This window comes from Rhinolophus hipposideros (assembly GCF_964194185.1).
Source record: "Rhinolophus hipposideros genome assembly, chromosome: 2".
NCBI lineage: Eukaryota > Metazoa > Chordata > Mammalia > Chiroptera > Rhinolophidae > Rhinolophus > Rhinolophus hipposideros.
This window is the reverse complement of record NC_138048.1, coordinates 12,347,784-12,491,962: the sequence shown is the minus strand read 5'-3', so window position 1 is coordinate 12,491,962 and position 144,179 is coordinate 12,347,784. Positions and strand designations below refer to the sequence as shown.

The 144,179-nt window shown below is 37.3% G+C and overlaps 1 protein-coding gene and 3 pseudogenes across 4 annotated transcripts; 2 read left to right on the top strand and 2 right to left on the bottom strand.

Annotated features, from left to right (window-relative positions):
* Nucleotides 1-3,583: 3,583 nt before the first annotated feature.
* LOC308504876 (putative monooxygenase p33MONOX) lies at nt 3,584-4,437 on the bottom strand (annotated as a pseudogene). Its single transcript has one exon. The product of its transcript is annotated as a putative monooxygenase p33MONOX (transcript).
* A 46,900-nt stretch (nt 4,438-51,337) lies between these two features.
* Nucleotides 51,338-90,352, top strand: LOC308506457 (multidrug resistance-associated protein 1-like; annotated as a pseudogene). Its single transcript has 7 exons — nt 51,338-51,593; nt 70,704-70,873; nt 73,980-74,149; nt 75,338-75,499; nt 82,481-82,557; nt 89,611-89,671; nt 90,127-90,352. The product of its transcript is annotated as a multidrug resistance-associated protein 1-like (transcript).
* A 320-nt stretch (nt 90,353-90,672) lies between these two features.
* On the top strand, nt 90,673-118,405 carry LOC308506452 (ATP-binding cassette sub-family C member 2-like; annotated as a pseudogene). Its single transcript has 5 exons — nt 90,673-90,721; nt 109,189-109,312; nt 111,693-111,794; nt 115,419-115,562; nt 118,247-118,405. The product of its transcript is annotated as an ATP-binding cassette sub-family C member 2-like (transcript).
* Nucleotides 118,406-122,624: 4,219 nt separating this feature from the next.
* On the bottom strand, nt 122,625-134,282 carry HSPA13 (heat shock protein family A (Hsp70) member 13). Its single transcript, XM_081065154.1, has 5 exons — nt 134,044-134,282; nt 132,189-132,529; nt 128,586-128,799; nt 126,695-126,862; nt 122,625-125,681 (listed from the first exon to the last, which is right to left on the bottom strand). Exons 1-5 carry the CDS (start codon nt 134,066-134,068, stop codon nt 125,014-125,016), a joined length of 1,416 nt encoding a protein of 471 aa, XP_080921280.1. The 5' UTR covers nt 134,069-134,282; the 3' UTR covers nt 122,625-125,013.
* Nucleotides 134,283-144,179: the final 9,897 nt, after the last annotated feature.

Genomic DNA, 144,179 nt, shown 5'->3' with positions numbered 1-144,179 from the left:
TCAGGCCTGCTATCTATTTTTTAAATAAATTTATATTGTAATACTACAGCCACACCCTTGTTGTCTACGGCTAAGTCACACTACAATGGCAGAGTTGAGTAGTTCTCAGAGAATTTGGGGACCTCAGGATTTGTGGTTCTGCTAGTTTAGTGACCTTGGTTCTCAAGCCAGGAATTCTTCCACCAGGAGACCCAGTAATATGTCTCCATTCAACTGGAAGTTGAACCTACCACATGGCCTTTGAGCGCCTCATACCAGTAAAACAATAGGCACAAAGTGGGTAAACGTCCTCAATGGGCAATTAATTCTGAATAGCTAGAGGAAATGAATTTCTGCACAAGGGGCATAAGTAGAAGTATATCTGGAATTCAGGAATTCTCCCTGTATCTCGTAGAAGTTCCAAATCCACAGCAAATGGGTTGTTATTTAAAGTATCCAGCAGATGGTGCCCAAGTAACATGTATATTTGACTTGCCAGTTCGTACCGGCTGGCCCAAGACTTGATTTTCTCCCATTGCCAGCCATCCTTCACCTTAGAAAGGTAAAGGCTGTGTTTGCAATTGTTAATGTTAGCTGGACAGCCCCTTTCCCATATAGAAGCTGAATGTAATTGCTTATTTTACTTTTGGTGTAAAAGAATAAAGGTCAAACCAATATTTTATGATCTTTTATAGACCTTTACTAAGACAGTTTTTATAGAATCATAAAATAGTCTTGAAATTAAATCAGATGTGCTGTGGGCAGAAGGGCAATATTTTTAAGTCATGTCACATTTTTAATTGAAAAGCCACATTCAAAAGGTGTGCTCTATTTTTAATCCGTACCGTGAACACTATTCTGTTCTAGGGTTAGCCTTTAATCAAGAACAAGAACTCTTGTTTGTTCTTTTGTCGGAATCTCCAGTCAGCTGAAATGAATAGTCAAGATACTGTAAAGGGTTTCAATTTAAATGTACAAAGCTGTAGATAGCCAAAAGCACTTGCTAAGCAAAGTGGAAGAAAGTTATAATATACAGTTTAAGGATTTAACTCTTTGGAACAAAATGTTTGAAAGTACAGACTCTGGAGACAACCTGGGTTCAACACTTGTTCTGCACAATTGTAAACAAGGTTTTTATGTATGGGTGACAAAATACTTTTAAAAATCTGGCTTGGCTTAAGAGAATTATAGTTTGATTTACTTTATTTTGTAGGTTTTTTCCCTCTTTGTTTCTCTCCATCACAGACAGACTCAATTGTTCTGCTTTCCCAAGGCTATATGCATACCTCATTAATCTAGTTAATCAGCACAACATTAACTTGCAAGAAACTTAGTCAGCCCTCAGCCATCCAGAAACTAGCAACCAGATTGCAATTCTGGACTGTGATTTTTGGTCAGATGACATACAAATCACGCATAATACAAGGATTTGTGATACCCATCGCAGAACAAACCGAACCCGAGGAGATGTTCTCCCAGACAAGTTGTATGACTAACTCCCCCTTTCTTTTGTTCTGCTTCTTGTGTACCTATAAAACCTGGCCATTCTAGGAAGCAGGAGATGGCCTTTGGATAGGAGTCTGCCATCCCCCTAGAATGCCAGCATTCTAAATAAACCCGCTTTTCTTTCCACCAACCTTGGCTCTCCAATATTGGTTAACAAGCAGCGGGCAGCCAGCCAGACCTTAACCCCGTAACACTTAGACTTTCTCTCTGTGCCTCAGTTTCCTCACCTATAAAATGTGGACTATAATTGTCCTCATAATTGTTTCTTCCTCATAGTTTTACTCTGAGATAATGTGAGTACAAGAAATGTGCTTGAGTACAAAAGAATGCCTGGCATATAGGATGTGTTAAATAACTGCTACTAATATTAATTATCATCATTATTATTCAACAAATTTAAATTTTGTGAACACATGTCTAAAATATTAAAATTTTACTGTATAATTTGGACCATCTAATAGAAGCAAATTTGTCCTTTTTTATTTAAATATTTTAGCAAATCAATTTGCTTTATAGAATGCATTATCTTCCGTTTAAATAGCATGACACTGGGGCACATGTAATTAAATTTAAATGGATTTCAATTAAATTAGGATTTAATTCATCAGTCAGAATTAATCTTCTTATTTTTTTCATGAAAGAAACTCTGGTTTTATATATAAAAAGACATATGTATATTTCTTTTTTATTTTTTGCAAAAGTGGTAAATTTTTATTGTCAAAAGAAGAGATACCAGCATAACAGAAGACAAATAAATTAATTGTCTGATCATTTGAGGCTCCAGGGCTTCTGTATGGAAAGGCCAGCTCAGCTCCTTATGTAGACACGATCCTGTCCAAAGCGAAAACAGTGGGGACTTGAGACTGTTCAGGACAATGACCGAACGTGTCCACAGTGAGCAGATGAACAGGTCTGTTCCCTGGCTCCTGTCCTCAGGAAGCTCTGTGTTTATACAGGAACCATGTTTCCCTGAAAATAAGACCTAGCTGGATAATCATCTCTAATATGTCTTTTGGAGCGAAAATTAATATAAAACCCGGTCTTATTTTACTATAAGGCCTGGTATAATATAATATCAGGTCTTATATTAATTTTTGCTCCGAAAGATGCATTAGAGCTGATTGTCCGACTAGGTCTTATTTTCAGCGAAACAGGGTATGAGGCTCATTTAGGGGGAAATGATTTGCATATAGGAAGTTTCCTCCTTCTCCCACCTCTCAGGCCCTGGCTTGAGCAAGGAAATCAGTGACACAAGTTTCACATGAACCTCAAGGCTATAATCTACATATCATTCCCCCCTTCTTTACTTTAAAAGAGCTTAACATCCGTTTATCTTGACCAAACCAGTAGGTTGAATTTTCTCCCTTAGAAAGTTTTAAGCAGATTGGAGTTAAATGAATCTCACTTTAAAGTGCAACAGAGGGTATGCAGGACTTGGGTTTGTTCTGACCTGTGAAAGAGTCCTGTTCCTGCATCCCCACCATCCCCACCTCCCCCACCCCCGTCCACACATGCACACACCACAGAAGCACTGGCTCTGCCAGACGGGGGGCGCAAGTCTAGGCATAGGGAGAGGGTCCCTGCGAAGTCTGGCCTTGCACTGTTCCCAGATGTCAAATAGATCGCAGGTCCCCCTAACTGACAAGGTTGAGGCACACAGCGCCAGCACATGGAGAGGGCCAAGGGCCGTCAGGAAGCACCTCTGCGCCGTGACCTGTCGTTGCCGACGCTGATCGTGGTACAGGAATCAAGGGGTCTCAGCTTGGGAACAACATAAACATTATGTACCTAGTAAACAATGATCAAAGTTCTCGTCTAGGCTAAATGATCCCAAAATGGTAATGAGGGCCCCATCAATCACTGCTGAGATTTCGTCTAACTTTAAAGTAAGGCAACACATAATGGAGTTTCCACAGGGACAAGTTTTGCATTGTTTCTTAAAAGCCAGTTATGTCTCCAGTTTAAGAGGTTTAAGAAAAGTTTAAGAGGTTTTGAAAAAATAAAAATAAAACCAAAACCTTTTCCTACCTCAGAGCCATGGTAAAAGAGAAGCGGGTGCAAGACACCCTCTTATACAGAGACCCTGGAAGAGAAAGCTCTAGAAGCTGGTGGGTATGAACACATTCAACTCACTGGGTTTGAAATTATGGGTCCGTGGCAGTTGTTTCTTTCCTTCAGTCACTGGGAGGTCGGCCTTGGGCGGCTGGAAGTTTGCTGGACCTCCAGCCATCGGGGGCCTGCACGCGGGTCAGTTCCACTGGAGGAGGTTTCCAGGCTCCTCTGCAGGCCTGTGGGGCAAAACCTCCCGAATGAGACTTCTGGAGGGATGTCGGTCTAAAGAGGCTGCATCTATGTGCTGATTTTCTCTGTTTATCCCCATTTCCAGAATGCATGGTGCTAAGATTTGGGCCTGGTAAGGCTGTGGAAGAGCCAGAAGGGAACCAGCCTCTGGACTTGTGCGCAGGGGAAGAGTGGGGGGCCATGCTGGGAGGCGGCTGGGCTGAGGCCGGTGGCTTCTCTCGTTCTCTCTCCACTCTGTCATTTTAGTGTGTAGAGTGCTTCTGCCACTCGAAGGTACTTGGTCTCCTGGGTGGTGAGGCCCTTGAGGAGTGTGTGGCCAGCACCTCTCAGCCCTGCCTGCTGCTCAACGCACTGAATGCTCTCCTGGGTGTGTTTTGTGATCAGAGAATTCATGATGCCAAGAGTAGCTTTAGTCTTCACCACAGGGACCTTGTCCATGTTGTCAATGGCCGATGACAGCGTCATGGCAGGGGAGGAGACACTGGCCTCTTCTTCCTTCACGTTGGCGAGGTGCTGATATTGCCATCTGGCATTACTGGCCTCCAAGGAAATGCTTCCCCTGTTGGACGGAGGAGGGGTCATGGGCATAGGGTCCCCCAGGGCATCACCATAGCTGAATGCCAGGCGGTAAGTCCCGATGGGCAGAGACATGGTGCCTAGAAGCCCACTAGACTCAAGAGCAGGCCCTTCTGATTGTCCCAAAGCCAGTGAGAGGCTGAGATCCAGGTGCTTTTCTCTAGAGATTTCAGAGCTGAGTTTCTGCTTACCAGAGTGAAATAATGGGATGATTACGCTTACAGGCAGGTATTATTCATTCAGAACGTTGTCCAACTGCTGCAAATTAGCAAAGTTGCTCCTCAAGAGCCCATCCATTCTGGAGGTTCTGATTCCCGGCCTCGGAGCTGCCTGCAGCCAGAGCTGGGGCACTGCCGAGGCTCCCAACGCCCACATTTCCCGAGAGGCTGTGGCGCAATCGCGACCCACGCCGTGGTGAGAGCAGCCTGTGCCGGGGGTGACACTGAAGGCCTCGGGCACCGACCAGGGAGCGCAAGCAGCTGCTGGCCGGCAGCCTTCGTGATGAATCACATTTATATTCTTGATAATTAATATAGAGTTGCAAATTTTATACTTAAATGTAATACACATTTTAGAAGGCACACACTCTGTATCTCAAATAAGGCATCGGATTTAGTATATTTTAATTAATTCTATAGCTATAATCAGACATGTTTTGTCGCAGTTATAAAAGTTTATTTAAACCAACTTTAATGGGAGCACTGGGAGACTCCTCTGTCCCTAACAGTCTCAGGAATATTGCTGCACCAGCGTTACGTTGAGAAACTATTGTATTAACTCTGCCTCAACAATCTGACTTTGATTATATTGAAGATAGCAATACTCCTGAAATGTGTGTGTGTGTGTGTGTGTATACATAATTTATATATGACACGAACCTACTGTGTTGTCATGCAGGGTGTCATGCGGGGTCTCAGCTCCCACTCCCCACATAAGAACGCAGGACATGGTGAGGCCAAAAAGGAACACCCACAGAGCCATAGTTGGGGTAGTCTTACCACTATAGTCTCGTTGGCTGGGTTAAAGACACAGGAAGCAGGAGCCACACTATCTGCAACCTACACTTCGCTATGCTAACTGCAATCCACGCTTGCCAGCCACCATCCGCTTGCTAGCCCCCATTTATTGCTAGCGTAGCCACAGCAGTTATATTAGTGGCCAATGGCTCACTGGTTACAGCTGACGGCCAACTAGCCACAGCTGATGGCCATCCAATCACAGTTGATGGCCATCCACCACCTTAGTCAGCACCTTTCCATGTGAGGCCTGGAGCCCAGAAACCACACTCCTGGTTCTGTCCCCACACCTGTACACTTATTTTGCAACTCAAAAAAATAATTCTAAAATTTTCTGATAAAAGTAAGTTTGTAAAACCATGAAATATACTGTGAAACAAACAAAAACTATGAGTTGAGTAAGCAAAGTATAGCCTACCGAAGAATGAAACATATTTTGATGCCACAGTTACTAAGTATCATTGTACTGGCATGAAAAAAATCAATGAAAAAGAACAGACATTTCAGAAATGGATATACTTGTATATGGTAATTTAGGACATAAGCAAGTACATATCACTAAATATTGTCAAAGAGATATTTAATAAGCAATATTGTGATAAATGAACAATTTATGAAAAAGATTAGACACACATATTTTAACATACTGAAACATAAATTCTAGTTAGATTAAAGGGGTAAATAAAAAAATTCAAGTCTTAAGAAAACCTATCCTCTCAAAAATCCTGCAAGATTTTTAAGTACTAATTGCACAGTATGGATGGGAAAGTTTATCTCAAATATGTAATCTACTCAAGGTCACTAAGCTAGGTAGCAGAAGAGTAAGGAATCAAATACAAGTTCACTTGAATACAAAACCTGTAATTGTCCATTACAATTCCACATGAAATGGCTAGAATAGTGCCTGGCATGTTTTGAACTGGGTACGTTTATATTGTCAGTAGTATTGCCGTCATCACAATCATCATTATCTGGAGAGCTGGAGGAGACTTGCAGAATTGGGTGAAATAAATAATTCAATTTGTATATAAATACCACCTGGAAACAATATAAATTAGTCATATATGTTTGTGTAACATTGGCAAAAGTTAACCAGAGTCCTTAAAATATTGAAACCTCCTGAACTAATAATTCTTGGTAATCATTTCAAGGAAGTAGTAAAAGGTAGTTAAATTTGCTTTCTGCACAAAGAGGTTTATTACTGGGTCCAGTGTGTGAGTAAAAATTTGAAAATAATCTAACATTTGAAGAAGTGACATTACTCCACTAATTAAATTATGCTGTACAATAGAATACTAGGTACTTATTTTTAAATAACTATGTAGATAATGTAGCAGAAGAAAAGCATTGCAGCAAAAGGAAAAACACAAATATAATCCCGGTGAAATTGCAATTAAACACATCAATGGTACTTATAGAGAAAACTAGAGCATGGACAATCATACCTAGAGTTGCCATCATGGGGGAATGGAGTATAGGTGATTTTTTTTCTTTTCTCCTTTTAAAAATCTTTTTTACGTTTGTTCAATTCATAAAATTAGGATATAATACATTCAGGTAATTTGCTTAAGACATTCATGAGCACAATTATTATTTCCAAATATGGACATAAATATATTTGATATTTAAAAATAATGTAACCTTTAATTAGATTTATTCAGCTATTACAGAATAAATTTAACATATTAAATAATACATATTCACTTTATCTTCCATTTTGTCTAAATTTGGATAAAAATAGTTTTTTCTCTTTAATCTTTGAATTGGTTCCTAATTAATAATTAATCATTGGGGAGGGGAGAAATTATGTCTAAATTTTTATAGGAATCTACTACGACTAAGGCTAGATAATCACTTTGTAGTCGTTGAAGAACCTAAAGCTGTTCTGACTTTTCTGTTCACTAATGTGTCATTTTAAAAGCCAAAATAATAAAACTCTTTCTTCTATAACTTATCCTTAACCCCATAAATTAATCTTGTTAATGCTAATGGGAAGATAATGACTACATTCTTCTGTCATAACCGCCACCTTTTCCGTAATAGATAAAGATTGATGATTGATTGAAGTAGGAGAATATTGGCCAAGGAGAAGACAGGAAAAGAGACAGAAATTGTATACAACTTGTGACCTCTTTTTCAAGCTTTAAAATATACATGATTTTATCGTTTCTACTTCTAGTTATTTAAAAGAAGGGTTATCCTTATTTTGAAATATTATTTTTTTAAAGAGAAGATTCCTTTACAAATTTATATCCTTGATTAAATTCTACCATCTGCTGTTCCCAATTCTGTAATTCATTGGAACTAAGACATCAATGATTGTAGGTTTACTATTATTTCATGAACCACTAAGAAAAAAAACTACCAATTAAAGTATGAAGCAATGATTTCTTATCTATTAGATATGTTATTTTACACTTATATAAGAGACTTCTTTTAGACTTTAGACAGCAGTTTTATTATACCATGTTTCCCTGAAAATAAGACCTAGCCAGACCATCAGCTCTAATGCATCTTTCGGAGCAAAAAATAATATAAGACCTGGTCTTATTTTACTATAAGACTGGGTATAATATAATGTAATATAATATAACATAACATAACATAACATAACATGACATAACATAACATAATATAATACCAGGTCTTATTTTACTATAATACTTATATTATATAAGACCAGGTCTTATATTAATTTTTGCTCCAAAAGATATGTTAGAGCTGACGGTCCAGCTAGGTCTTATTTTTGGGGAAACTTAGTATCACTGTTGTGCCTACATTAAAAAAAAAAAAAGATAAATGGAAGCAAACTAAATTAATTAATACATTTCTAAAACTTCTTTGCACTCAGATCCAACATTTATGAATCTCTCTTCAAATTAGAGTTGTGGTCTTCTTTGTCTACTCGATACTGTCCACTGTGCCATCAAGAATGATGGTAAGATGGACATTCTGAAAAGTGCACCATTGTTGTCCTGGGTTTCTTCCAAACAGCTGACACTTGTTCTGCAATTTTCCACGCCAAGGTTTCCTTGAATATTACCAGATACATTTCTTGGGTATTTGCTTAAAGACCCTTTATCAGCAAGTCCTTCCCTTATATTTTATGTGTAAACTGCAACAACATCACCCGTATTCCTATCCCTCTTCTTTCATTAATTTTCCCTACAGCACTTATTCCCATCTGACATCAAAACATTTCTTTGTTTATTTATTGACTGTGGAAATCAACACCTGCCCTTTTGCTGCTTAATGCCACTGTGATCTGTGTGGAAGTTCCAAAGAGATTTAGCCATGCTAACTACTGGGGGAGAAAAACGGTAGCCATGTCCAGTAGAAAATAAAGCTATCAGCTCCAAATGACAGACCTGCATGTGGGTTTTCCATAGGACCCCCTTTATGGCCAGTAAAAGAAAGCCAAGTTCACCTTTAATAGGCGGCACTCTGTTGGCAGAGTCAGCGGAATGCTACTCAGTCTGGTCCTCCAACAGTATATGTGGAATTGTGATCTGGTGACGGATTGTTTAAATACAGTTCATAAAGGTTTGTATTCCTTGAGACGTCTCAGTTTTCAGTTCCCTATCACTTTCCTATTCGATCAAGATGGCCTCAGTGATACCCTTGCAAGCACTCTCAATTCTTGTGTCTTCTTAACGTTTTACAGATCCTCCGCATTGATTAAGTCCAGTTCTTCCTTCTATTACTCCTGTTCCCACGCCAACCATCCAATCTGGGAAGACAGCCTTGTATTTATGCTCGCTGGCTGTGCTTCACATTTCTGGTTTCCAAACTCAGCTGGGTCCTAACCTTAGACTTTTAGATATGGCACCAGGATCTGTGCTCAGCATTTTGCATTCAGTTTCTAATTTAGTGCATTCAATGCCCTGCAAGATAAAAATTAGACTCAGGACACTGAGGCTAAGAAATGAGAAGCTGAATAATTTGCCTCATTTCACACAGCTAGCAAATGCAAACTGAGATTCAACTTCTTGGTGCTCACACTCAAGCTTTCAACTCAGCTCTCAATCACGTCTTCCTTTTCTACGACAACAAAGCTCTTGGAAAATATAAACCATGGAGGTACTGACAAAGGATTTTTAAAGTATGTGCTGAGGACTTATGTCTGTATCTAAAAACACAATAGCCTAATGGAGAAACATATCCCATTTTACATGTATTTCTGTCTACTTTTAAAATTAATGCATGTTTGCTATAGAAAATTTTTGAAATTACGTAATATAAAGAAGAAAATAAAAATCATTCATAATCTCACTACCCAAAAGGGACTACTCTTAACATCTGATTATTCGAAAATGGTTAATAACTTAAGTAATTTAACATTTAAAAATAATTAAATTAGTTATAAATATATTTATATAGTTAATATGAGACTATCTATAAAAGCTGTCTCCTTTTAAAATTATATAATTATACTGTTAGCATTTTCAGATGTTAACTTTTATCATAAATCTTTTTATCATGACATAATATTTCATTATGTGGCTGTACATAAAATTAACTCAAAGGTTGTCCTATTGTTATAATTTAATTTTTCCTTATTCCAATATTATAAATAATGACCGAGTGTACATTTTTATCAATAAAAGATTTGACTTCATTGCTGTTTATTTCCTTGGGATACAGCATGAATCAATATTGAATTTTTTTATTTAAAATGAAAACTTTAATTTAATGAGAACCTTCTTCAGAACTTTCCAAGATGGTGATCTTTTAAAATTAATTAATTAATATATTTACTTATTTTTATTATTATTTTTAATTAAATTTATTGGGGTGAAAATTGTTAGTAAAGTTACATAGATTTCGGGTGTCCAATTCTGTATTACATCATCTATAAATTCCATTGTGTGTTTACCATCCAGAGGCAGTTTTCCTTTCATCACCATATACCTCATCCCCTTTACCCTTATCTACCACCCCCCGCCCTCCTTACCCTCTGGTAACCACTAAACTATTGTCTGTGTCTATGAGTTTTTGTTTCTCATTTGTTTGTCTTGTTCTTTTGTTGTTTTTGGATTATATACCACATATCAGTGAAATTAGGGTTCTCTGCTTTTTCTGTCTGACTTATTTCGCTTAGCATTATACTCTCAAGATTCATCCATGTTGTCACAAAAGTTTCTATATCATCTTTTCTTACCACCGAATAGTATTTCATTGTGTATATGTACCACAACTTCTTTATCCATTCATCTATCGAAGGACATTTTGGTTGTTTCCATGCTTTGGTCACTGTAAATAAAGCTGCAATGAACATTGGAGCACACGTGTCTTTATGAATAAAGGTTTTCAGATTTTTTGGGTAGATACACAGGAGAGGGATTGCTGGGTTATACGGTAATTGTAGTCTTAATTTTTTGAGGAACCTCCACACTTCCTTCCATAGCAGCTGCACCAGTATGTATTCCCACCAACACTGTATGAGGGTTCCTTTTTCTCCACAGCCTCTCCAACACTTGTTACTATTTGTCTTGTTGATAATACCCATTCTAACTGGGGTGAGGTGGTATCTCATTGTGGTTTTTATTTGTATTTCTCTGATGATTAGTGATGTTGATAATTTTTTCATATGTCTATTTGCCATTTCTATGTCCTCTTTGGAGAAATGTCTCTTCAGGTCTTCTGCCCATTTTTCAATTGGGTTGTTTGTTTTTTTTGTTGTTGAGTTGCATGAATTCCTTGTATATTTTGGATATTAGCCCCTTATTGGAGGCACTGTTTGCAAAAATCTTCCCCCATTAAGTTAGTTGCCTCTTTTTTTTGTCGATGGTTTCTTTAGCTGTGCAGAAGCTTTTAAGTTTGATATAGTCCCATTCACTTATTTTAGCTTTTACTTCCCTTGCCTTTGGAGTCAAATTCATAAAATGCTCTTTGAACCCAACCAAGGTCCATTAGTTTAGTACCTATGTTTTCTTCTATGCAGTTTATTGTGTCAGGTCTTATGCTTAAGTCTGATCCATTTTGAATTAATTGTGGTACATGGTGACAGATAGCAGTCCATTTTCATTCTTTTGTACATGGCTATATAATTCTCCCAGCATCATTTAATGAAGAGGATTTCTTTTCTCCACTGCATGTTTTTTGCTTCTTTGTCAAAAATTATCTGTCCATATTTATGTGGTTTTATTTCTGGGTTCTTTCTCAATTCTATTCCATTGGTCTATATGTCTGTTTTTCTGCCAATACCATGCTGTTTTGATTATTGTAGCCCTGTAGTACAAGCTAAAGTCAGGGAGTGTGATACCTCCAGCTTTGCTCTTTTTTCTTAAGATTGCTTTGGCTATTCGGGGTCTTTTGTGGTTCCAAACAAATCTGATGATTTTTTGTTCTATTTCTTTAAAAAATGCCATTGGGATTTTGATGGGGATTGCATTAAATCTGTATATGGCTTTGGGTAATATGGCCATTTTAACTATGTTGATTCTTCCAATCCATGAGCACGGAATGTCTTTCCATTTCTTTGTGTCTTCTTCAATTTCTTTCAAAAATGTTTTATAGTTTTCAGCATATAGGTCTTTCACATTTTTGGTTAAGTTTATTCCTAGGTATTTTATTATTTTTGCTGCAATTGCAAAGGGAATTTTTTTTCTTTTTTTGAGATTTCATTGTTAATATATAGGAATGCAATGGAGTTTTGTATGTTGATTTTGTAGCTGGCCACATTACTGTATTTGTTGATTGTTTTTAGTAGCTTTTTGGTGGAGTCTTTAGGGTTTTCTATGTATAGCATCATGTCATCTGCAAAGAGTGACAATTTAACTTCTTCATTCCCAATTTAGATGCCTTTTATTTCTTTCTTTTGCCTGATTGCTCTGGCGAGGACTTCCCACACTATGTTGAAAAGCAGAGGTGATAGGGGACAGCACTGTCGTGTTCCTGAACGTAGAGCAAAGGACTTCAGTTTTTCACCATTAATTATGAGATTAGCTGAGGGCTTGTCATACATGGCCTTTATTATATTAAGGTATTTTCCATCTATACCTATTTTATTAAGTGTTTTAATCATAAATGGATGTTGTATCTTGACAAATGCTTTTTCTGCATCAATTGATATAATCATATGATTTTTGTCCTTTATTTTGTTTATGTGACGTGTCACATTGATGGATTTGCAGATTTTGAACCATCCTTGTGCCCCTGAGATGTACCCCACTTTGTCATGATAAATAATCTTTTTAATACATTGTTGCATTCAATTTGATAGAATTTTGTTTAGGATTTTTGCATCTATATTCATCAGAGATATTGGTCTGCAATTCTCTTTTTTTTGTGTGTTGTACTTGTCAGATTTTGGTATCAGGGTAACGTTGGCCTCATAAAATGAGTTAGGGAGTACTGTTTCTTCTTCAATTTTTTTGGAAGAGTTTGAGCAGGATTGGTATTAGATCCTCTTTGAAGGTTTGGTAGAATTCACTGGTGAAGCCATCTGGTCCCGGACTTTTGCTTTCGGGAAGGTTTTGGATGACTGATTCAATTTCATTACTGGTTATCAGTCTGTTTAGATTTTCCAGTTCTTCATGGTTCAGCCTAGGAAGGCTATATGTTTCTAAGAACTTGTCCATTTCTTCTAGGTTATTGAATTTGGTGGCATATAGTCCTTCATAGTATTCTTGGATGATCCTTTGTATTTCTGTGGTGTCCGTGATAACTTCCTCTTTTTCATTTCTGGTTTTGTTTATTAGTGTCTTCTCTCTTTTTATCGTAGTAAGTATAGCCAAGCGTTTGTCAATTTTATTAATCTTTTCAAAGCACCAGCTCTTTGTCACAGTAATTTATTCTATTGTCTTTTTGTTCTCTATTTCATTTAGTTCTGCTCTGATTTTTATTATTTCCTTTCTTCTGCTGACCTTGAGTTTTATTTGTTCTTTTTCTAGTTCTTTAAGGTGTAACATGAGGTTATTTATTTGGGATTTTCTTGTTTCTTAAGATAGGCCTGTAATGATATAAATTTCCCTCTTAAAACTGCTTTCTCTGCATCCCAAAAATTTTGGTAGGATGTATATTTATTGTCATTTGTTTCTATGTATCCTCTGATCTCTCCTCTAATTTCTTCTTTGGCCTGGTCGTTCTTTACAATTATGTTGTTTAATCTCCATGTATTTGTGTTGTTTCCTGCTTTCTTTTCGCAGCTGATAGCCAATTTCAAAGCCTTGTGATCAGAGAATACGCTTGGTATGATTTCAATCTTATTAAATTTGCTGAGGTTATTTTTATGTCCCAATATATGGTCTATCCTTGAAAATGTTCATGTACACTAGAAGAAAATGTATAGTCTGATGTTTAGGATGAAGTGCTCTATAAATGTCAATTATGTCCATTTCATCTAATGTGTCATTTAGGGCTATTATTCCGGTATTTATTTTCTGTTTGGATGATCTATCCATAGTTGTCAATGATGTATTTAGGTCCCCTAGTATAATCATGTTTTGGTCAATTTCTCCCTTTATTTCTGTTAGTAGTTGCTTTCGGTGCTCCCTGATTGGGGGCATAAATATTGATGACTGTTATGTCTTCTTGTTGTATAGTCCCCTTTACCATTATGAAATGTCCATCTTTGTCTCTTGTTATCTTTCTCACCCTGAAGTCTGTTTCATTGGAAATCATTATGGCTACACCTGATTTTCTCTGGGTACCATTTGCTTGGAGTGTCAATTTCCACCCTTTCACTTTGAGTCTATGCTTGTCCTTGTAGCTGAGATGTGTCTCTTGGAGACAGCATATGGTTGGGTATAGTTTTCTGATCCAATCTGCTATTCTGTGCCTTTTTATTGGTGACTTCAGTCCATTTACGTTTAGGATGATTATTGATATGTGAGGATTTCCTATCATTCTATCTTTAGTTTTCTGGTAAGATTGTGTCTCCATGGTTTCTTTGCCTATTTGTTGTTGTCTATTATTTCTGTGTGGTGGTATTCTATAATGTTTCCCTCTGTTTTTTCTTTTATTACAGTATATATTTAAGTTCTGAATTTTTTTGAGCGGTTACAATTCAGTTTATGTAAAAGAAAGTTTGATGTTTAGAGTATTCCATTTTCTTCAGCATGCTTACTTTCTCCATTCCCATATTGTGGTTCAGGCCTTTACTGTCCCCCTTTTTATGTTTTGGTTGCCACAACTTGTCCCTGTTGTTGTTGGTCGAATAGCCTCCTTTAGTGTTTCTTGTAGTGCATGTCATGTATTAAAAAATTCCCTCAGCTTCTGTATGTCTGGAAAGGTCTTTGTTCCTCCTTCGCATCTAAAGGATATCTTTGCTGGGTATCCTATTCTTGGCTCATAATTTCTCTTTCAATAGTTTGAATATTTGGTTCCACTACCTCCTGGATTTTAGAGTTTCTGCTGAGCAATCTGATGATAATCTAATGGGCTTTCCTCTGTAGGTTACCGTCTTCTTTTCCCTGGCTGCCTTGAGGATTATTTCTTTGTCATTGATTTTTGACAGCTTCAATACAATGTGCCCTGGAGAAGGTTGTTGGGGTTTAGGTAATTAGGTGTTCTATTTGCTTCTTGGATTCTAGGGTCCAGTTCTTTCCACAAGTTTGGGAAGTTTTCATTAACTATTTGTTTGAATATACTCTCTGTTCCCTTCTCTCTTCTCCTTCTGGTATGCCCATTATCCTTATATTGCTTTTTCTGATGGAGTCAGAAAGTTCTTGTAGAGTTCTTTCATTTCTTTTAAGTCTCAAGTCTCTTTCTCCTTCCATCCATGTCATTTCCAGGTTTCTATCTTCGATGTCACTGATTCTTTCCTCCATCTGGTCAACTCTACTTCCTAAACTGGTTATTTCATTCTTAATTTCTTCTATTGAGTTCTTAATCTCCAGAAATTCCATTTGGTTCTTTTTAAAAATTACAATCTCTTTGGTAAAATGCTCATGCTGTTCTTTGATTGTGTTTCTGAGTTCATTAAACTGCCTTTCTGTATTTTCTTGCTTCTCGTTGAGTTTTTTCAGAACTGCAATCTTGAATTCTCTGTCATTTAAGTCACATATTTCCATAACTTTAACTTCATTTTCACTTTCTTTCTAAGCTGTCTTGTTGCCTTGTCTTGTTGCGTTTTCCAATACGTGTTGGTAGAATGTTTTATTTTCTCTCTGACTGCAGCTCTTTTTTCTCTCTCACACTGTAGTGTTATGTTTTCTCTGCACTATTCCAGCTTCTCACACAATGCGGGAATTCCCTGGAAGCCAGGCTTCTCTTCTGTTAACAGTTTGCCTGGGTCATAGGGTGCTGCATCCCTGTGGGGATGCAGAGAGCTTTTGAAGTTCCAAAGCTCTTCCTGCACCAGATTTAGAGCCTGTGTGTTTCAGCAGTTCTGTTTACTCCTGCAGGGATCCACCCAGATAGGTGGGGACAGGGGTGGAGTGTGTTGTGAGAGGTGGCCCAGAGCAATGGTGGGGACCACCACAGCCAGTCCTGCTTACACAGTTCCCTCCCCTTTGCTGCAACTAATTGGGTTGCAAATCTGTTTCTGCAGACCACAGTTCTCAGAACTGAAAAGATTCTGTTCTTTTGATCTGACACTGCTACTCTTCCACTTCTAGCATTGGGCAGGTGGGGATGGGGCGAACCCTGGGAGGATAAGGAGGGGGTGGCTAGTCTCAGTGCCTAAGCCTTCCGTTCTCTGCTCAGCAGTGAGGGCTTAAACCACCATTTTCAGCCTTCTTCCCTCAGTCTTTGCTCCAAGGTCTCTGCCGTGAGCATTGGGTTCAGCCGTGTTATATGCTGCCCCCTCAGCCCTGTGGGCCATAAGCAGAGCCCTAGCAGTCCGAGTTCTTCCCTCTCCCTCAGCTGCAGTAGTTCTGGGATTCAGGGAGCTCGGAGCACTGAGCTAGGGCTGCGTCCTGCGGCCGCGCAGCTCCGTCTCCACACTTCTCCCTTCCCTCCTCCCCCACTTGCGCAATTCTCCCACCTTTAGGTGAACTCAGTAGTGGGCCTCTTCGTCTTGCCTTTCTGCTGTGCAGGGAGTCCTTTGTGGAGTTATAGCTGTTCAATTTGTTGTAAATTCTAGGGGAGATTTCCAGAGGCTCACCTCACGCAGCATTTTGATGACGTCTCTAGATGGTGATCTTGTTACTAACCATGGACATCCTTGGTGATGGACATACCTATCCTTACTAGCAAGTCTTTTTTTATTTTTTTTTAACTTGTCTTTCTCACTATGTTGGTATTTGGACCAATAATGCAAAATCAATCATGAGTGAAACCACTGGTTCCTTAGAATGAATGAATGCAGCAACACCAAGTGCTGGTAGGCATTGTATTCCTCAGCACTGTGCACTCACAGTAAATTAAAATGTTTGTATATATCAATATTACTAAATCTTTGGCCGAGTATGTCTTTTTAATGTTTTGTGTGATGAAATAGGAAGTACAAAGCACATCTGTAGCATGATCAAGTATGATGATAGTAGCCTTGACAAAAAACACGTGTATGGTTGAATTGCAAGTTCATTCAGCTGGTATTACATGGAACACCATTTTTACATGAAAGAATGACTGAAGACAAGCTATGGTTATTCAAACTGGGATAGCTAGCAGACATTTGCTCAAGGGTAAGTAACGTGATTCTACATTTTAAGGAATACAACTAACAGTGTTTGTTGCCAATGAAAAATTCAACCTTTTTAGACAATATTATATTTTTAGAACACTAGTGTCTACCACCATGAGCTTAACAGCTTTTCAATGATTAAAGAATTTTCTGATGAAATTGGTAGTGATAGCAATAAACATTTTTGATGTTACATAACAATGCTCAACATTCAGAAGATTCATGACTCAGGGAACCAATATATTCCAAATAGCCCATACATGATATTATAACATAAGGCATTGATGAAAGATCAATTCAAAAAGAAAGATAGACTAATGAATTTTAATATAACAGAGTGCAAAAAGATTTCTGATAGGGTTTTATGTCCCGGTTACAACTAACTTTCAAGAAACTTGTAGAGCTTTGCCTTTATATCAAAGAAAAATATCCAGAATTACCTGAAAAGTAATTAAATACACCTCTTCCAACTACATATGTATGTGAAGCCAGATTTTCTTCATCTACTTCAAGCAAAACCATATATTGTAACAGAGTGAATGCAGAAGCAGGTAAGGGAGTCTGTCTTCTACTAAAACAATGCCAGTATTCTAAAAAATATTTGTTTGTTCTTTCAATATAGGTGTTTTTCATAAATATTCTAGCATTTATGAAAATATTTAATGGATTTATTATCTTTAAATAATTTAATAAATATTTTTAAACTTTAAATTCTAATATGGTAAACATCAATAGAGCTCTTCCACATTAAAAAAAAAAAAGTTATTTGGATACTCAATGATTTTGAAGAATGTAAAGGAGTCCTGAGTCCAAAGATATTGAGAACTCTTGATCTAAGAGAAATGCACATATCAAAACCACTAATCATCAGGGAAATGTAAATCAAAATCACAATGAGACATCAACTCACACTTGTTAGAATAACGAAAGAGACAAGAAATGATAAGTGTTGGCAAGGATGTGGATAAAAGGGAAACCTTGAGTACTGTTGGTGAAAATGTATATTGGTACAGTCACTATAGAAAACTATATTGAGTTTCCTTAAAAAATTAAAAATAGAACTAGCATATGATCCAGTAATTCCACTTCTGGGTATTTCTTCAGAGCAAATGAAAACACTACTTCAAAAAGATACTCGTATATACACCCTCATGTTTATTGCAGCATTATTTGCAGTAGCCAAGATATGAAAACAACCTAAGTGTCCATCTATGGATGAATGAGTAAACAAAGTTTTATATGTATAGATGGTAACAAAAAAATATATACATACTTTAAGAAAGGAAAAACTGTATTAAAATTGTAATACTCAATATATATACCAATAACAAAAGACGAATACAAGTCACGTTTGACTTCAGCAATTACAAGAGGTGCTCAAAGTGGTTACCATCAACATAATTTTAATACAGTTTTTTTTTTTCCTTTCTTAAAACATGTATACATTTTGTGGGCACCCTCTGCATATAAAATACATAATGTATATGTACACACACACACACACACACACACATATATATCATGTATATATTTATATATGAGTGTATATCTATAATGTACATTTATAAATGGAATATTATTCAGCCATAAAAAATAATGAAATCTTGCCATTTGCAACAACAGGAATGGACCTTGAGAGTATTATGCTAAGTGGAATATATCAGTTAGAAAAAGACAAATACCATATGATCTCTTACATGTGCAATCTAAAGAAACACACACACACAGCAACAATAACAAAAACAACTTCACAGATATAGAGAACAGATTGGTGGTTGCCAGAAGCAGGGGGTTTGAGGGGTTAAAGAAATAGATGAAGGGGCGATAAAGAATTTCTCTAAGTAAACAAACAAAATAAAGATTAAAATAAAATTACATGGAGCGGTTTCAAAAATTCTGAGAGAGATATATTCCTCACAGCACTCACTCTAAGTACAAAGAGTTGGAGTTAGCCTACATGTTCAGTAGTTGACTAGGTAAGTAGTAATCGTCATCGTAATTTATTCAATATTTGCCATGTGCCTTGCTGTTTTAAATGCTTTCCTTATTACATGATTGAATCATGTAATTCTTACAACAAACCTGTGAGGAAGGCACCACTATTGCTTTCATTTTATAGATGGGAAAGTGAGCCCTGAGATGTTAATGACTTGCTGATAAATAGTGGAGCCAAACTTGACACCTCAGCCTTTCTTTAGAGTCCATGTGTTTGGTTATATTTGAGTTCCTGGAAATTATGTTATTTGCACAAAACAAATCACTATGCAGCAGTCAAGAACAAGGGGTCAGCAGCGCATAGCTTTACATGGGTAGAAGCTCTATGATGGCCATTTAAAAAATATGGGGGGAGTAGAGAATTGCATTGCAATGACTTGATAAAAAAAATCATTTAAATCCATTTTTAAAACACATAAAACTGTACCATATAGTTTTCAAGGATAAAGAAGTATCTCAATAACGTACAGAAGTTGGATTGGAAAGATACTTATTTGTTACTCTAGATACATGATTTATGGTGCAGAAGAAGTGGATTGGAAAATAAATCAGTGGGGAAATATAAATAAACAAAATAAAAATGGTCCTTCTCAAAACGATGATAGTATGCCATGAACAAAACAGTATTGTTAATTCAATTTTCATACAAGCTTAACAAAACAACAAAAATAACACTCCCCATAAAGACATAACCTGTAATCTTCTTGAAGTAAAGAATTCTCCCCTCTGTGTCATGTTGAAAACCAAATGCCCAGATAAGTATGGGAAACAGGCAGCTGTGAGACTCTTCCTCAACAAGAAAAATTGAGTTGCAGTGCCTGCCAAACGTGTAAAGTGGGACAGAATTCCTGGAAGAACAAGAAACCTCATAATAAATGCTTCCAGCAACTTAAAAAAAAAATGAATATTGTGACACTACTCATCACACTACTCAGAATGGCGTGCAATTTAAAACTTAATAAAATGTTATTTCTGAAATTTTTCACTTGATATTTTTGGGCCATGGTTGATTGGGCACAACAGTATATCTGAAAAAGCAAGGGCTATCTCTACAAGGTCTGCTCTTTCATAATGGAATCCATAGAGTGAATAGTTTAAAAGTGTAAATGGTGAGAAGGCCCCTTAGGCTGAGGCTGTCATGCAGAAGATGTCCTCAAACTGGCATATGAGCTCATGTAAAGTTTTGGAAGGAGTGAGACGAAGTATCTAAGTCCTGAGCTGCAACTTCAATTCTTCACAGAAACATTTATTTTAAAGTAAAATGCATGACTTCCTCTTTGCATAGTGCCAGATAAATATGGTTTAAAGAGAGGAAGAAAGCCAAATAAATAGTGTTATAAACATTCCCCAGGACCTTAGTTCCATGAGGTATCATTTGATCGAATTCTCATCTAGAAGTTGTCTTACTCCTCAGAGCCTGACCCATTCTATGGGCAGGCCAAAACTGCCCTAGTATCTTGGGCCCCTTTCTCCATGCAGCTGGACTTCTCTTTTCCTCAATCCTCAATTCTTTGTATCTACATAACCTCTAAATTCCTTTCAAGAATCAGACAATGTTTCTTGGTCCTGAAATATAATACCCATCCTTGTGAAATTATCACTGCCTTATCTCTCTTCCCATTATTCGGAATTCCTAAAATTGCTCCCTTTTTTTTGCTTCAGGACCTAAGTAAGTTGAAACAAAGTATGTCTTCAGACCCATTACATATCTCAGGGATCAGCAGGTTTTTCTCAGAGTAGCTTGTTGCATACACCAGTACTTCATGGTTCCTCCATGTTTATTGAAAACCAAAATGTCATCCTTAATTTTCATATTTCCCTTTATATCTCATGGATCACAGTTAATTCTTTGCGAATTCCTAGTTACTATGAAGTTTTTCGTGTATTATGTTCTTTTTGTAATTAACTCGAAGGGTAAAATTTAGGTTCCATATGCTGTCATGGTATTCAAATAGTAAGGGAAGTATTTCATTTGTTTCTAATTTTAAAGCCATTGCCATAAAAGTCGCTATGTGGAATTATACTCATACTTTTTGTCCTTAAGTTTTCTGTAGGAGACAGGTGTAACACTGTTTGCAAACATATAAATGTCATCCCAGGAAGAAACGATCTTTGTGCTTTTATCATAAAGGGACACAAATTTTCTAACAAAGCAAGCCTGGGAATTAAAGAGTTGAGAACTACCGAGTCAAGTGCAAACTCTCCAAAAGGCTGAGATCCGTGGACTCTACAGGTGGTCCCTTTCCTTCTCCCTCCATCCATTCCCCTCCCCCATCCTCACATCTGGCTCCCCACCCCCACCCAGGGCGCACTCCCGGGTGGGGCCTGCTGAGGGCTGGGCTACAGCTGAGTCAGCCAGGGCTGACTGCGTGCTTGCGTCCTCCCACCTTCCTGATGCGAGACAGACAGTCCCCAGCCCAGAGAGGTGACAGATGCGGCACTTCTCTGCCTGAAGTAACTGGACGCAAATGAGGACCTTGTCTTCCATCCTGCAGAGGTGTGGGTTCTCCCGGCTCTTGGAGCACCGGTAAAACGCAGGGGAGCTGACTCTTCAGACCCTGAAATGTGAGCTGATGTCTTAGAGTCTTAGATCCTAGTTTTAGTAGAATTACAAACACACACACACACAATCCACACAATCGTGAGGACTGAGATCAGTTCCCAAGATGGTGTGAAATCTGAATCCTAACCATCTCAGTCACGGTGGCTGCTGGAAGAGGGAAAGTTGCATCTTTGAAGGAATAAGTAACAACCGAGTAAACAGAAAGGAGCATTTGAGAGAAGAATGAGTGGACCTGACCTGCTGAAGTAGTAGAGGTTGGGATGGAATTCTACCACCTGTAGTGAAGCCCATTAAAACCGCAGGAGAGAATGGAGATACATAATACTCTGTTCATTAACTGACATGGCATTGGGACACTGACGTCTAAGGCAGATCCAGAAACTGCATGTTTAACTCTGCCTTGCTCTGTCCTGGATAACCTGCTTCTTCCTTAGACAGGTGCTAAGGCAGTACAGGGAAATGAACCTTATAGTTTGTGTTCAGTAGCAATTTCCCTAACAAAAGCTCCATTTGTTTTACCTCTCATCACTATACAGGACTGGGGCTTAGAAATAGCCCTTAACACCAGTGGTTCTGTAGTTTTAAAAAGGAAAACAAATAAACAGGATTTCAGAGTCAGGGGATCTTGTTCTAATCCTGGCTTTTGTTAGTAACTCCAAGTGTCGGATAAATCTTCTGATCACATAAAATGAAACTATAAATTCTTTAAAAGTAAAACAAATTATATATAAAGTACTCTTAAAGGTCTGTAAAATATAGGTGTTGAATAAGACCCTAGAAAATGTGAGCAAGCTCCACCGGGACGATACACCTTTCTTACTTTACAGTGGAAATGGGAGGCTTGATCACACAAGCTGGTTTCATATCACTAGTGTAACTGCAGAGGTGGCCAAGGACAGTGTGGGGACAGAGCCCCAGAGAGCAGTTTCCAGGCTCTCGGCCTCACGCTAAAAGGTCTTGGGTCGGGTAGTGAATGGCCATCAACTGTGATTGGATGGCCATCGGCTGTGGCTAGTTGGCCGTCAGCTGTAGCCGGTTGGCCAATTGGCCACTAATATAACTGCTGCTGCTATGGAGGGAAGCCGAGGAGAGAGGAGGAGAGTGAAGGAGAGTTGGTCGGTTGGTGGCAAAGCGGACAGCAGGTCACACGTCGTGTAAACCCAGCCTCCAGTGAGACCATAGTGGTATGACTCCCCTACCTATGGCTCCGTGGGTGTTCCTTTTTGGCCTCACCGTATCCTGCGTTTTTATGTGGGGAGCAGGAGCTGAGACCCTGCAAACCACCCCGCATGACAAATGGTGCAGCGAGCAGGGTACGGTGCCGGCCAAAGCTCTCCGAAGAGTGAAGAGCGGTGGAACAGTTTATGCGAATGAACACTAAGTTACAGGAAGACCAGGAGGAGCAGCTGCTGGAGAGCTGGACCCCGGTAGAGGGGTGGGAAGACATGGATGATTCTCTGACCAGCAGAGGCAGGAGAAAGCAAAGGTCGTTGCGGCCCTGTGAGCTGGGAAGTGCTTGCTGAGGCAGCCCGGATGCAGGACTTGTAGTCCCAGGAGGAAATACTTGCTGAGTCCTCTGTGGGAGATGAGGGTGAGGTCAAGGTCATCCCTCAGCCCCAGGACAGCCCTGGCGAATGACTATGGACTATGGGGAATTGCCTTCTATCCCTAATTTAATGGACAGCTTGACTGTTTGCTTGGGAAAGTACCACCATGTAGTGGAACTGGCGGATGTTTGCTTTTGTGTCTTGACTGGCTGACACTGAGAATATGTAAGCACCTTGACTGTGAGTCGCTGTTGTTCTAGCACAGTACCCCGAGAGGCCCAGAGAGAGTGGCAGTGCCCTGAGAGGCCCTGGCTGTGTCCAGGAAGTCTGGCTGTGCCCAGAGAGAGTGGCAGTGCCCTGAGAGCCCTGGCTGTGTCCAGAAAGTCTGGCTGTGCCCAGAAGTACTGGTGGTGGGTGCCCTGAGAAACCCTGACTGTGCCCAGAGAGCCTCGCTGTGTCCTGGATATTGCATTCACCTCCAGGCTCCTCGCACAGAGCCCCTCGCGGAAGACGCTTGTCACGTAAATTGTGAGGTGAGACCCTGTAGGGGTGAAGTGTGGGGACAGAGCCCCAGAGAGCAGTTTCCAGGCTCTCGGCCTCGCATTAAAAGGTGCTGGCTCAGGTAGTAGATGGCCATCGGCTGTGGCTAGTTGGCCATCATCTGTAGCCAGTTAGCTAATTGGCCACTAATATAACTACCGTGGCTACAGAGGGAAGCCAAGGAGAGAGGAGGAGAGTCGAGGAGAGTCGGTCGGTTGGCAGCAAAGTGGACAGCAGGTCGCACGTCATGTGAATCCAGCCTCCAGTAAGACCACAGTGGTATGACTTCCCTACCTATGGCTCCGTGGGTGTTCCTTTTTGGCCTAGACATATCCTGCATTCTTATGTGGGGAGCAGGAGCAGAGACCCCTCAGGAGACCCCACACGACAACAGTAAATTACAAACTTGTGGGGTGGAAATTACAAAACTCAAGCAATTTCCTCACCCCAAATTCCAGTTGACTCTTTTTGTAAGATTTCAACGATGTGTATTTCCATGATGATTATTCAACCTAGATAGCTTTATGGACCAGGAATCCATTCAGACAAATTTGAAATTATTCATTTTAATTGCATTTTCTATGTGTTACTTCTGTGATGCCAAATTTAAAAAAAATTGTTAATGCCTTCAAAGCATATAGAAAACCTTGTATGATTACATTTCATTGCTGAGACTTTACATTTTTGACATAGATCTCAGATAAAAATCCCCACCTAACCCATAAGCTGAGAACATGACTTTCTGATTAAGTTTCTAGGGCTGGTATGGTGACCTGTGAATAGAGTGCTTCTAAATAATTTTTGTTGGCAATGGCTAATGTCCATTTATCCATTCATTCAATTATTTATCCAAAAAATGTTTATTATGATCTAGGTTCTGGCCGAAAACTAGAAATACAAAAATAAGTGAAATATAATTTCTGTCCTCCAGAGGAACCAAGTCTAGTAGGAGAGAACATCTGTCAATAAAGGATTAGATAGTCTGGTAAAAGTAAGGGTACTTTCAGTGAGGGTGGATCTGAAGGAGTCCTTAACACCCCTCACCCCCACGCCATCCCAAGCACTCTGTGGAGATAGCTATGGTAACACAAAATTATAGTCTGAGACATGGAGGCTGGGGTGGGAGGGGAGCAATTGCCAAAGGCAATAAATCTTGAATAGGATTGAAACACCTGTAAGAGTTAGCCAGAAATGATGTGAAAGGAAATGGGCAGGAATGAAGATCTCTCTAAATTACAGCAAACAGCCTGTAAGGAGTACACTTAAGAGTGTGGGATTACGACTGGAAGATAGAATGAAGTAACTGGATTAGACCCAGTCTCTTATATTTCTTAGTTGGCGGATTTTTGGGTAAGTTTCTTAAATTTTGGGCCTTAGTTTCCTTATTTTTAAAATGACATAACAAAAATGGTCCAACCAGAAACACATGTTATATTTAATGAGGTAAAATACTCAGTACATAATCTGCACATAGTCAGTGATTAAGAAACATAGTTCTCTTTTGATTTTTTTACATGTTTTACCTTCTCCATGAGCTTGTAGTTCCACATCCCTTTAACTTTGTCCTCTATTCCCAGACACTCCTCTAATACACACAAAGGAAGCTCCTGAAGTTAAGGGTTATGAGATATTATTAAATGTGACAGTTACACAAACCTTATCTTCACAAGGTCATTTCTCGAGTTTGAAATCAAGGAAGACTGAGAGCAACACACTTCACTAAATCCTGGACCCTGGTTGGCTATGCTGTGGCCTCATGGGCTAAATACTTTCTGTTCCCCCACCATAATCCAACAGGACCTCCATTCGAGTGAAAGTTGTCCTCAGTCTGCAATATTGGAGTATGTTTATGGAATGCCCACGATATACTCAATTGTAGATAAGTACAATAGATAAGAAAAGTGCAATAGATAATAAACAAAGGCCTGTTGTAGGCTTGAGGAGACAAGGGAAATGAGAAGCTCCTTTGGGGTCAATTAGGTCTGCAGACAGGATGTGTTGCCAGAAAGACTAGGTGAGTTAGAAAGACTGAGAAATGTTTAATGGACAAGATGGGAATAAATTAGAACATTGAAAGATGCTCTCAGAATTGTCATGTTCTGTTTTTCCACATACATCTTTGTGGGGACAGAGCCAGTAATGCAGTTGCCAGGCTCTCGGCCTCACGAGGAAAGGTGCTGGCTCAGGTAGTAAATGGCCATCAACTGTGATTGGATGGCCATCAGCTGTAACCAGTGAGCGATTAGCCACTAACATAACTGCCGTGGCGACGCTAATGAAAAATGGGGGCTAGCGAGAAGATGGTGGCTGAGCCTGCAAGCTGTGCAGTGAGGGTTGCGCACAGTGTGGCTCCTGCTTCCTGTTTCTCCAACCCGACCGCCAGCAAGAATATAGTAGTATGACTCCCCTATCTATGGCTCCGTGGGTGTTCCTTTTGGGCCTCACCATGCCCTGCGTTCTTATGTGGGGAGTGGGACCAGATACCCCACCTGACACCCTGCATGACAGTGTTGCTTTGCAGAAATATATAAATAGTAAACTCAGCTAGACCCCATTCTATGATTTTAGTAATTACCTATCTATTTATTGAGAAGTCATTTATACATTCTTGTTTCTTTGTAAGGATTAATGACCTTCACCAGATTTTTTTTTTTTTTTTTTTTTTTTTTACCAGCTTTCTATTCTTTTTGGGAGGTAAATATGCTTAAAATTTATGCTTATGAATTCAGTATAAGATGCCTGGCCCACATCTAAGGAGTTTCTTTACCAGAGGATTCAAAGGGCCTCATGTAAGATGCTTTCACATGGAAAACGGACCTAAAGGATATGATAAAGCAAATATGAGTTTAGTATGCTGAAGTAACTCTCTCTAGTAGCTTTGCAAGACAGGCATTTAAAACAGCAACCATTTTATTTAGTTCTAGATTCTTTTTATCACCTGGATTGTGTCCTGGTTTGGGTCATCTTGGCTGATCTCTGCTGAGCTCTTTTAGGCATCTACAATCAGCTGGAGGGTTGGCTGGCAGTCGGATAATCTAGGACCAATTTACTTATATCTGGCAGTTTTCAAGCTGTTGTCCAAGATGATGGGCTGTCAAAATAGCACTCCTCTACTTTCCTATGTTGTGTCTCATTCTCCAGGAGGCTAGTTTGGGCTCAGACACATGATAAACTCAGGGTTCCAAGCATAGCAAAACTCTTAGAATTGGAGCTCTTTCAATTTCACTTCTGTTGCATTCTCATGATCAAAACCAGAAACAACCTGAGCCCAAATTCAAGGAGTGGGAAGTAGACTCGACATTTTGACGGGAAACGCTGCAAAGAATTTGTAGCCTTTTGCAGTCTGTCACAGAAATATATGTTTTGGATGTAAATAAGATCCTTTCATTGGTGCCAAATTATCAGATTGGTAACTCTTGTGAAATTTGAATGTATATCATAAAAAACTCCTCTAAGTTAGAGAATTTTCAGAACATTTTCCCCAATCATATGTGCGTTTATTTTCCAAATAATGTATTTGGTAACAATAGTGATGATGATATCATAGTTCACATGTTTCAGTGGTTGTTTGGAGTCAACGGTGTGATAAATGCTTTATATCCATCATTGCATTTACTTCTTATGATAATCATAGAAGGATACACACATATTCTGTTAAGTTACATATGTTGTCAATGATTTATAGTATATTGCTTGCTACAACTCAGAGAAGAGATTTAGAGTTGAATATGATGCTTTCTCCTCTATATTCAGGACATCATGTAAAATTATTGTTTTTGAGGCCTTCCTTTTTTAATCTCCTTTTCTTTTGGCTGAAATCACCAGGTCAATGGAGAGAATTCCATGGAAATGTTATAAACTTCCCTTATACCGTGTTACCCCTAAAATAAGACCTAGCCAGACCATCAGCTCTAATACATCTTTTGGAGCAAAACTTAATATAAGACATGGTATTATATTATATCATATTATATTATATTATATTATATTACCTTGTCTTATATTAATTTTTGCTCCAAAAGACGCATTAGAGCTAGGTCTTATTTTCGGGGTAACACAGTATTTGTAGCTGTGAAAAATATATAATTGTGTATACATTTACATAAAAATATGTAATTAAACACTTATACAAAAGTGAACCAAATACTTTATTATAGTCTTTAATTTTTCTGTTTTTTTTTAGAAAATAGAAAAAAACTATCTTTTACAATTCAAATATTGTAAATTTCGCTTGTACATATATATGTAAAAACTAACTTATGTATGTATATATATATGCATGCATACATACACTGTTGGATAATTGTTTTAATTTAATAAATGACCATTATGTGCCAATAAATTCAAAGAACTATACTATATATAATATATATACATACACACTATACACAAACTATGCGATATATAGTATATATAGATATAAAACTATATATAGATATAAAACTATACCTATAGGTAAAGATGTAAAACTATATATATATATATATATATATATATATATATATATATATATATACACATAGAGAGAGAGAGAGAGAGGGGAGTTAGAAATGATTTTTCTTTGCTACGTAAACAGAGTCATAAGTTAGAAGAAATTTTAAAATTCCTCTAGTCCACCCACCATCTACGAATATCTTTATTTAACTGTATTTCTTAAGGATTATGATATCAATATAGCTGTAATTTAGTGGGATAAATTGTTTCATATTTACTCTTCCACCTGCTGACAAAGATATTTCAAATGTAAATTAAAGGGGGCCAGCCCAGCAGCTCAGGCGGTTGTAGCTCCAAGATCCTAACGGCGAAGCTGCCAGTTCAATTCCCACATGGGCCAGTGGACTCTCAATCACAAGGTTTCCAGTTCGACTCCCACAAGGGATGGTGGGCTGTGCCCCCTGCAACTAACAACGGCAATTGGACCTGGAGCTGACCGGCGCCCTCCACTAAGATTGAAAGGACAACAACTTGACTTGGAAAAAGTCCTGGAAGTACACACTGTTCCCCAATAAAGTCTTGTTAAAAAAAAAAAAAAAAAGTAAAGATATTTTCTTTATACACTACTTATTACATTTTTATTACATTTTATTACATTTTTATTTTACTTATTACATTTTTATTTCAGAAGTGCAGTCCAGAGAAAAGGGCTTCATTCTTCAGTAAGATGACATATTCCTGGTTTAGCAGTTTGGAATTTTACTAATTTATGGTAGCATACCACAGTGAGGAAGATTCCCAGGGAAATGACAGCTAAAAGTTATTTCTTTAACTTAAGCATGAATATTTTTACAAAATAACTTTGTAATTTTTTTTTCTCATATTGTTTATTACAGAGGAATCACAAGCAAATAAATAGTAAATAGTTCGACTGGTAAGACTATTAATACTTCTGTGATATAGCTGCCCCTTAAAAGGATTTGCATTCCTGTTAGCACTAGGAAGGGGCAGAAATGTGACCTTTTTTAACATCAAGTATCTGCTACCCACATTATGTATATCTATTACTTCATTTAATTATCCCCCCAACTCCTATGAGATAGACATAGAGAGATGAGAAAATTCAGGTTCAAGGAGAGGAAGTAAATTGTCTATTGAGACCCAGGTAGGAACACACCAACTTGGTGTTTTTTGAGTTCATGTTTCATGATTATTATTTTTTTTTTGGCTTTGTCATTCTACTCTTTACTAGGAATGTTCCCGTATATATTTATATATACAACTATTAAATTACACATACACAGACACATAATTATTTTTATCGGACATAGAATATTATTTGTCTCACAAAATAATTCATACATAGTGTATGATTAGGGCTTTAACACAGGAATTAAATCATATTAGATGAGAAAAGTTGTGGTTTTTTTCTAATTTTGTAAATTCAGAAGCTTGCTTAAGAAATGTATTTATTTTCCCCATAACAGAAAGTATATGATAATATGAAACTAAATTTATCATCTTAATTCAGTATCCCTTGCTTTATAGTCAGTAGAAACAAAATTGTCCAATGTGATCTACAGATATGTTATCAGAAGTAGATGAATCCTTAACAAAAAAAGAAACTGTTGCTTGTGCACTAGATGCCCTCAATTATGTTAACCCTTAAAAATGAAGAGAGAAATGACCTAGTTCCTATCTTCCAGGAATTCACAATAGAAAGATTAAAAGGTACACTATCAGTTACCCAAAAAGGCAAAGGCAGCATAAGTATGATAGAGAAACACAGTTTTCAGGAGTGTCGTTTAACCTAGATTGTGTAGTTAGTGAGTGTTTCACAAGTAATGCTTTAACACAACATTTAAAGATGTGTGGGAGTGAGCCAGATGTCATTCCAAGTTAAGCAAACACCATATGCAAACCACAGAGGCAGGAGCTGGAGTGATACATCATGAAGTGTTCTCTAGGACATCCTGAAGAAAATGAGAAGCCCCTGAAGAATTTTAAATAGAAAGTGACAATTATATTTGCACTTCAGAAAATCACCTTTGTAATCGTGTGGCTATGGTATGTAGGTGATGGAAATGAAGACAGAGACAGTGGTTCAGAGGCTCTTCAGATATCCTGGGAGAGTTATGGTTGCACTCTGAACTATGATAATGATAAAGGTGATGAAGAGGAAGGAGCCAATTCAGGAGCTATTTAAGAGACAGAGTTGATTGAATGAGGAAATTGAGGAATAGGGAAAAGTGTAGAATAAATCTCAGTTTCTGACTCACATAACTGAGGTTTATTATAGTGAAAAACTGTGAGTTTGGGTTGGGCAAGCTTCAATTTGAGATGCCAGTGATTCATTCCCATGAAAAATATCTAACAGGTGTTTGGGTATACTGATCTCAGGTTTAGGATAAACCTTTCACCTGTGCATATGGTTTTGAGAATCAGTGACTGCAGGTCAGTATTTAAACCATGAATATGAATGAGATTAGCCAGAAAGAGAGCCCACTGTATAAGATTCAGAAACGGGACACTGAGAATTCTCAGGATTTCAATAGGGAGAGAAGAGGGAGTCCAGAAAGGAAGCTAATTAAAGGCAGTCAGAATATAAGCAAAAAACAACGAACGAGTGTGATTGAACGCTAAGGGAACTCAAATAAGGAGGAAAATAAAGTGTTCAATAGGGCCAAATACTGAAAAGGGTAAATTTAAAAAGAGCTGAGTAGTCTCTGTTGAATTTGGCAATGTGAAGATCATTTTTATGAAAGCAGGTTCAGTAGAAAATGGATATACTTGGTGAGCAAATAATTGGGCAGAAGAAGTTGAAGTATGATAAGAATTGTAAGTTATACAAATCAAGGAATCACTTAAAGAAGATTGCAAAATTTTTTATATCAATATGCTACATTAAGTTACACACTAGAGAAAAGAAAGTTTAGATAGAAATTATTTAAATGTGGGCTATTTACAGTTAATGATTTTGATTTTCCAAATTTATATGTGTACAGATGTTTTTTCCAAACCTAATTTCTGTTTCATCCATGAATTGAGAGAAATAGTGATGTCTACTCTGGTTATAAAAATTTCAGATTGTTATTTTTAAGTCATAAGATATCATAGCATTTACATGATACAGCTAAGATTAAATTTTATTTATTTAGTTAGTTAGTTAGTTATTAGTTTCAGGTGTACAAGACAAGGTAATACTTAGACGTTCATCATTTATATCCCTCACACTGTGGGCCCCCCTCCCCCCATCCACTATCCCTTCGACCTCGCACCGAGCCATCACATTATATATATAAAATTATAGTTGGCATTCATTAATGTTTAGCTTCTGGTGTACAATGCCTTGATCAGGTATCCACAGTATCCCTGAGGTGGTCTCCCAAATAGGACGTATGTCCATCGGGTTCCCAACAAAATCTTTACAACATTATTGAATACGTTCTCCAAATTAATTTTCACAAAACCTTGAGGCCATCTTGTGGTTACCAGCTGCTTCCTAATCCCTTCACCTTTCCCGGTATCCACACCCCACCCCACCCCGCCCATCTAACAACTCTCGGTTTTTTCTTTTTGTCCCCAAAACTGTTTCTGATTAGTTCATTCACTTATTCTTTTTCTGCCCTTACTTGAATGTAGAAAGAGACTTGCATTGTTGGAATGTGGAAACCAACTGGAAGGGTAGGTTGGGGAATGAAGAGTTGAATAAGGCTCGCTTCCCAATTTCATCAGTGAGAAAAGAAAAAGATATGGAAAGTTGAGATAGCTGTCTTGAAGTTTACAAAGATAAGAATGTGGAGTAATGGGAAGTGATGCAAAGGGGAACAATGATCATTTGAGACGCTAGGCATTCTGGTCCAAACATATGCTTTCCCTAAGATGATAAATGATTTCATCATGGTTCTAGACTGTAAATGTCAGAAAATGTACCACCAAGGACCTGTCTTCACAAAGATGTCAGAGGAGATGGTACTTTAATGGTCTATGCAGACAGGTCAGTGTGGGGCACATGAGCCTGAAGCTTGGGGCTCCATTTGTGATCTGACATAGGATCACTGTTTCTTCAGCTTGTATTTTCAGAATTTTGATTTCCAGATTTGTGTTTGTGATTAATTTTTAACATATTGTGGGGACAGAGCCAGGAGTGCAGTTTCCAGGTTCTCGGCCTCACGTGGAAAGGTGCTGGTTCGGGTAGTAGATGGCCGTCGGCTGTGGCTAGTTGGCCGTCAGCTGTAGCCAGTTAGCCAATTGGCCAATAATATAACTGCTACGGCTGCGCTGGTTGGTGAGTCGAGTCGAGTGGAGTCAGTAGGTTGGCAGGCAGAAAAGCAGACAGCAGGTCGTGTGAATCCAGCCTCCAGTGAGAGGATACTGGTATGACTCCCCTACCTATGGTTCCGTGGGTGTTCTTTTTGGCCTCACCATATCTTGCGTTCTTATGTGGGGAATGAGAGCTGAAACCCCGCAGGCCGCCCTGCAAGACACTTGCTAACTGCAATCTGCTCTTGCTAGCTCAGCCACTATCTTGCTAGTCCCCATTTTCTGCTAGCATAGCCACGACAGTTATATTAGTGGCCAATGGCTCACTGGTTACAGCTGACGGCCAACTAGCCACAGCTGATGGCCATCCAATCACAATTGATGGCCATTTACTACCTGAGCCAGCACCTTTCCATTTGAGGCCAAGAGCCTGGAAACAGCACTCCTCACTCTGTCCCCACAGGTAGTTTTAAGTAATTTCAGGATTCTATATTTTAATTACAATTACATCTACCGGAATTTAGAAACTGAAATATACAATACGCATGTGCTGAATACTTGCCATTGGCCAATGCCAGTGAGCGTCTCAGCTGTCTCTGTCCTGCTCAGTGCCCAGCACCAGCTGGACTTCCCTGCCTGCTGATGTCCAAGGCACCAGCAGGTCCGCGAGAAGCCCTGCTCTGTCTCTCTGGACTTGGGCGATCCCTCCCTCCCCTTCCCCGTTCAGGCCTAGGGAGGCTGAGGTCTCCCTATTGTTGCTGGTTCTGCTGCTTCGCATCTTTGATCAGTTGGGTGTATCTCAGCCCCGCCCACATCTGGGTAAACTCTTCCTTTGCTCTCTGAACATTGAGATTTTCCTGCAAGAACCAACCGATGCTTATTTAGTGTGGGGACAAAACCCCAAAAAACAGTTTCCAGGCTCTCGGCCTCACATAGAAAGGTGCTGGCTCGGGTAGTAAATGGCCATCAACTGTGATCAGATGGCCAGCAGCTGTGGCTAGTTGGCCGTCAGCTGTAACCCGTAGGCCATGGGCCACTAATATAACCGCTGTGGCTACGCTAGCAGGAAAGGAATGGGGGCTAGCAAGAAGATGGTGGCTGGCAAGCGCGGACTGCTGTTAGACAGATTACATAGATCCTGCTTCCTGTGTCTCCAGCCCAGCCGCCAGCGAGAATATATTGGTTTGACTCCCCTACTTATGGCTCCATGGGTTTTCCTTTTTGGCCTTACCGTGTCCTGCGTTCTTGGGCGGGGAGCGGGAGCTGAGACCCTGCACGACAAATGGCGCAGCGAGCAGGGTCCCCCGCGGGACATTTAGGTATGTTCACTGGAAGCATATTAAAGATACGTATATGTTGCTTTGCATTCACACAGTACGTTAATTACATAAACTGAATTCAGCGGGGGTACAACTAGCAAACAGCCACATATTGTATGATTCCACTGTATCAGAATTCACCCAACTACAGAAAAAGTAGATGAGTGGTAAACTGGGGCATGGGGAAACAAGAAGATTGAAAGGCGAAGGCTAAAGGCAGCAGAATGTCTTTCTGAGTGTGGAACATGTTCTAAAAATGATTGTGGTGATGGATACACAACATTGTGAATATACTAAAAGCCATTGAATTGTACACTTTTAATATGTAAATTGTATGGCATGTGAATTATATCTCAATAAGGTGTTTTTTATATTTTTTAAATAAAGAAAGTTTATAAGAGCTTCACTCGTAGGTGACAAAAATGTGAAGCAACCAAAATATCCAGCGTGAATGGATAAAGCAACTCTGGTCCATCCAGATTATGGAATATTATTTAGCACTAAAAGAAATTAACTATTAAGCCATGAGAAGATATGGGGGACGCTTAAATGCGTATTACTAAGTGAAAGAAGCCAACTTGAAAAGGCTGTGCACTGTGTGATTCCAACTAGATGACATTGTGGAAAAACATAACTCTGGAGACAGTAAAGAGATCAGTGTTTGCTTGGGATGGGTGTGAGGGAGAATGGATAGCCATAAAACAGGATTTTCATGGGAGTGAACATACTCTGTTTGAGATTATAAGGGGGAACACATGTCACTAAACCTATAAATGTACACCACCAAGAACGAACACTCATGAAACCTACGGACTGTGAGTGATAACAATGTGTCCAGGTAGGTCCACGAATTCTAAAACTCCCTATGTGGTCCTGTATGGTAATAGTGGGGAAGTGCGTGTGTGTGTGTGTGTGTGTGTGTGTGTGTGTGTGTGTGTGTGTGTGTGTGTGGCATGTCCAGAAAGGGTTTGGGTAGTTTAACCTTCATTAATGTCACACTTACACCCAAGATCATTGGAAGGTTTAATTCTTTACGTTTATTTTGTACTGAGTTTAGTTTTGTGAATGTTGAACAATGAATTATACATTTTAATTATTTGAGTCAGCTCTTCTGATTGAAAAGGCTAACTGAAATAAACTAAAATTTGCTATTCAACATTCAGAGTACTAAGCATAAAAAAAAAACAAAAAAAAAAAACCTTGAAGTTATATACCTGGATTCATGTAAGGCAAAACATTCTATAGGAAAGATGGACTTGAGGACATACAAACGACCCTGAGTGTAAATGTCTGGGTACAAGCAAACATTCCAGGCAGTATTTCAGACTTCCACGGTAGTGGACATGGTTAGCCCCAAGTCAAGGTCTCCACACGGCAAAGGGGGACCCAGGTCATATCTGGGTTACAGGTGAAACAAGGAGAACCTTTCCGTAAGGTAAATATATGATGAAAGATGGATTGGAAAATAGGATGGCAGCAGAGGGCACAGGGACCTAGAGGCCCAACAGGGGTGGAGGGATCTGCTGGTGGGTGGGGGAGGGGTTGTGTCACAACCCTTTGTGACTCTTCAATGGTCTGGGAGTCAGGCCTGGCAATAAAGCCAAGAGTCTGCACTGTCACAGCTCAGTTGCCTCAGGCAGCTTGGAGATTCGGATAATGGACTTCCTACAATGGAATGTGTTTGCATTTCTGAATAGCCTTATTGAAATTTGTGTGGGCTTCTGCTCTGTCTCATTACAGGTTCTCCTCACTTGTCTGTGGGGTTTGTGTTCGCTCTTTCTGTTCCTGTGCTACCTGGTGGAGATTCTGCTTTTACCACCCATCCAGGAAACCAAAAACATCCCAAAGGTAAGGAATCCCGAGGAGGCCCAACAGATTTTGTTTAGTGTTGTGCCCATTTCCACTCCCACCTTTGAAAATGAGCAGGGCTGGCTGAGAACTCTCAGCCAGCAGGGTTGGCTGAGAGTTCTCTCAGACTCCCCACCTCAGGTGGGGAGTCTGAGAGAATAGAAGACTCTAGGAGAATAGGCAGGACCAGACTTAGGTTCAGCTGGGACTGTTTCCTTGGTAGCTCACAGACCATGTGCCTATGGTAGAGGACTGATTCCAGGATCAAACCCCAAACATTGATTTCCTGGCCCTGGCTTGGGTTATTCAGAGAGTTTGGGATCTCTTCAGGAGAAGCGAGTTCCCCAGCACTTCATCAGGAGTCATATTCCCATGTCAGGAATCATTCCACAGAGCCTTCCTCTGTATTGGGCTGATCAGGAGAACAGCACTGAGCCTCTGAGAGTCTCTGAGCAGAGGCTGGAGCCTGAGCTCTGCCCACATTACAGGGTCCTATCTGAGGGAGCAGCAATACGACTGTTGGCCTCAGATTCTCTGCCCTTCTTGAGCAGAGGACTTCTGACTGAGAATTCTAAGTGTGGACCTCATAGACAAAACCCTCCTTGAGTTTTTCAAAAAAGGGAAAATTGAAAACATTTGGAACCCATAAAAATGGATCAAAGGAAGGAACACAAAGTACTAGTAACTAAAATAGAGTCATGTTATTCTGGGATCATGAAAGTCTAAGTTTCCTATGGAGAAAGGTGACAGAAATGATTCTCTTCTTCTCAGCACCGGGGAAGAGCCAAGAGAAGAAGGAAAGGTGGGACACGGAAAGGTAAGGTTCTGCCTCTTTCACCTGTGCTCTCCAAGGGTGACCCTTTCTGTCCTTTCCATGATGTCCCTGGTCCATGACCTCTGAGGCCATTTGTTGCTAGATATAGTCCCTGTCTGAAAACAGAACCATCAGACGAGAGGCTCTTGGGAAGGCAGTGAGAATTAGTCACTTCTCTGATCCCCTGCTCTGCCCTCTCTGGGCATGAGCAGTGATGGACCTGAGCAGGGGACATTGCCCCATAGATGTGGAGACTCAGAACTTCTGTCTCTGGACTTGAAGTACTTTGACCTCTGGGGTGATGAGATCCCTCTCTGATGTAACTACTGACCATTGTGCTTCACAGACTGGTTTTGAGCATCAGATGAGATGTTTTTGAATGTAAATTAAAAATGAAGCAACAGACACATGGGAACCTTGTTCGTATTGACATGGACCATTTCACTTCATCGGCTGATTCTTGGGGCGTCACAGTCTAGTATCACAATGGTTTCCCATAGAAGGACTCTTGTATCCTACCTGTGCTTCTGCCTTCATCCCACATAACTTTCTCTCCTGGCTTCCCAGGTTGGAGGCATTACCGGAGGACAGAAGTGGAGAAAACACGGCTGCTTTCTATCGACAAAAGGTGAATAGTCTTCCCTCCTGTTCCGTGATCCCTCTTTAGCATGTTCTGTGCAATTCCAGGGACTCAGTACAGCCTTCCATAGTCTTGGGATGGAGTAGCCATGGGATGGAGTAGCCATAGGAACAGGGATGGGCATGAAGGCCCACAGTGAGTGCTATTGGGTGTATTGTGAAGTCAGGGATGTGGAGGAATGTGAAGGGCAGTAGGCTTTTTCAGGTGGCCCCACCCACACAGGGCCATTAGGGTCTCCTGTCTGTTCTGGTCCTGGCTGTAGCTCTGTACCTCCTGTCTCTTGCAGCCCCTCGCACCGGGATCATGATACCACCTGCTTTCATCAGCGGTTACGTCCACACCCCTTTTGTCAGGTAAGCAATAGTGCAACCACTGTGGTCAATTGTCTACTATTCCCTGAGGCCCGGGAAGATGCTACTGCCTCAGTGTCCACTGTGGCTTCCACAGATTATGTGATTGAGTCATCCTTCCCTTTGTCTGCCACCTTCTCAGAAGTACCTCCAGGAAAAATCAATACCAGTCCCTCTGCCTGAGCCTTTTCCCATTGTCACCCCCAATTCTCTCTCCTAATCCAATGACCCCCTTGTCTGACTTTCCTTCACCCACAACACCAGGTCACTCTTTGCCACCAGAGCCTTTTCCTCCCTTAGAAGCTGCATTCCCAGTGGGCCATTACCCACCTCAACCCTTTTTCGCCCCACCACATGGCACTCCAAGAGCAGATCCTCTTCTTCAATCAGGTGCCGCTCTAACTCTGAATTCCATCTTTCTTCACCCCTCCCTTTCCCAAGATATCAACCCCTTACCAAATTTTTCCCAGGCAAGGGGTCCAACTAGTTCATTGGCTTGACATCAGGTACCACCAATGCTGTGTACCTCACCACCACCAGGCTACGATTTCACTGTGATTCACTCTAAATAAATTTCCATCCCATGGAAGCCTGATGCAGAGACGGCATCTCCAGATAGCCCTGATGCATTGTCCACTTCTGTTCCAATGGTCACATTGACCATTCCAGCGTGTCACATGCAAACCTTTTCTGCTGAAGATTAGCTCATGCCAAAGACTCATTCCCTCCTCCCTTGGCACAATGTGATTTCAAGCAAGCGTTATTTTTGCCCTCTATTCTTTACAGGCCTCTTTTGCAGGAGATCCTGCAGGCAACCTCATAGGGTATGGTCAACTTATGTTTCTCAGCCCAGAAACCATGGCATTCCCTGAGAGACAAGTCCAAAGGAGGAGTCCTTTCCTGAGGTGGAAGGGAAAAGGGAAGAAAAATGGATCGTTCCTCACACAACATAGGCCAGACTATTGCCTAAATCCTTCACGACACGTGTTACATTTAGCTTCTGCTAGGCATGACTTATTCGTCACCATTCCTGTTTGGAGAAACAAAGGCATACCAGCGGAACAGCATGTCCTTCAGCAGCCCTCACGTCCTAGGACCTTGCGGGTTTATTGGGTGGAAAACCACATCCATCTTTTCTGGGTTTTCCCATCATTACCCAGTGAGATCTTGCATTTTTCTGTCAATATCTTCAGTGACTATTCATCAGTCTTTACTTTCCACAACATCACAAATGTTCCCACAGGCCAACTATGCCCAGTACTTTCCAATGCCTTACTTCCATCCTTAACTGGGGTGCAGCCTCATGCCTTCGCTCAATCCCTGCCCCAATCCCAGCTCCTATATCTCAGTCAGACCCGACATCTAGTCCACCTTCAATGTACAATCCCAACTGTACCATCTGGTCCCATACCCCAGATTGGCATCTGTGGAGCGTACTTCCATCACCTCCACAGCGAATCAGATGATTCCAGCTCATTTATAATGCAACACCAGGGATGGAGCCTGTTGCGCCACCAACTTGAATGTTTGTGGGGTTTACCCTCTGTGGCCCAAAGTTTTCATTACTTTTGTTCTTCCCATCCCAACTCTGCTTACCACCAGCCCTCCCAAGCCCAGGTTTCAACCTCCATCCTTCCTGGAGCATTTCCTCTCAACAATGAGGTTACTATAAATATAGAACATCACCGTAGAAAGGAGCTCATGCAACACCAGTGGGACCTGCCTCTCAGTGAGAGGGGCTCAGAAGTACATAATCTAGAGGAAGATATGGGAAAAGATAAGGGAAACAGCCCAGAGAATGACCCCAAAGATCATCTGGGTGACTCAGACAGCTCTTCAGATGAACATCTCATGTATGGCTCTGAGGAGGAACTAGATGGTCCCAGGGTGAGTCCGTCAGACAGCTTGACAGACGAAGCTCGCCTGATTCAGGGTGTCTCTGGTGTGGACGGGGGAATTTCCCAGGGGCTGCCTGTCCACATGGAGGACCGAGGAATCAGTATGGAGCAGCGGCAGGAGCCTCGGGGCCCTAGGCGGGTCTTCAGGTGGTGTAAGAAGATTCTCCCACCATCTAATAAGAGAGTGAGTCCTCAAGGCCCCACATCAGAAGGGCTTGCTGGAGGTGATCTGGGGTTGGAAACATGTAGTAAGAATGATCCTGTTCGAGACGTGGCATTAGAGGAGGTGCTTGGGAGCAAGTCTTCACAGACCACGTCACACAAGGGGCAGTCTGCTCCCAAAAGACCGTTTGGAAAGCAAATGAGACGCTTGTTTCCTTGTCTTCATCCTGACAGAGAAGGCAAAAAGAAAGAAAATCCCCAGGAAGTGGGCAGCCCCGTATCATGTGCACAGAGCAGAGGCCCAGTTCAAGGCAGAGGTGCCTTGCCTGGGACGACCAAAGATAAAGTCAGGAGAGGCATTGGGAGGTGCCTGCGGGAGAAGCTGGGGCGCCGGCATGCAGCAGACATCCCCTGCCCCCAAGAGCCCCTTTCCTCCCGACTGAAGTTTGGGAAAGCTTAGCAGAAGGCAGAAGTACGGGTCCAGTTAGGGTTCCCCCGGGGGCCCCTACTCAACTCCAGGGCTCCCTGCCGTAAAGTGGCAAACAAGAATGCAGGCCAGGAAGAAGCTGTCTATTTGGCCCAGACTTCTCCAAGTATTCAACAGAAAAGACACAAGAACAGACAACCCCAGAAATTTGCAGCATTTATGCAGCGCCTATTCCATCAGATGCACCCCCAATGCAGGCCTCACAGGGAGACCGCGGCCCATCCAAACCCCACCTGCAGGCGTCGAGCTGGTGTGGAGCCTCCGGCTTCTCTCTGTCTCAACACTAATGAAGGCACAGCTTTCTGAGATGTGTCTCTATTATTTTCACACCAAACCCTTTCCCGAATTTCCATGGAAAACATCGTCCCACTCCCAAATAATTCCTACCTTGGGATAATGTTGATTCTCCCTAATAAATGTCTCTCTAATAACAGTGATGTTTTGGTTGTGTGCTGTGTGGGGGACATGGGTTTTGGGTTTCTCGGGCCTTGTGCTTAGGGAAAGGAAGAAGTTACTTCAGCCCTTATCGTTTGCTTTCTTTGGCTTCTGAAAGGTGACCAATCCCCTGAAGCTCTAGCCTAGAAATAGATAGCAAGTCCCCAAAAGCCCCTTTCATCCCTGGTGAAGTGTGAGGAGATGGGCTGTGTCTCCTGCTTCTAGGCTTAGTCTTAGTGACCATGGATAGCAGCCCACACCTTCCCCCTCTTGGAATGCTTTATATTCTTGAGGGCGGTGGGGAAGACAGGCCTTCTACATCTGAAGAAGGTCAAGGCCAGGTACATGTTCAGAAAGTATCACTGAAGAAGAAACAGTGGCTTCATCATTATGGAGAAGTCAGTGGTGACGATCCCAAGGGGGGTGGATCCTCAGGGGTGTGTTTGGGGTGGACGTTATCCAGTGGCTCCTGGGTGGTTGGGGTTGGGTCTAGGAACAGCACCCATGCTGCTTACAAGTCTGTCTCGTGGCTCATGTTAATGTGTTGGGGAAACATCCTTTAACCTTGACACCAAAGTTTCCCTCCTGGAAAGTCACCTTGGCAGTGTGGTTTCTGTCCCTGGGTATTTTTTTTTCAGGCTGTTGGATTCAAAATATTTATTATCCCTTTTCTTTTGCAAACCAAAGCATCACTTACTATTCAGTCGGAGGAATGTTGACCAGGGTGCCACTTACCTTCCAGGGTAAAATATAGCTGAAAATAAGGAAAAGCTGCCTTAGAATGAATGGGAAAATAAGAAGAAAGACATTTCTCCAAAGAGGACATACAAATGGCAAATAGACATATGAAAAAATGCTCAACAGAGAAATGCAAATAAAAACCACAATGAGATATCACCTCACCCCAGTCAGAATGGCTGTCATTGACAAGACACATAGTAACAAGTGTTGGAGAGGCTGTGGAGAAAAAGGAACCCTCATACACTGTTGGTGGGAATGCAGACTGGTGCAGCCCTTATGGAAGGCAGTGTGGAGGTTCCTCAAAAAATTAGGAATAGAATTACCATATGACCCAGCAATCCCTCTCTTGGGTGTCTACTCAAATAATCTGAAAACATTTATACATAAAGACACATGTGCTTTAATGTTCGTTGCAGCTTTGTTTACGGTGGCCAAGACATGGAAACAACCAAAATGTCCTCCGATAGATGAATGGATAAAGAAGTTGTGGTGTATATACACAATGGAATACTATTTGGTGGTAAGAAAAGATGAAATAGGAACATTTGTGACAACATGGATGGATCTTGAGAATATAATGCTAAGCGAAATAAGTCAGACAGAAAAAGCAGAGAACCCTATGATTTCACTGATATGTGGTATAGAAACCAAAAACAAGACAAACAAATGAGAAACAAAAACTCATAGACACAGACAATAGTTTAGTGGTTACCAGAGGGTAAGGGGGGTGAGGGGAGGGAGATGAGGGTAAGGGTGTTCAAATATATGGTGATGGAAGGATAACTGACTCTGGGTGGTGAACACACAATGGGATTTATAGATGATGTAATACAGAATTGTACACCTGAAATCTATGTAATTTTACTAACAATTGTCACCCTAATAAATAAAAAAAAGAAAATGAATAGCAAAAAAAAAAAAGCAGAAGAGGAAAGAGAGAGGGGAAAGAGTGACCCTGCGGTGGAACAAATGTTTATGCCCCGTCATCCCCACACTGTGACCCGGCCTTGCTCCCAGCCCCTCAGTCTGCTCCAGCTCCACCTGCTTGAGGCTGCTCAGAGCACCGCACAGCATGCCGATGCCTTAGACCCAAGGCACGGGGCTGTTTGAGAGGGAAAATGATATTTGTGGGGACGTCATCAGGCGTGGCATCCCTTTCTTTGGAGAAGGTGATAATGGTGCCTTCCCTCCATCCATGCTTGATGGAGATATATAAGATCTTGCTCTCAGCGAGTGCCTTTCGGTTCTCAGGATGGTGTGCTTAATCCTCTCAATCAATCTCGGCAACAAGCCTTCCCTCAAGCATGACAGGTATTGGAGTACAAAAAATGGGAAAAGTTCAAATTCCTAGACTCAACAAACTCGTATTAGGAAACTACTTATGTAAACACATGTTGCGTGACTATGTGATGCTTGCAGACATAAGGACTGCGCCAAGGTGTGGCGTGAAGAAAGGCTGAGTGTCAGCTGCAGGAGGAGTTCAGGGAAGGTTTGGCTGCTGATAGAGATGATTGTGTTGGTTCTTGATGGATATTTAGCGATAGTTTGTGCAAAGAGAGATACGGAAGAGAATGTAGCTTGGTACTTTGTAGACTATGATGCAGAAAGGGAGGACAGATGTGATACAGGGTCAGATTATATGAAGATTTTCTATATATCATAGAAAAAGAATTACTCTAGCCAGGGGCTATTTAAGATTCTTGGGTAAAGACCAGGCATGAGCATACTTGTTTTCCAAAAGGTCTATGTCTCATATGCCTCACTGGATAGGTTGTTACTAACCTCTCTGCTGGGGCCCTGGACATACTGAGGTCAGATAATGAACGAGGTTAGGTAAGCAAGGGTGATAGGAGATGGAGAGATTCAGCATAGCGATGCCCAGTTTTGCAGCAACAGCCTGGCGAGAGCAGAAGAACAGTTCACGTGGTGTGTAAATGTGGCCTTCTAAGAATGTAGCATAAGTTGCTTCATCCTTTCTCTAAAATGTGTTGAAACCCCCCTTTCCAGCTCCGTAGAAGGGAAGACCTAGTGGAAGTCCTGTAAGTTTGCTTAAATGGAGTGAGGGGGCACATCAGAGAAACAATTAAGGATTGCTGTACATCACCCACTTGAAAATTGTATGCCTTTTGTTTTAAAAGAATGTATAACCAACTTTCTTTTTTTTATATAAAATTATAGTTGGCACTCGTTATTGTTCAGCTTCAGGTGTACAGTACATTGATCAAGCATCTACATCTTCCCTGAGGTGGTCTCCCAAATGGGACATGTGTCCATCAGATACCCTACAAAATCTTTACAACATTATTGATTACGTTCCCGAAATTATTTTTCAAAAACCCTGAGGCCATTTTGTGGTTACTGACTGTTTTCTAATATCATCAATAAATCAACAAACAACAAGTGCTGGCGCGGATGTGGAGAAAAGGGAACGCTTGTGCACTGTTGGTGGGATTGCAGATTGGTGCAGCCTCTATGGAAAACAGTATGGAGGTATATCAGAAATCTAAAAATGGAACTACCCTCTGATCCAGTAATTCCACTCCTAGGCATTTATTCTTTACTTTTAATTAACTATCCTCTTTTACAATTCCTCGCCGCTCCTTGGTTCGAGCTTCCATTCTTCAGTTTCATGAGACACGATCTTGGCACAAAGAAGATTGTCTACATCAATTTTAGGTAAATATACTTTTAAAACTTTAATCACCAAGCTGCATTTATATTAAATATTACAAACATCATTTTAGGAGGTTTAAAGTAAGGAGCTAAATTAAATTTGACAAGCAAGATAAGGCATAGAAAATTTTAAAAATGGCAACTGAATACCTTGAAGTCCATATCTTATATCAATCAAAACAAACCAATAAGCTATGATTATTGAATATCACATTTATTTTATATTTAAATTTAACATTTCAGAACTAGATAGGAAATAATTTTCATAGTATGCTATTATCTGGAACTGTCCTTGGCATGACTAATTTGATTTCTTTTTTCGTGATTAAACAATTGTAGCTGAAACATAGCTATTATCTAAAAGAATATCTCTTTGGAGACAGTAGTTTTTTTTTGTTGTTGTTGTTTTTTTTTCTTAGATATGTTCTTTGAGTAAGAAATAATTTCTTAGGCCAATTTCAAGCTCCCATAATTATATGAATAATTCAATTAAAATGTACTCAGATGATACAAATAATTAGGAAATTATGTGCTTATGTACCTGGATTCCAAAGGCAGTAGCTGTCTAGATCATTTTGATGATCAAATAATTACAAAGCCTGTATTAGCAAATATGATCTGTCATCAGTGTATAATAATCATGGTCATAGAATAATCCCCTTGGCATACATGGAAAAATCAAGTTAAAGTTTTCATAGGTCACAGTGGAACCATTATTTTAACTAGGGATAAAACTTTCAATCTGTTCTACCTTTTCCTCCCATATTACTAAGATTTGTATATTTCTTTCTTTTTTTTTTTTTAATTTTCTCAGGGGAAAGCACGAACGCAGTCCCCCACTACCACAAATTATGCAGTCAAGTTTTCCACATTTGGGGAAATCACAGGGGTCAACACATCCGGAGTGCAATGGATAAGCCTCGCCCTGGGAAAACCACCTTCGTGATCATGGTATCTCCCCTGCCAGGTAAGTATAGATTTGTATATTTCTTGACTTTGTCCCACTCTACGATTTTTGGACACTGACCTTGTCTTTTCTTACAGCACAATCACACCTTTCCAGAAATGTTTTAAAAGGTTACTAATAGAAAAACAAATGGTAATGCTACTATATACATACACTTTCCAAATATTCAAACATTACTCATCCACAAAATTTCATCTCACCTTTCTAGTCACCTGCCACTGTTTTGTTACTCTTTACATCTGTTGGATGAAATATGTATGTACTGTTGTTAAAGTTAAATATAGTCAACATTTCCTCCAAGATAAAATTGAAAGAGTGGAAATATTACACTTAATTAAAGGCATTGTCTGATTTGGGTTAAGTTAGAGTAGGTTTATATCACATTTAAAAATCTGTGACCAGTCTCGGGAGTTCTTGGTGTTTAACTGCCTATACAAATGGGAAATTGGTCAGCCAGATAGCTCAGTGAGTTAGAGCACAAGCTCTCAACAACAAGGTTCCTGGTTCAATTTCTGGGATGGTGGGCTGCGCCCCCTGCAACTAAAGATCGAAAATGGCGACTGGACTTGGAACTGAGCTGCGCCCTCCATGACTAAATTAAAGGACAATGACTTGGAGCTGATGGGCCCTGGAGAAACACACTGTTCCCCAATATTTTTTTTAAAGAGGGGGGGGATTAATATTGCTCTGCTTGCTCTAGAAAGTTGCGAGGATAAAATTTTGAAAACAAATATCAATCTGAAAATTACAAGATGCATTATGAACCTTATTATTGTTTTAGAAATAAAATCCACAAGTTTGGGGAATTTTGTTGATGGTACATTTCGTTGATTGGGAGAGTCAACTATTGGTTCTAGTTGCTTCCCAAAACCTGCCTTAAGATTTTATTTAAAGAATCACTGCTTGCTCTTCTCCTGAACTCTTGTGTGTGAAAGTAAGACCAGGCCATATAAGAACATCTACCAGAAGTGAGCAAAAAAGGAGGAGGAAGCACACACCTGGGAAATGAGAAGTCATAGTAGTTAAACAACCGAGCCATGTTGTTTAGCCACACAATCAATTCAGCTTAAGTGTCACTTGTAGATGCTGCTTTATTTGGAAATTCAGCATGAAAGCCAAGGGGTCACTTATCCCTGTGAACCAAAACCCGCTGAGTTTTGCACAGTTCTAACTCAGAATGCTGAGGCAGTAAATGCTTTTGTGAAAATCAATGTAATCTTATGTTGAAAGTGAATATTTATTTTATGGAATGGAATGGAAATACTTAATATGACAGGAAAGTAGTTTATTGCTTTATATGTTTTTAAAACCGTGTTGCAGGAACATGTCCAATGTATCTGAGGCAATAGAAATGTGATTACTAAAGGCCCTTTCTTATTATATTTAAGCCTTTTTGTTAAATATGAATTGTAATATGATATTATGTAGTATAATAAAAGTAAAATTGAATCCAGTGCATGCATGGTTACCACAGGGTTTAAATCCATCCCAGGCATTGCTAAATGTATGGTTAGTTTATATATGTATTTCATTTTACTTGTATTAGTTCTGCCCAATTTTCTCATAACCTCAATTGAGATTATTCAGTAATAATGACGATGAAAGCAGTCCCAATTTGTAGTAGTGTAATATTTTGTTAGGGTCTCTTGGACTACTGTACTTTATAATGGAAAGAACTGAAGCTATAGAGTCAGAAGGCCTGGGTATAAATATGGGTTTAATTTCTTAATAAACAAGTCATGTCACCAAGCTCATAAGCTGTGTATATCTGAACTATATCACTTAGGAGTATATTTGGCTTCAAGTAACAGAATAGCCAAATAAAAATGACTTAAACAAGTAGGTATTTTTTTTTTTATGTTATTTGGAAGAAGGCTGGGAATAGGCTGGTGAACTACCCTCTGGTTGAACTACCCTATCTCCCCAGATGAAATATCCCTCCCAATTTTTAATGGTCACACTCAGGTGTGTGACCAGCCTGTTCCGCCCCTCCTCCCGTCTTGAAGTGGCTTCTTCTGCATACCCTTAGTTGTAGGGCTTCGATTCAGCTAGACTTCAAGTGATTCTCAATGCTGGTTTTTCTGTAGGTTAGTTGTAATTTTGATGTGGTCCTGAGAGGAGGTTTACCAAAAATTGAAAAACAAAAAAAAAAAATCAACAGATTTTATATGTCTCTGTTTCTTAACTTCTATGATGACATTAGATGAGAAAAGTTATTTGATGAGATTACCGTAAGAAAACTAGAAAACAACCTTGCACCGCAAGCCTGTGAAAATAATTGAGTCTCTTTCCTTTATTATATAATGCTTGAGAAAAAACACAGGGCAGAAAGATGCCAAATTGGGCAAGCAGAGAAAAAGAACAGGTAAGATTGTGTGTGTGTGTGTGTGTGTGTGTGTGTGTGTGTGTGTAACTTTTGGCAACATTTAACTCTCATTAGTATTTAACTACTTTAGATGTTTAACATTTCTTCCCTGTTCTCAGTTTTTATGACATTCAAGCAAATGATCATTTTCTGTGAACACTGCCCCAATTTTGGCTGGAGTGGCTTTGCCACTTTTTGTTGTAGTCTTTTTGCAAACCCTGGTCCTTAAGCAACATCAACATTTTAACATGCTCACTTCAGCAAAAATTCAGACAACTATAATTGGACTGATCTACAAAAAGGTAAAAAGTTTAAGGCATTCCCAATTTCTAAATGGACTGTTCCCAAATGTACTTTAAGAGAACTAGGAAAATAAGAGAGTATGTTAAATTTTTTTAGGGTGGTCTTTAAATATACATTTGTTTCGCTTTAAAAGAACTTTGACTCATCAGTATTGGTTGCATTAATTTCTCTATAAGGTCCTGTCCCTATAATTTCTGCAATTTCTAATCAACCCTAATCTATGCAATTCAATGATGTTCTTTGCCCCCTGTTATGTCATTTAACTTCTCCTCAGAAAGTGAATAGAATTGAATGTGTTCATGGTTGTCTATGTATCATTAAATTTCTTTTCACAATCATTTTCATTCTACATACTATGTTTTTTTCTTCCTGCTCATCAATCTACATTATTTTTTCATGCAACAAAGCTATCCTTCTCTATACAGTTATTATCTGCTTCTCTTTCATTCTAAGCCGCAACCCACTCCATCCCCAACCTTATACCTGAATTAACCCTAAAATTTAATTTGTCCTTTCTCGATAATACAATTTTAAATAACACCTCTTTACTATCCTAAGCCTTTAATTTACATCATAATTAGAAACAATTAAAAAAGGTTTCTTCCCTCTCATAGTTATTGCTGAATTATTCCATTAACAGTTGTGTTTTGCATTCTTACTCTGTACTCCTCTATAAATTGTGAGCTCTTCAAGATTTGGAATAGAAATGCATTTTCTTGATGTATCTTTATGATCTAAGAGAGTAGCTTTTATACATTTTTTTTCATAAAAGTTGCATGACTGAGTAAATGAATAAATGAACCATTGCCTTCAGGAAACTGGGAGAATTATTAGCATACATGATAAATGTGTGGAACTAAATAAAGATTTTATAAGAGATTAGGTGAGCAGGAAATCTATAATGATTGTATGCAGTTTAGGAAGACTTCACGTAGGGAGGAAGCCTTCAGATGATCCTTGGTAGAGCTGTAGAATTTGTATAAGTAGAAGGAAGTATTGTAATTTGAGCTTAGCTGGGCATGAAGCATCACAGACCATTTGGCCATATTAGGCCAAATAGGAAGGATAAAGTGGTTTTAAAGATCTTGGAATGACCCAGGATCAACTGAGCCAGGGAATATAACTGAACTTTCTGCAGAGCTAGCTCTGTATAGCACAGCCCAAATATAGGGCCAGAGGAATTCTGAGAAATCTCGATATGGAAGACAGTTATTAAAGAATCTGTCTCAGTTTAAACGCTAACACTTGTTTTTGATACATGGTTCTTATGGAACAGGATTCCATTCATTGATTAAAGCATTTGGTGTTTGCATATAAGATTGGGTGAATTTACAAAAATAAAAGAGTGGACTGCAATAGAAATTGGAGCAAGCTGTCAGAAATGAAAAGGAAAAGCAAGTGTTGTTTGTGAGTCCATTGCAAGGGCACAGAGACCCTGAAGATAATATAAGCGGGAACAGTGACGACAGGGGTGAGACTGGATTGTTCCTTAGACATTGTTTAAGAACAAAGGTCACTCAAGGATCACAGGAGTATGGTGGTCAAGCAGGCTCAGTCCATACTGTAGTACGGATTACAATTTAACTCCAAGTCCATCAAACAAGCAGCAAAAGACATTAAAACCTGTATTTTCAGGATGTATTGGGACATCACATGCTCTTAGGACTGATATAATAAGGCAGGCCTTTCTTCTGAGTCTTATCCTACATCTGCCTTCCAGAGGGAGACTATCTCCACAGGACTAATTGAGGTTGTTAAATTTCCCTTTATCTTGATAGGCTTTAGGATTATGATTTTTATCATATGTAGATACCTTCAAGATCCTAAATGGCTCTCATAGTGACACAGGTGACCCATATTTGCCTGCCACTGGCCCTATTTCACAGGAACATGTTATTACAGTGGGGTTAAGTGGTTTGGGGGTGAAAGGGTCAGGCCTCAGACCCTTTTCTTGGTGAGGAGGGGAGGTGCTAGAATTTTCTTATTCTGTATCCACCCACCTGACTGCTGTTACTTTAAAGTAAATTCAGGGGATAACATTTTTAAGGTCTGTGGGGAAGAACATTGGCTTCCTTGCACTTGTGAAACCAGACTCTTCACTTTAAGAGTCTGGTTTCCAAATTCAGATTTGTTTCCCCTTATCTCACAGGTGCAGGCTCCATGAGAATGCTTGAGGACTAAGAAACAAGATACGGTTCAGAAACAGAATTAGTTAGTCCTGGCTTAACGTGGGCAATCCTGGGGCGTTCTTCCATTAAACAATATGCAATAGAAATTTTTGTGATTTTAAAACTATTCTATATTTGCACTGTCCAGTATGGTAACAATTAGTCATACGGCTGTTGAACCTCTGAAATGTGACTAGTAGGATTAAAGGAATAAATTTTGAATTTCAGTTAATTTAAATTTAATAACCATGTCTAGACTCTACATTTGTACAGTGGTACCTCGATTTTCGAACGTCTCCGTTGATGAACATTTCGGTTTACGAACGCCGTAAACCCAGAAGTAAATGCTTCGGTTTTCGAACACACCTTGGAAATCAAACATGTCACATGGCTTCCGCTGAGTGCAAGATCCTGAGGCCTAGCTGTCATCTTTGAGCACTCGCGCAACACGGAGTTGATATTTGGGCTTATTTGGTGACTGTGGACAATCAACCTATGCTCATCTCATCTCAGGAGCACTCTTGCAACCGATTAATTTTTGTGACTCTGTGGAACCCAGTTTATCAATCTGTGTTCATCTAATCTAAGTAGCCCTGTTGCAACTAAATTTGTTTTTGTGACTGTATGCAATCAGTCTGTGTTCATGTCATCTCAGGAGCCCTCTGCCAATCACCCCTTGATGTGAGAAATGGATAAAAGCTGCAAAGCCAAGAGAATCATTAACAGAACAACAATAGAGGTGAAGAAGGAAATTATTTCCAAACATGAAAGTGATGTCCATGTATGTGATATGGCAACGCAGTTTGGTATTGCCAAATCTACAATTTGTGCCATCTTAAAAAATAAAGAAGCAATTAAAGGTGCCAATGTTGCAAGAGGTGTTAAAACACTTACAAGGCAAAGAACACAGACAATTGAAGAAGTGGAAAAATTGCTTTTCATATGGATAAATGAAAAACAGTTGGCTGGTGACAGCATTTCTGAGAGCATAATTTGTGAAAAAGCTTTACATTTGCATGCTGACCTCATTAAAAACACCCCTGGAACAAGTGCTGAGAGTGATATTTTCAAGGCAAGTAGAGGGTGGTTGAAAATTTGAAGAGGAGAAGTGGCCTACACCATGTGGTGAGACATGGTGAAGCTGCCGGTGCCAACAAAGACGACGCCAACCAGTTTGTTTGGAATTTAAAGATTATGTAGAGGCAGAGGGTTTCCTTCCCCAACAAGTTTTCAACTGTGACGAGACAGGACTCTTTTGGAAGAAAATGCCAAAGAGGACCTGCATAACAAAGGAGGAAAAATCATTGCCAGGACACAAGCCCATGAAAGACAGGCTAAGCCTTTTGTTTTGTGGGAATGCAAGTGGGATTTTAAGTTGAAGGCTTTGCTAGTCTACCATTCTGAAAACTCCAGGGTATTTAAGAAAAACAATGTCATAGAAAGCAAATTGCATGTGATGTGGAGGGCAAACAGCAAAGCTTGGGTAAGCAGGCAATTTTTTATTGAATGGGTTTATGAAGTGTTTAGGCCACATGTAAAAAAATACCTTCAAGACAAAAATCTTCCAATGAAGTGCCTGCTTGTTATGGATAATGCTCCAGCTCACCCCCCAGGAATGGAGGACGAGTTGATGGAAGAGTTCAGTTTTATCAGTGTAAAGCTTTTGCCCCTCAACACGACTCCTCTCAGCCAGCCCATGGATCAGCAGGTCATATCTAATTTTAAGAAGCTTTACACCAAATCACTGTTCCAAAGGTGCTTTGAGGTGACCTCGAACACAGACCTGACCCGCCAGAGTTCTGGAAGAATCATTTCAATATCCTACTTTGCTTACATCTCATAGACAAAGCATGGAGGGATGTGTCTCACAGAACAATGAAGTCAGCATGGAAGAAACTGTGGCCAGACGCTGTCCCTGAACATGTATTTGAGGATGTTGAAAAGGATACTCCTATGGTTGAGGATATTGTGTTTCTGGGAAAGTCCATGGGCTTGGACGTGAGTCGTGATGATGTGGAGGAGTCAGTGGAGGACCACAAGACTGAACTCACCACAGAAGAACTTCAACATATTCTGACAGAGCAACAGGTGGCAACTGAGGAATTGTCTGCCGAGGAGGAAGGAAAACAAAGTGTTTCTACTGCACTGATCAAAGAAATGTGTGCAAAATAGGTTGAAGTGCAAATTTCTGTTGAAAAATATCACCCTGATAAATCCATTAACACATTCAATGATAGTGCTGTGTCTCACTTTAGACAAATTTTAAAACATCGGAAAAAGCAAATGTCAATTAAAAAATTTTTAGTGAGGAAAAGATCCGGTGAGTCTAAACGAGGTGTCAGTGATGTAAAAAAAAAAAAAAAACAAGGGAAGCAATGGCAGGAGAGGAGTCACCTACAGCAGTTATGGAAAAGGGCTATAGAACACTTGAACAACACTCACCTATTGTGATTATTGAAGGGAATCCACTATCCAAACCATGACTATCATCATTGCAGGTAAGAAAAAAATTGCATTTTAATTTTTATCATCTACAGTACTGTTTTTACACGGTGTTTTTATTTATTATTGTTTTTACAGTACAATATATTGTGTTTATTGCTTTCATTGTGTATCATTTCATCGATCTATGGTATCATTAGGCAGTAAAATTCATGCTAAATTGCTGTTTTATGGGTTTATTTTAAAGGTCTGGAACGGATTAATCCATTTTACATTACTTTTTACAGGAAACTGTGCCTCAGTTTTAAAGGTCTGGAACGGATTAATCCATTTTACATTACTTTTTACAGGAAACCGTGCCTCAGTTTTCCAATGTTTCAGAACTCCTCTTCTGGAACGATTACGTTAGAAAATCGAGGTACCACTGTAGTTAAAATTTTGTCCATACCTTAATTGTGGTAATTATAAAATAAAAAGAAAATTGATGCAATTTAGTTACATTCTTTAAAATAGAGATACTTATGTGTGGTTAGGAGATGAAGAGTTAGAATTCAAATCCTGCGATTAGAATCAGAAGGAGAATCCTTGTGTAGTTTTTTGCACACAAAGAAAATGAAGAAGAATGAATTCTTACGAGGGTCCCTTCAGGTACACCAGGTCTCATTAGAAGTATGTTCACCACTGTGTAGGAAATTTTAGGGCACTTCCAGCTCTAAATTATACGATGCCTGTTGCTGATAGTTGAGATGGTCAAGAAAAATATTATAGTTAATATTGTACAATATTGTGTAATATTGATCTGAAGGATGAATTGTATCAGGCAAAGGCTCTACTGTTGGAAATACAGGGGAAAAAGAGTACGGAATTGAGTACTAGCTCTCAGAAAATGAGTATATTAGTAATTAGCTAGAGTCAGTGTTTCATGTATAGGAGGGGGACATGGGGGGTTAGGGTAGTAACACAAAAGTATTTGCAGATTTTTTTTAACTTGAAAGATACATTGTAAAAATGTACTTAATTCTATATGGAATTGGGACTCATTTGATCTATAGGGTGGATGATCATGAGAGAAAGATTGAAAATGGATAGGGTTGGAAACAAGGAGTATCATAGAGCTATTTTAATAGTTCAAGAATAAAAGATACTAACTAGCGTTATGACAATGAATCTAGAAAGGAACAAATATGTAAGTGGGAGAACATGAAACTGCAAAACAAATTTTATCATCAGATGATAAAATGAAATATTAATGAATTGAGCACTGTAATAATCAAAATATTTCGAGTTCAGTAGGAGGAGTTATTGAGGCTGAGAACTATATCTCATTCATCTGGGTCTTCTTCAAGCAAAATATCAATAAATGAAATGAATGGTTTCAAAAAGTGATGAGTCACAGTTGTGCTTTTCTGTGTGTGAACTAGGATTCATATGAAATAAAAATATTGTAGACAAAAGAATCTAAAACAGAATCTAAAAATAACAGTTTCAAAGAAGAGATTATGAATACAATATAATTGCTAAATGAAAATCGGTTAATTTTCCTTTTGATTAAACTCCCAACCTTTTACATTGTTTTAGATGTTACAAACGGAGTTTTTATTTTTACCTCAGTCTTGCTCTCTCTCTTTTAGCAGATTAAAACTTTCTAGCAGAGAATTCTAGAACATGTTGTGTAGTCCACTATAATCATAGTGTCATCTTGCAGTATTCTTTCAAATTGTTTCATTTATTCTTATATATAAACATAAGTTTAAATAAATGCATAGAAGAGACGTTCATATGTAGAGAGACTATGCTTTTTCCCTACTATTGTCATTTTTTTCTCTATTTTGCTTTCCCTCTCAATTACCAGATTACCACCTTCACTCATACTACATATATTTTTTTTTATGGGGTGTGGGGCACATACCTTTCACATACCTTTGTCATAGGAGTGGAATTGCTGGACTTAAAGAAACATGAACATAGTTTTCTCTTTAATAGGGGTTCCAAAGATTTTTCAAAGAGTCTGGAGCAGTTTATATTTTCATTTAGCAATTGTAGTGTATTCATAATCTCTTCTTTGAAACTGTTATTTTTAGATTCTGTTTTAGATTAATCACTGTTAGTATATAGATACAGATAAACATTCAGCTATAAGTGTTGATGTAGATATAATGCTCGTACACACAAGGTCTGACAATTAAGTTTGTGAACTTTATTGCAATGATGTTGCTAATCCTTTTTGATATCAGAGGGATTATTCATTATGAATTTGTACCAGCTGGACAAACAGTTAACCAAGTTAACCATTTGGAAGTGCTGAAAAGGCTGCATGAAAAAGTGAGATGACCTGAACTTTTCGCCAACAATCCGTGCCTCTTGCATCATGACAATGCACCAGCTCACACTGCACTGTCTGTGAGGGAGTTTTTAGCCAGTGAACAAATAACTGTATTGGAAGACCCTCCCTATTCACCTGATCTGCCCCCCAATTACTTCTTTTTTTACATGATGATAAAGGAAATATTGAAAGGAAGACATTTTGACGACGTTCAGGACATCAAGGGTAATATGACAACATCTCTGATGGCCATTCCAGAAAAAGAGTTCCACGATTGCTTTGAAGGGTGGACTAGGCTCTGGTGTCAGTGCATAGCTTCCCAAGGGGAGTACTTCGAAGGTGACCATAGTGATATTCAGCAATGAGTTATGTAGCACTTTTTCTAGGATGACTTCGCGAACTTAATTGTGTAACCTTCTTATAACATAAGGAAATTTAAACTCAAAGCAATTGAATAATATACTCATAGTCAAAAACTTATTAAATGGAGGAACTGACCTTAGGACCCAGGCATTCTGCTCTAGAGACGGTTTTCTTCATTACTCTAAATATATAAAGTATAAATGTAAATATATACATACATGTTCATCTCTCATATGTATGTGGTGATTTCTTGAACCTCTTCTCCATGCCTTAACTCTTATTTTTCCTCATATTATTTTTTAAAAACAGGGTTTTCCTAATTTCTGGGGAAAGGTCTTAAACATATCTACTCGTTTAAAAATTTCAATTTATTGTGATATCCATTTGTACTTTTGATGCCACAATTGCATTAAAAAAATAACAGTATGTTTTCAATATTTTGAAAAAGTGTTTCTATTCTTACTATTCACTTTTGATGGGCATCATGTTTTTTCACTATAACGATTACAAAGAGATTCAAATATTTTTTTCATGTTCCTTATGATTTTTTTTCCCAGTAGGAAAGCATTTATTTGATTCCTTGGATAATTTAGTTACTTCAAACTACTCAATCTTTTAGTATTTTAATTAATATTAAATACTATTTATTTACACCTTTTAGAATGGTGGGAGAAAAGAGTTTATTTGTTTAAATGATAAGTTGGGGTCAGATTCTATTAGAAATTAATGGACCTCTCTTAAACTTTTTTATGGACTACATGAAATGGGAATTACAGTTCTTGGATTTCCATTGTTTTACTCTGACACAGTAACGTATTAGGGGGAGATTAAAGAACTACATTGTGAGGAGACATAGCTAGGAGCTAAACTACTGTAGTGACTAGTATTTTTTCTTTCTCTTCTCTTGTGGCCATAGTAGTCCCTGTTTGATCATCAGCACCACTGTCCCCCTTACTATTCAGCAGCAGAAACGTTTCCAAGCTTCTGTGCAGACATATAAATGAGGATTGACCATTATAATAGCTTTGGAGCTTAGGGTGATTCTGGCATCTGGTGAGCCTCTCAAGGCTGTGTAGTCCGTCAGGCAGGTCCGGCGGCTTCTTCCATTACACTAAGCTCCTGTGCTTTAAGCAGGGAATGTTACTGTGGTTCCCCGAAAATAAGACCAGATCTTATATTAATTTTTGCTCCAAAAGATGCATTAGGGCTTATGTTCAGGGGATATCCTCCTGAAAAAATCATGCTAGGGCTTATTTTCCGGTTAGGTCTTATTTTCAGGGAAACACGGTAGGAGAGTTCCACTGAAGGCCCTGCCTATTTATTTATCAGGTGGGCTTTGCCTGTGACTGTGTATTATTAATTTACTGAATACATAGATTTTTTGAGTGACTCCTGTATTCCTGTATCCCATTTACTCTTCTTAGTCTCAGCTCTCAAATCTGTCTCTCTTTAAATTAATGTGATGGAAATACCTTAAAATGTTTGGGGTACGAATGGACTTTTGCCTGGTTTCCAGTATAAATACCAATTTCCCACTATATTAACAACTATTTAAGCATTTATCTCAGATGTTTACATAGGTAGGGAGTTAAACAAGTTAACTTTTAACATCAACCTTAGTAAGACATTACCAATAATTAAACGTGGTGATACTGAATTCAATGTAAAAATACTGAATAATGTGAACAGAGACAAAGTGAGAATTGGGCCTTGGAAGAAAAGATGTATTTCCATCTGCTCCATGAGGTCTTTCTAATAGTCTTCTCTCTAAATTCTCATAACACTTTTTAGGTATTTTTATACTTACAATCATCCTGTGTGGAGGTTGTATGGGGGGAATAGACTCCACAAGTAGATTAAATCTCGAGAGAATTGGAACAGTGCCCTTTTAAATTTTCCAGTTTCAAGCATAATATTATTCATCAGCATTCATTAGATATTCATTGATTCATTTATGTAATTTGTATTGGTTTAACATTATAGGGATGCCAATGATTAGAGGGACACCTCAATGTCAGAAATCTAGAATAAATTTATTTTACAATTTTGTAATCAATAAATTGTAGAGTGATCTTGGTGAACATATTTGCTTGGGAACCCAAGTGTTATTCTCTACCAATACACAGTGAATTTTAAAACTATGTGCTTTGATCAATAATTATAATTTCCTCATCTAAAAACACGTCTATTGACATTATATTAAATTTCGATACTAAAAGTTAGCATTGTTTGACTATAAAGATGCCCATGAACTCTAAATATTTTATTTCTCTTTTTCCAGACCCTACTTTCATCTAATGTTTCATGAGAAAAAGTGTTCCACTGGTGAAATCATTATGTTGATGTCAGTAGATCCCAGCAGCTCATAGATTTGACCACAAATTTCAATGTCCTCTGGTCAGCCCCTTTTTCAAATCCTGATGGCTGTATTACCCCTTCAGCAAGAGCTGGGTCCATCAGTGTTAGTGTGGATGGCAGTCCTTGTGTTTGCTGTACCAGTAAGTGTTTTAGTTGCAACTAGCGTAAAAAAGCTCAAGGTAAGAGAATGATTGACCTGTGTTACATGTCACAAGAAACTGAGTTTTCTGACTTCAGTTGATAATAACCATCTAGCTAATTCTCTATGTATAGAAAATAGAGGTGATACATGGAAATAATCCAAATGTATCATTTGTTTATTAAACCAACATTAATTGGGCCTCTGTCCTGTGCCAGTCACTCTACCAGACACAGGAAGTATAGCAGTGAGGAAAGCAGACAAGTTCCAGCTCTCACTGGACTATTGGGGGAGACTGGTATCAAACAAGTAAGTAAATAGATATATAACATAATGAGTGATGTTAATTTGTGTATGAAGAAAAATAAATTTGGATTAGATGATAAGAGTACAAAGGGTGCCATTTTTCATACAGGGCAGAAAAGTTCTTGGGAAGAATCTGATATATTAGTGGGGTAAGGGAGAAATCTGTGTGGATGTTGAATGTCTAAGAATAATATATGAAGCAAAGGGAACAGTGTATGCACAGCCTAGAGGTAGGCATATTCTCCGTTTGCCTGAAGAGTGGCGATGAGGCGAGTGGGCTAATGTGAGCAAGGAGGAGCTGCATGCAGCAAAATGGACAGTAAATGCTTAATTAATTTTAATATTCTTTCTTTACATTCAATCATTTGTCTTGCTGTGAATATATTTTTTTGACGTCTGCAATGTGCCAGACAGTGTGCATTATACTGTACTATAGGAATGGAGAAGCAGGACATAGTTTGCTGTGCTCAAGGATATCATGCTGTAATGGGAGAGATAGATGGTTTCACATGGTAAAGTAACATACATAGAGCAGATGTATTCCTTATGACACTTATTTGATTGTTTTAAACATACTGAAGATTAATAATACCTATATACTGACAGGAAAATGTCAGTATCATATATTAGAGGAAAAAATAAACATATATACATATACATGTATGTATGTAAATAAGCACATATGTATGTATGTATGAGGTGTAATCAAAACATATGGTGAATGCTGCTGCTGAGTGCCATCCACAGAAAGACAGGGATCTTCAATATGGGAAGCAGTACATTGAACCTTAGTAACAGTATGTGACAAGATTCAACTTGTTTGGTGGTCAGTTGGGTGTGAGCTACAGTTGAGAGAAGGTGTGTTTTGAAGTGTGCTGTAAATCATCCTCCATCATGACAATGCTGTGTCACACATTTCTTCTGGTATATGGCAATTTCTGTGAAATAAAAACATTACAGTGTGTCCTCATCCACATTATTCACCGGATTTGTCACCGTGTGACTTCTGGCTTTTTCTCAAAATCAATATGACCATGAAAGGTAAATGTTTTGAATCGACTCAGGGCATCGAGACAGTCACGACAGTGCAACTAAAGACACTCATGAGAGAGGACTTCCAGAACTGGTTCAGAAAGTGGCAAGAACGATGGGATAAGTGTGTTTGAAGGGAGAGGGAGTATTTTGAAGAAGATTAAAGGTAACGTGTCTTTTACTGTAACATTTTTTTTTAATTTAAACATTCACCATATGTTTTGATCACACCTTGTATATACACATATATGCATATGCACATATCAAGCGTATATGTATATAATTAATCAATTTTTAAGTGTGATTATGCCTGTTCACATGGGTACAATAGAGTAAATAAATGAAGATATATAGACATAAATGTATTTGTATAAACGTAGACATAATCTAGAGATAAAGCACGTGTTTTTTAAAATTAGTTACCTGTAAAGTGAAATTATTAGTAGATGGAAAGAGAGATTTTTCAATTACTTTAATACATTTATGTGCTGAGAATTTATACCTTCTTTTATATATTTTCTGAATTTTTGAAATAATTACCAAGAAGATGACAAGTCTTTAGAGTTGAGAATTAGAAAATAATTATGAAATAATTATGAATTGCTAAACACACTAGTATTTAGAAGAACAGATTTGTTTATAATTTAATGAATACACTTAAATTATTTTTTAAATATGGATTTTAAATAATTTAAGGTCAAATTTTTAAGCATGGAAATACGTTTTGGGGACCTTTATCTAAAATCCTAAACCTTCAAAGAGGATGCAATATTATGCATAAATTGTACTAAGCAGAAAAACGCCTTTAATGAAACGAAAATAATACGGATATTAACTGTAAATACATTATTTGTTAAATATACAAATATTTATTAATACATATAATAGAATAGTCGCAACATTATTGGAGGAAACCTTTAAGAAGCCATACTCAACCAATGATAAGTATATAATCACATAAATATATATATATATTAATTATTTGAATAAATATACAATAATATTATATACAAAAATTTAATAAACATAATATACATAGTATGTACCAAGAAAAGAGCCAGTGTTTGAAAATATACATTTCAATCACTCTAATTTCAAAAGTACTAATAAGTACTTTGATACTAAGTACTTTGATAAGCATACTTAAGGTAGTCAGCTAACATTATAGGGAGCTTTATTTTTATTCCTGTGATACTTCTGTATATATATATATATATATATATATATATATATATATATATATATATTTGATGGAGGTTTTGGGGACTGTATCCCATTTTAATAGAATGCAGACGTTATTTTAATATTGAATTTTAAACAGATTACGTTCAAATAAATATATTTTCTAGTATTTTGGAAAATATACACCTTGCTTTTATTCTACTTCTTCTACTTCTGGTCACTTTTAAGTTTTAAAATATCTGTTTATGACTATTTTCTAACATTATCAACAGAGTAATATTGTATGGATATTGTAAGATGGTTTTCTTCAACTCAGTATTTTGTGAAATAGAGGAAATAGACTATTTTTTTAAAATAGCTATGGCCACTTAAGTTACAATATTAGCAACTTTTGTCAAATATGCTTTCATTTATTCCCATTCAATACAAAAGCCAAACGAAGAAAAAATAAACACATAAAACTTCAATGAAATATTACATAAGATTAATATAAATGGGATATGCCTTTAATTTAACTATTTAGAAAATAGCAATAGGTTAGTCAATAAATGAATTGTGTACCATTCTCAATATTAAATGTGATATATGCATAATTGGCTGGGAAAGTATTTCAGATTTCAGACATATAGGAAGTAGAATTGCTAAAATAGTATTTAAACAAAGCCACATAAAATGCCGGTGTTTTCTTTTTGTTTCTTGCCCAACAACTAAAAGCAAATATCCCGAAAAACACAAAATCTGACTTGTTTTAAGGTATTAGGTGAAAGAGATCGAATAAAGCAGGCAAGAGTGGAAATAACATTGTCATGAGTGTGAACGCAGATTTATATAGGGGAAGTGATGAGATGTCATTCAGGTTCTTTATGTGGAATAGAAATGATCATACAAATGCTATTCTATGAAAGGTATGCTGGAAACTATTTGTTCTGTAGAAAATTTACCCTCCTCCCACACCACTACTATTTTCTTATTGATAAAATGAATGAAACCTCATCAAGTTTTGTACATATAATTTCAAATCCTATTATACCTGAATTATGCCTTCCAGATTTTTCTCAGGGGCATAATTTGTAAAGCCCCCATAAAATTTCCTTCTGGCATTAACAACTGTATAGAAAATTCCCTCTGTCTGGTGCATCTATCATTACATATGCAGGATATACTCATTATGTGTATGCATTGATTCATTTTAGAATCAACAAATGCTCTGCTGCATTGTGCTTTGTAGAACTTTCACACAATTGTAAGTTTATGAAGTGAAAGACATTGTTAGATTAAAGACACTTTGAAAAGAGACTGATATTTACTTAGCACTTACCTGAAATTAAGAGTAGCCTTAGGTAGCTCTGAAATTTAACTCTGATTGTTTACTAAGGTCATAAACTCCCAAAGTAATATGATCCAAATGCATCTTGCACCTCTCAGTGGAATGATGGCCCCTGCATCAATCAAAAGTACAGCAAAGAGTGTTTATAGGTCATTTTTTGAAATATTTTATGAAATAGAGGATTATTTGAAAATTGCTATTTAAAAGGAAATTTGTATTATAAGTAGGACTAGGACAGTATAGATAAAATAAAAAAATGTTTCCTCAAGATCTGAGCAAAGTTCAAGATTTGAAATAGCAGTCCCGGCTGTGAATACACTAGAATATTGGCAGAGGTCCAAGTGACAATCAATTAGTATAGTTTAAAGTTCAACATCCTTGTGGTCTGACAACAGGTGCCATGAAGCCTCTCTCTGTTAATGACAATAACTATGCTTTAGTGGATGGTTTCTATGTGTCACATGCTGTACTTATCAACTTATATCTGCTTCCTATGTAATTCTTATAAACCCCAAGAAAAAGATTTCTTATCCCCATTTTACAAATAACTAAACAATGTCTCTGAGCAGTTAAATGTCACGTCTAAGTTCACAGAGCCAATGAGAGATCATTAGGCCTCTCCAGAGAAACAAAACCAAAATGTGTATGTGTGTGTGTGTGTGTGTGTATGTGTGTACATAGGGAGATAAGGAAATAGAGATTTATTTTAAAGAATTGACTCCTATGATTGTGGGGGTGGCAAGTGTGAAGTCTGTAGGGCAGGGTGGAAATGCCAGCAGTTGATGTTGCGGTATCGAGTCTGAAGGTAAAAATTTCTTTCTCCTGGAGGAACCTCACTCAGTCTTTTCTCTTAAGCCTTTTTTAGATGATTGGAGACCCATGGAGACCCATGATATTATGGAGAGTAATCAGCTTTACTCAAAGTCTACTGATTTAAATGTCAATCACATCTGAAAAATACCTTCAAGTAACATCTAGACTTGTATTTGATCAAATAATTGGGTACCATAAAATTAACTACCACAAAGAGGTAGAGTTAGAATTTGAATGTAGGTCTATCTCATTTTGAAGTGTACGCAACGAGCCATTGTATGATCCTGCTTCTCCAAGTTTTCCCTCTCAGAAATAGTTTACAATCTCAATCCACCAGTCATCTTTCAGAAAATGACTTGAAGTCCCAAGACTTTAGTCTTCAATAAATTAGAAGCTTAGCTATGAAGAAATAGGGAGTGGACAGAAGTAAAAGTTGAACCACCAGGAAATGTGACCAGATTGAACTAGACAGAAACTGCTATGGAGCTGGTGCCTGGAGCTGGGATGTTGCCAGAGTCTGGTTTAAGCAGAAGCTGTTGGTGAGTAAGAGGAACAGAAGGCTGAGGAGATGGTGATTTCCTCCTGCCATCCATACCCCACCCCCAAGAAAACTACAATTCAAGGAAATATTTTGACTCATTGAAAATAGGAATAATTAATGTACCATCTTTTTATCCCTTTACAATTGTGTGTGTGCATGTGTTATACTGTGTGTATATGTGTGTATGTCTGTATGTTTTTATTTCTTCTATGATATTTATTGCTAAATAGACATTGTCTGACTCCTTTATAGATTCTCGAACTTTATGCATGGGAATTCTATAAAAAGATTACTGAAATTCGAGAACAGAAATTGTATGTGCAGAAATTGAAGTCAACTAGTATGTGCTGTATTTTCTATGTTGGCATTAACTTGCATTCCATTCTTGGTGAGTGCATATATTTCCTGTTTTGATATTCAAATTTTAGTTGCAGATCCACTTCCAAATTTCCTGGAATTTAGGTGTCCAAAATCAAATCTTCTATATATGAATTAAAATTTTCAAGAAATCTAGTCATTATTCATGTAGATTAGAGGATGGAAGTTTTAAAGAAATAGAAACTATTATGTACATTTTCATTGGTCTGTATTTTTATATATAAGATTTTACTTTGTAAATTTCTCACAGGTTAAACATATGCCTTCCTAATTCTTAAAAATTGTAACCTACATTTTAGAGTTCATTTTCACTTTAAAATATCTTGATCTGTATGATTAATCCCTTTTAAGCAATACTAAAATCATGCTGTATGGAGTTGGGAAGGGAAGTGAGAGTTATTGTTCCTACTGAGTACCACACAATATACCTTGCCTTATTCCATTCTTGCAATAATAAGGCATTTACTTTTCTAATTTCACAAGAGGAAATGGAAGTCCATCCTCAAAGGTGTAGAATTAGTATTTGTAGGTGCATTGATATGATCTGAGCTCAATTCTCCTTCACATCGTGCATCTGGCATTCCATTTAAACTAGAGTGTAAATTGCCTTGAGGTATGAAGCAATGTGTGGAAGCCGAAGGATAACTAAACCACACATAACTGAAGGAGCATTTTAATCAATGTTACCACTCCTGGTGGTGATGGGGTCAGAGGAAGTTCCATGTCTCTTTTGTTGATAATTTTAAATATTATAATTGTTTGTATTTAAAGAAACTTGTAGTTATTATGAACATAAAAGCAATATTTATATTTGGAATACTTTGGTAAAAAAGTCAAAGAATCATTTGCTTAAGCCAGTCTTATGTACATGATAGTCAATGAGTTCTCATGCATGCATGAACTTTTCTGCCTTTTCTAAATGAAACGTATAAGAGCAAACATAAATCTTATCAGCTATGATTTATTCATACTTTCTTCAGTTAATTTTATGACACAAGGAAAGTGTATAATTATTACATGTGAGTTAGAATGTGTGCACACACCACTGGAAAATAAGTTCACACAAACTTCTCCATTTTGAAGAAAAGATGAACTGGTATACATTTTAAATGGGAATAATAATTCTAGTTAGAATATGACATGTCTTAAAGAAGGGAGCTGGATCACATGGACTCAAGAATGTCATTATCTGTATGAAACTTTGATTTTTATATCCTTCAGACAGAGTACTGAATTTTGGCAAACAAACAAAAAATGTTATTAAAATTGTCTTCCCTAATTTTTTGGACTGTAACTTATAATGTTGTTAGCAGTGAATATTTGAAGAAAATAACATATCTCTATTTTTTAGGTATCCCTGGCAACGTTTGGCATCTATTTCTTACTGAACAAAGGAAACATTTTAGCAGCCACTAAAAGTGTTCACATCTATGTCTTTAATATTTTGAGGCTTCCTCTGTTTGGTTTACCAATGATGCTCTCAGCTGTGTGGTCCAGGTACATTCAAATTGTCCTTAAACAAAGAATCATTCCTCTAATGAAATCTATGGTTTTACACATCTTACTTCTTTGTCTTGTTTTAAATCTTATTTCACTGTTTTTGATTGTTTAACACTGCTTTCAAAATTAGTCTCCTGGAATTAATGAGTAATAGAAAACATTATAGAATGAAAGGAATCATATCTTCCTTGCTTATGTCTTTCTTCTATCAAAATAACTTTCAAGTACTTCAACATAGGATATTGTTTTCTTGGTTAAGGGTTTCTTTCACTTAGCTTCTTAAAAGCTGATGTTTAACACCATACCATCAAAGAGTTCATTTTCTGGTTTTCAATTGAAATTGTTTTAACCAGGCGCTTTGCATGGAGCTGGATCTGAATGTTTTCCCAGGATTCACAGCATGTCATCTGTGCTGAATGAAGCAAGCAGGGAAAAATTGGGTTGTTAATATCAGTCTGCCAACAAACCATGTATGAGTTATCTGGCTCCACCTGCCTTTATTGTAACCTCCAGTTGCTGTAGGCTTTTTAGATAATTCATGAGTTAAAGGCTGCTAAAACCACAGGGAATCCAAAGAGCTGAGTTCCTTGATTCCTTTGCCCTGAGATTTTCTCAGTTAAATTTTTTGTATGTCAGGTTTGGGTTGTCTGGGTATCCCCCATCAAATCCTCCTTAAGTTTGAGTTCGCAAACAAAGTACATCTTTGCTCATTTGAACCAGATCGTTGATCTAAGAACTTTGTCTTTAAAGGTTTACATTATTTGAATGAAGTGTAACATAATGATGTAGTGAATACCAGTCAAGCCATTTTTGTAACATCATGCCTTCTTCATATTATTTTACTAATAATGACCAACAGAGGGCAGCGAAGTACTATTGATGCGGTGCTTTTAACACTTGATTCACAGCACACTGAAAGAAAATGACATTCTTAGAGGAACAGTTTTGTTTCGCTTTTGAAATTAGAATCTGGCTAAAAGTTTGGTTACTCCACGTGTTCTGCAACTCCTAGTGGCACACTATGTCTTCACTAAATAAGGAAAATGATTGTCAAAAAAAAAAAAAAAAAAAACAAGGAAAGAAGAAGGGAGAGAAGGGAAGAAAAAGAAGGAGGGAAGGGAAGGAAAGGGAGGGGAGGGCAGGGCTGGAGGGAGGGAGCGAGGGAGGGAGGGCTGAAGGGAGGGAGAAAGAGAGAGAGAGAGAAAGAGCGCGCAAAGTAAAAGAACCAGCCCTGCATACTAATACAATGTACCTAGTAAACAAAACCATAGCCCAATTACATCTTATCCATTACCAATAGATGTCTTCTAGCATAAAATGAATAAAACTGTACTAGAGATTTCATGTAAGTTCATGGAAATCAGTTTTTTGGGGGGAATCAGTTTTTATTCTAATTGTACCTAAACATTTTATAGCTATTTTACTATAACTAAATGCTGTAGTTGCTAATAGTATAATTTTGTTTATTCAAAAGCAGAATTCATTCAACAAACCTGAAGTTCCTTTTAAAAATGAATCTTTCTGTAATTATTGATAAATCAGTTTGTGTGGCTTTACTGGAGTGTTAAGGAATTTTTGTTTCTTCTTTTCGTACCTTCCTGCATATATGGCATTTATTTTGGTCTTTGATCTTGAGACTGTTCTTTCTCTTTGGGGATGAACTTATAATATTAAAATAAATTCAAACTACATTTGCTGAATATTTATATCAATATCTTCAATTTGCATCAAATATTTTAATTATGCTGTAAATCACAATAAACTCTCCTTAGATTAAGTTCTGCTTGAACACCAAATAAATTCCATCTGTGTTTATTTTGATAGACAAGACCAGCATTGGATCTTTTGGAAGACTTTTTTGACGTTGAGGATCTTCTTCCTCAAAATATTGAAACAAACTACATAGGAGGTCAGTAGTTCCTTTTTACATTCAATATTTATTTGACTATTGGGTTGAAGATAATTGGTATATAAAATGCATCATTGTATTTATTTTCCTTCCCAGATTATGCCATTGGTATTACAAATGCTTTATTCTCCATGGATGAAATAGGGATTCCAGTGCTAAAAAAGTCATGGTTTGGGGAAAATTAAAAACAAAAATATTTTTAGCATCAAATTTTATAATACTTTTTTTTATTTTGTAGAGTTTTTTTAAGCAGAAGGTGAATATATTGAACTTTATAACACTTTTTTTAACCCTTCACTGTAGCTTTCATTTTTATGATTGTTCTACTCTATTTTATTCATTTCCTTTATTTCCTCTGCAGAATTTATTGTTTGCATTTTTCATTTTGGAAGATTTGGTGTTTGTAGAATAATGTGAATAGTAGCGATTTCAGGGATTCACCTCAGTGCTGTGATACAAGGACTTGTCTAGGAATATACATTAAAAGCAACTGTACCAAGAGCTAACAACATCATCTCTGTCCAGTTCTTGTCATGCAGCTTGAACATAAATGATTCCAGAAGGAGCTTTAGTAGCTGTGATAGGGCAAGTTGGATCTGAAAAATCATTTGAGGATTTAGAGAAACTACCCCGGGGAAATAGAGAAACTTACAGGAGTAGTCCAAAGAAAGGTAAAGCAATAGTACACTCTTTCCATATCTCTCGTGTGAACTACAGCCAGCAAGGACATCATTGGTGTCAATAAGAATTTATCAGATTGAATTGAAGATGCAAGTATTTAATGGACATTTCCAGTTTGTAACAAACATTTCAATTTCCACGTAAACGGATTAGTACGGATGGATTAGTAACAGCATTCTATCCTCCAAATACTTCAGCAAATCATTTGTGAATGCTTATGGTAATTGTTTGATGATATTAACTAAATTGCAACCAATTATAGAGAAACAAATGTGATTTATACTGTAATTTGATTAGGTTTCTAATTATCATTCATTGTAAGGTTTCCTAAGTAATTACAGCCATTCCATTTTGAAGATGTTTTGTAGTTACGCATGGGTAGAATCTTTGACCTAGAAAAACTTCATAAAAATGATAATATTACTAGCTTATATTTAAATGTCAGCCTTTGGACTGTGGAGAGGTCCACTCCCAGCCATTTGTTCAATTCTTAAAGGTCAATAGCAATAAGAATTCAAGAAATTCTTAGCTGTTTCTTTTTTGAAACATTAGACTATCTGGTGCGTTTCTTCTTAGATCTAACTCTTAGGTAAAATACTAGCTTAATCCTTACTTCTCACTTCTGACAAGATGGAAAAGCTCTATGGATCGATCTGAGACCAGGTCCTTCACAGTTTTTCTCTCTAGGAAAAAATCTTCAACTCCTGTTACTTTTCATCATAATATGTCTTTCTTCATATCCTTATAGCTTTCCTGATTCCAGTCCTTTAATGGTTTATACCTTGTTTATTCTTTTCTCTCTCAGCATTAGTATTACTTAGTGTGTTACTTCTATGACTTGTTCTGATGAGATTACACTTAATGTCTACCACTATTTTTAATCTTAAATATACTTTCTTTGTGGCCCTATGCTCTTTATAGTGATTGCAATAAGCCATTTGTTTATAGGTCAAGATGACTATAAACTTTTCCTAGGCCAGTGAGTGTCCTTTAAAAATATGATTGTCATATTGATTTTATTTGCATTTAGTTTCTTCCTCTAGTTTCACCGAACAATTATTGAGCACATACTATGGTCCCAGCACTTAGTAGCAAGGGAACAAACATGAATATGATATGCCCCTCTTCTTACAGATCTCATAGTCTAGTGAGAGAGATCCTGAGATCAATTACAACAAAGGTTTAAATAAGATATTAAAAAATGAATCAAAATATAAACAACAAATTCTGTTTTGAAGAGTTGGAAAAACAGTCAAGAGAGGAAAGAGCCATTTATTTGGTGTTGAAAAATAATTAGGAATTGATCCAGATAAAAACAGTGTCAATTCTAAGTTTCACCTAACGCACAAATGATAATAATGAGCTGAAAAAGCTAAGGAGCAGTTGAATAAGATAATGTACAGACCTAGCCGAGTTCTTGGCACAGAGTCAGCTTGCTCTGTATGAATTTTTATGGTTATTGTTATCATCACCATATTGTTGATGCTTTCATGGTAAGATTCAAAGATTATTTCTGATACTTTGGAGGGTTACTAATTAAGATAGTGTTTCTGGTGATGAAAGATCCCACCACAATGCTATTACTGATCATAAAGTAGAGGGGATGTTTATTTATGCTAAGCAAGAGTTCTCGAAGAAAGAGGATATTATCTGTCTATATAACCAGCCACTTTGTCATTCAGGAAGCTTGTTGGTCTAGATTAGTGGCAGGAGTTAAGGTTATTACACTCAGAATGATTTCCCAAAACATTGTAATCCTAAATTTATAAGTATCACTGAATATGTCTGGTGTAGTAATAATCATAATCATTCATAATGCCAACTTAACGTTTAGTGCTTTTAAACAAGATGCTTTTGTATATATCTTTCTAGTTCTCAAGATTTCACTTTAGCAGTTTTTTGAGGCATATCATAGTGTTCAAACGCTAAGATCCCCTTTTCTTCTCAGTATCAAAGGCTTGTACCAGACACAATTCATGCAGAGTATTCAGTATTCAGTGTTCTTTGATGGAACATCAGAGATTTGGAGATCATTTCTGAATTAGCAAAACTTGTATTGTAGTAGTATTATTAAGAATGAAATGAAACAAAACACATTTTAATTTATATTTGAGAGGCAAATAATAATTATAATAGTAATAAAAGGAAAATTTTGCATCTCTGTGAAAATTGATCAACTATTTTCCAGCTCCTGTCATAGCAATACATTGAGTCCATACGGCTCAGTGTAGTATTTAGTTTTTGTCTTATATTGTATGTCATTTTTTAAATGTTTTTCACTCTTTTCTCCTGTATTCTTCAACTTCTGTTCCCCTTATCTTGACTAATATGTAGAAAGTGTTCAAAATCTCTATCACCCGAGGCCTTGTTTAATATGCTCTTCTAATCGAAGGATATTCACTAGGCAAGGCGATTCAAGAGCAATTATTTTTGTGTTCGAGATCAGATCAGAACAGAATTACATTGTTTTGGTTCAAAAGCCCTTCTATGTCTTTCATGCTGAACAAAGAAAAATTAAAAGTTAATCTTTGGTCTTCAAAGTAGATGATAGATATCAAAAGGCTAATAGTTACATACATGTCCATGTCAGAAAGTATTGTAAATGTCTGGTATTGTTATAGGGCAACAGTAATTAAAATACCCCAAAACCAATGTTTGGATAGAATCCATGGGACAGACTGAAAGGTAAGTCTCTAACTCAAATATTGTGGGTACTTTACAGGAATTGCAGGGTTAGGTAAAAGGGTATTTTATGCAGCAGACTGCCCTGTATTCATGAATCGTTTCAAGACATAAAATCATCAAAAATTTCATTTTGGAGCAGTGAATATGTAAAAGACATAGAGATATGCCACCAAGATCCCAGTTCCAGGAAGGGCTGTCCACCTGACTGTGGGAGTACATACAGCTAGTCAGCAATTTCAGGGTTTGCTTCATCTGAGGAGAGTGGCCTGGCTGGGGTGCCACCCCTGAAGGCCAGGCCCTTTCAGCCTAACACAGCATAACTCTGGTGGCTGATACTCCTCCAGAGCTCCTTGGAAGATTGACCAAAGCTTTGTTGGATCTGGATCATGGTGTGACTTTTCCCCCTACCCAATCCTCCTTCCTCCTTTCCTCTCACAAGAATGGATACCAAATGAATAACTTGGACCCTAAACTCAGTGTTATGGACTGAACGATGTTCCCCTCCAAATTCACATGCTGCAGTCCTAACCCCCAGGACCTCAGAATGGGACTGTATTTGGAGATAGGGACTTTAAAGAGGTAATTAAGTTAAAGTCAATAAGGTGGGCCATAATCCAGAATGACTTGATGTCCCTATAAAAAGAGAAAATTAGGACACAGACACATACAGAGGGAAAGCCATGTGAAGACTCAAAAGAAGATGGCGTCTATAAGCCATGGTGAGAGGCCTCAGAAGAAACCAACCAGGCCAATACCTTGATGTCAGACTTCTAGCTTCCAGAATTATGAGAAAATAAATTTGTGTTGGTTAATCCATCCAGTTCATGATATCTTTGTAGGGCAGCCAGTGCTGACTAATACACTCAGCACCTGCTTCCAGAAAAATCCCACCCACCAGAGACATGTAACTTTGATAAAAGCTGCAGTAAAAGTAAAGAAGAAGCACTAAGTAACTCAATTTGAAGGGGCCTCTAATAAACATACTGATGAATAAAATACAATAGAAGATTAAAATTAAATTAAATAGGATAAACTTACATTTAAGAAATAACCTAGATTTTTTTAAAAATTCAATTTGAACTTAAAGAAAGCAAACCCATGGACTAAATACATACGTTCCTTTAATGTGGTGTGTACTAGTTCTCCTTTTTACCTTGTTAAGAGTATTTTTTCTTTCCTTCCTTCCTTCCTTCCTTCCTTCCTTCCTTCCTTCCTTCCTTCCTTCCTTCCTTCCTTCCTCCCTTCCTTTCTTTCTTGTGCAGCGGCTTATGTTTCCCAGCAGGCTTGGATTCAGAATTGCATTTTGAAAGAAAACGGTCCCTTTGGCTCTGTCATGCAGAAACATTTTTATGAGCAAGTATTGGAAGCTTGTGTTCTCCTTCCCGATTTGGAGAACTTACCAAATGGAGATCAAATTGAGGTTGGAGAAAAAATAAGGAAAATATAATTCATCACATGCAGGAACACAGTTCTATTCAGCTGTGCTAATAAAATAGTTAGAGCCTTTTTACTGACATCTTGAAGAGCTCTACCACTATATATTTTTTAAAAAATCATCGTAGATTTCCTATGCAAGAGATGGCAATATTAAGGACAAATAATTATTGATAATTGACTATTTGGAGAGCAGATTAAAAATCAGCAGGAAATTCTGTTGCTACCAATTGGATTATCAACACTTTGTTTCAGTTGCTGGCATGATACTATTGACTGTCTAATGAGTGAATAATATTTTGTTTTTTCATGTGTTCCTGGTGCACAAAGTCAAGCCTAGGACAGTAGCAACAGTAGCAACAGTCTCCAGTGGTGGCACCAAACCTAGTTCTAAAGAGGCTCTGAGATGATGGTGCCATGAGTGTGCCCACTCCACGTTGGCTCATTCCTGCTCAAGAGGAAGTTTCCCAGCCATTTCATTCTTTGTTCTATTTTATTTTCATTGAGTTAATGAATAATCATTATGCTGCCCAGTGTTTTGAAATTAAAAAACAAAACAAGATATCAGGATCCAAAGTAGGAACCCCAAGAGATTATCCTCAAACCATGACTAAAATCTCCATTAATTAAACATGAATGCAGAAGCAGCCCCTGCCTGAGAGATTCATGCATGCTATGAAGATGAATAAATAATCCTTACTGAGTGCTTTGAATTTCTGAAAAGACTGTTTGCATAACATTGATAGGCATTTTTATCCCTGGCCTCATTGTTATTTAATACTTCTGTTATATAAATTGATAAGTAAAATACATAACAAAATTTACAAAGTGGAAATATTTAAAATCTAGGAGGAAGCAAAATTTACCTTTTAACTAGACTTACATTGGCTTCATTCATAGCCTGTTCCTTTGCATATGTATTTTTTCAAAATATTAAATAGATTTAATTTTTTTCCCAACCCTTGTGTTTATTCTGGCATCTTCACTATCCCTAGGCAAATGGCACCATATCTAAAATTATGCAGACATGTGACTTCTTCAAACTTGTTAATACATGGTGAATATTATGCTGATAAAGTCGATCTCTAATAATATGAAATAGCTGATAATATGTAACTAAAAAGAACTTAAAGAGGAAAAAATTCAAAACATGAAGTATAGACTTCGTATAGGCAGTCAATATTATTGCCATTTATAATTTCTGCTTTTCATAAAGTTTTCCAGTCTGATGATGTCCTTTAAAATTAACATGCAATTAAATATTTCCAAAGGAAATTTGTTTATAGCTGTTTTCAAGACAACTGAGATGACAGATGCAGAATTTTCCTCACTTTTATTCATCTTTTCCTTTGGTATTCTTCAACTGACCACAAATATTTACTAATCCATTATATACCTTTATTCTGCTATGGGTTTACGTAATGATGAACAAGAGAGCTAGCACCCTACCTCCAAGGGATTTGCAGTCTGGTGGATCTCTGACAACACTATGAACTGTCTTTATCAATATTTATTAATCACCCAGTGTCAGAGGCTGTCTGTGTTGGGAAAGCAGGGATGTACTTGGTAGGAGCTGGTAGGCTGGTGAGAGAGACTGCCATGGGTACTACCATTTTTAGCCCTGGGACAAGTAAACAGTGCTGCAAGACAGGGAGGGAGAGAATGCATCACTTTACTTGGAACCCTGGGTGGAAGATTGCTTTAGAATGAGTAGCTTTTGAGTTGAAAAAGGTGATATGGGCTCCCAAGCAGAACGGCCTCTGCCCAGATGTGACAGGGCAGGCTAGTCTGCTTGGCAGGCCACAGTCACTTGAGGGCAACATTGGGAGAGTGGTTGAAAGAGGGATTAATAGCAGAATATAAGTATCTTAGATTTATATTGAGTAATTTTCTGTTGATCATGGATAAGTGGAAGAGGGAGATGTGGGCTTCCAAGGTATTTAATCAAGATGATGACAGAATAAGTGACAAGGTGGAAGATGGATTGGAAAGAAGAGTGATTAGGTGATAATAGATAATATTGATTGTGCCTATACTTGGTGTTGGATTTGTCCTAAATATTTTACATTCATCTTATTAAAAGCTCATGACAAAACAATGAGTTGGGGGTTGTTATAATCTCTGTCTCACACACACACACACACACACACACACACACACTCATATATATAATACACCTATATACATATGTATTATATATGTATTATATGTAATATATATGTATTATATTACTTTATAGTATATATATATTACTTTATAGTATATATATATTTTTATTCCTGTCTTACCTGCTAAACTGTGACCTCCTCATGACAGAGACTCAGAGTCATTTACTTTCAAATCCCAAGTGCTAGCACAGCGTTCAAAATATAGTTATGCAAAGGAGATATTTGTTGAGTAGGAGGATGAGAAAGAAAAGAAGCAAAAGCATTATACAATTATAGGTCACTGGCTAAGTTCTCTGTATCACAGAGAGCTTTTAAATGAGATCTGTAAACACTAAATATAAAATAAATCAAGTAAATTGGGCCTGGCCCCATAATTCTCCATACATGGCTGTACATGTCAACTTTAATTCTCACATGGAGTGATGTATACTCCTTAATCTTGCTTCTTAGAGTTGTAGTTTTGCCAACAAGACTTGTACTAATCTTTTTACAGAAGAAAATTGGACATGTTGATTACTGCTTTGGTAATTTAGCGATTGTTCTCAATTTCCTATGTGTCAATTGAAAAATGATCACTGGTGTTAGTATATGGTTGGCAGCCAATGTTCTTGTTTAATATTCCACAGGGACGACTTTTCAGAGTTAGGGAATTGGAAATTTTTTTCTCCCATTAAGTATCTCCTGGTAACATCTACATTTGAGTGTAAGCAATTAAGGGAAAGTAGATATATCTGTTAATTTGCACAATTTAGTAACACTGGGAAATAAGGAGGTGGGGGAAGACCAGTGGAATTCTGGTACAAAGAATGGTTTGAGTATTCGTGTTGACTTATTATTTATCCATGCTACAGAAGAGAATTTGGATGCAACTACATGTACTTTGAGATTACACATTTTTCCTCTGATCTTGGTTTTCTTCTCCTGCTCTGTTTTCAGGGTGTGAATATAAAAGTGAGGGCCAGAAGCATAGAGTAAGTGTGGTTAGATTTATCTATAGTGAGGCTGACATCTACCTCCTGGATGACCCCTTGTATGCCATTGATGTTCATGTTGGAAAGCAACCTTTTGAAAAAGTGATTGGGTCTTCGGACATTTTGAAAAACAATGTAGCCATAGCATCACTTATGCTTTTTCAGGCAAGGGGGAGGATAATCTGCATGGAATTGTACCTAAAATTCCAATGTTTTATTTGTTCAAGAAAAGTAGTCAAATTTCACATGAAAAAAAAAAAGGGATGTTATATTGCTCTTGAACAGATAAAATCTAATGAATATTTTTTTAGTTTTACTTATTCTGATGACAGTTTTTATGATTGTTATCTCACGAACTAATACCATGTTCTAAAGGGCTTTATGCATCAAAATGAGTTGGTTTTAGTTTAGCTGATTTTGTTTTGAAAAAATGGTATTTTTATGCATAGCACTTTTATAGAAATATTGTTTTATTGATTATTTATTACTTAAAATTTGGTATTAACAGCAAAACAATTTAATTGTTTTGTGAATGGACCAAGAAGAAGGAAATTCATATTTACCAAGTGCATTCCATGTTTGACACTAAATTAATTTATTTAGTTGTTACAGCAAGTTTCTGAGATAGATATTATTATTGCCGTTTTACAAATGAAGGAAGTTACGGCTCAAAACGACTTGATATATGTCGCTCAACTTAAGAACAGCAGATATTTTACAAAGTCTGACCACAAAGCCATACTCGTTCCTTCATCATATGTGTTTATAGATTTATTTATATAAAGTACTCTGGAAAAAAAACAAAAGTCTAAAATGGTAAAATATATATCTAAGTAAATAATAGACAAATGTCTTTACTTACTGAAATGAACCCAAGATACTTTTCCTTCAATTTTATGTGTATGTATACGCACACATACAATACAATAATATGGAAAGATTTAAAAAATAAGGAGTATGAATTATTACTTGAATCACTTTTTTGTGATGCTACAGGATCTTTAAAAAGTAAGCAAGAATGACACATATAAACTTGCTTTTAATTTGTTATGTAATTGATTAATTTTTCATGAATGAAGAATACCTGAAGCAAAGGATTAAAAACATTTGCAAACTGTTGTTTTGTCTAGTAACATATCATCATTTCATTGCAAAATATATACATGCTGCTTTGAACTGGTGCCTACAGAATTCATTATTCAGAATTACACTCTGAAATAGTAAAAGCAAAAAAAGATGACTGCAGCTTTCATTAAAATAGATTATTTTTGTCTTTTTTTTTTTTTTTTTTTTGTAACCTAAGGAATAAAACACTGTTTTCAGATTTATATTTTAGTGACACCCAGTCTCACACTGTTACCACAGATGGATCTTATTGTTGTAATGGAAAGTGTCAGAGTGGCACAAATGGGAACATACTAGGAACTGCTGTATAAAACCAAAACCTCACAAATTTGTCTCAGGCCTTCAGTGAACAAGAAAAAGGTGAGGACAAAATGAAAAATAAATCTAAGATACAAAGTGCTTACCCATTTTGCAAGTCTATTAACTGCCTGATTTCTTACTATGTATTTTTCTTCATTCATCCTGCTTGAGTGAGGAGCTGGGCACCTCTCTTTTTCTAGAAAAAAAAGCAAATACATTGGGACACGTCAGCTAAAAACCAACTTCATTTATGGTTTTTAAGCAAAATTTTATGCCCCAGGATCTGTTTGTTCATCTGTGAAATAAGAGATTAGATGATTTATAGGCTCTAGTGCAGATCTAGAATATAATGAATCTAAATATTCTACTTTCTTTTAAATTAAGAACAGGGAGCATAAATCCATGTCAAATATTTTAAACATAGGATTACACTCTGGGGGACAGAAACGAAAGAAAAAGAATCTAAGGAAAGACAAAACGGGATGTTACTTGTATAACTTTCACAATTGAAGTTATTTACTAATTTTTGTTCCTATCCTAGTATTTTAAATTAAGATTCATAGATATTTATGTAAATGAAGTTGTTTGATTCTGACCTAATTAATAAGACATAAGAATGTTTCAAACCTAGCATTAGCTTAATATTCCAGAACTCAGTCATTTCCCAACTCTAAAAGTTGGATGTGCCGTCATCTCTTTTTCCAGTTACAGATGGTTTCTCAATAGACCACCATCATGATCCTTGTGCTGTACATTTCCAGAATGTCACTGAGAAATGACTATAAAACCAGTTAACATTTCATAATTTCAGGGTAAAAGAAGAAATATAGAACTATGTCTCAGTATTCCCTACATAAACTTGTACCCAATAATTCACTTTATACTTTACCTGGATATAAATTAAAGGTCATAAAAATATAAAACCAGTTAATAACAAGATCAGTGCAATTTATATATTTGAATGCCAGGAAATTAAAAAAAAAGAAAACAACAAAGCCAATTTGCTGATTTGTTTCTCTTTGGGACCTAAGCCAATACACATTAGTTACATACCACAGTTTTGTTTTTTTTTTTTAATTCCTTTCTGAAATTCAAATATTCTATTTGTAGATGCATTCAGAAATATCTGATACATCATCAGATGGCTGTGGTCGTTCTTTTCTCTTTTGACATATTTCTATTTATTAGAAGAATCTTAAATGAATCTAATTTTTAAAAAAAGAATTAAATTTGGTTTACAAATGATTTGTTAAATACAATGCACATTTCTTCTCAGAATAATAGAATGAGCATATTCATTGCACATAGGATTGACTGAGGAAAAACATTTTTTTGAATTAAAAAAATTTTCAATTACAGTTAGTATACAAGTTTCAGGTGTACAACATAGTAATTAGACATTTATATAACTTGCAAAGTGATCTCCCAAATAAGTCTAGTGGCTGTGGTCATTCTTAGCAAAGAAATATTTCCTGTTTTCTTAATGGCTAGCAATTTTGGAAATGATCCCTTGCCTATTTAATCAAGGTAAGTAATAATTTATGCTTCGTGTATAGGAAAGAGATGTCTATGAGTGTCTCCTAGGACTAGCATGAGGGTGTGAACTATCATTTTCTCTATCCTCGGCACTTAGGTAGCCTCATATTAGGCAAATAGTCCGTATTCAGTAGCTGTTTGTTAAACTGGCAAATCCGCCTCCATTGTTTCTGCAGAAGTGTGTCTTCTCAGGAGTTAATGGGATGATTTGGAATTATGTGAGCCAGTGTATTTTTTTTGTCATTCATTTTTAAGGCCACATGAAATGCAAATTATACTCCTTTGGAAATATAGCTTTAAAAGCAGGCAATGTGTGAGTTTTAAGTTTAATACGTAATTTACCATAAAATATGAAGAATGTCTTTTGAACATTGTAGAATTTGTTCCTGTTTAAATCTCCAGTTTTAGAAAGAAACATCACAACTTCTCTGCATTTATATACCTTCCTGTGTATATGAGTCCCACATGGTAACAAACGCAAAGCAGTATTATTCTTGCAGTTGGGCTGACATTAATAAATGTTACTGCCTGACCATCAAAAATAGGCCAGACTTAGACAAATGTAAATTGAACTTTTTTTCTAAGTACTTCAATATTGTGTCTTTTCTGTTAAAATTAAGGAATGTGGTGAGTAGAAATAATTTTTGTACTAGAGATAGAATATGTTTTTGAAAAGGAATATTTCTGGGATTTCTATTTTTTGGGTGCTGAATAAAAAATATATAAAGGTGTTTTTTTGGTTGTTTGTTTTTTAAAAGCAGCCATGAAGTTATGAGTACTTTACTCATGATAATATCAGGATGATAGATAGATAATTTCTGAAAGTTCAGCTGTATGTAGTGTAATTTTATTAGTGACCACACAAAGCAAGGCAAAAATAGATTTTGATGATATAAAACACCCACCAAACAATAGCTTCACTCGGTTATATTCAGTGTCACATCCCTGCAGTACTGCTCTTAGACCTGGGCCAACGTGAGTCAGTCCTGTACTCCATGCTTTCGAGAGTCCTTGCTCTGGCCTTCCCTGGCTGGCTCTCTGGCCAAGAGGCCAAGGGAATTCCCCCTTCCTGTCCCCTACTTCTTGACCACTCCAGGTACTCAGCATCCCAGAAGACTCTGCCCCAATGACAGAAGCTTTTTCCAGGAACCTGGGCTATAGTTCCTCACTTTTGCCCTCCCAAGGGCAGGCTGTTAAACCATATTTAGGCCAGGAGTAGAAACCTCATCTTAAAAGCCATCTTGTCTTGATCCTGTCTTGCTTTATCTCCTAGGGGCCTGTGATCAGCTGGCCTGGGCAGGCCTGGGCATCCAGACCATGACCTGGGGCTAGGGTGTGAAGCTGGAAGGCTTGGTCATGCCCTGAAACCCTTTGTCAATGAAAACCCCCTGAAGCATTGAAGGGGGAACAGCCCAGTTTACCCTCCTCCTATAAAACTCCATACTCCTTTTGTTCAGGGAGGTTATGGTCTTTTCTAGCCTGACATCCTGCAGCTCAAACATGCCAAATAAGTTCTAATAGACCAACCTTGGTCTCCCGCGACTCATCCCTCCAGCCGTGTGTAACGCAGGCTGCTCTACTGGCATTCACCAGTCTTTGACCTGAGGATGTTTTATTCTTGGAGAGGGGTGGACAGAGCCTGGACATGTGGACTGAGGTGTTCATAGATGGCACAGGATGGAGCTGGGATGGGAGAGAAGAGGACCTGGGGCTTGACTGGGACCACCTCATCAGGAACTGCCATGTTCCCCAGAAGAATTCTCAAGAATCCACACACTCTCACCTGAACCTTGCTTTCCATTTGTCAGGGTAAATGATAGAACTTATTTAGGAGTCTGTTAGTTCAATATGTAACTATTAAACAATTAGAAATAAGGCATGCAGCGCTTCTTATCCTCTTACTGAGAAAGGTTAGTTAGCATGTTGTTAGGTAGACAGGGAGGTCCCTGGTGGAATAAACAAAATGCAGCCATATCCTGAAACTCCAGGTTCTGGAATGGCTCCTTCACTCCAGGACAAAGATATAAGAAAGTGCCTTGAGGTTAACAAATTACCTCATAAATCCCTTTTGGCCCAACAAAGGAACAGATCTGATAGACAGGAATGAGTTTGTTAATCCCTTCAGTGTGGGCAAAGAGAAAAAATCTGGTAGACGAATTCCATCAGAAGGTGCAAGCTTTCCTTCCACAAACAAGCAAGGGAAGATATAAAAGTAAGAGAAACCCGGTACTGGGCAACCCAGACCGGACTCCCTCTCATTCCAAGAGCTGCGACTTGTTAGGCCATATTTAAGCCAGCAACAGGAAACTTCTTACCTTAAAAGCCATCTTGTCTTGCTTTGTACCTTGTACCTGGCGGCTTGTGTTTGCCTTAGGCCTGGAGAAGCCACCTGGAATGTAGAAACCATCTTACTTTGTCTCCTGTGGGCTTGTGGTCTGTGGGCCTGAGAGGTCTGGACCGAGTGCTGGTGGCCAGGGTATGGAGCGAGAGGGCTTGGTCATGCCTGGAAACCCTTTGTCAATGAAAACCCCCTGAAGCATTGAAAGGGGAACAGCCTCGGTTACCCCCTCCTATAAAACTCCATACCCCTTTTTTGCTCTGGGCAGTTATGGTCTTTCTAGCCTGACCTCCCACAGCCCAAACACACCAAATAAATTCTAATAGAACAATTTTGGTCTCTCGCGACTCTTCCTCTGGTCGTGCCTAACACAACTCTTTACTGTTTACTTTTAATAAACTATCCTCTTTTACAACTCCTCACCTCTCCTTGATCTGTCCTTCCATTCTTCGGTTTCACGACACACAATCCCAGCACTGACTCACAGGAATTCCCCGCATCATTTGGGGACACAGAAAAAATCATTTGGGGACATGGAAAAACATCATTGTTAGGCACAGCTGGAGGGATTAGTCGCTAGAAACCAAAATTGGTCTATTTGAATTTATTTGGCATGTTTAAGCTGCAAGAGGTCAGGCTAGAAAAGACCATACTGCCCGAGCAAAAGTGGTATGGAGTTTTATAGGAGGGGGTAAAGGAGGCTATTCCCCCTTCAATGCTTCAGGGTTTTTTGTTGACAAAGGGTTTCAGGACATGACCCAGCCCTCCAGCTCCACACCCTGGCTCCAGGTCACTGTCTGGACAGCCCAGGCCAGCCCAGGCCTGCCCAGGTCAGCTGATCACAGACTCCTAGAAGATAAAGCAAGACAGGATGGCTTTTAAGTGGTTTCTGCTCCTGGCCTAAATATGACTTCACAATTATTACCCTTGTTGTCACAGACGGTAGGTGCAGGCTTGTCTCTGGGGAATTTATTTTTCTTATTTGCATAAGAATTGTATCTGAGAGCATTTTTATTGGGATTTAGGGGGAAAAGATTGCTTTATAAGGAGTACAATTTCAGAAGTGTAATCCTCAGTTCTGAAATCACTCTATGATCTATTGTTTATTTATTATAATTTATCTTTTTTGGTCTTCAGTCTGTTATTCCTTTGTAAGGTCAATCCTTCTATTTTAAAGTTCTTGTTAGCTTTTGTGACACTATAGTGGGAGTAAAAGTCAGCACAAGATTGTGGAAAAAACAGTGGACCAAGTTCAGGAGCCCTGGGTTCTAGTTCTGAGACTGCATAACTAGGTAAGTCTTCCTAGAAATGACTTAACTCCTCTGGTTCTTTCCATTTATGAAAAATAGAACTTAAACTAGATCCTGCTTTTTGTAATGACTGATATGGAACTTAACAATGCACTTTTTATCGCTCCCTTGCCCCCCAAACTGTTTATGACCCAGTCACTTTTCTTTCTTTTCCTATCTTTCTCACCCTCACTACCAGAGTTGATAGCTGATAACTTAGAAAAAGTGGTGTGTACAATATCATTTGGATTTGAATACATCAGATCTCTAAGAATCCATGTAGCTCCTGAAAAACCTACAGGTCTCACCTCATAGGAATATTATATAAGATAATTAATGAGAAAAGGGTTTGTGAAAAAGAAAACTATGAGGACTACAGATAAATTTACATATCCATAGGTTTAGTCTGGGCTAATTGTTACCCACACTAATACGGTGGATAGCTAGGAGGTCTTGGGTATTAGTTATGTCAACATATTCAGAAGTTTTACTTAATCCTCCCCTAAAACCTCCTGAGTCTACACAGTCCTGATTTTATAAAGAGATTAGATAGCTTTCTTGCACAAATTAAAACAGATTGCGGCAGAATTTGAAATTAGCTCTGCCTGTTTCATCCCACAGACCAACCAAATTCTTAAGCATTATATCAAACCTGTAGGAAAAAGTACCCTGGTTTAGTGTGAATAGATAAAAAGCAGTATGTGGCTCAGCTTAATCTCTCTGTCTCTCTCTCTCTCTGTCTTCTCTTTCTCTGTCTCTCTGTCTGTTTTCTCTCTCTCTCTCTCTCTCTCTCTCTCTCTCTCTCTCTCTCTCTCTCTCTCTCTCTCTGTCACACACACACACACACACTCACACACACACAGCTTTGGATGTAATGTATGTGAAAGTGCTCTATGAATTGTAAATAGATAAATTTAAACATTATTATTATAAGCTATAAAGATGAGAATGTGGCAGGAGAGGCTGAAACATCTCCAAATTGAATTTTTATTCTGAGACATGCAATCCCGTGTTTTGTAGAGGTAGTTGAATTAAATCAGATTCTTCCATTAAAGGCTAGATGTTTATTTCTAGAAATAAAAAAGCATGGAACTCATATGAGACATTATTGATCTCCAAGTCTAATTCCTTCCTTTTAAAGCTGAGAAGTGTGAAATTCAGGAGTTTAAGTATCACACTGAAAAAAAGACAAAAAGCTGCTTAGCTCTGAGATGTTTCCCTTTAAATTCACAAACAGTAACGTTAACCTCAGACTTAGAGTTCTAGATGTGTGACCTTGGTTTGTGTGACCTGCTTAACTTCTCTGTGCCTCAGTCCTTTTATCCCTAAAATAAGGATAATTAAAATATCTTCCTCGTAGGGGTAGTTTTGAGAATTAAGTTAATATGTATAAAGCGTTTAGAATAGCGCCTATCTGATATGAAGTTATTATTAGTGTTCATGACATTAGTAAAAATATGATAAATTTGGGGGAATTTACCATTGTGTTTTCTTAGTAATCTTCACAATAATCATAGGCTTGATAAAATTGTATAAGGCTTGATGAAATTGAATTTTTTTTTAAAGCTGAGTCACGTCCTCTTGGGCAAATGCTTCTTAGCCCCTCTGTGGATGATACAAAACAAGCTAGCACCCCTCTCTAATGTCAAAACCAGAATTTCTCTGTAGGTTTTTCCAATATGGAATCTTAGTTTTATTAAGATATTACAAGACATTTTAGGTGAAAGGGCAATAATGGGGGAGATGAATGGGCTCCCATACGCCTGTGGGTCTAGACCACAGAAATTTTTCCAGCTGGTATAATCTTTCATCATATTTCTCTCTATTTTGGGTATTACTTGCTATATGGATGTAAAAGCACCCATGTTTTCTGTCCAGCTCATGCTTTAAAGCGAGTCAGTATAATCAACTCCAGAAACATGCTGAAAGACCCAATCCTAAGAGCAAAATGATAGGTGAGTATTAGGATAATAGCAGGCTCACTGGGATTGTGGACTAACTAATTACATTTTTAGCATTTAAAAATGCATCCTATAAAAAGTGTCTATAAATTATAATGGATGTAAAATACACTTAGTGGTTTCTAAATTTTAAACTGTAAGATTGAAATGTCTTAATTTTTAAGTGTAATGAATATAACTTAGTTTGGGAAACACATGCTCATTAGAGTCTGTATTTTCTAGCCAAATTCTAGCAGTAGAATCTATTCTGATTGTGTGTGTGTGTGTGTGTGAGAGTGTAAGCCAAAAATATCCCCAACCCATAGCATTCATACACACTACAGATGTGAGTATGAAAATAGGCTTTAGACCTGAAAATTCTACAAGGGACTGGGACAATTATCAGGACAGAATATGTGACCTAGAAATATGGTCTTGGAGTAGGAGTTAAGGAATCTGTTTAGAAAAATAAGAGGAGGGAAGGAAGGGACAGGAAGGGGTGGGGGGTTGAAGAGGGAGAAAGGAAGTGAGACAGGAATGGGAGAAGGTGAGAGAGAAATAAAAATAATAAAACTTTGGCCTTGATTGGATTTTGTTATACTATACTTTTTTTTTTTTAATGTAAGTAACTGAGAGTAGTGATTGAAGCAAATTAGCCTAATCAGTTATTTGCCCCAATACCTTCCCCCCCAACCCCCCGCCAGCAGTTGCAAACAGGAGACTGAAAGAAAAAACAAAAACAACAAATAATAGAAATAAGCAGATTAAAAAGTATGTGGCTAGAATTATAGGAAGCAACCAGTGGTCAAAATTGCTAAAAAAATTGCAAAATTGTGGAGAATTGGAAGGATTACAGGGAAGCAAGCACTTCAGGATCCAATAGCTCAGAATTTTGTAGATTGGATCTTGAATAAAAGAATGGACCGTGAAATTACTTTTTTGTGAAGGATTGAATATTTTTTAAGGATGTGTGGATGTTACAGGTTGGAGCTTTGCCAACATACCAGATTTAGCTGACTCAATAGGCCAACTAAATCATTCCTCTTTGATCTTAAAGACCTTGGACCACTTCTCTTCTTTATCGTCTTGGTGTTGTCATCCAGTTTCATAATTCCAAATACCTTCTATGCACTAATGCCTCGAAGTTTGTATCTCCAACCTGACCTGTCCTCTGAGCTCAGCCAGCTGACCCTCCTTTCAATGTCTAAATGACACCTCCGTTTTATATGTCCAAAACAGAAGCCTTTATTTTCCCATGCCACATAAAAACCTGCCCCTAGTGCAGACTTCTCAGCTAATAACAACACTGTTCTTCCAGTTACTTAGATCAAAAAATATCTTTCAGTAATCCTTGACCTCTCTCTTACTCCTTATCCAATTCATCATCAAATCTTATTGGCTTTATCTTCACAGTATATCCAGTAATTCAGAATTCAACCACTACTATTCACAGCTGCCCTTTGTCCAAATTACTATCATTTCTCACCTGGATTATTGTAATTGCCTTCTTACAAATCTTCCTGCTGCCATCCTTGCTCTGTAAGTCTGTTTGCAACATATCATCCAGAATGTTTTTTTTTTTTACAAATATAAGTCAGATCACATCACTCTTCTGCCCCAAATGTCCAAAGGATTCAAATGTCAGGGTAAAATCCCACATCCTCACAATGACTTGGAAAGCCTTGCCAGATATGGACCTATTTACCTTTCTTAGCACACAACCTCCTAAAGCTCACCCCTCACCACTCTGCTTCAACACTGACTCCTTCCCCTTCTTGAAACATCCCAGTATGCTCCTACCCCAGGGCATTTGTACTTTCTGATGCTTAGGGCTTCCTTCTTCCAGATAGCCGCATGGCTTGTCACTCACCTTCTGCGGGTCTTTGCTAAAATGTCACCTCATCAATGAAATGCATTTGGCTACCCTGTTTTATATCACAATACTTCCTACCCAGTTCCCGATTTTATTTTTTATCCATAATTCTTATTAATTTTTCGCCTATTGGGAAATTTACTTATTTACTCATGTTTTTTCTTTTTCTCACCTCTAGGTTATATGTTCTATAAGAGTAGAAATTGTCTACTTGTTTACCATTCTACTGCCATCTAAATAACAAATTTCAACTAAATACTAAAGAGCATACAAGCTGGTGTTCAGTAAATATTTGTTGAATGGATGAATAAATAATCGGTGATTGAAAGAACACTCAAGAGTATTAACTAATCCATCATTTATTTTAATTTTTGACCATTATAACAATGCCTTGCATTTAAATGAGTGCCACTTTTTAAGGACCTCCAAGAAAAGCAAACCCAGAAGCATTGAAACAGGTTTTGTAGTTCACGTGCCATAGGACATACACATATCTAAATCATAAAGTGAGTTTTCACCTGTGTATTGTCTCACCATACACTCAGTAAGTTCCTTGCTTAAAAGCTTAACACTTAAAAATCAGTAAGTATTGTTATGAACTTAACCATCCCCTTCCCCCTATAATCAAGCAGTTTTCCTTATTTATAAAATCATTGTTAGTCATAATATCTAAATTGAACCCCTTAAAGTTTCTGTGAACCACTCTTGGGAAATTTTTCCTTGATAAAGAACCCCACTTCCTGTAAAGATTTGTTTATAGAATTGGTTTCTAAACATTTCTGAAGTTGTGGGGGCTCACACTGGAGCCAGCATTTCAAAACTTACTTCATCAATGAAGAGTACATTGGGAAGATAACTTCACTTCCAGCATGTCATATTCTTTTCAGCACAACCCAGTATCTAGCTTATTGTTTAACAACTGTGATAGAAGTGTTATTGGGGGTCCATGAGTCCTCCCACACTGATCTTTTCTTGTTTATAATCATAGTAGTTAAATCATTTTTATTTTGCATTTGAGAGACCAGAAACTTATTTTAATTTTTCCAAAATATGCACATATTTGACTATTTCCTATGTATTTCCTAGTTTATTACTTTTTTATGCATATTTCCTATTCTAGCTTTCATTTTTTTTTCCTACTTTACCATTTGGTAAGATAATACTACAGGGAAAAAATTTTCTTGACTTTTCAACCTAATTTTCTATTATTTTTAGAATTACCCAATTATTTCCAGTTAGTACAGAATTAAGATAGAATAGGGATTGAAAGTTCCAAGCAGGGAGGAACTTAGTACAGAGACTATACAATGGGGTGTACTGACATAGAATACAATGAGCGTTCCTCATTTTTCCTCAAGAAACTTGTGAAAGTTTCTTGGAGAAACTGGCAAACTGCCTATCTGTTAAGGAGGTAGAAAAGAAGGGACTTGGACCACATAATGTCTGAGAATTCCTCCCTCTGAAATTTAAGAATTAGAATTACTTTATGACATTAATCACTTTTCTAATAGGGGCTAAAATAATTTGAACTGTTTTCACGTTTGATTTTTCATTTTTTGGTCAAAATTTATATGGCATATATTAATTATTTTCTTTCGTATTTATTGCTATCTTCCCTGAATAAAACAAACTGGGAATGTTATTTTAGTATTTAGATGGCCCCATTCTAGCTTTCATGTCAGACTCTATTAATCACTTTAATCCTCCCATACGTACTCTATTCTTTTTGCAACTGTATACTCAGTGCAGGGATAATGATTTTAGTATGCTAATTTTATATTTTTTTATACAAAAATATACAGATGAGTATTGTGCCAACTGGTTTCTGAAGGACAGAACAAGACTCATTTTTAAAATGTCCCTACCAGTATAAAATAACTTGCTCTTTTAAAATTCAAATAAAACCTGTTATTTACAACAAAGTGCCCAGAACCAAATGCAGTATTTTTGTGGAAAAACAAAATACATAATACTGTAGTCTGGAAAAGCAATACCCTCCTGTATAGTGTCCAATAAATTATTGGTCTTTGCTAGTTATGTCTAATTAGGATGCTTTAATTTTCTTTTAACAGTTGGGTTTCATAGCATTTTATATCTAGCTACATTAAAAATTAATTTTTTTGGCTTGAGACCAATGCTAAATTTGCTTATCCTAACAGAAGCCATGCCAAAGGCTCAAAGGATGCTGACAGTAATTAACCCAAATCATATACCAGGAGCTATTCCAATGAAAGTGTCTGTTAAATAGTTCATTTTTTTCTCATGGTGAAACTAATCTGACAAAGGACATGCACTGCAACCTCCTACAGAATGTTTCTTGACACTCATGCTAGAGACAGAAAGGGAAGAACTACCAGACTAATCAAATTAGGCACTGCTTATTCTGAGAAATAAAATGGAAAACATGGAGAAATGGGGACACGTACCTCAGTTCAGTATTTCTTGTGGTCAGTTTGATATTAGATACATCAAATGACTTAAAATTTAGTTTACCTTATGCTTCTATATCCCTATAAAGGACAATGAGAGATGTGTAAAAACAATGATCATTACAGTAATAATTAAAGTAGGAAAGAACTGCAACCAGTATAACCATTGATTTTTAAATAAATTTTAATATAGCAAAATGATGAAATATTATGTTACCATATGATAAAATGTAATACTGTTATAGAACAATATTTGAGGTTTTTATTACAGGTTGAGTTACAAAGACTACATCTATTTTTTTTTTTTTTAAGTTAAAGACCGGTTCTAGAACAACATTTTTATTATGATACCACATACATGTAGAGAAAAGACTATAGCAATTTCACAAGTATGTTAGCACAAAATATCCCTGGATCACAGGATTATGAATCTGTTTTTCTTCTCCTACTTCTCTTCCTCCTCTGTTTTCCCTCCTCCTCTCCCTCCTTTTTCTCCTCCTCTTGTTCCTTCCCTCCTTTGTCTTACTCTTCAAGCTATTCAGTATTTTCCACATATTTCTTCAATAATACAATTCTAGAGGAATTGATAAGTACTTGGTGATTGGTTGGAAATACACCAAGATAGAGACAGAGGAAGTGTTATGGCCCTTTACACAGCCAGTGAAAACTTTAGAGGAAGTAAGAAGATAACCAGTTCATTTTAGGGTGTACATGACATGAAAAAGTAAAGAGATGAAGTACATGGCAAGTAAGCATTTTACTGTATGAATCTGGAGTTCAGGAAAGAGGTATGGACTAGAGAAATCAATCCGAGGGTCACTCACAAAGAAGAAGGTTATTGAAACTGTGTGAGTAGTTGAGATTCCTAGGAGAATATGCATGTATACACCTAGGAGTGTATGCATATATAGGAAGTAATGACGAAAACTGAGCCTAAGGAAACATAACATTAAAGGGGAAACAGAGAAAGGAACCTAAAGAGAAACTAACGGAAGGCCAGAGAGGTGGGAAAAAATAAAAATATGTGGAGACAGGGAAGTAAAAGGAAAGGTCCCTTAAACAGGGAGTCGTCAAAGATATTAAATGACATGGGGAATTTAAGTGAAATAATTTTCAAGATATCCCATGGAGACAGCAGTACGTATTTTACTTATTTCGTCAAGGCCCTGTTGATGGAAACAGTTTCCGCCCCAGAATGTTTGAGGAGAAAAGGTGGTTTGGCAGAAAATAATATTTGGATCAAAAAAGGAAGGCAAGAAGTAGGATGGTAACTGAAGGAGGACATAAAGTTGAGAGTAGGATCATTTTTGTGATGATGAAAAGAATGTGTTGTTTTCTATGGACAGATGGGAAGGAGGAAGGTGAAGATTAGAAAAGAAAGGGAACAATTCAGGGTTTCCTAGATTTGCCTTAAGATAAGTATCCCTTTGATCTTTTGTTTAAAAGACAGAATTCTAGAGGGGAAATGTTATAATCTGTATTTTTAACAAGTACTGTCAACAGACTGATTGACCAGAAAGTATGGAAACACTTTAGTTAATAAATGTATTTTGAGAAAATGGGACAGAATGGGATTCAGGTCATGTTATCCTTAGATCTGAGGAGAAAACTTGTTTGTTACAGGAGAAAATTAGAAAAGGCTGAATGGAGATGAAGATAGAGGTTTCGTGACTGACTTCCCTGTCTGCTTCTACTTTCTCCATCCTCTGGCCAGGATGTGGGTCCCCCTTCTGAGAGCGATGCAAGAATTTCTGGTCACTGTTAAGAGCTCAGGTGGAAGGAAGATATCAATTTACGGTGGAACCAATTTGCAGGGCTGCATGATTTTTTGAAGCAGCATTCCACAGATGGGGGGCAAGTGTGACAAAGACTGCTATGTGAGTTCTAGCATGAAGGTTTCATGGAAGGAAAACAGGACCTGAGAGTTTAGAATATTACCACAATTTGGGTGAAATGGTAATCATGGAGCATAGGCTGTGTAATGAAGAGAAAAGAGAGAGGGCACAGGTTTGCCCAGGTCTGAGAGATTTCTGGAATGTGGGACAGTCAATGCTAAACCCAGGACTATCCCAAGTAAACCGGCATTGTTGATCATCCTAGAGAGCCAGGGTAATGGAAAGTTGGATTTGGGGACTGCTAGTCTAGATAGAATGAAAACCAAATGTAGTGAGAGTGATTGGATTTACAATTTAGAAATAGAAGAGTTTATGGCCAGAAATTGAAATGTTTAGAGTTGGGTTTTCAGAAGTGGATTCCAGGTAATAAGAATTGTGGCTTAACGTCATGAAAGTTGATGGTCAAAGCAGAATGCAGATGAAAGACTCTGGAGGTATGAAGGTCATGGAGTTGAGAAAAGATTGAGTTTAATACATTTGCCCATGTAAGCTATGACATCATCCAGGATGGTGGCAGAACAGTGAGATGAATGAGCCTGATACTAGTCTTCTGATAGGCCAGGAGGCAAGTAGGTGACGAGGCATAGATTCTGGTACAGCCAGATGGCATTAGCTTAAACAATCTAGGGATCTGGCTCAAGTTTGAAGGATTATTAAAGCACTGAAAAATCAAACAGCATGCCCTGACCCTAAAATTATGTGGGATGTGGGAGAATAAACAATCTCCTTTTGAAAAGATTAAAGAAACAATCAGGGCAAGTCAGGTTGCTGTTAGTAAAGGAATATGAGGTAAAATGGTTGAGAATGTATAAAATTTTAAATGTATGATTGATCATACACCTGAAAAATGTACATTGTCTTGCTTTATCAGGCCTTCATTGGATCGAGGAAAACAGTTCTCAGTGAGAAAGGAAAAGATCAGTATTGGTGGGGTAGCACCAGAATAACTAGTGGTATTTCTTCTTAACCACTCAAATATCAAAGATTATATTGCATTATTCATAAATACCATACATTTTTCACTGACTTTAAGGACGGTTGCTATAGCATAGTTTGAAGAAATTAAATTAAACGCAACTGTTGGATATTATAGTGATGTTTAATAAGGATTACGTGTTATTTAGGTATGTATAGTCTTGCTTACAAATAAGAGTAACATTATCTGAGTACTTATTTTTAAGCCTTAGGACTGTGTCCCCACATTACATGTACTTAAAGGGTGGCTACTGTTATTATTCCAATTTACAGTTGAGTGATCTGAGGGTCAGAGGAGTTAGTAACTTGACCAAGACCACAAAGCTTAGGAAATGTGAGAGTAGGATTTAAATCTAGCTTGTCTGACTAAGTACAGTCAATTAATTATTTTTTTTATCAATTTTGCCCTTAGGTGAAGTTTTCAGTCATTCTGAATTACCTCCATGCTTTCGGCTGGCTCTGGGTTTTGTTGAGTATGGCCACATACCTAGGGCAAAATTTGGTGGACATTGGACAGAATCTGTGGCTTAGCGCCTGGGCAAAAAGAGCAAAACATGAATGAGTTCACAGAATAGAAGCAAATAAGAAGCCATAAACTTGATATTTCTGCATTATTGGAATTAATGCAAGGGTTTTAAAAAAAAAAGTCTTCTTCTCTTTTCTCTTTCTGATCTAGTTGATTCAAATGCAAGCCTATGGCATCATTTTATTTCAAATAAAATCTATGCCATGATTTTCAAATATTTTGGGGTAATTCAAATGCATATGTTTTTAATTAACCATATTTAAGAGAGTAAACTACAATTCATATGTGTCAGCTACATGGCCTGCATTAAAAACTTTATTTGTTTATTTAATCTTCACAATAATTATTTAGAAAGGTGAGATTATTCCCACTTTATAGCTAAGGAAACTGAGGCTGATATGTTGTCATTCAGGAGTCAAAAATCTTCACTACATGGCTACTCACTGCACATGTGATGCTTGTGTGATTGATGTGAAGATCAGTAAGTCTGTTAAAAACTACATTATAAGTAAAGTTTAAAACTACATGGCAAACAGTAAGTGTTATAATTAGTAAAAGAAAGCACTGTGAGGAGAACAGAGCAGGAGAAAGCTATATTTGGTTGAGAGATTAAGGTAGTTTCTAAGGAATAGTTGGCATTTGAGGCATTTGAGGTGACACTAAAAACATGGATTGAATGTTGTCAGATTGAGATCACAGAGAAGGAGAGAGAGATGATAGATGCAGAGTGGAAGATGTGAGTAAAGTCAGGGATGGGAAGGTAAAGAAGATGTAAGCATAAGTGACGATGTCAGTTTTAGTGGTCTTCAGGTTATTGGTAGGGCAATAGGGCAAGTAGAACTGGGAAGGTAGTTTGGAGATGTTGGAGGTGATAGCTGGAAGAGGTAGTGGAAAGCTGAGAATTTGAGGAGAAAGAGGTGACATAATTTGAGTTATATTTGAGACTACTGAGAATAAATTAGCAGTGATTAAAAAAGAAAAAAAGATGGATTTTTATTGGAGGGACTAAAGTCAGGGACCAAGGAAAAGTTGGGATTAGTGGAGAAGGAATAATCCAGTGTTTTCAGGAGTCCAGATAATCTGCTGTAGAAAGATCTCTTATCTGATCCCTCTCCATTTCACTCAAAGCATCTAGACTACTGCTAAATAATGAGTAGGAAATAGAATGGGATTGAATAAATAAACGATGTTTGAATGAATAAATGAATGAATGAATGAATGAATGAATGAATGAATGAACAAACGAACGCATGGTCAGAGTTGCAATCTATTGGAGAAAAGGGATGGATAGGAAAGGCATTGCAGTGAAGAAAACATATACAAGAATTGGTAATTGAAGGGTGAGTAAGAAGAGAACATCAGTCATGATTTTGAAGTTCGTTTTGGGTGAACAATGACAAAAATAACAAAACCAGGAGGAAGTTTTAATTGGTAGGGAAGAGAAATGGTGAATTTAATTCTGGAAACATTTAATAGGAAGTGTGGGTGCATTCTTCTCCTGCCCCGACCCCAGTAGGCAGCTTTAAATGCATGTCTAGAAGTTTGGGAAGCAGATTTCATTCCTCTGTAAAATGTGGGGCTTAGACTAGGTAATATCTGTTGCGTCCTGCACAACACAAGCCGTGGGAAGGCGAGGGAGGCGGCGAGGGTTAAACTCTCAAAGAGACAGAGACTCAAATATAGTTAAATCACAGAGGACCAAAGGACTCACAGCCTCAAGGTACTGGAGCCCCGAATTGGGTCACCGTGGGTATTTATTGATTTTTCACAATAGAGATCACATGATTAGGGGCAGGGTCTGCGAAACTCTTACACCACACAATAATCCTTCATTCCAAATCCCATAATCGTCCCAAAGCAACCGATGCATACCACCCCCCAAATGACCAAGGTGTGGTAAGTACAATCCCGGGGAACAAATCTCACAAGATGAGATTATCCCATGAGCCAAACAGGAGGGGCCAGATGTTATTGTTCTAATAGGTACATTACACCTGAGGGTAAAGGACAACAGCTGAGGCATGCGTCAGCAGCTTCTTAGAAGAAGGGGCACAGCTACCTCCTAACTTTACATTAGCTCATGTGGGTTCTAGGGGGGTCCAATCTGGCTTAAGTTGTTTCTCCCGTGAGAAATCTTACCCGTCTTTGACTGCAGACCCTGCTTACAAGGACTAAACATGGAGACTTAGAGTAGCATAAACTCAACCCCAATGAGGGACAATCCCGCAGGGTCACCTTTCCCTAAGGAAAGATTGGAGGGGACAGACTGCTAGGTTGCTGTGTGACTACAAATATCTACATTTCCTCCAGGCTCTTAACATTCTATAGCTGTGTGGTTGTACTGAGACTTGGAGTCATTCTATAGAAATAATAAATGAAGCCATGAGAGAAGATGTGATAACTATGAATGAGGTTTAAGGACCACAGGAGGAAATGACAGATTCTTGGGGAATTCCCACATAGACCCAATTATGGGACTGGCTTCAGAGAAATCGAGGAGAAATAAGTTCCTGATCAGAGAGGTAGAAAGAGATAAAACAACAACCACAATAAAGTGAATGCTTGATCTGTGCTGGGAAACCCAAACTATTTTAGAGGTTGAACCAAATGAAATTGCCAATATCTGACCTTGTATGATCCATAAAAGTGGCAATTTTATATCTTTTAAACTAATTGATTAATTCCGTTAACATATATTCTAATGAGTGACTCCTTAAAGTTCATGTTACTTAAACTTTCAGTTTTATCATTTATATAATACAGATAATCTCTAACCAAACATTGTTCCAGTGATTAAATTAGATAATACATGTAGAGCATGTAGAAAAGTGCTAAGCATATCTAGAAAGAGTGCAATAAATGTTACCTATTATTTCACAATGGAGAAAATAAACAATACGCACAATTTCTTATGGCTAGAAAGTTTCAGAGACAGGATTTGGATCCATGTCTATCTGATTCCAAAATCTCTGTTCTTAACTACTAAATTAACATTTCCAAAAGAGTTGTACATGAAACAGCAGAGATGCTCCATAAACAAGGGCTCTATATTCCAATAGATCTAGGAAACAGAGCTATATTTTTCTGTGCTTCTGACATTTTCTTTATTTCATTAAAAGTTTTGAGATATTTTACAATAAACTGACCAATTTAATTCTATTTAATACACTGTTTCTCAAATCCATTTGACCGTGGAATTTCTTTTTTTTTCTTGTGTTCCCCATTTACATTTTGAGCAACTTGTGTTCCACAGAATATCCTTTGGGAAACCCCATACTACGATGAGATGCCTTCCGCACGATAAGTATGATGTAACAAAAGCCAAACAAAGTGTTTCAAGGAAGTTCTCAATGGTTCTGAAATGCTGCAGAAATGTTAAGGAGAAAAAAATTGAGAAAAAGACCCCGAATTTAGTCAAAGACACATCATAAAGAAAGAGGTGGGAAAAGAATACAGATTGCAGATAGTTGAATAATTGTTTGATAATTAAGGTATAGAGGCATATTGTCCTCAAACAAGTTAAGTGATTCGAAAGAATAAGAAAAAGGATACGCAAAAGTATAGTACAACTAAAGAGAAGATTTTTAAATAGAGACAATTTTTTGTGTGTTTATGAGAAGAAAGGAAGGCACCTTTGGAGAGAATGACAGTCATCTAGGAGGGAGTTGTGTTATCTAAGGATATTCGCAGGGAAAACAGAAAGAGATACATACTTTTAGTAAAAGGAAATGAAGATAAAATAAAAAATATGAAACTTAGGGCTTTGCTTCTCTTTTCTTCTCTCCCATCTTATCTTTATCGTGTGGTGATAGTACTGCTTGTGTTTCCATCAAAAAGTAAGCGAATATTGTGAGATAGATTTTTTTGTATTGTTATTCTGTTAACATTCGTTGGGGAAAGAGGTGTTACTTTAATAACATAAATGAGATATAAGGATTACCTATAGTATGGAAGAATAGGAATTACGTGTTTGGTTTTGAATCAGTCAGAGTTGAGGTTTTTTGGCTGGTACTTGTCAACTCAGTGAGGAAAAATAGATATAGAGTCCTAGATGCTGAACAGCTAGAGAAACCTCTATTTATACATACATCTCTATATCTATTTCTATCAAAAAATACATATGAGAGTTAAACCCATACTAATCCAGTGAGTTCATGGTACAGCCTTAAAGGAGATTCAATATTTTTTGAAGAGTATTTTAAGTGAGCAAATACCATTTCCTATACTAGACAGGTATGCAACTTTAGTGTTCACAATTTTATTTTTGTAAAGTCTTTTTGCTAATTAACTTTCAGCAGACATAGGAAATGCTTTGTAACAAAGGCAACAGGCTGTGGACAGTTTAATCAAAAAGATTTTATCCTGGTTGACTTTTTGTTTGGAATGATCACAGTCATTAGAAAATATATGTATCTGCTCTAATTTTTTTCTGCATTTTTAATTTTTTATATTTAAAAAAATTAAGGTTTTCTCAAGATTTGTTATTAAATGCAATTATAAATTATCCATAAATAGGGCAAGCCTAAGAAATGAAAACTTATTATTTCTGATTTTTTTTTCTCAGTAGACCACAGCTACATCTTATACAATCTGGTCCAATCAAAAGCAGGCTGTGATTCACTGATAATCATCCTAACTCACTTTTTTTTTTAGAAGCTTTAAAGTATAAACAGCATTTTCACATTTTAATACCAGAGGCCTACTATGAATAATATAGAAGGCTAACATTCAAACAAAACTAGAGTACTGAAGCAGAAAACATTAGATCTATATTTTATAACAATAATAAAGATCCTACTTCATTTTCTGAAAAAGAAACAGCCCCGAACATTTTTTGTTTCTCTGGGTCACAGCTATTTGCTTTAGAATCTCTAGGACACTCTGAATATTCCTATCTATTGTGTTTCATGCCTCATTATTATATCCTTTCTCCAATCCAATGTGTAAAATATAGGCACCTTATTTCCCAAGTACAGTGTTTAAAGAATACACTGCTACTTCCAGTTTAAGATGAGTAAGTGGATCATTTATTTTACCTACCTCACAAAATTCTACTGAAATGACAGTGAATATATATAAAAGGAAAGTCTTCAGGGGATTTCAGAGTAATAAATTTCTACATAAGCAGTTATACTGACATAATCAAGAGTAGAAGAACCCATAGCCAGGAACAGATACTGGAGAAGTTTTAACAGAAGAAGGAGATGTTCAGTGGAGCTGTGAAGAAACACTAAATTTGTGATCACAGTTGGAGAAAATAGGATTGAGATGCATAAAAACATTCAAAGTAATTCACGAGATCATTGTTCTGGCCCGTCAGCTTTTTCTACAGCATCCACCATCACCAATGTATACAGCAACTGGCATAGGAGCAGTACCATGAAAACTAGAAAGCTGTTATCTAAAGAGGAAATTAGGGTTTCTAGAGTGTGGGACATACATAGAAGATATCCTCCTTCAGTGGCTTTGGAGAAGCTCCAGCCAATATCAAAACTTCCAGTGTCACACCATCTACTTAATTGGAATTTGAAGCAGCCTTGCCATTCAGAGAAATGTTGGGGGACATTAATATATGCAATGGCAGAAGAAAGCCATACTAGGTAACTCTATTAATGAATCATGTCTTTACTGCACGTTTAAACTGATACTGATGGATGGTCATGTATTTTAATTAAACCAACAGAGTAAATAAGAGCCAACAAATAGAGCAGCTGAACCCAGAAGTAAATCAATTATATTTGGAACAGAAACTTAAAATGTCTAGTTAATATCTTCAGAGATTCAAAATATTGTATCCATAAACACTGCCTGTGACCAGCTGGGGACAACCTGGTAGGAGCTTGTCGTGCAGGGTCTCAGCTCCCACTCCCCGCCCAAGAACGCAGGACACGGTAAGGCCAAAAAGGAACACCCATGGAGCCATAGATAGGGGAATCAAACCAATATATTCTTGCTGGCGGCTGGGCTGAAGACACAGGAAGCAGGATCTACATAATCTGCCTAACAGCAGTCCGCGCTTGCCAGCCACCATCTTCTTGCTAGCCCCCATTCTCCTCTCTGCTAGTGTAGCCACAGCCGTTATATTAGTGGCCAATGGCCTACGGGTTACAGCTGACGGCCAACTAGCCACAGCTGCTGGCATCTGATCACAGTTGATGGCCATTTACTACCCGAGCCAGCACCTTTCTATGTGAGGCCGAGAGCCTGGAAACTGTTTTTTGGGGTTTTGTCCCCACACTCCACCCCTACAGGGTCTCGCCTCACAATCTACGCGACAAGCGTCTTCTGCGAGGGGCCCTGTGCAAGGAGCCTGGAGGTGAATGCACTATCCTGAACACAGCCAGGCTCTCTGGGCACAGCCAGGGTTTCTCAGGGCACCACCAGTACTTCTGGGCACAGCCAGACTTCCTGGGCTTCTTAAGGTACCACCAGTCTCCCCGGGCACAGCCAGGGTTTCTCAGGGCACCACCCCAGTACTTCTGGGCACAGCCAGACATCCTGGGCTTCTTAGGGTACCACCTGTTTCCCCGGGCACAGCCAGGTTTTCTCAGGGCACTGCCACTCTCTCTGGGCACAGCCAGACTTCCTGGACACAGCCAGGGCCTCTCAGGGCACTGCCACTCTCTGGACACAGCCAGACTTCCTGGACACAGCCAGGGCCTCTCTGGGCACTGCCACTCTCTCTGGACACAGCCAGACTTCCTGGACACAGCCAGGGCCTCAGGGCACTGCCACTCTCTCTGGGCACAGCCAGACTTCCTGGACTCAGCCAGGGCCTCTCAGGACACTGCCACTCTGGACACAGCCAGACTTCCTGGACACAGCCAGGGCCTCAGGGCACTGCCACTCTCTCTGGGCACAGCCAGACTTCCTGGACACAGCCAGGGCTCTCAGGGCACTGCCACTCTCTCTCTGGGCCTCTCGGGGTACCGTGCTGGAACAACAGTGGCTCACATCAAGGTGCTTACATATTATCAATGGTGGCCAGTCAAGACACAAAAGCAAACATCTAACCAGTCCCACTACATGGTGGTATGTTCCCAAACAGTCAAGCGTTCATTAAATCAGGGATAGAAGGCAATTCCCCATAGTCCATAGTCATTCGTCAGGGCTGTCCTGGGGGTGAGGGATAACCTTGACCTCACCCTCATCTCCCACGGAGGACTCAGCATGCATTTCCTCCTGGGACAAGTCCCGCATCCGGGCTGCCTCAGCAAGCAGTTCCCAGCCCACAGGGCGGCAACAACCTTCGCTTTCTCCGCTTTCTCCGGCCTCTGCTGGTTGGGGAACCATCCACATCTTTCCACCCCTCCACGGGAATCGAGCTCTCCGGCAGCTGCTCCTCCTGGTCTTCCTCAGACTGAGCTTTCAGACGCACAAACTGCTCCACTGCCCTTCGGAAAGCTTTGGCTAGCACCGTATCCTGCCGACTACTCCATGTGTCACGCAGGAGACCCTGCTCGCTGCGCCATTTGTCGTGCAGGGTCTCAGCTCCCACTCCCCGCCCAAGAACGCAGGACACGGTAAGGCCAAAAAGGAACACCCATGGAGCCATAGATAGGGGAATCAAACCAATATATTCTTGCTGGCGGCTGGGCTGAAGACACAGGAAGCAGGATCTACATAATCTGCCTAACAGCAGTCCGCGCTTGCCAGCCACCATCTTCTTGCTAGCCCCCATTCTCCTCTCTGCTAGTGTAGCCACAGCCGTTATATTAGTGGCCAATGGCCTACGGGTTACAGCTGACGGCCAACTAGCCACAGCTGCTGGCATCTGATCACAGTTGATGGCCATTTACTACCCGAGCCAGCACCTTTCTATGTGAGGCCGAGAGCCTGGAAACTGTTTTTTGGGGTTTTGTCCCCACAGAGCTTGTCATGCGGGGTGGCATATGGGGTCTCTAGTCCCACTCCCCACATAAGAATGCAGGATATGCTGGGGCCAAAAAGAACACCCACAGAGCCATAGATAGGGGAGTCATACCACTATAGTCTCACTGGTGGCTGGGTTGGAGACACAGGAGGCAAGAGCCACACAATCCTCAACCCGCCGTGTCCACTTGTCTCTGCTAACAAACCTCGCTTGCTAGCTGCAATCTGCCTCTCTGTAATCCATAATCCACACTCCGCCACGCCATGCCCCTACACCACCACTTTGCTAGCTCAGCCACGGCAGTTATATCAGTGGCTAATAGCTAACCGGTAACAGCCAATGGCCAACTAGTCACAGCTGATGACTATCTACTACCTGAGCCAGCACCTTTCTATGTGAAGCCAAGAGCCTGGAAACTGCTCTCTGGGGCTCTGTCCCCACAGAGCTATAAAGTGATCTGCAGTTGTTTGCTGCTTGTGATAGCCCTGGTGGTGTGTAGGAGAGGCCACGCTGCCAACCAAGAATGGCTGCCACCAATATCAGGCTTGGGGTAACTCCTCAAAAAACCAGGACACCCAGAGGTCTGCTGCCACCTGCTGTCTCCCTTAAAGTTCAGCCACTGATAGAGCTTCGTGTGGTATATAAGTTGGGTAAGGCAGGGTGTAAGGGAGTCACTAGAGTGGGAAGAATTGTAGTTACCAGGTTAATGTAGACACTGGTTTGGTGCCAGTGCTGAGTCTGAAACTACTCAGGAAAAGTCTCAGCAAACTGAGGCCAGTCACCACCCACCTGGGGCCCCAGACTTTGGTAGTTTTCAAAAAAGAGTACAATGCAGATGCGAGAAAGTGTGCGAGTTGGGGTTCCAGCTGAGTCAGCAGGGCGGAGCAGTGGAGTTCACCACACCAATCAGATTCAGATTTGGCCTGTGGGGGGCGGGCTCAACACAGGAAAGATGGCACCTGCCTGCTGACTGCATGGGAGAAGGACTCCACATTGCGGAAAATGCCAACTATCTTCCTGTCCTCCCCTCAAACCATGAATGTGTCTCTGAGAACCCCAGCATCACTGTCCCTCTGCTGGAGCCCAAGGTGAGTGCCTGCAAGTGAGTGGGTTTGTGCATTGGCCATTTAAGAGGACGTCTGAGTTTCCCACAGCCTTCCATCCCACCTGAAGTGTTGGAATTCCCACTGTTTTTCACAGCCAGGTGTTGTGCAGGCTCCTTTTCTGGGCATCAGTACTCCGGGCTGCGGAGCCTAGTTTGGGGAGCTGGGGTCCCTCACTACTCTGGGGGAACCAACATGGTGAGATATTCCTCCTGATTCTCATCCACCACATGGAGGCTTGGGGCTGGTTCCACGTCTCCATCCCTCCTATCAGCCTTGGCTTGTTCTTTAGATTTTTAGTTGTAGAACTTCTGCTTAGCTAGACTTCAGATGGTTCTCCAGGTTGATTGTTCTATAATTTAATTGTGATTTTAATGTGTACATGGAAGGACACAGGCACAGTGTATATCGACTCCACCATCTTCATAAGTCTTCATCCTCAGGCTCAAATGTAGTGTCCACTTCTCTTTATGTATCATCTCTACTCATTTTTTTTAAAAGATTTTATTGGGGAAGGGAGACAGGACTTTATTGGGGAACAGTGTGTACTTCTAGGATTTCTTTCCAAGTCAAGTTTTTGTCCTTTCAATCTTAGTTGTGGAGGGTGCCGTTCAGCTTCCAGTTGTTGTCCTTTCAGTCTTAGTTGTGGAGGGCGTAGCTCAGCTCCAGGTCCAGTTGCCGTTGCTAGTTGCAAGGGGTGCAGCCCACTATCCCTTGCGGGAGTCTAATCGGCAACTTGTGGTTGAGGGCCCACTGTTCTATGTGGGAATCGAACCGGCAGCCTTCGGAGTTAAGAGCACGGAGCTCCAACCGCCTGCGCCACTGGGCTAGCCCCTCATTTTTCTGTTGACTTAATTTTCAGGTTTCATATGGTGATGGAACTGTTGTCTTTCAAAGAACTTCCTTCCATAGAAATCTAGAAATTACTCTCCTTGAAATAATCTGAGTCACATATCCATTCTTGAACCAATCATTGTATTGAATCATTTTGTTTTCCAGTCCTCCAAGTTTCCCATTTTGGGACTTTTTGTCCTTCCATTTCTTCTTACACACCTGGATAGCTCAGAAAAGACCTACCCAAGTCTTTTGTCATATAACAATATGCAATATGCATATAATATGCAATTATTATATGCAATTATTATATGCAATTAATATGCAATTGCATATAACAATATGCAATATGCAACTAACAATAGGCAATAAATGCTAATAACTGTTTTCCAAACTTTTTCACTAAAACTGTGTGTTTATTATTTATATTCTCTGCCTTTTAAGTTGTGATAAGAAGAACCCTCCCTCCAACTACATCTCTGTAGCTTAAGAGACAAAAAAATAAAATAAAAATATTTCTCCCTCATACCATGTGTCCATTGTGACCCAGGAAAGGGACTCTGCTTACTCTGGGGACCCAAGTTGAAGAAGCAATCCACCTACTGTTTGAAATATTGGCAGGTGCTGCACAATGGGAATAGGGGCTTTAGAAGGTCTGATACCAGCAATTAAATCCTCTAACATGGAAGTATCTAGTGTTGTTTCTCCCTCAAGTTATCGTTCGGAACTATTCATTTGGTCCCATCAGTCATAAGGTGGCCAGAAAATACAACTGTACCATGGACCAAAAAGCCAGGAGAACTAAAATTATTTGGCTTTCGACACCACATTGTCTCACAGATATCATAAAATAAATAGGTTCTAAAGTTCTGTGAACCTGGTTGATGGCTTATCTTTTGTGCATTTATCTAGAACCTATGCCTGTGATGAATAAGGAGACTCCTGTTCTGATAGCATAACAACCCATCAGAGTGTCTGTATTTGTTTTCAATGCACCATATACATTTATACTTTGTTTGGTCCAAAATGACAAGTTGTAAGTTCTCCATTAAAAATAAATGTTATTATAGGTAACCTTTTGAGAGTTAAAATACAAAACTCCTTTAAGGTGGTAACATCGCCCTGATAACAGTTTGTGCTTAGGTCTCTTTTGTCTGTTGCGGAGCTTATGCACTCAGCAAAGGGTCCCCGGTTGCCTCTTGAACTTTGCATGCTCAGCTATTGGATAATGTGCTGCACTTCCCACTTCAGAGTTTTGATGCAGTCCCATAGGCCAGATCATCATTTGGTTCACCAGCATAAGTAAAGCTATATCTTATTAAATAGCATACCTAAAAATGATAATCTATATTTATTATCTTATAATCACATTTATAAAAAATATTATCATGAAAAAATGGGATTACATTTAGATTTCATTATTTTATTTCTAATTCTTGGGACATTTGTAATTGATGTATAACAGAGTAAAATCTTACACACACAATTATAACCCTTGAAAATTGTTGAAAGAATCTAAGAAGATTATGTGCTTTGGTATTTACAACTCCAATTCTTGCACACAGTTTAAGAATCAGTGGCTTATTGTGAGAAGGGGAAGGAACTGTGAATCTATATGTAGATATCTGGATTTTAATCAGTCTGCCTTTAAGAAAACAATCAACTTGCTTATGGTGAATGGGGGATGGGTGGAGCTTCCCACAGTGTCTCTGCTTACCTGTAGGTTTTCCCCATTTGTGTTTACTAGTAAGCACTTATAATTGCACTGTATAACAGAAATATAATGCAAACCACATAGGTAATTTAAAATTTTCTAGTAGCCACAATAAAAAAGTAAAAAGAAACAGTTGAAATAATAATACATTTTACTTAACAGAATATTTGAGACATTATTTCAAACTATAATTAATATAAAATTGTTAACTAAATATTTTGAATTCTTTTTTTTCTTACAAAGCCTTCAAAATCTGTTTTGTATCATATGCTTAAAAGCAAATCTCAATTTATGGTAGCCACATTTCAAGTACTCGATAGCCACATATTGCTAATGTTGTGTGTAGGTGAAGAAATGAGGATTAAACATGAAAATGTAAATGAAGATATCTATCATAATGAGTGCTTGAAAAAATATTAAATTTTGCTTAATCGTACCAATGTACACGCTGTTCTTTGAAAATTAGTAGAACTTAATCACCAGCATTCTGTCCTTCTCAGTGGACCTTTCTCCATGACTCTAATAAATAGCTATTGTTTTTATGTAGTAGCGTGTCAAATGATTAGGTCTGGAGCAGACAAGAATATGGGAAGATACGTTCTAAAGATAGGCAGGAAGTTACACATGAATATGATACTTTTACACCATTTGGTATGTGAGATAATCAGGGAAATCTCAGAACAAGACTGAGAATTAATACAATTCCATCACCATTCTTTGTATCAGTGGTCCATCTCTTCAAGTTTGGATGGCTTCCTATTCCCTGGATTCTCTTAAGTCATACCTTATACCACGAACATAGATTTCATTAAATTATATGTGTATTGATGCATGACCTTCCCATGTCCTTTTCTTATTCCCATTATTCACCTTCATCTTTCAGGTTCTAATTTTGTAAAAGAAGATTATTGTATTTTCCTGCCTTTTCTGATATTTGTAGGATCTGACTACCCAAAAAGGCTGCTGGACAGGTTTTCAGTGAATAAGTGGCCCAGGAATGTTTTACAATTTTAAGCAGTAAATAGTGTTAGGCCAATACCCTTGAACACCCAATACTGGCATTTGGACTCTTTTATTTTTTTTTTTTGTCTTTTAATTTTCTTTCTTTCTTTTTTTTCCCAGTGGAGTCTGACTTTAATCTTATAAATTATGTGCAGGGTAGTTGTCATTGTGGAATACAAATTGCTTGACCATAGGCATCTTGTTACTAGAACACCCTCTTAATGGTTACAATTGACCATGGAGAAGAATACGTGGAAAAGTACTGGGGAAGGCATCAACCATGTAGTTAGACTTATTTAATTATCAGATTGTCACATGTGAGTAAATGGTTTTTATTTTTGCATTGAATGATATACTTCTCTTCCTTTCATTTTAAACTATGAGAAATTCAAAATGAAGTGACCTGGTATCAAATTTTCCGGACATGTTTATAGTTGATATGCATTTGTATTACTACTTACTGATCTGAATGAATTGTGCACTGGATATTATTGGAAAAGTTTTGGTCATTGTGGGAGCTTTACCACTCTTTATTCTGGTGGTTATTCCCTTAGTTTTCCTCTATTTCATGATACGAGTGAGTATGTGGATTTTTATGTGTACTAATAACGTATAAGTTCACAGTGAAATACAGTCTCAGACCCACTTAATCTGCCTGTTAGTCTAGGTTCTCCAAGGACACAGACTCCAAGAAATGATTAGATGTACTCGGGAGTTACTGAGGAAAGGCCTATAAAAGATAAAGAAGAGGGCTTGGTGAGCAATGTAAGTCTGATTCCTGTGAGAAAAGAAGAAGGAAGAATTGGGTAGGCAGTGTCTTGGACTGCAGAATTATTCCATAAAAGTTTCCATCAAATAAATGGGAAGTCCACAACCAATGTCACCCAATGGTGTGTCCTATGTGTTCTCATAATGGGCCTGCTTTTTCACTCCCTGCCATGCTCATTCATTGGCTGGGAGCAACCTGTGGGGAAAGTGGCCTCCATGTTAATACATTAGTGGATCGGGAGGGGCAGCAAGTGGTCTGTTGGTCAGCTGTGCTCCCTGTGGGAGGAGAACTGAGTTGTGCATTTTTATGGTCACCACAAAACCTATATGTTGTTTACATTTTAGCAGAAAGTTACTTTGCCTGCACATCCAAGAGAAAAACGATATTGCCTTTTTGTCCTGTTGTCCCTGATATCTGCAAGCTATTTCTGGAAGAACTAAACAGATCTCTCAGGATACTTATATGTCTTTATATTCCAATTAAAATGTGTTCAACTAATTTGAATTCCAAAATTATGTCACTGTGAGGCTGTAGTGTAAAACAAAAAAAATCAACACATATTTAAATTAAATATAACAGTATTTGAAGCTCTTGACACAAAAGAATGCAGTTCTTATAGTTTAATGCTTTCCCAAAACCTAAGTTTTTAAATTCATATTGGAATTTAATCTGCCAAACCAGAATGTTGATCATTTTCTCATTTCTACACCTGTTCTATTATTATTCCTCCTGCTTCCCGTGTTTTCTCTATTCTCTCTGCCTAGATGTTACTGACCCTTCATGGCTGAGTTCATATTTCATTTTCTGTATGAAGCATTCACTACCAAAATAGCACAAAGAGATCTGACTATTATGGATTTATTATATTGCTAGTATTATAGGCTGTTTTTTTTTTAGTGGACCGAAAATGGTCTCCTCAGTAAGATTGTAAGTACTCTAGGGTACACACTATGTTTATAGTTTTAAAAAAAATCTAGAAATTGAGGGATAGTGTATATTTTTTAAAAATCTAGAAACAGGATCAATTGTATCTGTTTAAAAAAGAAAACATGTCACAAATGAAAATTTATGTGATAGTCTTGTGGTTGGTAAACTATACCATGGTGATCAGGAGTGGAAAAAAGTCTAGAAACAATGACTTGTTTGAGGAAACCGTATGGAGTGATCCCTGAATATGGATTCCAGAGCCTCACCTTCTATTCACTTTCCTGACTCCTGTGTTTGGCACATCACTTCCCTTTCTGGGCTTTGTTGCTTTCGCCTGTAAAATTGTTGCTGGAGGCTCAAGGGGCTGTCCAAGAGAGGACTCAACCCAGAGAGGCAGTGACTGGGTTCTTGTCTCCATGTGAATGGAGAATTCAGCAATGAGACAGATGTAGGAAACTGAAAGTGATTTATTGAAAATGCAAGTGCATACTTGAGAGGAAAGTGCAGGCAAATTCAGAGAAGAATTGCATGGAGGAAGTCACCATCAGTGGTATTTATCCCTCCCAGGGCAGGAATTGGTGACGTCCCATTGACATGGTTCATTCATCCTCTCCCCTGAGCAGGACCCTTCTTTTCATGCATTTTCTTCCTTATTTGGTTCTTCTGGAACTATCATGGTGACAAATGCATGATGGAAGTCACAGTAACTGCAATGCAAATGAGATTATAATGACATAATAATTAGCTAAAGGTCAGGTTCCAGGGTATAGGGATCAGCCTTGCTGGAAGAAACTGGTTTTTGTTCTCCAGCTGCAGGTGGTGGACACAGTGACTTGTCACCTGTGTAACCAGTGAGGCACCTCATGTTGTATCCTAGAGGGGCTGTCAATTTCCTACATAGGCTACATGTCTTGCCTCAAAATAAGAGGTTTGCTTTGATCAATGCTATTCAAAGCGTGGTCCCTGGACCCTTTGGCCACACCCCAGACCAACTGAATCAGAATCTGTGATTGTGCCTCTTTTTAAAACAATCACATTTTACAACCAATATATATATACTGATTATCATACCATAATAAAGCTGGGGGAAAATAAAGATCTCTTAGGATAGGGCCCAGAAGTCTGTTTTAACAAATCCTCCAGGTGATTTTTACTAAAGTGTGAGAAGTATTGATCTAGAGCAAATGTTGTTGAACTAAATGCTCTGGACAGTTTCATGAAAGAACTCCAGGGCTTCCACAATTCACTTGAAACTTTATGAAAATTTCCTTATAACTATCTCTTAAGTCTCTTTGCAGCCCCAGAATACCATAATCCTTTGTATTCTCTGTTGTCACGCAGCAGCCTATCCGTCTGTCCCCTCGTACCTACCTCTAAAGAAAGGAGAGTCTGTGAGACTAATACTTTCAGGAACATTGCTTCACCTTTGTGCTTACACCTTATGTCTCCCTGTGTGGCCCCAAGGGATGGCTGGTCAGCCAATGATGGGTAAGATTCCCCACGGAGGGAACATCCTAAGCCAGGTACAGCCTCATGGGCACCAACAGGAGAACCCACCGGTTTGATAGAGATGGGCATAGACCCCCACCTTCCCCCGGCTAAGGAGAGTTTCTGCCTTTGTGGCTGCATTCCTTTCCACAACCTGCTTGGGAAGAAATTCAATGATTTGTTAACATCAGTTCTCCATCTATTCATATCAGTAAGTTTCAGCATAAAGGTTTTGTCCCTTGGGGAGGTACATCCTGAGACTTACGGTTCCGCTGTTTGCAGGCAAGGGTGACTCGTTCGAATCAGTTTCCTAGTATAATGTACAAAATTCACAGACCGTGGAGAAAACAATATTACTGCCTTGTGTGTACATCAATAAAAGCCACAAGGTGGCCCGACTCGGGGCTCTCAGTCCTTTGAGGCCGTGAGACCCTTGGCCCCCGGTTTCATAACTTTCTTGATTTCGGTTTCTTTCTTAACCCTTCGCAGCCCTTCTCGTTCACTCACTGCCTGTGTTGTGCTGGACGTGACAATTCTCTAGAGCACTTTGCACAGAGCAGAGATTGTAAACAACGCTGACAGGCCATATGCAGCTTCAGATATGTTTTTTGCTTAGCTTGCTCAGTGTTTTTTTTACCAAAATAAAGACATTTTAATATCAGGATTTTTACATAAAATTCCATATTTTAAGATTTTCATGAAAAAAGTTGCAAGTCATAGGAACTCTTGATTTTCATTTCCAGTTCGTAGAAATTATCTGGGGCTTATAATGATGGTCCGGTTAACTCAGGGAATGCTCCCTCCATTCTCCACAGTATCCAGCCATCCTAAATGTCCTCAGTCCAAGTTGGAGGGGAAGTAGCCCATTACAATTTGGGCTGCAATGGTGTTTTTCATAGACAAAAAATAAAGAAGCATTTTTTTCTCTAAATATAATTCGGTACAGAAATATTAGTGTTTGTAAAACTTGATCAACTGCCTTCATTTGATAGGTTAATTGCCTGGTCACATTTTCAACATGTGACATAAGAGTTTTTTTCATGGTAGGTACTATGATGGTTGTTTTAGAGCATTATCAAAGTGAAATTTTGCCCAATTATGTTCTAGTTGTGCTGTCCAGAATTTGGGCTTTTTACTGTTACAAGGATATTTTTGTTTCCTAGAGCTCCTATATGAAACTTGGTGGCTTAAAACAACAGAAATTTTATTCTCTCACAGTTCTGAAGGCGAAAAGGTGTCAGCAGGGTTGGTTACTTCTGAAGGCTCTGAGGGAGAATCTGTTCCAAGCTTCTCTCCTAGCGTCTGGCGGCTGTCAGTGGTCTCTGGCATTTTCCTTGGCTTATACTCACATCACTCCAATCTCATCCTCACATGGCTTTTCTCTCCTTTTCTATCTCTTATAGGGATACTCAGCATTGGACTTAGGGCCCACCCTGCATCCAGAATGATCTCATCTCAAGACCCTTACTGACATCTGCAAAGATCCTATTTCCGAATTAGGTTACATTCCTGGGTACTGGAGGTTAGACCTTGAACTTAACTTTTGGAGGCCACTCTTTAACCCACTACACAAGTGTCTTACTAATATCCAAACCCTTGAAGCAATGTCTGCTACTTTTTTCCAACTTCCTCTTTCTGTCTTCTGAAGAGGAAGTAGTATCATTGCGAGATGATACTACTTGACAAGCTCTCAGCAGATCCACTGGTTGGCAGGAGCATTTTGGAATCCTGTCGTTGCCTACTTCAGTAAGACTTTATCGGGCATGTCCACTGTCAGAGCATTTGGACATGAACAGAGGTTCATCCAGTGAAACAGGTGGTGAATGAGAACTAGAATATTTACACCCCTCACAAACTGATAAATTCCCCAAACTACTACCCCTCTAACATTGTATATAGCTGTTACAATACCATTGACTGTGTGGGTATATAATGCCAGAAAAAAAGGTATACACATTTTAAGAAAGGAAAAAACTATTAAAATTGTAATACTCAATATATACCGATAACAAAAGATGAATACAGGTTACATTTGACTTCTGCAATTACAGGAGGTGCTCAAAGTGGTTACCATCAGCATAATCTTAATACGGTTTTTTCCTTTCTTAAAATGTGTATACATTTTCTTGGCACCCTCTGTATAGATACACCTATATATGAGATGTGATCAAAGGTACAGTGAATGTTTAAATTAAAAAAAAATATATATATATTACAGTAAAAGACACATTGCCATTTAATCCCCATTCAAAACACTCCCCCTTTGCTTCGAACACACTTATCCCATCATTCTTGCCACTTTCTGAAGCAGTTCTGGAAGTTCTCTTTCGTGAATGTCTTTAGTTGCACTTTCATGGCTGCCTCAATGTCCTGAATCAATTCAAAATGTTTTCCTTTCATGGAGATTTTGACTTTGGGGAAGAGCCAGATGTCAAGATAATCACGACGCCAGATCCGATGAATAAGGTGGATGAGGACACACCATAATGTTTTTATTTGACCGAAATTGCAGTACCAGCAGCGATGTGTCATACAGCGTTGTCATGATGGAGGATGAAGTAAAGATACTCACGAAAGAGGACTTCCAGAACTGCTATAGAAAGTGGCAAGAACGGTGGGATAAGTGAGTTTGAAGTGAGGGGGGTAATTTGAGGGGATTAATGGCAATGTGTCTTTTACTGTAAAAAGTTTTTTTAAACATTTACTGTATCTTTTCATCATACCTCATATATATTTAATTATAGTTGATAGTCAATATTTTATATTAGTTTCAAGTGTACAGTGCTGAAGAATGTTTTATTTGTATACAATAATTTATAATATTTTAAATTTGAATTTATAATTTTACATACAGTAGAAAATGAATTATTAAATAGTAGTTGGGCACATTTTAACTTTTAGAGACATTTTATTATATAAAAATGTGTATGTAATCAGAAGGTTAATTAATTTTCCAATAGGATTTTAGAATATAATGCGTCATTTTAGCTGGTGTTCTTTTTATTTTATTTTTAATTTTGATTGTTTTAAAGCAAAGTTATGCAAAAATAAATAGTATTTTTATGCAAAGAAATCCCTTAATGTATTGTCATTGCAATGAGTCTATGTTTGATTTGAGTTCTAAGTAAGTGAGGAAAAAAAAGAAAGCAATTATTAATGTTTATTTCCTATAAGAGAGCTCCTACTAAGTGCATCACAAATTTGCATCTCAGTTCAGGAATATTTTCCATTATTACAGGTAGCTGTCTGTTACTTGAATTTCTTGGCAAGTAAATGTTGATCTTCCCTGCCCTGCTTGCTGTGCTGGCTGGGGATTCTATAGATTGAGCAATAGTTGGTTTGTTCATATCCTATGCCCTAATGTAAGTAATAATGATTTTGTGGTATGTGATATGTTTATAATCCAGTTAATTAAACTCTCTTCTCCTTTGCCTGTCTGAATTATAGATTGGATTAACTAAGTAATGAGAGGCAAATCTGGATCACCCTGGAGGCTCATTCCTTCCTCTCTTTTGCTACTAGTGGGAAGCTGATTCGGCAATTATAAATTAGCTGACAGAAAGAACCCGCTGATACCCAAGGCTGAGTGCTGGATACAGGAAACTCCTGCTGTTACATAGTTACCCAGGAGTTTCCTGCTCTCCTATCCTTATAGATTTATAGAGTGCAACAAAAGTGGTACCCTCTCATCATGGCCTCTCCGTCCAAGTTGCCCAGCCAAAGCAAAATCATGCAAGTTTAGGAGAGACTATACAGAGGGTGCCAAAAAATGTACAACACGTTTTAAGAAAGGAAAAAACTGTATTAAAAGTGTAATACTCAGTATATACCCTTAACAAAAGATAAATACAAGTCACGTTTGACTTCTGCAATTACAAGAGGTGCTCAAAGTGGTTACCATCAGTATAATTTTAATATACTAGTTTCAGGTGTACAGTGCTGAAGAACGTTTTATTTGTATACAATAATTTATAATATTTTAAATTTGAATTTATAATTTTACATACAGTAGAAAATGAATTATTACATTTTAATAGACTTTTTTTCTTTCTTAAAATGTGTACCCATTTTTTTGGCACCCTCTATATGCTCTGCTTCTTCTTTGCTTGTAAGTTTTCCCCTAATAAGCCCCATTTTTCACATACATCACACTGCAAAGCACCAGTGGTATGAGTGTGTTCATGAACCCTTTGTAGAACAGGACATTTCTTAAACTGCTTCATGTAATTCCACATTATTTAAAAGATAAGCTTAGATGATTTGGGTACATGTCCTTTGTCTGGCATCCAAAACCCTTTGTCACCAGAGGCACACGGGGATGTCCAAGAGAGGACTCAACCCTGAGCTGCACTGACTGGGTTCTTTCCACACAAGAAAGATTTCAAGAGGGAGACAGATGCAGGAAAGCGAAAGCCGTTTATTTAAAATGAATCAACACACTTGAGGGGACAGTGCCTGTGGGTGAACTCAGAGAATGAGTCTCCCTGAGGAAGTCCCCATCAGGAGTATTTATGCCTGCTGGGGAGGGAATTGGTGACATCCCATTGATGGTTCATTCATATCCTCCCCCTGAGCGGGACCCTCCCTTTCCTACTTTTTCTTCCTTGTTTGGTTCCTCTGGAACTGTCATAGCATCAGATGCATGATGGAAGTCAGAGTAACAGCAATAAAAATAACATTATAATAACATTAAAATTAGCTCAAGATCAGGTCCTGGTCATAAGGACCAGCCTTGATGGATGAAACTGGTTCTTGTTCTTCTGCAGCAGCAAGTGCAGGATACAGTCACTTGTTACTTTTGTAAGAGAGGAACCTCATACTCTGTACCCTTTGAGGGCTTGTCAATTTCCTAGGCTCCGAATCCTGCCTCGCCTGGAGGCCAGTTGCATTTCAAAATTCAGAAAGGAAATGTGATACAGATATACGTATACATATACACATATATACATATATGATGATATATGATATGTATATGTATATCTGTATATATATATATATATATATATATATATATATATATATATATATATATATATATATATATATATCATGCCTGCAGGAGAGCCCCATAATTAAACTACTTGTTCTACAGTGAAATATGTGAATATACACCCTACGTAGGTTAAATAAAAAGTTTAAAGAACATCAGTTAAAGTTAGGTTGGCCATCAAATAGTTTGGCACCAAACGTAAGAAAATACTGAATTGTCAGAGGTTTTGGACTTTCAAAATTAGGTTTGAATTACAGTCTTGGGGAATCTGGTTTGGGGTAGGATTAGGAGAAATTACATGCTTCTTTTGTTTTGTTTTTTGTTTTTTTGAAAAGAAGACAGGTTTAATCAGAAAGTTAGGAGAATCCTCCTGAAAGGTAGTGACAAATGCCAAAAGTAACATTGTGTATAATTTTTTTCTCATTTGGGATGTACATTTCTTGAAGCACATCCCTTTAATTTTGGTATTCATCATTCCTTATACCAAGTACGGAACCCTTTAAAATATGTTGTACTATATTCATTTTACGTTCTGGCAAATAACCATTATTTATGATATTAATGAGTTTAATACACTTAAAGAAACACTTATGTGTGTATTTGTATAAATGTGCTTACTTCTAAAATTGTTCAGTAATCAGAAAAGATAAAGTATATGAAAACTCTGAAAAGTGAAACCTTATGAAGTATTCTTCATATTATATAAAAGACTAGAGAACATTCATCAAGCTTTTGGGTTTTTTTCCCTCCAGATTACTCAATCTCTGAATTTCTGGGTAAGGAAAATATGTGAAATAAAAACCAATACAGTTTCTATTGAAAGAGTTTGTAAATATGAACAACAACAACAAAAAAAAACAAAAAAAGGAAAAAGCAGTATTCACTCCCAATAACCAATAAATGTATGCAAGATTAAGATATTATAGTAAAGCACCTTGAACTGACATTGAAAAAAAAATTTAAACGAACCCTGTATTGTAATATTCAGCATTTCATTGAAATTAAAACCCACTCTATTTTAAAATACACTCTTAGTTTATATATTACTAAAATAGAAAAAAACCTGCTAATTAAATTAGGACAGTCCATAAATTGTAAGGTATATCCCTATTTTGGTTGTTATAAAAATGAACTAGATCACCTGTTTTTTAAAAGGCACAGTGATTTGTCCTCTATCAGTATAGTGTAAAATATGCAACCTAAGATTATAACTTTGTGAGGATTTTACATTGAGAAAAGTGTCTTAATATAGTCATGTCATAATTATTTAAATCTTATTGTGCAATTTTTAAATTTACTACATCTTTATTGCTTATACCTCTGTTCCATTTATTCATCATTCACATTTCTGTGGATGGATAAGAGGAGAATAAATGAGTCTGTTTTGTTCCTTTTAACTATAATTTGTGAGGGAGAAGAATTAGATTGTCGACAGAGTATAATGTTTGAGTTGTCTACGTATTTTATTAATCTGGGTTACTTCAGTCTCCCAGGTCCATGGATTAACAGGGCAAACGTTAAAGGTGACTTGAATTTCTGTACCTTTAATCCACTTATAAAGGTATTTAAATCTTAATGAAACTTCCCTTTTGCTCATAACTATGCAGAAGAGGTTTTCCTCCTCCAAGTAAAAACCTTGATTTCCAGTTTTATTTTTAATACTATCCCTTCATCTCTTCTCTCAGACTTTGGTCCACTAACCTCCTCTAATTCTTACATTCAACACTCCAACCCGCTTGCTCCTCTCAGTCTGTAAACATGCTAACATATTTTCTGCATCTTCCAACTACTACCTAAATTTTGAATCTTCCCTAGGTCTCACCTTTTTTCAAATAAATATGAAATATTAGTCTACCTTCACAATCTCCAGTTACCAACATTCAATTTTGCTCAGTGTATGGCCATGTGATGACTAATATAAAATTTTGTCGTCTAAGTTTTCATTATTAATAGTATATATATATTATTATATTGGAAACAATAAAATGTGTGTTTCTACACACGTAAACACACACACACACAATAAATTACCTTTATGTAATATGATTTAAGTTGTGACAAATCCTGTTGCAGAAATTACTGATGCAAAAGAAGTAGATTTGTCCAAATCACCTATATCTCTTCTCTCATTCTTTTTTGGACCCTCTTCAGACAGACGTCAACATCTCATCCTTTCATGGAACCCGCCCTTGTCAAGATCACCAGTAGTCCCCTCTCAATCCTCACTTTTCCTGTATCTAACATTAGACACTGGTAATCACTCCCTCTCATGCAAATACTTCCCCTGGATACCCAGGCACCATACTCTTTTGTATTCTTCTACCTCCTGCTATTCCAACAATGTTTCAGAGTGTCCCCTGTTTCAGGTCAGATGTAGTTAGTTCCCTTTGCCTGGAAAACTCTTCTGCCCACATGTGAATGGCTTATTCCTTCATCATGTCCATTCGAGCCTTTCCTAATCACCCTACTTAAAATTATACCACCACCAACTAACATCACCTATTTCCTGTCTTCCAAACCTTTATCCTCATCTAACATTCTACATGTGCTATATGGTTCTTAAAGTCTCTCTCTCCTAGCACGTAAGCTCAATAAGAGTAAGAATTTTTATCTACTGGGAGTGCCCCCCCCAAAAATCTAACATTTTAAGAGATGTTATCCATGTATTACTTTCCAAAGTTGAATAGAATTAAGGTACTTCACCTTGCTAAGGTGTAGTATGACGTTCCTTCAACAGATGGCGTTAATCAAAGAATGCTAGCGTCATTCATTGTATTACAATTTTAATATAGTTTTTTTCCTTTCTTAAAATGCGTATACATTTTTTTTGGCACCCTCTGTATTTTGCTCACTGCTGACTCTCCTGCAACTAAAGCACTGACTGGCATGTAAATACTCAATATTTGAGGAATGAATGAATGACAAATTACCCTCATTTCAGCTAAAATTTCAGAAAGGTTATATTCACCTAGCGCCCTTGTAGGGTTTTAAAAGATTTTTCTGAGCAATTTGATGAAAGATAGGAAGCCTCATTACCCATCAAAATTTATGTCTAAGATTTTCTTACAACTAGATGAGAGGTTTTATGTTGGGAACTTATTTATTTTCTTTTTATCACTTTTTTTTTCTTTTTAGATTTTAAAAAACTGTTTTATTGAGACTTCATTTACCTACCATAGGTCTCATCTATTTAAACTGTGCAAATCCATGATTTTTACTATATTCACAGATATGTACAACTATTACCACAGTCAATTTTGGTATATTTTTGTCGAGAAAAATAAACGCCCTGTCCTTTAGATATCAGCCTTACCTCCCACATCTGTCCCCATAGATTTCCCTATGCTGGACATTTCTTATCAATGGAGTCATACAATACGTTACTTTTTTGTTTGTTTGTTTGTTTTACCCCCCTTTTTTATTAGTTTCAGGTGCACAAAACAATGTAATCAGACATTTATCATTTATATCCCTCACACAGTGACAACCCGCCTCCTCCCATCCACTACCCCTCTGACATCACACACAGCCATTACATTTCCACCATCTCTATTCCTAATGCTGTACTCCACTTCTTGTAACTATATATATATATATATATATATATATATAAAATCGTAGTTGACATTCATTATTGTTCAGCTTCAGGTGTACAGTGCCGTGATCAGGCATCTACATCGTCCCTGAGGAGGTCTCCCTAATGAGAAAAGTGTCCATCGGATACCCTACAAAATCTTTACAATATTATTGATTACATTCCCCAAATTGACTTTCGTTTCCCCGTGGCCATCTTGTGGTTACTGACTATGCTTTCTAATCCCCTCACCTTCCCCCATATCCCCACCCCCATCTAGCTACCTCAGTTTTTCCTCTATGTCTCTGAGACTGTTTCTGATTAGTTCATTCACTTATTCTTTTCTTTAGATTACACATATAAGTGAGATCATATGGCATTTGTCTTTCTCTGTCTGACTTATTTCACTTAGCATAATGTTCTCTAGGTCCATCCATATTGTTGCAAATGGTAATATTTCCTTCTTTATGGCTGTGTAATACTCCATTGTATAAAGGTACTACAGTTTCTTAATCCAGTCGTCTACCAATGGGCATTTCGGTTGTTTCCATGGCTTGGCTATTGTGTATAGTGCTGCAATAAACATAGGGGTGCATAAATTTTTTTGAATTAGAGTTTTGGATTTCTCCAGATAAATACCTAGGAGAGGAATTGCTGGGTCATAAGGTAGTTCCATTTTCAGACTTTTGAGATACCTCTATACTGTTTTCCATAGTGGCTGCACTAATCTACAGTTTCATGTTGGTAACTTTAAAACACTTTTCAGAAAATCGTAATATCTACAAATGTTGTTTTTCATCACTTTTGTTTTATCATTTTTGTTTATATGCCTGAGAATTATTTTTTGTAAGGAAAGGTATTTTTTATTGTAATTAGAGTTTAAAGAGTATTTCTTTGTTTTAAGGCACCCTGGATATTGTCTAAAAGACCTCCATCACAATGACCCAATAAAGGGATAGTGGAATTTAATAATTATCAGGCTTGATACCAAGATGATCTTGGATAAACATTATAAGATGTCACTTTTCAGATTCATGGGGAAGAGAAGGCAACATAAGAGGTGTGATCAAAAAATACGGTGAATGTTTATATTAAAAAAAAGTATTACAGTAAAAGATACATTGCCATTAATCCCACTCAAAGTACTCCTTCTTGCTTGGAACACAATTATCTCATTGTTCTTGCCACTTTCTGAAGCAGTTCTGGAAGTCCTCTTTCTTGAGTGTCTTTAGTTGCAATGTTGTGACTGTGTCGATGTCCTGAACTGACTCAAAATGTTTACTTTTCATGGTCATTTTCACTTTGGGGAAGAGCCAGAAGTCACACAGTTCCAGATCCAGTGAATAAGGTGGATGAGGACACACCGTAATGTTTTTATTTAACAGAAATTGCCATACCAGAAGCGATGTGTGACCATTGTGATCAAGAACTACGGTGAATGCTGCTGCCGAGTGTCCTCCAAAGGAGAGGCAGGGATCTTCATTCAACACAGTAAGCGGTGTGACTTCTGGCTCTTCCCCAAAGTCAAAATGATTCAGGACATCGAGGCAGCCATGACAATGCAACTAAAGATACTCAAGAAAGAGGACTTCCAGTACTGCTTCAGAAAGTGGCAACAATGATGGGATAAGTGCATTCCAACTGAGAGGAAGTATTTTGAGGGGGATTAATGGCAATGTGTCTTTTATTGTAATATTTTTTTATATAAACAACTCTGTATTTGATCACACCTCAAATATATTTCATAATTTTCACTTTTTTAAAATCTGATTGCATTCATTTTTAATGCCAAAGCATACAATATGGTATTGAATTTAAGATGTGTCTCTTGTTCAAATTTCATATAAAAATAGTAAAGATGTGGTTGTTGTGTACAGAATAAGTTTTTCCTCTATAAATAAGAAATATATTTTAAATTATTTATATTCTATCGTGAAACATGACTTTAGTATAGTTTTTCAGCTTTATTGAGGTATAATTAACAAACAAAAATAGTATGTATATAAAGTATGTAACATGATGGTTCGATACACATATATTGTGAAAAGAGTATCACAATCAAGTTAAATAACACATCCATCTCAATCACATAGTCACTGGGGTTTTTTAGATTCCAGATATAAGTGAGATTCAATACAGTATTTGTCTTTCTCTGTCTGGCTTATGTCACGTAGCATAATGTCTTCCAAGTTCGTTCATGTTGCTTCAGATGGCAGAATTTCCTTCTTTTTTATGGATGAAAGGTATACCCACATACATATATATATATTTTTTTATCCATTTGTCCATTGACAGACACTTAGGTTGTTTCCATATCTTGACTATTGCGAATAATGCTGCAGTGAACATAGGGGTGCAGATATCTCTTCAAGATTCTAATTTCATTTCCTTTGATATCCAGTAGTAGAATACATACTTTATTTTTACTTCCTCTATTAAGTGAAGTACAACAATAAGACAGTAAAATAACAGTTACTTAAAATACAGTAAATCTGTAGGAGAGAATATTTATATAGTCAATGGTACATGTTTTCCAAGGCTATGAAGTTGGGAAAATGATTAAGATGTAATTCAGTTAATAAAAGCTATGTACAAAACTGTTGATAGTGTATCAGTTTTGCGTTTTAAAAAAGCAAACAGATATACACATTAGCAAAAACACTAGAAGAATAAATGTTATAAAACATAAATGGTAGTTCTCCCCAGGTGATGGGATTTTGGATTATTGTTACTTGCTTCAAATATCTTTTCCCACATTCATCAAAACATTTTATGAAACCATTATTTCCTTGATCAGAAGAATGTTTTACAAATAAGTGAAAGTTAAAAAAATAGTAATAACCACAATGTATTAACTTTCCCTTTTTCAGAGACCTGTCTTTTATAACCCCAAACATCTGTTTTTCTGTCCCCCTAAACCAAGTCCACCACAGTGACATCAAGGACAGGAAAATTTTGGGAATAAATGAAATCATTAGGAATTTTGATTACCCCAATTAATTCAACACGCTTTTAGTTTTTCTGATGTGATTTGTCAGATTTAAGATTTGAGATCTTTTATTAGGGTAAAGCAATGTTCTCTCTGCCTAATGTTCCTATTAACACCAAGAAACAAATCAGCACCTAGACGAGATCACTCTAGTTCTCATGGCCAGAGGAACATGTTTAATCATTGGGATGTTTCGGACATGCTGATTATCACATATTATCTATGGCCATCCACAATAGTTTTAATGCAGTAGTTGTGTCAATACAACAAGAACATTTGCAGGCATTCCTTCAGATTTTTTTAGTCTCTCTGGCAAAGGCTTCTAAGACCCTTTGTTTGCGTGTTTATTGTTGTGGGGAGGAGGGGGTTGGGCAGAGAACCCTCACTTTGAAAGTCCCCGTAGAACCATCCCATTATCATGTCTCCTTTGCCTACACCCTTGCCAGCTAGTCCAGGGATTGTTTAGGGATGACCAGCTCTTCCTGGAGCTGCTAGCATGTTCCACTGAGGTCGGAACTAAATTACTGAAACTAGGGGGGGAAACACATATTAGCTCGAGCCTTTCCAATGAGTAAGGAGTGTCTGGATAAAGTCACATTACATCTTCCATGCTAGTCAACGTTATTCTAGTTGGCAAAATTAGATCCCAATTGACCCAACACCTAATGTATTTGTTGTCAGTGCAAAGGCCCCATTCCCTTTCAAAAGTACAGGTTGAACTGTTTATGATCATTTCATTACAGCTTGACACTGTGGGAAGGACTGAAGCAGGCAAATGAACACTATCAAACTGCCTATTTAGAATTGTGGAGCGATCAGAAGGTGAAATTATTATCGATCAAATTGATATATTGACTATTGGACTTCATAACCTTTGTAGTAAACTTAAGAGTATTCCATAGGTATAGCCTGTTTTGCCAGTAGTCTTAATTCCCTTAAGATAAACTTCATTTAGTGTGTCCCTTCCAAGCATATAAATTCATTTTTGGAAGCCAGATCATATTACGTGTATTATGAGAAATCACTATGTAGTTGAATCCTATTAAACATTCTTACTCTAAAGCATTCTTCCTAAGTACTTTAATCGCTTTGAAAACCTGGTACATCACTTTGCCAGTTTCATTCATAATAGTTAATGCAAATAAAATTCAAATGAAGAGATCAGACTGAAACACATTGAATTTTTTTTGGAAGAAAAAATGACTGAGGCTTTTGCTTAGTTGGTAGTTTGATGTAGGACTTTTGACTCTTGGTTTGAAGTTTAGAAACATTTTTTTTTTAAGTGAAAAGAACAATTCGGTGAAATCTTTTTTCTCAAGTCCTTTGAGTTTTCCATCTGTGGTATCAAAGGAACTTGATCATTAACAAGTATACAAATTGGCTCAAGGATATGCCTCTACAATCAAAGATGACTTATTCAGTGGAATTTGAGTGATTTAAGCTGAGCCTTTATGAACTATCTTTGTAGAGTGTATTATCTCAAAATATCTGAAAATACTGTAACCTCTTTGTCATAGTATTTAAACATATACTTGTATTCAGGAATTTACTTCAAAACAAATTTGCGTAAGTTCTGGAATTCTGTCAGAGAAAAAATTTAGTAGAGAAAAATGATATTAGTCATCCCTCTCATAAATAAATACAGGTTTAATGAAATGTGGTTTCACAATGCATGTTGGTATATTGGAAAGTATGAGCTTGTCTTCCTTGAATCTCCTCAATCACTTACCTTCCGTGTGGCTTTGGACAAGAGCTCTTTGGAATTTCCAGTCCACTATCTGTAAAATGGGGATATTGACTTCTGTCTTTCTGGGTTGGTGTGCTGATTGATAATATTCTATACATACTGTATATTTATTGTATTCTATATTATATTATACCCCGACTACATGGCAGTTATCATCATCATTATTGTGGTTGTTGTTGACATTAATAAGGAGAAAGAGCATCAGGAAGTTTGTAATGATTTAATCTAAATTACAGTTTGAAATATAGTTGATCCAAAACATTTAAAAGTGACGCATAGGCATTTTTTGTATGCAAAGGAAAATGACATAGGATCAATTTTTGAATTCGTATGTATAAAACTCAGCTTATCAATACACTTGTGATTCATCATTGGTTTATTGCTCGGATATACATAGTTTAAAATGCAACGTGATCAGAGAGTAAGACTAAAATGAATAATTTAGACTGTTTGACAGCGGAGTGCAGTGGGAATTGGGCATACATATTAATACAACTTCAGTCACCATTAATTGTCTCTGCACATCTGCTTCTGGCTCTCTGTTCTGAGCATTTGTGTGACAATTCCCAGGTAGAACAGAATGGCCTTCTGTTTTCCCTGCATTCCCATATCTATGATTTTACAGAGGTAATGGGCAAGAATTAATGTTGGCCAGGATGCATAAGGTCTTGAAAACTTGTTTCATACATTTTGTCCAATTTTTCAGTTGAATCAGTTCCTTTGTATTCTATTTTGGCCATAAGTAGAAGCCCAACAAATGGCAATTTGACCAAATGTATAACCACAAAGTTAGGGTCAGAAGTTGAACAGCCCAAGGAAAAAAAACAACAAAAAAAGTGTGAACAAGTAAGAGGCTTATTTTTATCAGTCAGAAAGAAGTCCCGTGGTAGAGAGGACAAAGTTGGCTAGAGCGGTCCTAACACCACGTGGTCTGTTGGTTGGTAGTTGCAAATTCATTGCTTTATCGCCAGCATCATATCTGCGTTCCAAGAAAGGAATGGTGAAGAGTAAGATGTTTGTACAACCCAAATATATAAACTTAAAAAAAAAAAGCTTATGGTTTCTACCTTGTGATTTTTTTTTGCTTACCTCTCAGCAGTCAGAATTATGTTACAGAGCCATCCCTAGCTGCAAAAGAAGCTGGGGAAATTTTAAAGTACTGTAAGTTGCTGCTCCAAAAAAACTGGGTTCTGGAAAATGAAAAGATCTTGCAGTGGTATTTAGCAGGGTCTGTCACTACTACTTTTTGCCATAGTCTTTTTTAACCATGACAAAATTATTTGTTTAGCAATTTGGGAGACAAAAGAAGGGGAGTCATTACAACTAACAATTGAGATCCAATTTCCAATACATAAGCTGTGTTAGACAATTTAATGTAAATAGGTGAATTCTAAATAGGATAAATGTGTTGTGATATATATATATATATACACACACACATATACATATATGTATATACATGTATCACAAACATATATATTTATATAGTTATATGTATTTACATATAAAGTTACAGTGCTATACATTTGAATTGTTTTAGGAGGTATTTTAGGTAAACCAATGAGGTGTAAAACAAACTCCCATTTGTTCCTGCTTTGACTTCCAAATAATGTGAGGCTAACTGTCTATTAAGTCTTTCAAAAGTGATTAATGCTTTACCAAATTTATTTAATCAGAATTCTCAATAACTCTCAGAAATTTTAGATGCATAGAAACAGGGTGTTGAGAATATTAGGAAAAATAATAACTGATATTGTGGTGATATTTTCTTATAATCCTACAGAAAACTGGCAAGCTACTGAACTTCTTTGGTCATTTCCCTATCTTTCTACCATATCCATCCATTCACAATATTTAGCGCTTTCTATGTGCCAAGCACTCACAAAAACCCAATGAAGTAGGTACTATTATCACCATTTTGCATTTAAAATTCTGTAAATTCAAACTTGTCAGAAATGGAAAGGAGTAACACTATCTAAACCTTGAATTTTAACATTATCTAGTAAACAAGTAGTCTTTCATGGATACTATCCGGCAGCACCGAACAAAAAGGCACGATGGGATTGTATGATGGGATGGATAGGCAGCAGGGTATTGGGGTTAAGCACAGCCTGGACTGGAATCATGACTCTGCTATTTATTAGCTGCATAATCCTGGGGAAATTACCTAATACATCTGTGCCTTAATTTCCCTATCTGAAAATGGGGATAATAGTACCCCCTCATAAATTTCTTAGAACAAAAGTAAATTGGTATTACTATTATATTTAGAAGAGTCTCGATACACAGTAAACACTCTATTGCTGAATAACAAATTAATTAAAAAAAACTGATAGCTTAAAAGGACAGAAATATCTCAAGTTTCCATGAATCAGGAATCTGGAGGCCACTTAGCTGGGTGACTGTGGTTTAAGGTTTCTCATTACATTCAAATTTCAACCGCAGCTGGGTCACCTGAAGCCTTGACTAGGAAGAGGGTTTTCAAGAAGGCTCTCAGAGCTGGATGGTGGTGGTGTCAGCTGTGCTCCTGTTCACCTACGCCTCTCATCTTCCAGCGCCACTCTTCATCTGAAGTCACCAAGAGCCTGATCTTTACATCAAGAGCATGTGCACCTGACAGAAACCATACAATCCAATTTTATAAGTGACATCCCAAGCCAGTCTGCATTATTTCATTCATTAGCAGTGACTCATTAAATCTTGCCCAAATTCAAGGGAAGAGGATGACACTAAGAAGTAAGAGGTTGGGATCATTGGCAGCCACATTAGAAGCAGCCTACCTCTTGTGGCATTGAATATTTGTTAAATGAAGTTATGTATGGAAGTGTCACTATATTTCCTCCTATTTGTGTCCCTCAGCAACAGTAGTTAATACAACTTTGAAGGAATCACGGGAATTAACATTGGAGAGAATCAAGTCTATCTTTTAAGGGTTCGTTTGAAGACTACATTAATCAAACAAATTCCTCTAAAAAATTACTGAGTTTTTTTTGTCCAAAAATAATACAAACTTTATTAGAAAATTAGAAGGCACTAACCACCAACCAAAGGATTACAGCAGTCTATTATGCAGGATTATTTACGATCTAGATCCATGTAGGTCCTGGCTCCATTATAGTCAGACACCATGAATTGGTATTCAGAATTCTAGATAGTGTTTATGTGATACAGGGACTGTCTCTTCTAAATTAGGGATATAAGTAAAAGTAAATTCCAGAGATGTTCAGGATGCAGGGAAGTAGGCAACAGCTGAGGGTCACCTGCCATGACAATGAGATCAGCTCTAACACCACTTCCTTTCTTATTTATATACATCAAAAATGTACTCAGGCCTAGTCCTGAATACAAAATAAAGTACACAGTTTAAAACAAACTGCAAAGTTGTATTTATTTACATTAAAACATGAATTACCTGTATACACACACATTTAAGAGGTACAACCTGTTATGCACAATAACCATCATCTTCAGTACGTTACACACAGTAGTATCTACAGGTGCGTCAGTGGTTTGAGTGAACACAGTACCAAAACATTCCTGATACAAAATAAATTACTCATTCACATATTCTAATCACACAAAACAGTTCATATCTTTAAAGCTGTGTACTTCAAAAAACACTAGCTAGATGTACAACCAAAATGTAGGTTTGCTTTATGAAAAATGTCTTCAAATTATTATGCACAAATGATCCCTTTCGGGATGCATTTTTCTCTTAAATAAACTATATTGATGTCAAGTTTATTTATATATAGCCTCCTAAAACATGACTGAAGACAGACATTACTTCATTTTTTAAAGGTGTAACTATACTAGAGAAAATGCTAAACTATTGCCCCCAAATTCCAACACTGACATATTTCTCAGACACAAATTATTTAAATTCCAGAGTATGAGATTAGCTGCCCTATTTTGCAAATTGTTTCCTCTAAAAGTGTTAACAGATTGTCCTAAACTATCTCAGATACTGAAGAAATTAAATCTTAAAATGCTTTAGGTTAATGCTAATACTATATGTGGAAATTTTAATAAATTGAACACTTTTAAAGACCTTCACAAAAAGATCTTTTCCCATTCTAAAATCTATTAAAGATATGTAGAAAGTCCAAGAGAACACTTCAATATTTTCATAATGCAGTGAAGGATTCCTCTTTGGCATTTCTCCATTAGTTCCAAAATGAAATGTCAACAAACATTTTATATTTTTCCTTCTACTTACTACAGACATTTTCTGTACACAAAAGTATTTGAAATTATGTTTTAACAGCAATTTCACTGCTAAGAAATTTTCTTTTTTAGATCTACAAAAAATATTAACATTCAGCTTTTTACTAAGAAGCTGAAATGTTTTGATGTTGCTGAAATGAGTTTGCTTAGTTCTTTTTCAGTGACTGAAAATTCAACAATGGATAAAATTTTTTAGATATACTTTAACAAAAATGTTGAGCAGAGTATAATTTTTGAATATTGATATGAAGCATGCCTCTCTTAAAGGAAAAAAAAAATCTTCATATAATATGGGCATCACAGAACAAGAACTGCTATAATTTTTCTCTTGGTCCCCGCCACTTTTCTAAAAGGAAACAGACCAAAACAAAACTGCTACAAATGCTGATTGGTGGAAAATTTTCTAGACAGCCGTTCATATTACATTTCCACATTGTTTCCAGTACCATGAATTTTTTGCTCTCATCTTAACGCTAAAAGTAGTCCAAGTGTGACAATTTTAAAATGATAATAGGAAATGATAGCAAAGTTTTTACAAATGAGCACATTTTCCTCATTCAAAAATAAATATGGGAAGAAAATCTCAGTAAAACAAAGTCAAATGCAAGCTACATTCTCCAGGGCTTACTGACGACAAAAACAAAAACATAAAACAAATACTGTAGCTAATTACTGCTGTTTACCATTGCTCACAAAGGTCTTGGATAACACAACAGTGACAGTAATGACAGCTTTATTGTGACATGAACACATTTTAAAAGTGCAATTACAAATTCCCCATTATTTTCTAACTGGGCAGAACCATGGAAATCCAAGCAGAGAATGATGCACAGCAGATGGAGGAACTAGAACATAAACTGGGTATTTCTGCTACCTGGTATTGAAACATCGGAATATATCTATAGGGATTTTAGAAAGAAAAACTGATCCATTATTTTTTTAAATGTAGACAATGCATGAATAGGACACATAACGGGATACTGAATTTGTGCAAGTAATTTTGTTATATAACACGGCAGTTATTAATTACATATGCAGCTTACACTACTAATACTGCTATCTCCCAGCCAACGTAAATATCTGACATCAGCACTGTCTTTCAAGTATAGTTCAAATTAATGGTGACATGTTACAACCAAGTATGAAAATTACCAGCTCCTGCTAATACAATTTAGTAAGAACTGGGAGTCCTGGAATTGGCACTAGGTAATGTTTACAGAATATAATTTTAAGTGCATATGGTTATCTACTTCCAGAATCCAGAAAATACCGCCACCCATGCTCCTACAAGGGAGTTTTACCTCAAGTCTATCATTTTAGAAGTATGTTGCAATGGAATCTCTCCAAAATCAAATAGGATCAATTTGGTCACATTCGATTCTAGAATAAAAGGTTACGTAAAATTTTTGTGTATCTAAATGTTGCTTTTAGGTGAATTTGTGAGATATTTTAGAGAGTTTCTTTTTTTGGAGGAGGTGGTCTGATAAAAAGGAGCAGATTAGACAAGATCACAAATAATCACCATTCCTCCATAACTCAGTTGAAGTTGGTCTTTTGCAAATGCTTATTAGGAATTTCTAAAGCACTGACTTGCAGAGGCCAAGAGCCCCCATCAATCCCTGCTTGGATGGCCACTCCCGTCACCACTGCCAGGTCAGGGTCTACAGACGTGTTGGGATCCTTTCCAAAGAACTCCTGGATAACTTGGCGGATCCGAGGGATACGAGTAGAGCCCCCAACCAAAACCACTTCATCGATCTCCGTCTTTTCCAGATGGCCTTCTTTTAATACCTGCTGAATGGGCACCAATATTTTCTGGAAGAGATCCTCATTCAGGGTGTCAAAGAGCTTCCGTGATATTTCCATTTCAAATAAAACTTGACTTTCTCCACTCTTCTTTTCAGAAAGGTCAGCTCCAAACATGCTGTTGACATGGGGGCCCTCTGCTGGGGATAGTCTGTCCTTCGGCAGTTCAGTGACACTATTCTGAGATTCGTTCCTGTCCTCTTCCTCCACCGTCAGCAATACTGACATCTGAGCAGACTGATGAAGAGTCAGATTTAATTTGACCATTTCCACAGCTTGTCTTAATCTATGGATTTCCTCTTTCCTAGAGGGTAGGAAGCCATATGTCTGATAAATCTGTTTATACAAGTACTGCAGCAACCTCTGATTGAAGTCCTGTCCTCCAAGTTTATTGTTCCCTAAGTTAAAAATAAAAGGGTTTACATTATAGTTATGCATATATGGGTTTATACATCTGTATGTATAAAAATGATATTCTGGGAATAACAAATTCCTTAATGTATTATTATAAGATTTTACTCATGCAAAAAGTGATCGAAAATAACTGGGTTGAAGTGATTTTAACTCAAATGTGTACTATTAAAAACAGTGCACATCTCGGTTAAATTTTTTAAATGACGTAAAAGGAACTCTCTCTTAATGATATCAAATATTTTTTTCAGAAAATATATTGAGAATGCAGATTGGCTTTTATGTAGCAGTTTACAAACACTAATTGTCATTATTCAACAAAAGAAAGTCCTTCTTATAATTAAAAAGTTCCAGTAGGCATTTTATCTTTTTTTAAAAAAATTCTTGTTTTGCATGATAAAAAGCTGAGAAATAGAAACAAATGATTTAAAAGGAAGAGTAATGTAATATAAATCCCCAGCACTGAACTTGTTTCTAAAGACAGTGCAGTTAGCAGGAAGACAAATGCAAAAGGTACACTATCTAGAACTTACAGCTGCACTTTTCAAACAGGGTTATTAATTCCTTACACTAAATTAAAACAAAAACATTTTTAAAAGATTTGGAATGTAAAATACTATCACTTCCTAGAGAATACTATTATAGATTTTCTAAAAATATCTATTTTGTGAAACAGATTATCAAGTAAAATAAAATGATCACCCTTCACTTTAAAAGAATTTCTTCCCTTCTGTTCCCTTCACCATGGCCATGAAAAGTATTGGCTCAGTGAGCTACTACTGGCAATATATTTATTTGACTTGCAGGATGCCCAGTCCTTTTTTGAGACTTAACTTTTTGCTATAAACACACATAAATGGTAGCATAAGATTAGCATAAAACTACATATACAGAAGTTGACCAAAATCGAAGAATACTAAAAATTTTTTTTAAATGAACACTTTACAAATTAGTTATGTTAATGTGCCTGAAACTCCTTAACTCTGTATATTTTACTTACCAGACATTGCCCGGGTTAAAAACATTCCTCCTTGTTTATTCAGCAATGACACATCCAGAGTTCCTCCCCCTAAATCTATCACCAAGACGTGAAAGACATCAGCCTTGTGGAGACCATAGGCCATAGCTGCCGCTGTGGGTTCATTTATCACCCTTAAGATCTTCAGTCCTGTATGATTGGTTGGAGGGAAGAATGAACAACTCATGAGAAGGTACAATTAAATTCCTTTCTGCTCAACCTCACATGTTAATCTCTTCTATGACATGAACTCCATTGAGTAACAGTGAGAAAGAATAGTCACAAACCCAATAAAAATAATGAAACGGGAAGGATAAATATCAGTTCTTCTAAATGGGTATCATTAGAATTATTCTAAAAGATCATAATATAAAGAAATAAAGGCCCAGATTCAGTGGAATACATCATTATATTCTTAATTAATACTTAATTTAAAAAAATCTCTGCGCCTCTAATTTTCATATATTTTTGGGAATATATGAGCAATAAAAATTTAATCATTATATAACAAATTGCTGTAGCAATGATAAGCTTACTGTGCTCTTTTTTTAAAAAAATGACTGTTTCATAAAAAGAAAGATGAATAAACCGAAAGGAAATAATAAAAAGAAAAATCTAGATGACATGTTCAAATAGCTACAATGACACCCTTAAAAAGTACTTACAAGACCCTGAAATGCAAATCTGAAATATACAGCAAATCTGATTTTGAATTGTTATATTTGTACAGGCAAAAGATCAGATTTCCTTGAGAAAAATTCCTGCTTTAAACTAACTGCCACACATGAGTGGTCTGCAAAGTAATATGGCTTTCTGCAGCAGGAGCCATAAAAACTATTCCAACGCAGAAGAATTTATTTAAAGATCATAACACCCTTCCCCTTAGTTCTCTGACTTCATTACTCACTCTGCTCTGGCCACAGTGGCCAACCTCCTATTTTCTTATGTAAGAGCAAATTCCCATTTTGTGGCTGCTACACTGGCCCATCTATCTCTCTCCAGCAACATAATTCTTCTATATGTCTCCTTGGCTATCTACCTTGCTTCTTTTAAATTTGCAAACATGTCACTTTCTCAACGAGGCCTATCTGACCATTCTTTAAAACCTGCTGGATCTTCTACTCTCTGACCACCCAGCCATCCTGTCCCCTTATCCTTTTTTTTTTTTTTTTTTTCCATAGCATGTTACTTTCTGTATACGTTGTATCAATATTCTGAACCAGAGGCCATTTTGCCCCTTCAGGGACATCTGGCAATGTCTGAAGACAGAAGACTGTCACCATTTCGGTGGGGATAGTTCTGCTAGCATCTGGTGAGTGGAGGCTACGATGCTGCAAAATAACCTACAGTACACAGGACATTCCCCTACAATAAAGAATTACCTGTCCCGAAACATCAATCATGCTGAAGATGAGAAACTCCATGATCTACTTCTCTTTAATGCTGTTTTTCTGTTTCCCTCTAGTAGAATATAAGTTCCACGAGAATGGGGATTTATCTGTTTTGTTTATTGAGATACTCAATATCTGCTGAACGGTGTTAAATGTATTCTCCCCACCTCACATTTTAAAAAAAAATTATATTCATCTTAACATTAAAAAAAGTTTATAAGAAAAAAACTCAAGGCTCACATATGTCTATGTTCTCTCAGCCTTTTCATGTGCCTGATTGGTTGTTATAATAATACATACATTTTACATTGTGCTAGAGCTTTCTTATTGTTTGTAAAATTGTATCAAAATCCATCCCACTTACCTACCATATAGTTTATGTGCCTAGATAGGTGGTTTTCAAGGTGATACACCTTCTACAGAAGATTTTCAACCTAAGAACATTTTTAGAAAAATGTAACTCAGGCAAAAGTGACTATTACCTGCAAGGTTAGCAGCTTCAATTGTTGAATTTCTCTGTTTTAGATCAAATTCTGCTGGTACAGAAATAACAGCATTGGCAACTGGCATTCCAAGATACTTCTCTGCCATTTCCTTTAATTTCAATAATAGCCTAGAGCCAACATATTCTGGGGACACTGTGATGGTCTCATTACTTGTCACAGAAAACTCAACCATTCCATTTTTGTGTAAAACCTGTGGATAAGATTTGTAAAAAACAAAGAAAAAAAGGTATACATTATACATATACTTACATATATATACTGGACTTATTTAATCAAAACTTACCTTTACCTTTACAAAGTCATAAAATTCACTTGTAATCTATCAATTACATTTATTAAGATTAGAGATTAAAAGTTATACTTTATTATACTTTAAAATCTATTAAAATGAATCCACACCATAGTTTTCAGTAACAAAATAGTAACACTTATCACTAGAAATATAATGGTAACATAAAAGATTCTTGATATATATTTGTTAAATGAAAAAAATTAATGATGAAATATAAAGAATAACAGTTGCTAAATCATGTATATGACTAAAGATCTTCTTGTTTTTAAAATAAACTTGTTCCAAAAGTAACAGATAACTGAAAGAATATTTCAGAACATATTAGCAAGAACAATTTTAGTGCTTCATTATGCTATTATCCAAGAATCAAATATCACTTATATTCTTGTTTCTAAAAAAACACATATTGTGTATTACCTCATTATCCTGAATGTAGTTGTCCATTTAAAAAACTAGATTAATTCTAAAACATACTATCCTAGTTTCACGAACAGAAAAGACTGTATTAACATCAATAGTAAAGAGAATTAGTCTGTTGTAAGAAATTATAAGAAATTTACTCAAGTCATTCTGGACCACATAATTAAGTTTCAATTAAGGAAACCTGACCTTCCAAAAAGTATTTAATCTGTACGAAGAAAACTAAAACAAGCTACAGACTATTAGAATAAGACCCAAAGATACCAGTACTATCAGAGCCCACGTGAAAGAGAAACAACAAAAAATCAGATTACTTAGAAACTTAAGGGGAGGGGGGACTTAAAATAATTCTTAGATCAACATGTATCTAAAGCTGTAATTTTGAGGAAGATGTATAGCTTTATGATTGTATCATTCTAAAAAAGTGTTGGCAAGATGTGGAGAAAAGGGAACGAATCCTTACGTTTTGCTGGTGGGATTGCAAATTGGTGCAGCCACTATTGAAAATAGTATGGAAGTTCCTCAAAAAGTTAAAAACAGAGCTACCTTATTTATGAGCCAACAATTCCACACCTATTTATCCAAAGAAATCCAAAACACTAATTCAAAGACACATGCACCCTATGTTCACTGCAAAGCTATTCACAATAGCCATGATATGGAAACAAGTGAAATGCCCATCAAAAGATGATTAGATAAATAAATTGAAATATTACCATTTGACAACAACATGAATGGACCTAGAGGGTATTATTATGCTTAGTGAAATAAGTCAGACTAGGAAATACAAATACCATTATATGATCTCACTTACATGTGGAATCTAAAGAAAATAAACAAACAAAACAGAAACAGACCCATAGAGAGAGAACAAACTGATGGTTATTAGATGGGAGGAGGTTTGGGGGACTGGATCAGAAAGGTAAAGGGATTAAGAAGTACAAAATGATAGTTACAGGAGAGTCACAGGGATGTAAAGTATAGAATGGGGAGTAGAATTGACAGTATTATAAAAGCTATGTATAGTGTCAGATGGGTAATAGACTTATTGGGAGATCACTTTATAAAGCATATAAATGTCTAATCACTACACTGTACACCTGAAACTAATATAATATTGAATGTCAACTATAATTTTAAAACAACAGTCACAGGGATGTATAGTACAACACCGGGAATATAGTCAATATGGTCTAATAGCTAGTATGTACAGTGTCGGAGTGGGTAGTAGACTTGTTGGAGTTATTACTTTGTGAGTTATGTAAATGTGTAAGTGCCTGATCACTAAGTTGTTCGGTATGCCTGAAACAAAAAACAAACAAAACAAAAAGGAATCTAAGAAAGAAACCTAAAAGTATTTTTCTTCTCCTTCAAAAATGGATAAAAATTTTGAGATTTTTTAATGTAAGGGTTATTCAATAAGCAGCATTGATACTATTTTAAAACCTATCATTTAGAATCCCACTTCATAATTTACAAAAAAAAAAAAAATCAAATAAACATTTGACCATTTAAAAGAAAAAAAAAAAAATAGCAAAACCCAAACCTACAAAAACTCATATAAAAGTGTTGGGGACAAGACAAAAAAACAAACAAAAAAAGTGAGCAAAATGGGAAGGCCAAGGAAAGCATGGAAGAGTCCAAAACCATTTTAAAACATGATTAAGAGACAATTTTATTACATAAAAATTGATGTTCTTGACAGCTCAAAAACACAATTATGTTATAAAAAGGAAAAACTACCATGTTTCCCCGAAAATAAGACTGGGTCTTACATTAATTTTTGCTCCAAAAGACACATTAGGGCTTATGTTCAGGGGATGTCAGCCTGAAAAATTATGCAAGGGCTTATTTTCCGGTTACGTCTTATTTTCGGGGAAACACGGTACTTAAAACATCACAAGTGTATTTTATCATCAAGGAAAAGATAAATACTCCAAAAGAAAATAGGACAAAAGATAGGTAAGAAATGGATCACTAAAGAAAATCAAAATGCCAATAAACCAATTTTTAAAGTCTGTTGTCAGTAGAAATCATAGGAATTCTAGAAACTAATAAGAAGATGCCAGTTTTTTTTTAAAAAATTATCTATTGGCAAAGATTAAAATAATAACTAGTGAAGGTACTGGCATTCTAAATAATAGTCCTTTAGGAGCACATAACCTTTTTGGTGCACAATTTAACAATATAAATCAAAAGCCTTAAAAACGTGCATATGATCTATCAATTCTACCCCTAGAATTCAAATTTTGGAAATTACCAAGAAGAGTAACATGATATATGTACAAGGATATTCACTGACGCTCCAACACTGGTGGAAAACAAGGGAAAAAATAAAATGTATACTGATAGGGTCTGGGTAATTAAATAGTTGAACAGTCATTCCATGCAACCACTAAAGATGATGGGAATCTAATGACTAAGTGTCCATGATACATTGATGAATTTCAAACAAGTCATAAAACACCATACCTAGCTTTATTTATTTTTATGTACACAAATATGTGTACACTCAAACACAAGAGAATATATCCATCCATCCATCCATCCATCCATCCACCCACCCACCCACCCACCCACCTATAGCACATGGGGCTCCGTTAGCCTTTCTGCTACAAGGAAAGAGTTAGGCAGGCATTCTGAGGATGGCAGAACAAGAATATGATAAGGTCCTAAGTCCTTAGTAGCACTGTGGAGCCACTGAATTAACTAACCCTGGACTTACTGTGAGATTGGTATATGAGATAATATAACTTCCAAACAGACTGAGTCAGTTGAAATAAAAAGTTTTATAACTTGAAGCCAAAGCGTTAACTGAAATAGTACGCTGAACTAAAATTAAAATAGATTTTAGCTTAATTACTTACCTTAAATGGGTATCTGCCAATTTCAGCCTCCAGCTCTTCTGGGGTAAAAATCTTGCCTATGAATCGTTTGGCATCATATATTGTGTTCTGAGGATTTGAATCTGCCAGCTCTAAGCTTTCATACCCCACGTGTACATCATGGTCAGTAAAGGACACCGTGCTGGGTATGCTGATATGCCCATTTTCATCTGGAATGACCTTTACTTTTCCTGTGCCAGGAAAGAACACCCCCACCGAACAGTAGGTGGTGCCAAGGTCAATGCCAATCACTTTAGGAGTGGGCAATGGTAAATACTGTTGTGCCAAATAGCCAGCCAACAGGAGAGTCAAAACAGCCGATCCTGAAATAGACAAAAGCTGTGTCTTATAAAACTAGGACAGTATGTGAAATGACTATTGTAAAATTCTTTTGTCACTCTTTGTAACAAGACTAAAAACAGTTTCAATATTTTCTTTTACAGTACTAATAATAACATTTCTCTCAAACATCACATCTTTCATTAAATTGACCACATGCAATTAAAATGATGTAACAACAAAAACAAACAAATGAAAAACCCCGTAGTTGGATGTTTGTGTACTTCACTATGGGTGAATAAAGAAATAAAAAGTAAAAACAATTTGGATAATAATCGTGGTGTTGACAGGAAAAGCCATTCACCTGCAGCAAAAGCTATATATATGTAAGCTCTTGATCCATTGATATTTAGATTTATAGCTTTATAGTTTTAGTTAGCATATTAAAAGACACTATTATGAAAATTCTCACAGCAAAAACTGTATAGTAATGCTGAAACTCTTTATCCCCTTATCTCCTTCTTTTCTTTCAACAGGATGAAATGGGTAAATGGGATAAAATGATTTTGAAAGCTGCTTAGATATTAAAACTGTCAACTTCACCACCGAACATAGTTAACTTTTTTTTTTGTAGTTAAATATCAACTAAGAACATAGTTCTTGCAGAAGTAATATTTAGGGAAGAGGCATAAAAGTGTACACACTTTAGGACAACATAAATGGAAGCTACCGGAAGGCAGACATGGCCAATTGTATTCCCTGCGCCAAGAACGGTTCCTAGTAAGCAGCAGATAATCAATAAATACTAACTGATGAGAAAAACAAATAGGAACAAAGGCCACGAAGACTGGAAACAGAAGTGGTGAACAAAGATGCCCCTTCGCATGTTACACTTATTTGCTTCCTTTCGGAGGGCTTTTATACCCCTGGGTCCGCCCATGTCACCTACGACCCAAAACGTCAGTGTGTGGGAGCCTGTCTCCCTCATCGGTGGCTCATCCTCACGAACACATAATGGAAATGATGTGCCAACCCGTTTCCTCTGGCTCCTACGTGAAAAACGTCCGAGGCATCGCACCACCTTCCCGCCCGGGGCGGGACGTTCCTAACCCGGACTGGCGGAAAGAGGCCTGGGTCTCCCCGCACCCAGCACCCGGGAGCCTGCAGCTCAGGTCGCGGCCGGGGCTGCTCCCCTTCCCCCCCGAAGGGCTGTACGGGGACGCCTATTCTTCCAGCCTCTCAAGAGCCTCAATTCAACCCACGATTCAACCTCGACGTTTATTTGGAAAGAACTGTCGCCGAACACCCGAGGTCCCGGGGGTGGGGTGGGGGGGGTACGCAGAAAGCTGCCGCCGGCCCCACGCGGGCCTACTCCGGCCCGGGCCATCCGAGACGCTGCTCCAACAGCCCCAAACCGCCTTTAAATCACCTTCGCGGCGCCTTTCGTGCTGCGCCAGCTGGATCCAGAAGGGGTGACAACCACCCCTGCCCATCCGGGCCTCCCCGAACCGCTCCAGTGCCCACGACAGCGACAGGGAACCCCGCCACGATCACTAACCTAAGATCGTCATCTCTCCGGCCATCACAGTCCCGCCGCAGACGCTTGGGCTGACTGTACTGGAGCTGAGGCACCGCCCCCACGCCGCCCGGCAGCCCCGCTGCCACCTGGGAAATGTAGTCCTCTTGCTCTGACGCAGCCGGAGAAGTTACATCTTCCCACCAGAGAAAGGACTTTATTTACCGTGAGGTCGCGAGGCTGAGCGCTTCCATTCATCAGCTGGCGGGGACGACTGAGCCGCCCTCCCAGGTACGGACTGCCGAACCAATTAGGCTGAGGTGGAAGACAGCCAAGAAGGGCTGGAGTTTATAATCAAATCAGAAGCGCCTCGAGCCAGAGGGAGGTGAAAACACGTTATTTCTTTCGCATCGCGCCCACCGCTTTGCATTCTGGGAAGTGTAGTTTTGGTCTGCTCCCATCCCCGGAGGGAGAGTGAGGACCGTTAGGTTACTGCTTTTTGGGGGCCTTGTCCCTAACCAGGCCCAGACTACAGCTTTTGTTATTTTGTTTTACCTTTTAAAGCATTCTCCTTTGCCTGAGATCTAGATTCTAGATGGGGTTTCACTAAACGCCGCTCTGGCCCCAGCCTCCTTAGTAAATCCCCTCCACAGTGAGGGCACAGAAGGAGGCTGAGCTGGGCGTCCATGAGACTCCAATAAGATCCTCAGTCCTCTGCTTTTGTTTTGGGAATAAATGAATTAAAGCAATTTCAGCCAATGTGATTTATCCAAGAAAGCAAGGACACATTTCCTCTTTTGCTAACATTGAAGTGGACTGTTAAAAACGAAAACGAAAACCAAAGACCTTAGCTTTCTCTTGAATTACGTAAATCATAAGTGGCAGGAATCGCTTTCATGTACAAGTCTTGTAACATGTGATGGCCATTTAGGACACTTGTGAAGTGTTTTTCAGGTTCTAATCTATAATAGACCCAATTTTTCTCACTGTTTGGCCACTGGTAGTACTTAGTGACTCCTTCTGAGTGTGTTTTGTCCATTACTGCTGTTAATGTTCACGGGAACTATGATCCTGGAGAATTGACATTTATTTCCTCACCTTAGATATAAATCAAACAATCCCTGTGAACGACAGGTCAGCCTGCTGGAGAAATAAATTGCCATTGGCTTACTAGTTGATTTAAAAATGTTGATGTTTATTGAAGCTGAATTGTAGTTAATTTTCATTCATTCTCGTCTCTTCATTGTAATGTTCTCTCCATTTCCTGTATTTTTAAATCATAAAGTAGAAAAATGTACGTGTTTATTGTGAGTATTTATTCAGTATAATTTGAGTAATATTCACTATAATTACAAAGAATTAATAATTCAAACACTCAATTCATGAGGGTTATTAGGTATAATGATCATACTAACAAACATTTAGACCAATGGTAGCCACTGGTAACAACCAGAAGGAGAGACAGAAGGTAAACAAATAAATTTACTTTATTATGGTACATACCATAATTGCAATATAGACAGAGGGCAGAAACAGAATTGAATAAAGACTGTGTAATTTTATCTTGAAGAGAGAGCTTAGTGGAAGAGAATATGTCTATGCAGTACTTTGAAGAGTAAAAGGGAGCTATGACGAGTAATGGGAAAATATGAAGCAGTAGACTGAAGGTATTCCAGGAAGAGGAAACTGAATTACCAAGAGCATAGAACCAGAAGACAATCTCATAGATTAGAAGTGCTGGATGGTAAAGCATGAGGTGAAAGTCTGAGAGATAGGACTAGAGATGTAAACCAAATCAGTAGGATTAGTCCTTTGTGGTAGGAACTGGGTATTGCCATTCTCCCTGCCACCCACCCCTTTCTCCTTGCTAATGGGATCCTGATTTGTTCGAGAAGTAGGTAGAGATTATATGATTTTACAGTGGAATGCCCTTAATCTAGGGGAAAAGTTAAAAGGACACTAAATAGGTTGTATTAGTTTTTTTTTATTGCTGTCTTAACAAATTACCACAAATTTAGTGTCTTAAACTAACAAAAATTTATTATTTTACAATTCTCTAGATCTCAGATTTGGCAGGGGTCTTATTGGACTAATTCAAAGCATCAGGGCCGTATTCCTTTCTGGAAGTTCTAGGGGAGAATTGTTTCCTGCGAATTTGATTTGCTGGCAGAATTCATTTCCTTGCAATTGCAGGATCAAGGCCCCCATTGTGATAACTGTAAACAGAGGTCATTCCTAGCTTCTAGAGGCCACCAACATTTCTTAGATCTGAGACTGTCTTCCTCTCTCAACAGTGGGCCACTTCCTTCTCAGAAAACACCATATGATTCAGTTGGATCCACCCGGACAATCCAAGATAATCTCCCCATCTCAAGCTCTATAATTTTAAACTTATCTGCAAAATCCATTTTGCCAAGTAAGGTAACATATTCACATGTGAATGTGAATTAGAATGTAAATTTCTTTGGGAAGCTGTAATTCTGTCTACCACAATTCACTCTCTGGTCCCCAAAGATTTACATCCACCCACATGTAAAATCCTCCAAACTCTCACCCTATAACAACATCAACTCGAAGTCCAACAAGGTTATATAAATCTCATCAGCTCAGAAATTCTAAATATCATCTAAATTGGATAGTAGTTGGTGTCACGTATCCCTTAATTTTTGTCAGCAGAGTTAATACGTATTATATAGAATTGAAAATTTAAGAAATAGGAGCTTAAATAGATCATTCAAGTTTATGAAGGCAACTTTCTGAAAGACCAAAAAATGACAAAACTTAATAGAAACAGGAATAGGTTATAGAGAAGAATGAGTGGGATGAAATAAAAATATGTACTTTTTTTCAGTTTTCCATAGAGGAGTCAATATATATCATTTAAAAATTTAGAAAATCCATATAGCAAAATATATCAATAAAGAAGTAAAACCAAAAAACATACCAGGTAACAGATTTAGGATCAATTGTATTATATTTTTAAATGTAAATGGGATAAACTAAAAAATTCCAGGTTGTCTTTTTTTTTTTTTTTTTAAGTACAGTTGCAACTATTTGTTAGGGACTTTAAATGGATAACTAAATGAACTTCATATCTGAAAAATATCTTTAAGGGCATCTGGACCTATCCTCTTATTTATATAGAGAAAAATAAAGGCCAAGAGAAGTCAAGAAAATTATAATCTCAATTAGTGTTCTTTCTCTTAATAAATTATTCCTCACTTTCAACTTAGTGATTAGAACTAATCTTTAAAAATAGTAGGTAGAGTGAAAAATCATCTAATTATATATCCCAGTAATTCTCATTATTATTTCAGAAATGTACTCCATTAGGAAAATTATTGCCGAATAATAAAATTCTTACTACATATCAATGTAATTGAGGGGACAAATTCTCCTTGTTTAATCCACGCTTGTTTCTCTTCCCTCATCTATATAAGAAAAGTTCATTGAATGGAAAATTGATCCCGTTCTCTTCACATTCATTAAAAGAGTAGGTGTATTGGAATTACAACTTAGTTTGAATTACATTGTTAGACTTTATGGAACACTAATATTTAAACAGAAAAGATTGCTCCTATGTTAAAATTATGCCACAATAGGACAAACCGGAGTATTTATACATTTTTTTTTCTGCTATACTGTCATGGTTCCATATATTTATGTCTTCTGGGGATTAAGATTTTATTACATGAATATTTTTCATGTAAAGGTATTGGTGGGAAATAACTTGATTTGTAACTAAAAAGCTGGTAACTGTTCTTTCAAAAATATTATATTTCAGAACTTTTGAAAGGTGAATGTATTCGCCCTTTATTTTAAAGATAACTTATATTGTTGTTATTGTCTCAAAGTTTCAAATGAATTTAAGTGGAAATATATATTACATATGCCTCCAATAAGAAACAGATTGTCTTTAAAAAAATTATTTCTGATTAAAGCAAAACATAACAAAAACATAAAGGCATATGAACCCATACATATTTCTTATGTGTTCAAAAATATATATCCCAAACAACAAACCAGCACCAAACTTAGAAGTATTACCAGTAAAATTTAGAATGAGAAAATAACTCCTTTACAACCATTATATGATCGTTTTCTAATTATATGGTTGTCTTAGTTCAAGCTACTATAACAAAATACTATAGACTGAGTGGCTCATAAACAACATAAATTCATTCCTCACAGTTGTGGAGACTGGGAAGTCCAAGATCAAGGCGCTGGTAGATTTGGTGTCTGGTGAGGGCCCACTTCCTGGTTCATAGACAGTTGACTTCTCTCTGTGTTCTCTGTGTTTTCACAGAGAGAAGGGTAGATGGGCAAAGGAACTCTGGTGTCTCTTTCATAAGGGCACTGATCCCATTTGTGAGGATTCTACCCTCAAGATCTGATCACCTCAAAAAGGTCCACCTACTAATACCATCACATTGGGGTTAGGTGTAATATATGAATTTCGGGGGAGAGGTACAAACATTCAGTCCATAACAATTATATAAACAGAAAAATCAATACTATAAAAATATCTGAGAAACAATAAGAATTGAATAGGGGGTTCATTCAATAATACTGCACAAAAATAACTTTCCTATGTGCAAGCAACCAGTTAGAAAAAAATATATATATCGCAGGAAAGATCCCATTTGCGTTAGGAAACAAAAATATAAAATCCATAGAAGTACATTTAAGAATAAGAGGAAAGTTTTCAAACTCTTCTAAGACTAGAACTATATATATATATATATATACATATATATATATGTATATATATATGTATATATATATGTATATATATATATATACACACGTATATATATATACACACATAAGTAAATAAAAAGACAATGCCTTCTTGGAAGTGCCCCCTTTTATTAATAAGAAAATTCAATTAATTATAGAAAAGTTTAAATATATACAGAGTAGAAATGATTACCAAGTACCTCATGCAGATTCAGTGATTATCAATGTATGACTAATTACGTTTTATATTTATCTCATACTACTTTGAAGCAAATAGATTTATCATTTTATTCTTAAATATTTAAATAAATATCTTTAAAATAATTTTAAACACACAATAATATTGTCCAACCCAAATATTAAAAATAATTATTAAGAATCCAGTCAGTGCTCAAATTTCCAATTACTTTATAAATGTTGTATAGTTTTCCAGTTTGCTCCTTTGAATTAGAATTCAAATAAAGTTTAAAATTTGCAGTTTAAAAAAAATAGTTTGTCTTTTAAAGTTTCCTGCAGTCTGAATTTTGCTGATTGTATCTCATGGAATAAACATGTTTGTCTCTTTTGTGTCCATAGTTAGTATAAATTGCTAGTTGGATATGGGGGTTTGATTTAATTTATGCTCTTTTTTTTATCTTGCAAGATTATTTTGTCTTTGGTCATGTGTTTTTCCATTAGGAGGGCACATAATGTGTGGTTGACTCTCTTTTAGTTGATGATTAATGCCCATCCTATTAATTTATTAACATTCCCCCTTCTTTTTTGTTAGCTGGAATATATTTATAGAGAGAAACTTCTCTCATTTGCTATTTGATTACCCTGTGGTATAGATTATGTAGAAAGACAATATAAATTCTTGATTCATCTCTTTACTTTCTACTTTTAAAAATAATCGGTTAACTCACTAGCATCCTCCAAAGTGATCAATTAATTTAATGTTGTTACAATTGTTGTTGAGTGGTGTTGTAAGATATGTTACAAGATATTGCAATTACTACCATTTTGATATTTAGATTGTCCTAACTTTGGCCAGGCAGCCTCTTCAAATTAATTCTTGAGTGCTTTTGACACAACCCTAGTAGGCTTTACTTATTTCTTCACTACTTGTTCTGAATAGATGCCTTAGGATACTATTATTATTGTTGTTATTATTATTATTGTTATTATTTGCCTCACAATTAGCCATACCTCCAAGAGGCCCTACTTCCTTTTACTAGGATGGGGTATTTAGAGACTACAATTTGTGTAGTAAGGAGTTATTACTTCAAATAATAAAATAATTTGTTATATTTTCAAATTCAATGAAATATCAAATAAAATGACAGCAGGATGATTTATAATTTGAAAAAGTGACAAAATTCATTTGGAATATTTAGGAATAAGAATTTAATAAGAGAATAGCCCTTTCACATGTTAGAACAAATGGCAAAGACTACAAAAATCAAAACAAGTTTATGTTACAGAGGAAATAGAAAATAAAGAAAACAAGAAAGTGGCATTCTCTTCAAAATGAGAAGAAAGGGAGAGATGAATTCTTCAAATGGATGAAAGACTTAATTCCAAAAAAATATGTGGCTTTATTTATTAACTTGTGGTTGGAAGAAGTATTTCAAATTATAACTTAAAACCTAGAAGCCGTAAAATAAAACTAAACTAAACAGAGAAATTTGATTATATAGAATTTTAAATTATTCATATATAATATATATGTGAGATCAAAAGACAAATGACAGGCTGAGGAAATATTGAACACACTTCCATACTTTACAGAAAGCTCCTCAAAGTAACCCAATTGAAAAATCAGAAAGGATATGACTAGGCAATTAACAGAAAGAAAATAAAAATACCCAATAAACATGAAAAGAAACTCTGATCATATTTAAATAAATATAAATCAAAATAATAACATGTCATTTTTAACTATCTGTTACAAGTTGAATTGTGTCCCCTCAAAAAAAGATACGTTAATGTCTTAACTTCCAGTACCTCAGAATGTGACCTTATTTGGAAGGAAGATTGTTGTACATTTAATTAGGTCACACTGGAGTAGCATGGTCTCTTAATCCAATGTTATTGTTGTCCTTATAAGAAAATGACTAAAGACACAGAGATACAAAGAATGCCATGTGGTTGCAAAGGTGTGTTCTGTATCTGAGAGTGGTGTGTGAAAATGTTCACCTATGAATGTGGGTTTTACTGTTATGTCTGTATTTTTTTTACGCTATGTCAGTTACTACTTTATATATTTTGAAGTTCTTATTTCAGGCACATACAAATTTAATATTATTATCCTTTATTATCTGAAATATCCCTTTTCTTTATCTAGTAATACTTATTGCTTTGGAATCCTCTTTGTTGCAGGGCCAGAACTGGAGTGAAGAATTTAAGGAGACACTTGCCAACTTTGCACTTGCCTGACCCAGAGAGTAGGTGCCTCCTTAAATTTTGAGCCCTAGGTGCCTCTCTTTGCTGGAGGGGCCCACTCACTCACTCCTGCAAGTGCCTGTTGCACTTGCCCTTGCTTGCCTTCCCCTGGTTCTAGCTCTGCTTTGTCTAATACTAACACAGCAACTCCAGCATTCTTTTGGTTAGTATTTGCATAGTACATTTTTTCCATTCTGTCTCTTCACCCTTTTGTGTCCTTATACTTAAAGTCTCTTAAAAGTAATATTTAGTTGGACTTATTGAAGTTTGACAATATCAGTCTTTTAATTGAAATGTTTAGTTCATTTACACTAAATATAGTTATCGATATAGATCAATACATGAGTTTGTCTGCTGTCTTACTTAAAAAAAATTATTTCATTTGTTCTTCTAAAATATTGTGACCCATTTCCTTCCTCCCGCCTTCCCTCCCTCTGTCCCTTCTTCCTTCCTCCCTTTCACAAATATTTATTTCACGCTTACTATCTCCTAGTCACTGCATACAGTAAAGAACCAGAATGAAAGAATTCCTAAGCTCTGATGGCCTAGTTGGGGGAGCGCAGACATTTAATAACTAGTTACTGAAGTAGTCATATAATTTTAAGTGTTATAACTGTTTTAAAGAAAGATTTATCTTCGTGGAGAAAAGGCTTTTTTGATATTATTTTATCTTTATATATACGTACTTTCATGTCTTAAAGGGAAGTATTCATAGCCTCTTTTTTTAACTAATGAAACAGATTTAATTAATAATTGGCCAAAATTTCCATAAGAAAAATAATACTTGTAATGCAATCTACTTAAGATGCTTTCAGGCTAACTTTAGGACTCTTTTAAATATATTTTTGGCAAAATTAGCTATTCCTTTTCCTGAAAATTGTCTTTTGCATTATTCTAGGAGATAGGTTTAAGCTTATTTCAGTGCCATCTACTTGAAGCATTTAAAATATTAAAAATGGTCCTCAGTTCAGCAGCACATATACTAAACTGTTAGAAATGAGTTGTTTTATTTATGAAGACGATGATCTCAGAGGGCTAGGTGTATTATACAGTGCCCTGGATTTCTCATTTTTTTATGTGAAAAAAATTTCTTTTTCTAAAATTAGGCCAGCTGAAAACATCTTCTTTATATAGCTTATAAAATACTTAAACAATGCAATACTATGTAAAATTAGAAAGAAAACTTTTTCCCCTTCAAATATTCCAACTTCCTCATGTGGTGTTTTCCTGAATTTTTTATTCTTTATAGACATACATAACATAGCTGTAATTTTTTCTAACACAAGTGTGCTCTTATGATATGTATTGTTCTGTAATTTGCATGTCTCCCTTAACAATCTGTAGTGGATATCTTCTCATGTTGTTATACATAATTCTGTTCCAGTCTAACAGTTATGTTATTTTCCAGTACACTAGTGTACTGTAATTTATTTAAACAGTCAGGTACGTGTGTACTGTTGGATACTTGTGTTATTTTATAGCATTTTGTTGTTAATATTCTGCAATGCAATTCTACATCTGTCCTTTTTGCTACAATTATTACTGCATATCACTTATTAGAAGTTAAAGACTATGTGCGTTCAGAATTTTGATGGATGTTGCTAATTTGCCCTTCAAAAAGCTGTACCACTTTCTACTCCTGTATCTCACTGTGTACGTGCCCCTCCCACTCCCTGCCTCTGGCCAGTACTCCATATTGTCAATATTTGCTAATCTCTTAGGGGGCATTACATTACAGTTGCTTTATTTTTGCCTTTATGTATTTATTAGTGATTTCAAAAATCTTTGTTAATGCTTATACTTTATAGTTATTTTATTCATACCCTTTCATCATTAGTTGGTCATTTGTATTTATTATTTTGCAGTTACTTATCTATATTCATATCAAAACTCTCAATTATATGTGGTAGCGGTTTTTTCTAGTATGTTATTTGTTTTTTGTTTTGTTTATGCTATTTTTTGTCATGTTGAAGTTTAAAATATTTACACAGTCAACTCTTTTCTTTTATGGCTTCTAAGGTTGGTGTCACACATTAAAAGACCTTCCCAAATTAAGATTTAAACAGTGTTCCCATATTTTTTCTTACATATTTATTTTATTTTTATATTCATGCCTTAAAGTTGGTGGAAATCTATCGTAATGTATGTTGTGAGATTTATTTCCTACTCTATTCCTAAACATACAGGTAGTTGTGAAAATAGTATTTACCAAGTAAGCTGTTCTTTCTCCACTGGTTTGAAATGCTTCATTTACCATATACAAAATTTCCATATGCACTTGGGTCTTTTGCATGACTATTGTGTTTCATTAATGTGATTATTAATGCTTATTAGGGTCAGTAGCATACTGTTTTAATCACTGAAGCTTTGTCATAAATATTGACCTGGTTAGACAAATGTGTGCTTATACTTCATTTTGACAATGTCTTAACTCTTTTCATTGACTGACTTTTCCACATGGACTTAAGAATCAACTTAGTTCCCTTTCCTCTAAAAAAGTCCTATTAGGATTTTGTTTAAAAATTTAATTTTATGTCTTGGTTTGAGGAGAATTGATATCTTTACAACAATGAGATTTCCAATCTAGGAACAAGATATGTTTCCTTATTTAATGAGGGCTACTATGTCTGGTGGTATGGTTTTAGTTTTTCTTAAATAGGTCTTACACAGTCCCTGTTAAGTTTACTTGAAGGTATTCTGTAGCTTTTGTTGATATTTATTACCATGATATTTGTTAAAATTACATTGTCAATTAAAACTCTTAAATTGCCGATTTTTGATGCATTTAATCTGTTTGATTGTTTCTCACTTGATTTATTTCTGATTTTTAAAGTAGACATCATCTCCAAATAATGATAATTGGTTCTTGTTGTAGAGTGAGAAAATAATGAAGGGGTTCCCTACAAATGTGTGAAAACATGTTTGTTTTTTTTCATTTGTGCCGTTGGAACAGTGTTATGTGAGGATATTACTCCATTGCTTCACTGGCTGTAAGAACCGTTAGGAACCTTATG

Excerpts from the sequence above, each read along its gene's own strand:
- HSPA13 (XM_081065154.1), bottom strand. The coding sequence starts at position 134,068 with ATGGCCGGAGAGATGACGATCTTAG. Across the intron at positions 132,530-134,043 it reads CGGAGAGATGACGATCTTAG|GATCGGCTGTTTTGACTCTC; the intron begins GTTAGTGATCGT and ends TGTCTATTTCAG. Across the intron at positions 125,682-126,694 it reads TTTAACCCGGGCAATGTCTG|GGAACAATAAACTTGGAGGA; the intron begins GTAAGTAAAATA and ends TTTTTAACTTAG.